The 126,726-nt window shown below is 43.1% G+C and overlaps 3 protein-coding genes and 1 long non-coding RNA gene across 5 annotated transcripts in view; all 4 read left to right on the forward strand.

Moving 5' to 3' along the window:
- Nucleotides 1–27,731, forward strand: part of LOC124267045 (presenilins-associated rhomboid-like protein, mitochondrial) — a 67,195-nt gene extending 39,464 nt beyond the window's left edge. For both annotated transcript variants that reach the window (XM_046701875.1, XM_046701877.1), the window contains exons 8-9: nucleotides 26,671–26,768; nucleotides 27,535–27,731. In XM_046701875.1, the coding sequence (XP_046557831.1) occupies nucleotides 26,671–26,768; nucleotides 27,535–27,622 (186 nt within the window). In that variant the 3' untranslated portion in view covers nucleotides 27,623–27,731. The remainder of the gene's footprint in view (nucleotides 1–26,670; nucleotides 26,769–27,534) is intronic.
- Nucleotides 27,732–34,479: 6,748 nt separating this feature from the next.
- LOC124267047 lies at nucleotides 34,480–80,286 on the forward strand. The gene is made up of 3 exons (XR_006895930.1): nucleotides 34,480–34,860; nucleotides 61,732–61,848; nucleotides 79,946–80,286. It is a non-coding gene; the product is annotated as an uncharacterized LOC124267047 (long non-coding RNA).
- Nucleotides 80,287–106,118: 25,832 nt separating this feature from the next.
- Nucleotides 106,119–113,614, forward strand: LOC124267048. Its single transcript, XM_046701879.1, has 2 exons — nucleotides 106,119–106,860; nucleotides 113,501–113,614. The coding sequence occupies exon 1, from the start codon at nucleotides 106,132–106,134 to the stop codon at nucleotides 106,699–106,701; it is 570 nt and encodes a 189-aa protein (XP_046557835.1). The 5' UTR covers nucleotides 106,119–106,131; the 3' UTR covers nucleotides 106,702–106,860; nucleotides 113,501–113,614.
- A 1,291-nt stretch (nucleotides 113,615–114,905) lies between these two features.
- Nucleotides 114,906–121,683, forward strand: LOC124267049. Its single transcript, XM_046701880.1, has 2 exons — nucleotides 114,906–115,726; nucleotides 121,601–121,683. Exons 1-2 carry the CDS (start codon nucleotides 115,348–115,350, stop codon nucleotides 121,645–121,647), a joined length of 426 nt encoding a protein of 141 aa, XP_046557836.1. The 5' UTR covers nucleotides 114,906–115,347; the 3' UTR covers nucleotides 121,648–121,683.
- Nucleotides 121,684–126,726: the final 5,043 nt, after the last annotated feature.

The raw sequence follows: 126,726 nt of genomic DNA on the forward strand, positions 1-126,726 counted from the left end.
TAGTAATGTAAGTACATCTTGTCAGGGTTGGTGGGTGATTGTGCCACACTCCATTCTCAGCTAGTAATGTAAGTACATCATGTGAGGGTTGGTGGGAGATTGTGCCTCACTCATTCTCAGCTAGTAATGTAAGTACATCTTGTCAGGGTTGGTGGGTGATTGTGCCACACTCATTCTCAGCTAGTAATGTAAGTACATCCCTGTCAGAGTTGGTGGGTGATTGTGCCTCACTCATTCTCAGCTAGTAATGTAAGTACATCATGTGAGGGTTGGTGGGAGATTGTGCCACACTCATTCTCAGCTAGTAATGTAAGTACATCATGTCAGAGTTGGTGGGTGATTGTGCCTCACTCATTCTCAGCTAGTAATGTAAGTACATCATGTCAGGGTTGGTGGGTGATTGTGCCACACTCATTCTCAGCTAGTAATGTAAGTACATCTTGTCAGAGTTGGTGGGAGATTGTGCCACACTCATTCTCAGCTAGTAATGTAAGTACATCTTGTCAAGGTTGGTGGGAGATTGTGCCTCACTCATTCTCAGCTAGTAATGTAAGTACATCTTGTCAGGGTTGGTGGGAGATTGTGCCACACTCATTCTCAGCTAGTAATGTAAGTACATCTTGTCAGGGTTGGTGGGAGATTGTGCCACACTCATTCTCAGCTAGTAATGTAAGTACATCATGTGAGGGTTGGTGGGAGATTGTGCCACACTCATTCTCAGCTAGTAATGTAAGTACACATCATGTCAGGGTTGGTGGGAGATTGTGCCACACCTCATTCTCAGCTAGTAATGTAAGTACATCATGTCAGGGTTGGTGGGTGATTGTGCCACACTCATTCTCAGCTAGTAATGTAAGTACATCCTGTCAGAGTTGGTGGGAGATTGTGCCACACTCATTCTCAGCTAGTAATGTAAGTACATCTTGTCAGGGTTGGTGGGAGATTGTGCCACACTCATTCTCAGCTAGTAATGTAAGTACATCATGTCAGGGGTTGGTGGGTGATTGTGCCACACTCATTCTCAGCTAGTAATGTAAGTACATCATGTCAGAGTTGGTGGGTGATTGTGCCACACTCATTCTCAGCTAGTAATGTAAGTACATCCTGTCAGAGTTGGTGGGAGATTGTGCCACACTCATTCTCAGCTAGTAATGTAAGTACATCTTGTCAGGGTTGGTGGGAGATTGTGCCACACTCATTCTCAGCTAGTAATGTAAGTACATCTTGTCAGAGTTGGTGGGTGATTGTGCCACACTCATTCTCAGCTAGTAATGTAAGTACATCATGTGAGGGTTGGTGGGAGATTGTGCCTCACTCATTCTCAGCTAGTAATGTAAGTACATCTTGTCAGGGTTGGTGGGTGATTGTGCCACACTCATTCTCAGCTAGTAATGTAAGTACATCCTGTCAGAGTTGGTGGGTGATTGTGCCTCACTCATTCTCAGCTAGTAATGTAAGTACATCATGTCAGGGTTGGTGGGTGATTGTGCCACACTCATTCTCAGCTAGTAATGTAAGTACATCATGTCAGAGTTGGTGGGTGATTGTGCCTCACTCATTCTCAGCTAGTAATGTAAGTACATCATGTCAGGGTTGGTGGGTGATTGTGCCACACTCATTCTCAGCTAGTAATGTAAGTACATCTTGTCAGGGTTGGTGGGAGATTGTGCCACACTCATTCTCAGCTAGTAATGTAAGTACATCTTGTCAAGGTTGATGGGAGATTGTGCCTCACTCATTCTCAGCTAGTAATGTAAGTACATCTTGTCAAGGTTGGTGGGAGATTGTGCCACACTCATTCTCAGCTAGTAATGTAAGTACATCTTGTCAAGGTTGGTGGGTGATTGTGCCTCACTCATTCTCAGCTAGTAATGTAAGTACATCATGTGAGGGTTGGTGGGAGATTGTGCCACACTCATTCTCAGCTAGTAATGTAAGTACATCATGTCAGAGTTGGTGGGAGATTGTGCCACACTCATTCTCAGCTAGTAATGTAAGTACATCTTGTGAGGGTTGGTGGGAGATTGTGCCACACTCATTCTCTCAGCTAGTAATGTAAGTACATCATGTCAGAGTTGGTGGGAGATTGTGCCACACTCATTCTCAGCTAGTAATGTAAGTACATCTTGTGAGGGTTGGTGGGAGATTGTGCCTCACTCATTCTCAGCTAGTAATGTAAGTACATCTTGTGAGGGTTGGTGGGAGATTGTGCCACACTCATTCTCAGCTAGTAATGTAAGTACATCATGTCAGGGTTGGTGGGAGATTGTGCCACACTCATTCTCAGCTAGTAATGTAAGTACATCCATGTCAGGGTTGGTGGGAGATTGTGCCACACTCATTCTCAGCTAGTAATGTAAGTACATCTTGTCAGGGTTGGTGGGAGATTGTGCCACACTCATTCTCAGCTAGTAATGTAAGTACATCATGTCAGAGTTGGTGGGAGATTGTGCCACACTCATTCTCAGCTAGTAATGTAAGTACATCATGTCAGAGGTTGGTGGGAGATTGTGCCACACTCATTCTCAGCTAGTAATGTAAGTACATCTTGTCAGGGTTGGTGGGAGATTGTGCCACACTCATTCTCAGCTAGTAATGTAAGTACATCATGTCAGAGTTGGTGGGTGATTGTGCCACACTCATTCTCAGCTAGTAATGTAAGTACATCATGTCAGAGTTGGTGGGAGATTGTGCCACACTCATTCTCAGCTAGTAATGTAAGTACATCATGTCAGAGTTGGTGGGAGATTGTGCCACACTCATTCTCAGCTAGTAATGTAAGTACATCTTGTCAGGGTTGGTGGGAGATTGTGCCACACTCATTCTCAGCTAGTAATGTAAGTACATCTTGTCAGGGTTGGTGGGAGATTGTGCCACACTCATTCTCAGCTAGTAATGTAAGTACATCTTGTCAGGGTTGGTGGGTGATTGTGCCACACTCATTCTCAGCTAGTAATGTAAGTACATCCTGTCAGAGTTGGTGGGAGATTGTGCCACACTCATTCTCAGCTAGTAATGTAAGTACATCATGTCAGGGTTGGTGGGTGATTGTGCCACACTCATTCTCAGCTAGTAATGTAAGTACATCATGTCAGAGTTGGTGGGTGATTGTGCCACACTCATTCTCAGCTAGTAATGTAAGTACATCATGTCAGAGTTGGTGGGTGATTGTGCCACACTCATTCTCAGCTAGTAATGTAAGTACATCTTGTCAGGGTTGGTGGGAGATTGTGCCACACTCATTCTCAGCTAGTAATGTAAGTACATCTTGTCAGGTTGGTGGGAGATTGTGCCACACTCATTCTCAGCTAGTAATGTAAGTACATCTTGTCAAGGCTGGTGGGAGATTGTGCCACTCATTCTCAGCTAGTAATGTAAGTACATCTTGTCAGAGTTGGTGGGTGATTGTGCCTCACTCATTCTCAGCTAGTAATGTAAGTACATCATGTCAGGGTTGGTGGGAGATTGTGCCACACTCATTCTCAGCTAGTAATGTAAGTACATCATGTCAGAGTTGGTGGGAGATTGTGCCACACTCATTCTCAGCTAGTAATGTAAGTACATCTTGTCAGGGTTGGTGGGAGATTGTGCCACACTCATTCTCAGCTAGTAATGTAAGTACATCCATGTCAGGGTTGGTGGGAGATTGTGCCACACTCATTCTCAGCTAGTAATGTAAGTACATCTTGTCAGGGTTGGTGGGAGATTGTGCCACACTCATTCTCAGCTAGTAATGTAAGTACATCATGTCAGAGTTGGTGGGAGATTGTGCCACACTCATTCTCAGCTAGTAATGTAAGTACATCTTGTCAGGGTTGGTGGGAGATTGTGCCACACTCATTCTCAGCTAGTAATGTAAGTACATCTTGTGAGGGTTGGTGGGAGATTGTGCCACACTCATTCTCAGCTAGTAATGTAAGTACATCATGTCAGAGTTGGTGGGAGATTGTGCCACACTCATTCTCAGCTAGTAATGTAAGTACATCATGTCAGGGTTGGTGGGAGATTGTGCCACACTCATTCTCAGCTAGTAATGTAAGTACATCATGTCAGGGTTGGTGGGAGATTGTGCCACACTCATTCTCAGCTAGTAATGTAAGTACATCTTGTCAGAGTTGGTGGGAGATTGTGCCACACTCATTCTCAGCTAGTAATGTAAGTACATCTTGTCAGGGTTGGTGGGAGATTGTGCCACACTCATTCTCAGCTAGTAATGTAAGTACATCTTGTCAGAGTTGGTGGGTGATTGTGCCACACTCATTCTCAGCTAGTAATGTAAGTACATCATGTCAGGGTTGGTGGGGGAGATTGTGCCACACTCATTCTCAGCTAGTAATGTAAGTACATCTTGTCAGGGTTGGTGGGAGATTGTGCCACACTCATTCTCAGCTAGTAATGTAAGTACATCATGTCAGGGTTGGTGGGAGATTGTGCCACACTCATTCTCAGCTAGTAATGTAAGTACATCTTGTCAGGGTTGGTGGGAGATTGTGCCACACTCATTCTCAGCTAGTAATGTAAGTACATCTTGTCAGGGTTGGTGGGAGATTGTGCCACACTCATTCTCAGCTAGTAATGTAAGTACATCTTGTCAGGGTTGGTGGGAGATTGTGCCACACTCATTCTCAGCTAGTAATGTAAGTACATCATGTCAGAGTTGGTGGGTCAGATTGTGCCACACTCATTCTCAGCTAGTAATGTAAGTACATCATGTCAGAGTTGGTGGGAGATTGTGCCACACTCATTCTCAGCTAGTAATGTAAGTACATCCTGTCAGAGTTGGTGGGAGATTGTGCCACACTCATTCTCAGCTAGTAATGTAAGTACATCTTGTGAGGGTTGGTGGGAGATTGTGCCACACTCATTCTCAGCTAGTAATGTAAGTACATCATGTCAGAGTTGGTGGGTGATTGTGCCACACTCATTCTCAGCTAGTAATGTAAGTACATCATGTCAGAGTTGGTGGGTGATTGTGCCACACTCATTCTCAGCTAGTAATGTAAGTACATCATGTCAGGGTTGGTGGGTGATTGTGCCACACTCATTCTCAGCTAGTAATGTAAGTACATCATGTCAGAGTTGGTGGGAGATTGTGCCACACTCATTCTCAGCTAGTAATGTAAGTACATCATGTCAGGGTTGGTGGGTGATTGTGCCACACTCATTCTCAGCTAGTAATGTAAGTACATCATGTCAGAGTTGGTGGGAGATTGTGCCACACTCATTCTCAGCTAGTAATGTAATGTAAGTACATCTTGTCAGGGTTGGTGGGAGATTGTGCCACACTCATTCTCAGCTAGTAATGTAAGTACATCATGTCAGGGTTGGTGGGAGATTGTGCCACACTCATTCTCAGCTAGTAATGTAAGTACATCATGTCAGAGTTGGTGGGTGATTGTGCCACACTCATTCTCAGCTAGTAATGTAAGTACATCATGTCAGAGTTGGTGGGAGATTGTGCCACACTCATTCTCAGCTAGTAATGTAAGTACATCTTGTCAGGGTTGGTGGGAGATTGTGCCACACTCATTCTCAGCTAGTAATGTAAGTACATCATGTCAGAGTTGGTGGGTGATTGTGCCACACTCATTCTCAGCTAGTAATGTAAGTACATCATGTCAGAGTTGGTGGGAGATTGTGCCACACTCATTCTCAGCTAGTAATGTAAGTACATCTTGTCAGGGTTGGTGGGAGATTGTGCCACACTCATTCTCAGCTAGTAATGTAAGTACATCATGTCAGAGTTGGTGGGTGATTGTGCCACACTCATTCTCAGCTAGTAATGTAAGTACATCATGTCAGAGTTGGTGGGAGATTGTGCCACACTCATTCTCAGCTAGTAATGTAAGTACATCATGTCAGAGTTGGTGGGAGATTGTGCCACACTCATTCTCAGCTAGTAATGTAAGTACATCTTGTCAGGGTTGGTGGGAGATTGTGCCACACTCATTCTCAGCTAGTAATGTAAGTACATCTTGTCAGGGTTGGTGGGAGATTGTGCCACACTCATTCTCAGCTAGTAATGTAAGTACATCATGTCAGGGTTGGTGGGAGATTGTGCCACACTCATTCTCAGCTAGTAATGTAAGTACATCTTGTCAGGGTTGGTGGGTGATTGTGCCACACTCATTCTCAGCTAGTAATGTAAGTACATCCTGTCAGAGTTGGTGGGTGATTGTGCCACACTCATTCTCAGCTAGTAATGTAAGTACATCATGTCAGGGTTGGTGGGAGATTGTGCCACACTCATTCTCAGCTAGTAATGTAAGTACATCATGTCAGAGTTGGTGGGTGATTGTGCCACACTCATTCTCAGCTAGTAATGTAAGTACATCATGTCAGAGTTGGTGGGTGATTGTGCCACACTCATTCTCAGCTAGTAATGTAAGTACATCTTGTCAGGGTTGGTGGGAGATTGTGCCACACTCATTCTCAGCTAGTAATGTAAGTACATCATGTCAGAGTTGGTGGGTGATTGTGCCTCACTCATTCTCAGCTAGTAATGTAAGTACATCATGTCAGGGTTGGTGGGAGATTGTGCCACACTCATTCTCAGCTAGTAATGTAAGTACATCTTGTCAGGGTTGGTGGGAGATTGTGCCACACTCATTCTCAGCTAGTAATGTAAGTACATCTTGTCAAGGTTGGTGGGAGATTGTGCCTCACTCATTCTCAGCTAGTAATGTAAGTACATCTTGTCAAGGCTGGTGGGAGATTGTGCCACACTCATTCTCAGCTAGTAATGTAAGTACATCTTGTCAAGGTTGGTGGGTGATTGTGCCTCACTCATTCTCAGCTAGTAATGTAAGTACATCATGTGAGGGTTGGTGGGAGATTGTGCCACACTCATTCTCAGCTAGTAATGTAAGTACATCTTGTGAGGGTTGGTGGGAGATTGTGCCACACTCATTCTCAGCTAGTAATGTAAGTACATCATGTCAGAGTTGGTGGGTGATTATGCCTCACTCATTCTCAGCTAGTAATGTAAGTACATCCTGTCAGAGTTGGTGGGAGATTGTGCCACACTCATTCTCAGCTAGTAATGTAAGTACATCTTGTCAGGGTTGGTGGGAGATTGTGCCACACTCATTCTCAACTAGTAATGTAAGTACATCATGTCAGAGTTGGTGGGTGATTGTGCCACACTCATTCTCAGCTAGTAATGTAAGTACATCATGTCAGAGTTGGTGGGTGATTGTGCCACACTCATTCTCAGCTAGTAATGTAAGTACATCCTGTCAGAGTTGGTGGGAGATTGTGCCACACTCATTCTCAGCTAGTAATGTAAGTACATCTTGTCAGGGTTGGTGGGAGATTGTGCCACACTCATTCTCAGCTAGTAATGTAAGTACATCTTGTCAAGGTTGGTGGGTGATTGTGCCACACTCATTCTCAGCTAGTAATGTAAGTACATCATGTGAGGGTTGGTGGGAGATTGTGCCTCACTCATTCTCAGCTAGTAATGTAAGTACATCTTGTCAGGGTTGGTGGGTGATTGTGCCACACTCATTCTCAGCTAGTAATGTAAGTACATCCTGTCAGAGTTGGTGGGTGATTGTGCCTCACTCATTCTCAGCTAGTAATGTAAGTACATCATGTCAGGGTTGGTGGGTGATTGTGCCACACTCATTCTCAGCTAGTAATGTAAGTACATCATGTCAGAGTTGGTGGGTGATTGTGCCTCACTCATTCTCAGCTAGTAATGTAAGTACATCATGTCAGGGTTGGTGGGTGATTGTGCCACACTCATTCTCAGCTAGTAATGTAAGTACATCTTGTCAGGGTTGGTGGGAGATTGTGCCACACTCATTCTCAGCTAGTAATGTAAGTACATCTTGTCAGAGTTGGTGGGAGATTGTGCCTCACTCATTCTCAGCTAGTAATGTAAGTACATCTTGTCAGGCTGGTGGGAGATTGTGCCACACTCATTCTCAGCTAGTAATGTAAGTACATCTTGTCAGGGTTGGTGGGAGATTGTGCCACACTCATTCTCAGCTAGTAATGTAAGTACATCATGTGAGGGTTGGTGGGAGATTGTGCCACACTCATTCTCAGCTAGTAATGTAAGTACATCATGTCAGAGTTGGTGGGAGATTGTGCCACACTCATTCTCAGCTAGTAATGTAAGTACATCTTGTCAGGGTTGGTGGGAGATTGTGCCACACTCATTCTCAGCTAGTAATGTAAGTACATCATGTCAGAGTTGGTGGGAGATTGTGCCACACTCATTCTCAGCTAGTAATGTAAGTACATCCTGTCAGAGTTGGTGGGAGATTGTGCCACACTCATTCTCAGCTAGTAATGTAAGTACATCTTGTCAGGGTTGGTGGGAGATTGTGCCACACTCATTCTCAGCTAGTAATGTAAGTACATCATGTCAGAGTTGGTGGGTGATTGTGCCACACTCATTCTCAGCTAGTAATGTAAGTACATCATGTCAGAGTTGGTGGGAGATTGTGCCACACTCATTCTCAGCTAGTAATGTAAGTACATCTTGTCAGGGTTGGTGGGAGATTGTGCCACACTCATTCTCAGCTAGTAATGTAAGTACATCATGTCAGAGTTGGTGGGAGATTGTGCCACACTCATTCTCAGCTAGTAATGTAAGTACATCATGTCAGAGTTGGTGGGAGATTGTGCCACACTCATTCTCAGCTAGTAATGTAAGTACATCCTGTCAGAGTTGGTGGGAGATTGTGCCACACTCATTCTCAGCTAGTAATGTAAGTACATCTTGTCAGGGTTGGTGGGAGATTGTGCCACACTCATTCTCAGCTAGTAATGTAAGTACATCTTGTCAGGGTTGGTGGGTGATTGTGCCACACTCATTCTCAGCTAGTAATGTAAGTACATCATGTCAGGGTTGGTGGGAGATTGTGCCACACTCATTCTCAGCTAGTAATGTAAGTACATCTTGTCAGGGTTGGTGGGAGATTGTGCCACACTCATTCTCAGCTAGTAATGTAAGTACATCTTGTCAGGGTTGGTGGGTGATTGTGCCACACTCATTCTCAGCTAGTAATGTAAGTACATCATGTCAGAGTTGGTGGGTGATTGTGCCACACTCATTCTCAGCTAGTAATGTAAGTACATCATGTCAGAGTTGGTGGGTGATTGTGCCACACTCATTCTCAGCTAGTAATGTAAGTACATCATGTCAGGGTTGGTGGGTGATTGTGCCACACTCATTCTCAGCTAGTAATGTAAGTACATCTTGTCAGGGTTGGTGGGAGATTGTGCCACACTCATTCTCAGCTAGTAATGTAAGTACATCATGTCAGAGTTGGTGGGAGATTGTGCCTCACTCATTCTCAGCTAGTAATGTAAGTACATCATGTCAGGGTTGGTGGGTGATTGTGCCACACTCATTCTCAGCTAGTAATGTAAGTACATCTTGTCAGGGTTGGTGGGAGATTGTGCCACACTCATTCTCAGCTAGTAATGTAAGTACATCTTGTCAGAGGTTGATGGGAGATTGTGCCTCACTCATTCTCAGCTAGTAATGTAAGTACATCTTGTCAGGGCTGGTGGGAGATTGTGCCACACTCATTCTCAGCTAGTAATGTAAGTACATCTTGTCAGAGTTGGTGGGTGATTGTGCCTCACTCATTCTCAGCTAGTAATGTAAGTACATCATGTGAGGGTTGGTGGGAGATTGTGCCACACTCATTCTCAGCTAGTAATGTAAGTACATCTTGTGAGGGTTGGTGGGAGATTGTGCCACACTCATTCTCAGCTAGTAATGTAAGTACATCATGTCAGAGTTGGTGGGTGATTGTGCCTCACTCATTCTCAGCTAGTAATGTAAGTACATCCTGTCAGAGTTGGTGGGAGATTGTGCCACACTCATTCTCAGCTAGTAATGTAAGTACATCTTGTCAGGGTTGGTGGGAGATTGTGCCACACTCATTCTCAACTAGTAATGTAAGTACATCATGTCAGAGTTGGTGGGTGATTGTGCCACACTCATTCTCAGCTAGTAATGTAAGTACATCATGTCAGAGTTGGTGGGAGATTGTGCCACACTCATTCTCAGCTAGTAATGTAAGTACATCCTGTCAGAGTTGGTGGGAGATTGTGCCACACTCATTCTCAGCTAGTAATGTAAGTACATCTTGTCAGGGTTGGTGGGAGATTGTGCCACACTCATTCTCAGCTAGTAATGTAAGTACATCTTGTCAGTTGGTGGGTGATTGTGCCACACTCATTCTCAGCTAGTAATGTAAGTACATCATGTGAGGAGTTGGTGGGAGATTGTGCCTCACTCATTCTCAGCTAGTAATGTAAGTACATCTTGTCAGGGTTGGTGGGTGATTGTGCCACACTCATTCTCAGCTAGTAATGTAAGTACATCCTGTCAGAGTTGGTGGGTGATTGTGTCTCACTCATTCTCAGCTAGTAATGTAAGTACATCATGTCAGGGTTGGTGGGTGATTGTGCCACACTCATTCTCAGCTAGTAATGTAAGTACATCATGTCAGAGTTGGTGGGTGATTGTGCCTCACTCATTCTCAGCTAGTAATGTAAGTACATCATGTCAGGGTTGGTGGGTGATTGTGCCACACTCATTCTCAGCTAGTAATGTAAGTACATCTTGTCAGGGTTGGTGGGAGATTGTGCCACACTCATTCTCAGCTAGTAATGTAAGTACATCTTGTCAAGGTTGATGGGAGATTGTGCCTCACTCATTCTCAGCTAGTAATGTAAGTACATCTTGTCAAGGCTGGTGGGAGATTGTGCCACACTCATTCTCAGCTAGTAATGTAAGTACATCTTGTCAAGGTTGGTGGGTGATTGTGCCTCACTCATTCTCAGCTAGTAATGTAAGTACATCATGTGAGGGTTGGTGGGAGATTGTGCCACACTCATTCTCAGCTAGTAATGTAAGTACATCATGTCAGAGTTGGTGGGAGATTGTGCCACACTCATTCTCAGCTAGTAATGTAAGTACATCTTGTGAGGGTTGGTGGGAGATTGTGCCACACTCATTCTCAGCTAGTAATGTAAGTACATCATGTCAGAGTAGGTGGGAGATTGTGCCACACTCATTCTCAGCTAGTAATGTAAGTACATCTTGTGAGGGTTGGTGGGAGATTGTGCCTCACTCATTCTCAGCTAGTAATGTAAGTACATCTTGTGAGGGTTGGTGGGAGATTGTGCCACACTCATTCTCAGCTAATAATGTAAGTACATCATGTCAGGGTTGGTGGGAGATTGTGCCACACTCATTCTCAGCTAGTAATGTAAGTACATCTTGTCAGGGTTGGTGGGAGATTGTGCCACACTCATACTCAGGTAATAATGTAAGTACATCTTGTGAGGGTTGGTGGGAGATTGTGCCACACTCATTCTCAGCTAGTAATGTAAGTACATCATGTCAGAGTTGGTGGGAGATTGTGCCACACTCATTCTCAGCTAGTAATGTAAGTACATCATGTCAGAGTTGGTGGGGGATTGTGCCACACTCATTCTCAGCTAGTAATGTAAGTACATCTTGTGAGGGTTGGTGGGAGATTGTGCCACACTCATTCTCAGCTAGTAATGTAAGTACATCATGTCAGAGTTGGTGGGTGATTGTGCCACACTCATTCTCAGCTAGTAATGTAAGTACATCCTGTCAGAGTTGGTGGGAGATTGTGCCACACTCATTCTCAGCTAGTAATGTAAGTACATCCTGTCAGAGTTGGTGGGAGATTGTGCCACACTCATTCTCAGCTAGTAATGTAAGTACATCTTGTCAGGGTTGGTGGGAGATTGTGCCACACTCATTCTCAGCTAGTAATGTAAGTACATCTTGTCAAGGTTGGTGGGTGATTGTGCCACACTCATTCTCAGCTAGTAATGTAAGTACATCATGTCAGGGTTGGTGGGAGATTGTGCCTCACTCATTCTCAGCTAGTAATGTAAGTACATCTTGTCAGGGTTGGTGGGTGATTGTGCCACACTCATTCTCAGCTAGTAATGTAAGTACATCCTGTCAGAGTTGGTGGGTGATTGTGCCTCACTCATTCTCAGCTAGTAATGTAAGTACATCATGTCAGAGGGTTGGTGGGTGATTGTGCCACACTCATTCTCAGCTAGTAATGTAAGTACATCATGTCAGAGTTGGTGGGTGATTGTGCCACACTCATTCTCAGCTAGTAATGTAAGTACATCATGTCAGGGTTGGTGGGTGATTGTGCCACACTCATTCTCAGCTAGTAATGTAAGTACATCTTGTCAGGGTTGGTGGGAGATTGTGCCACACTCATTCTCAGCTAGTAATGTAAGTACATCTTGTCAAGGTTGGTGGGAGATTGTGCCTCACTCATTCTCAGCTAGTAATGTAAGTACATCTTGTCAAGGCTGGTGGGAGATTGTGCCACACTCATTCTCAGCTAGTAATGTAAGTACATCTTGTCAGAGGTTGGTGGGTGATTGTGCCACACTCATTCTCAGCTAGTAATGTAAGTACATCATGTGAGGGTTGGTGGGAGATTGTGCCACACTCATTCTCAGCTAGTAATGTAAGTACATCATGTCAGGGTTGGTGGGAGATTGTGCCACACTCATTCTCAGCTAGTAATGTAAGTACATCTTGTCAGGGTTGGTGGGAGATTGTGCCACACTCATTCTCAGCTAGTAATGTAAGTACATCATGTCAGAGTTGGTGGGAGATTGTGCCACACTCATTCTCAGCTAGTAATGTAAGTACATCTTGTCAGAGTTGGTGGGAGATTGTGCCACACTCATTCTCAGCTAGTAATGTAAGTACATCATGTCAGGGTTGGTGGGAGATTGTGCCACACTCATTCTCAGCTAGTAATGTAAGTACATCTTGTCAGGGTTGGTGGGAGATTGTGCCACACTCATTCTCAGCTAGTAATGTAAGTACATCATGTCAGGGTTGGTGGGAGATTGTGCCACACTCATTCTCAGCTAGTAATGTAAGTACATCATGTCAGGGTTGGTGGGAGATTGTGCCACACTCATTCTCAGCTAGTAATGTAAGTACATCTTGTCAGGGTTGGTGGGAGATTGTGCCACACTCATTCTCAGCTAGTAATGTAAGTACATCATGTCAGGGTTGGTGGGTGATTGTGCCACACTCATTCTCAGCTAGTAATGTAAGTACATCTTGTCAGGGTTGGTGGGAGATTGTGCCACACTCATTCTCAGCTAGTAATGTAAGTACATCATGTCAGAGTTGGTGGGTGATTGTGCCACACTCATTCTCAGCTAGTAATGTAAGTACATCCTGTCAGAGTTGGTGGGAGATTGTGCCACACTCATTCTCAGCTAGTAATGTAAGTACATCTTGTCAGGGTTGGTGGGAGATTGTGCCACACTCATTCTCAGCTAGTAATGTAAGTACATCATGTCAGGGTTGGTGGGTGAGATTGTGCCACACTCATTCTCAGCTAGTAATGTAAGTACATCATGTCAGGGTTGGTGGGAGATTGTGCCACACTCATTCTCAGCTAGTAATGTAAGTACATCATGTCAGGGTTGGTGGGTGATTGTGCCACACTCATTCTCAGCTAGTAATGTAAGTACATCATGTCAGAGTTGGTGGGAGATTGTGCCACACTCATTCTCAGCTAGTAATGTAAGTACATCTTGTCAGAGTTGGTGGGAGATTGTGCCACACTCATTCTCAGCTAGTAATGTAAGTACATCATGTCAGGGTTGGTGGGAGATTGTGCCACACTCATTCTCAGCTAGTAATGTAAGTACATCATGTCAGGGTTGGTGGGAGATTGTGCCACACTCATTCTCAGCTAGTAATGTAAGTACATCATGTCAGAGTTGGTGGGAGATTGTGCCACACTCATTCTCAGCTAGTAATGTAAGTACATCATGTCAGAGTTGGTGGGTGATTGTGCCACACTCATTCTCAGCTAGTAATGTAAGAGTACATCTTGTCAGGGTTGGTGGGTGATTGTGCCACACTCATTCTCAGCTAGTAATGTAAGTACATCTTGTCAGGGTTGGTGGGAGATTGTGCCACACTCATTCTCAGCTAGTAATGTAAGTACATCATGTCAGAGTTGGTGGGAGATTGTGCCACACTCATTCTCAGCTAGTAATGTAAGTACATCATGTCAGAGTTGGTGGGTGATTGTGCCACACTCATTCTCAGCTAGTAATGTAAGTACATCTTGTCAGGGTTGGTGGGAGATTGTGCCACACTCATTCTCAGCTAGTAATGTAAGTACATCATGTCAGAGTTGGTGGGTGATTGTGCCTCACTCATTCTCAGCTAGTAATGTAAGTACATCCTGTCAGAGTTGGTGGGAGATTGTGCCACACTCATTCTCAGCTAGTAATGTAAGTACATCATGTCAGAGTTGGTGGGTGATTGTGCCACACTCATTCTCAGCTAGTAATGTAAGTACATCATGTCAGGGTTGGTGGGAGATTGTGCCACACTCATTCTCAGCTAGTAATGTAAGTACATCATGTCAGGGTTGGTGGGTGATTGTGCCACACTCATTCTCAGCTAGTAATGTAAGTACATCATGTCAGGGTTGGTGGGAGATTGTGCCACACTCATTCTCAGCTAGTAATGTAAGTACATCTTGTCAGAGTTGGTGGGTGATTGTGCCACACTCATTCTCAGCTAGTAATGTAAGTACATCATGTCAGGGTTGGTGGGAGATTGTGCCACACTCATTCTCAGCTAGTAATGTAAGTACATCATGTCAGGGTTGGTGGGTGATTGTGCCACACTCATTCTCAGCTAGTAATGTAAGTACATCATGTCAGAGTTGGTGGGTGGTGATTGTTCTCAGCCACACTCATTCTCAGCCAGTAATGTAGTAATGTAAGTACATCATGTCAGAGTTGGTGGGTGATTGTGCCACACTCATTCTCAGCTAGTAATGTAAGTACATCTTGTCAGAGTTGGTGGGAGATTGTGCCACACTCATTCTCAGCTAGTAATGTAAGTACATCATGTCAGGGTTGGTGGGAGATTGTGCCACACTCATTCTCAGCTAGTAATGTAAGTACATCATGTCAGAGTTGGTGGGAGATTGTGCCACACTCATTCTCAGCTAGTAATGTAAGTACATCTTGTCAGGGTTGGTGGGAGATTGTGCCACACTCATTCTCAGCTAGTAATGTAAGTACATCTTGTCAGGGTTGGTGGGAGATTGTGCCACACTCATTCTCAGCTAGTAATGTAAGTACATCATGTCAGAGTTGGTGGGAGATTGTGCCACACTCATTCTCAGCTAGTAATGTAAGTACATCATGTCAGGGTTGGTGGGTGATTGTGCCACACTCATTCTCAGCTAGTAATGTAAGTACATCTTGTCAGAGTTGGTGGGAGATTGTGCCACACACTCATTCTCAGCTAGTAATGTAAGTACATCTTGTCAGGGTTGGTGGGAGATTGTGCCACACTCATTCTCAGCTAGTAATGTAAGTACATCATGTCAGGGTTGGTGGGAGATTGTGCCACACTCATTCTCAGCTAGTAATGTAAGTACATCATGTCAGAGTTGGTGGGTGATTGTGCCACACTCATTCTCAGCTAGTAATGTAAGTACATCCTGTCAGAGTTGGTGGGAGATTGTGCCACACTCATTCTCAGCTAGTAATGTAAGTACATCTTGTCAGGGTTGGTGGGAGATTGTGCCACACTCATTCCCAACTAGTAATGTAAGTACATCATGTCAGAGTTGGTGGGTGATTGAGCCACACTCATTCTCAGCTAGTAATGTAAGTACATCATGTCAGAGTTGGTGGGAGATTGTGCCACACTCATTCTCAGCTAGTAATGTAAGTTCATCATGTCAGAGTTGGTGGGTGATTGTGCCTCACTCATATTGAGCTAGTAATGTAAGTACATCTTGTCAGGGTTGGTGGGAGATTGTGCCACACTCATTCTCAGCTAGTAATGTAAGTAAATCATGTCAGAGTTGGTGGGTGATTATGCCTCACTCATTCTCAGCTAGTAATGTAAGTACATCCTGTTAGAGTTGGTGGGAGATTGTGCCACACTCATTCTCAGCTAGTAATGTAAGTACATCATGTCAGAGTTGGTGGGTGATTGTGCCTCACTCATTCTCAGCTAGTAATTTAAGTACATCCTGTCAGAGTTGGTGGGAGATTGTGCCACACTCATTCTCAGCTAGTAATGTAAGTACATCTTCTGAGGGTTGGTGAGAGATTGTGCCACACTCATTCTCAGCTAGTAATGTAAGTACATCATGTGAGGGTTGGTGGGAGATTGTGCCACACTCATTCTCAGTTAGTAATGTAAGTACATCATGTCAGGGTTGGTGGGTGATTGTGCCTCACTCATTCTCAGCTAGTAATGTAAGTACATCTTGTCAGGGTTGGTGGGAAATTGTGCCACACTCATTCTCAGCTAGTAATGTAAGTACATCATGTCAGAGTTGGTGGGTGATTGTGCCACACTCATTCTCAGCTAGTAATGTAAGTACATCCTGTCAGAGTTGGTGGGAGATTGTGCCACACTCATTCTCAGCTAGTAATGTAAGTACATCTTGTCAGGGTTGGTGGGAGATTGTGCCACACTCATTCCCAACTAGTAATGTAAGTACATCATGTCAGAGTTGGTGGGTGATTGCGCCACACTCATTCTCAGCTAGTAATGTAAGTACATCATGTCAGAGTTGGTGGGAGATTGTGCCACACTCATTCTCAGCTAGTAATGTAAGTACATCATGTCAGAGTTGGTGGGTGATTGTGCCTCACTCATATTGAGCTAGTAATGTAAGTACATCTTGTCAGGGTTGGTGGGAGATTGTGCCACACTCATTCTCAACTAGTAATGTAAGTAAATCATGTCAGAGTTGGTGGGTGATTATGCCTCACTCATTCTCAGCTAGTAATGTAAGTACATCCTGTTAGAGTTGGTGGGAGATTGTGCCACACTCATTCTCAGCTAGTAATGTAAGTACATCATGTCAGAGTTGGTGGGTGATTGTGCCTCACTCATTCTCAGCTAGTAATTTAAGTACATCCTGTCAGAGTTGGTGGGAGATTGTGCCACACTCATTCTCAGCTAGTAATGTAAGTACATCTTCTGAGGGTTGGTGAGAGATTGTGCCACACTCATTCTCAGCTAGTAATGTAAGTACATCATGTGAGGGTTGGTGGGAGATTGTGCCACACTCATTCTCAGTTAGTAATGTAAGTACATCATGTCAGGGTTGGTGGGTGATTGTGCCTCACTCATTCTCAGCTAGTAATGTAAGTACATCTTGTCAGGGTTGGTGGGAATTGTGCCACACTCATTCTCAGCTAGTAATGTAAGTACATCATGTCAGAGTTGGTGGGTGATTGTGCCTCACTCATTCTCAGCTAGTAATGTACGTACATCCTGTCAGAGTTGGTGGGAGATTGTGCCACACTCATTCTCAGCTAGTAATGTAAGTACATCTTGTCAGGGCTGGTGGGAGATTGTGCCACACTCATTCCCAACTAGTAATGTAAGTACATCATGTCAGAGTTGGTGGGTGATTGCGCCACACTCATTCTCAGCTAGTAATGTAAGTACATCATGTCAGAGTTGGTGGGAGATTGTGCCACACTCATTCTCAGCTAGTAATGTAAGTACATCATGTCAGAGTTGGTGGGTGATTGTGCCACACTCATTCTCAGCTAGTAATGTAAGTACATCATGTCAGAGTTGGTGGGAGATTGTGCCACACTCATTCTCAGCTAGTAATGTAAGTACATCATGTCAGAGTTGGTGGGTGATTGTGCCACACTCATTCTCAGCTAGTAATGTAAGTACATCTTGTCAGAGTTGGTGGGTGATTGTGCCACACTCATTCTCAGCTAGTAATGTAAGTACATCCTGTCAGAGTTGGTGGGAGATTGTGCCACACTCATTCTCAGCTAGTAATGTAAGTACATCTTGTCAGGGTTGGTGGGAGATTGTGCCACACTCATTCCCAACTAGTAATGTAAGTACATCATGTCAGAGTTGGTGGGTGATTGCGCCACACTCATTCTCAGCTAGTAATGTAAGTACATCATGTCAGAGTTGGTGGGTGATTGTGCCACACTCATTCTCAGCTAGTAATGTAAGTACATCATGTCAGAGTTGGTGGGTGATTGTGCCTCACTCATTCTCAGCTAGTAATGTAAGTACATCTTGTCAGGGTTGGTGGGTGATTGTGCCACACTCATTCTCAGCTAGTAATGTAAGTACATCATGTCAGAGTTGGTGGGTGATTGTGCCACACTCATTCTCAGCTAGTAATGTAAGTACATCCTGTTAGAGTTGGTGGGAGATTGTGCCACACTCATTCTCAGCTAGTAATGTAAGTACATCATGTCAGAGTTGGTGGGTGATTGTGCCTCACTCATTCTCAGCTAGTAATTTAAGTACATCCTGTCAGAGTTGGTGGGAGATTGTGCCACACTCATTCTCAGCTAGTAATGTAAGTACATCTTCTGAGGGTTGGTGAGAGATTGTGCCACACTCATTCTCAGCTAGTAATGTAAGTACATCATGTCAGGGTTGGTGGGAGATTGTGCCACACTCATTCTCAGCTAGTAATGTAAGTACATCATGTCAGGGTTGGTGGGTGATTGTGCCTCACTCATTCTCAGCTAGTAATGTAAGTACATCTTGTCAGGGTTGGTGGGAGATTGTGCCACACTCATTCTCAGCTAGTAATGTAAGTACATCATGTCAGAGTTGGTGGGTGATTGTGCCTCACTCATTCTCAGCTAGTAATGTAAGTACATCCTGTCAGAGTTGGTGGGAGATTGTGCCACACTCATTCTCAGCTAGTAATGTAAGTACATCTTGTCAGGGTTGGTGGGAGATTGTGCCACACTCATTCCCAACTAGTAATGTAAGTACATCATGTCAGAGTTGGTGGGAGATTGTGCCACACTCATTCTCAGCTAGTAATGTAAGTACATCATGTCAGAGTTGGTGGGAGATTGTGCCACACTCATTCTCAGCTAGTAATGTAAGTACATCATGTCAGAGTTGGTGGGTGATTGTGCCTCACTCATTCTCAGCTAGTAATGTAAGTACATCTTGTCAGGGTTGGTGGGAGATTGTGCCACACTCATTCTCAGCTAGTAATGTAAGTACATCATGTCAGAGTTGGTGGGTGATTGTGCCTCACTCATTCTCAGCTAGTAATGTAAGTACATCCTGTCAGAGTTGGTGGGAGATTGTGCCACACCTCATTCTCAGCTAGTAATGTAAGTACATCTTGTCAGGGTTGGTGGGAGATTGTGCCACACTCATTTCTCAGCTAGTAATGTAAGTACATCATGTGAGGGTTGGTGGGAGATTGTGCCACACTCATTCTCAGCTAGTAATGTAAGCACATCATGTCAGGTTGGTGGGAGATTGTGCCACACTCATTCTCAGCTAGTAATGTAAGTACATCATGTCAGAGTTGGTGGGTGATTGTGCCTCACTCATTCTCAGCTAGTAATGTAAGTACATCCTGTCAGAGTTGGTGGGAGATTGTGCCACACTCATTCTCAGCTAGTAATTTCGGTCGGGTATTTTCAAAATCACCGCGTGCTGCTGTTTTGAGTTGAAATGTCATAGAAATTGTGGACAGTAAGATCAGAAGATGGTCTTTCATGTGGTATATTTTATATTTAACGAATGAAGAAGAACGGTGTGGAATTACGCTTGAAAACTCCCCATTTTCAAGTACTCGCCATTTGCAAGGTAAGTCCGCTTTCAATCTGTAACATCGCGAGCATAAAGAGCAACATTTCCCTTTATTTTGATGTATATATCAACAATATTAAAATTGGGTAACACGGCGCGAGATCGCTGTAATATGAAACTAGTGCCGCTCAAAACGTGCCATTTTTCCCCCGGAGTCTCGACTCCATGCACCAACGCTAACAGCAGTAGAGCCGTTAGATCACTACGGTTTCGGCCTCTGTCTGACAATATATCCTATGGTCAAACTGTTACTGCATAGTAAATGGTGAACGGCGAATGCTAAAATCGCCATCTACTGAAATGGATCTGTATGAAAATATTTGACACGCATTATATCTCTTTCCCAGAAACCGTTCCCACCAAAAGACTGAGCTATTTACACTGCGGTTCTATTTAATCGGGTTCATATTGTGGTGATTTCGGTTCTGTCTGTAAACAGCATGATATTTAGCTAGTGTAGTTGACAGAAAATGGATACATATATATGTGTGAGTATATTGTTTCGCTAAAAGTCATATTTCTTGTAGTTTACGCGATCACATGTCAACAAATTGTTTTCACGGTAGAAATAGCGAGATCGCGCAACATCTCATCGGGTGACGGTCAAATTGTTCCATGCACAAAACTATCCGGCATGACATCAAAAGTGCTCCCCGCATAACCTTAGTTATGGTTACAAGTATTTAACATTTATAGAGCAAAACCAGTAATTACAAAGACACAATTCTAGAATTTATCGATCTTGGTTAAATAGTAGTTTAGATAGCATATTTTACCGATCACTGCTCCAGATTTCATCTCGTTATATTACTGGGTATGTTTTAAATAAATCACCGGGTAGATCGCCTAGGAACGTGTGCACAGCTGATTGCTATTTCCTCGGTTCTGTATACGACAAATATGCACACGTAATCTTTATCCCTGCATATAATAAAATGCCCAGCGTGAACAAATTACAACTGAAAAGGTACATAATCTTGTCATGGTTAAGTTGTTTTGATAACGCGTCTTTCAGTAGAGAGTAGGGTAATGGGGTAATGTCAATCATAGCGTAATACACTAACAATCGGCAGGAGATACACTATATTGTGTTTATTGAAATTATTCTAAGCAACGGCTGTGATTTATTGTCTATTCCTCCAGCATCGGTGATCGTGTAAATGTTATTTCTAACGTCCGGTAATTTGGACAGCTCAAGTAGCTTAGATTATGCTAAACTTTTTCATGTTTTTATGACCATGGCAACACACGTAACTTCTCACACATTTTAGATTGCCTATAAAATAGATCTCAAACGATGGGCATCATAAACGCTGACATTCACACTGAAGTTAGAACTTTATCAACATATCCACAGTAAGTTATATCAAATCAACATTTGAAGGATTGCGAACGTAGGGGATCGATATTATATCTGCATTTAATAAATTCCTCTGCACAAAATTATTTATTCATTGGTTAAAAATGAAGCATACAACTTTATGGATGACAACTACTTTTTATTGCATATAGCAACGTTTCGATGTAGACTCATGGTCAAGCTAAAGGTGAATACAACCAAGTGACTAACAACACTACTCCTGGCACATAATTGTTAGAGGCCACTAGGGACTAAGAACAACAAATGAGACTGGTATCAAGCAAATAAACAAGAGGGATTTAGTTGTAATGACAAACTATTAAACAAAGGGAATTAAGTCGTTAATAACAAACTGATAGGGTTGTTGTTACAACTTAATCCCCTTGTTTACTGGCATTGTCACCTGTCTCATTTGTTGTTGTTACTGTTAGTCCCCTACTGGCCTCTCACTATTTTATACTAGCTTGTATTCAATTATATGTTGTTGTTAATGTTAATCTGCTGTTTGTCGTAACATACTATGTATACATGTATATACCTCTCATCTTCTGGTTGTATTCACTTATAGCTTGATAACGGTGCGAGATTACACTGAGAATCAACACCTACGCTATCTGCAATATACAAAAAGTCATCCATCAACTTGTGTGTTTGATTTTTGACTCACAAAACATCTAGAAGGCAGATCAGACAATATTTATTGTTTGATTTTAAAAGTGCATTTGTCACTGTAAGTACAACAACATTTCAGCTGATTTTTCTGTTTTACTGGTGAAATCCCAGATTAAGTAATATAATAACTATATGCACATCTTAACTGATCTGAAATTTTATGTAGAAATTCGAAATTAATCATTAATTTTCATCAGAATATTTTGTAAACATTTATAGAATTGTTATGGTAATCAGTACATTTCTAACTGGTGTGAGGAACAGTTAAATGTTAACAAAATGTATATAATATATATTGTTATTCAGGTCAGATCATCTGCGTCTCCTCGGCATCTCATCCCTTCAGCTATGAAGTGAAGTTCCTTCACCCAACCAGTATTCCTGGGCAGTTTAAGTATCCATCCAGGGATGACCAGTCCATCATCAGATGTCAGTTTATTTTTTTTTAAGTAGCCTCAGCCATCCTGAGCCCGAAATCTGGTGGGAGAATGTTTTTCCTCCCACAATATCTACAACTTCAATCAGCATATGAAGACTACAAACAGAGGTAAGCTGCAATTCAATGAATACAAGTAATACTTATTGCAACTCAACATCTGGAAAGTAAAAACAAAATATCATATTGTATATTTTTTTCATTTTGTAACATAAGGATGGTGTTGGAGGTGTTCAAAATGACTGTTATTTCTTGCAGGTATTGGGCAGCATAGACATGTGGGAAGGTGTCCAGTGAAGAAGCTTTATGTCTGTTACTCATGCTGAGATAGACAATTTTGTGTGATTTTTGTTTAAACAATGACACTTCTAGTGATACCAATTAGGTTATGGTACAGTTAAATTATCATTTTATTATTCATATGTTTTGACTATGAGTATGATATTGTAATGTTTATATTGGTCATGTTTTATGGAATACTTCAAGATTAATAAAGTATGAGTGTGTTTGTTGTTTATTTATGATATTTAGGAACAAACTTTGTATGAATTTCTGGGTTGGTAGACTGTACTTCACATGGAAGCATCGTCCATTACTTGGACACTCTCAATTCTTTAATTTTTTTGCTTTAATTTCTGGAATAACTCTTGATGCATTAGATATAGGTGAATTCTGATGCCAAAAATGAAATCAGTGGTATCCAATTACCCTATGTACCAAATTTTGTTTTAAATACACCAACAAACAGCAAAGTTTTGGAAAAATGTAGATATTTTTGACGAAAAAAACGGTCCGCGACTTTCCAGTAATTATGAACAAAACCGATCTAGACCGGTACCCCGAATTTCGACGCTTTGTTTGCCTCTAAAATATTTATTTATTGTCCGATTTTAAAAAGGAAAAGTGATCTGAAATCAGTAGAATGTCATCTATCAGGAAATGTTATTTATAATCAGTTGTCTGTAATATGAAAAAATCATGTGGTATAGCTACTAGTAATGTAAGTACATCTTCTGAGGGTTGGTGAGAGATTGTGCCACACTCATTCTCAGCTAGTAATGTAAGTACATCATGTGAGGGTTGGTGGGAGATTGTGCCACACTCATTCTCAGTTAGTAATGTAAGTACATCATGTCAGGGTTGGTGGGTGATTGTGCCTCACTCATTCTCAGCTAGTAATGTAAGTACATCTTGTCAGGGTTGGTGGGAAATTGTGCTACACTCATTCTCAGCTAGTAATGTAAGTACATCATGTCAGAGTTGGTGGGTGATTGTGCCTCACTCATTCTCAGCTAGTAATGTACGTACATCCTGTCAGAGTTGGTGGGAGATTGTGCCACACTCATTCTCAGCTAGTAATGTAAGTACATCTTGTCAGGGCTGGTGGGAGATTGTGCCACACTCATTCCCAACTAGTAATGTAAGTACATCATGTCAGAGTTGGTGGGTGATTGCGCCACACTCATTCTCAGCTAGTAATGTAAGTACATCATGTCAGAGATGGTGGGAGATTGTGCCACACTCATTCTCAGCTAGTAATGTAAGTACATCTTGTCAGGGTTGGTGGGAGATTGTGCCACACTCATTCCCAACTAGTAATGTAAGTACATCATGTCAGAGTTGGTGGGTGATTGTGCCACACTCATTCTCAGCTAGTAATGTAAGTACATCATGTCAGAGTTGGTTGGAGATTGTGCCACACTCATTCTCAGCTAGTAATGTAAGTTCATCATGTCAGAGTTGGTGGGTGATTGTGCCTCACTCATATTGAGCTAGTAATGTAAGTACATCTTGTCAGGGTTGGTGGGAGATTGTGCCACACTCATTCTCAGCTAGTAATGTAAGTACATCATGTCAGAGTTGGTGGGTGATTGTGCCTCACTCATTCTCAGCTAGTAATTTAAGTACATCCTGTCAGAGTTGGTGGGAGATTGTGCCACACTCATTCTCAGCTAGTAATGTAAGTACATCTTCTGAGGGTTGGTGAGAGATTGTGCCACACTCATTCTCAGCTAGTAATGTAAGTACATCATGTGAGGGTTGGTGGGAGATTGTGCCACACTCATTCTCAGCTAGTAATGTAAGTACATCTTGTGAGGGTTAGTGGGAGATTGTGCCACACTCATTCTCAGCTAGTAATGTAAGTACATCATGTCACAGTTGGTGGGAGATTGTGCCACACTCATTCTCAGCTAGTAATGTAAGTACATCTTCTGAGGGTTGGTGGGAGATTGTGCCACACTCATTCTCAGCTAGTAATGTAAGTACATCATGTGAGGGTTGGTGGGAGATTGTGCCACACTCATTCTCAACTAGTAATGTAAGTACATCATGTCAGAGTTGGTGGGTGATTGTGCCACACTCATTCTCAGCTAGTAATGTAAGTACATCTTGTGAGGGTTGGTGGGAGATTGTGCCACACTCATTCTCAGCTAGTAATGTAAGTACATCATGTCAGAGTAGGTGGGAGATTGTGCCACACTCATTCTCAGCTAGTAATGTAAGTACATCTTGTGAGGGTTAGTGGGAGATTGTGCCACACTCATTCTCAGCTAGTAATGTAAGTACATCATGTCACAGTTGGTGGGAGATTGTGTCACACTCATTCTCAGTTAGTAATGTAAGTACATCTTGTGAGGGTTAGTGGGAGATTGTGCCACACTCATTCTCAGCTAGTAATGTAAGTGCATCATGTGAGGGTTGGTGGGAGATTGTGCCACACTCATTCTCAGCTAGTAATGTAAGTACATCTTGTCAGGGTTGGTGGGAGATTGTGCCACACTCATTCTCAGCTAGTAATGTAAGTACATCTTGTGAGGGTTGGTTGAAGATTGTGCCTCACTCATTCTCAGTTAGTAATGTAAGTACATCTTGTCAGGGTTGGTGGGAGATTGTGCCTCACTCATTCTCAGCTAGTAATGTAAGTACATCTTGTCAAGGTTGTAGGGTGATTGTGCCACACTCATTCTCAGCTAGTAATGTAAGTACATCATGTGAGGGTTGGTGGGAGATTGTGCCTCACTCATACTCAGGTAATAATGTAAGTACATCTTGTGAGGGTTGGTGGGAGATTGTGCCACACTCATTCTCAGCTAGTAATGTAAGTACATCATGTCAGGGTTGGTGAGAGATTGTGCCACACTCATTCTCAGCTAGTAATGTAAGTACATCATGTCAGAGTTGGTGGGAGATTGTGCCACACTCATTCTCAGCTAGTAATGTAAGTACATCATGTCAGAGTTGGTGGGGGATTGTGCCACACTCATTCTCAGCTAGTAATGTAAGTACATCTTGTGAGGGTTGGTGGGAGATTGTGCCACATTCATTCTCAGCTAGTAATGTAAGTACATCATGTCAGAGTTGGTGGGAGATTGTGCCACACTCATTCTCAGCTAGTAATGTAAGTACATCATGTGAGGGTTGGTGGGTGATTGTGCCACACTCATTCTCAGCTAGTAATGTAAGTACACCATGTGAGGGTTGGTGGGTGATTGTGCCACACTCATTCTCAGCTAGTAATGTAAGTACATCATGTGAGGGTTGGTGGGTGATTGTGGCATACTCATTCTCAGCTAGTAATGTAAGTACATCTTGTCAGGGTTGGTGGGAGATTGTGCCTCACTCATTCTCAGCTAGTAATGTAAGTACATCTTGTGAGGGTTGGTGGAGGATTGTGCCATACTCATTCTCAGCTAGTAATGTAAGTACATCATGTGAGGGTTGGTGGAGGATTGTGCCACACTCATTCTCAGCTAGTAATGTAAGTACATCATCTGAGGGTTGGTGGGGGATTGTGCCACACTCATTCTCAGCTAGTAATGTAAGTTCATCTTGTCAGGGTTGGTGGGAGATTGTGCCACACTCATTCTCAGCTAGTAATGTAAGTACATCATGTGAGGGTTGGTGGGGGATTGTGCCACACTCATTCTCAGCTAGTAATGTAAGTACATCATGTGAGGGTTGGTGGAGGATTGTGCCACACTCATTCTCAGCTAGTAATATAAGTACATCCTGTCATGGTTGGTGGGAGATTGTGCCTCACTCATTCTCAGCTAGTAATGTAAGTACATCTTGTCAGGGTTAGTGGGAGATTGTGCCACACTCATTCTCAGCTAGTAATGTAAGTACATCATGTGAGGGTTGGTGGGTGATTGTGCCATACTCATTCTCAGCTAGTAATGTAAGTACATCTTGTGAGGGTTGGTGGAAGATTGTGCCTCACTCATTCTCAGCTTGTAATGTAAGTACATCTTGTCAGGGTTAGTGGGAGATTGTGCCACACTCATTCTCAGCTAGTAATGTAAGTACATCTTGTCAGGGTTGGTGGGAGATTGTGCCATACTCATTCTCAGCTAGTAAGGTAAGTACACCTTGTCAGGGTTGGTGGGAATTTGTGCCTCACTCGTTCTCAGCTAATAATGTGAATACATGACCTACACACATGATCTGATGGACAGACTTTCACCCTGTATATAACATATACGTTTGATAAACCTATTGGTAACATTCTTTATTGTGTTGCTTTAGGCATTAACTGGAGTAATCGTCCTTGACGTTGTTGGACTTCTCTTGGGCTGGCGCATGTTCGACCATGCTGCTCATCTGGGAGGAATGTTGTTTGGATTGTAAGTTACATGGTCTACTCTGGTGTGTCAGTAGGGAGGTGGTCTACTCTGGTGTGTCAGTAGGGAGGTGGTGTACATGGTGTGTCAGTAGGGTGGTGGTCTACTCTGGTGTGTCAGTAGGGAGGTGGTGTACATGGTGTGTCAGTAGGGAGGTGGTGTACATGGTGTGTCAGTAGGGAGGTGGTGTAGATGGTGTGTCAGTAGGGAGGTGGTGTACATGGTGTGCCAGTAGTTAGGTAGTGTACATGGTGTGTCAGTAGGGAGGTGGTGTACATGGTGTGTCAGTAGGGTTTTGGTGTGTCAGTAGGAGGGAGGTGATGTACATGGTGTGTCAGTAGGGAGGTCGTGTACATGGTGTGTCAGTAGGGAGGTCGTGTACATGGTGTGTCAGTAGGGAGATGATGTACATGGTGTGTCAGTAGGGAGATGGTGTACATGGTTTATCAGTAGGGAGGTGGTGTACATGGTGTTTCAGTAGGGTTTTGGTGTGTCAGTAGGGAGGTGGTGTACATGCAGGTGTGTCAGTAGAGAGGTGGTGTACATGGTGTGTCAGTAGGGAGATGGTGTACATGGTGTGTCAGTAGGGAGGTGGTGTACATGATGTTTCAGTAGGGTGGTGGTGTGTCATTAGGGAGGTGGTGTACATGGTGTGTCAGTAGGGAGGTGGTGTGTCAGTAGGGAGGTGGTGTAAATGGTATTCTTTATGTATTGTTACGAGGCATACTGTAGATTCCAGTACTTACATCTCAGATTTTGACTTCAACAGGTGGTACACAAACTATGGCAGGGAAGTTGTGTGGAGGAGAAGACAAGCTGTGATGAAATTCTGGCATGACATGCGAGGAAAACCTTGATGAACACTCCACTAGGTTACTGCTGTGTGTGATATATTATGTACAAAAGGTGTAACAAACAGCTGGGAACAAGTGAAATGTTGCACCAATAAAGGACATTATTTCAAAACGTTCATTTTTGTTTTTCTCAAAAAAAATAGCCTTTGAACCAAACAAAAAAGACCCTGCAACTTCAGTGTCAGTGTCTGGAGATTGCTGGAGTTGTCTACAGATGGCTGGAGTACTTATACTGAAGGTGTCTGCTGAGATGGCTGAAGAGATGGCTGGAGTGTACTGAAGGTGTCTGGTGATGACTGAAGGTACTGAAGGTGTCTGGAGATGGCTGGAGTGTCTGGAGATTGCATGTACCTGAAGGTGTCTGGAGATGGCTGGAGGTACTTGGAGTACTGAAGGTGTCTAGAGATTGGTTCAGTACTTGTACTGAAGGCGTCTGGAGATGGCTAGAGTACTTGTACTGAAGGTGTCTGGAGATGGCTGGAGTACATGTACTGAAGGTGTCTGGAGATGGCTGGAGTACTTGTACTGAAGGTGTCTGGAGATGGCTGGAGTACATGTACTGAAGGTACTGAGTGATTGCTGGGTGTCTGGAGATGGCTGGAGTACATATACTGAAGGTGTCTGGTGATTGCTGGAGTACATGTACTGAAGGTGTCTGGTGATTGCTGGAGTACTTGTACTGAAGGTGTCTGGAGATGGCTGGAGTACATGTACTGAAGGTGTCTGGAGATGGCTGGAGTACATGTACTGAAGGTGTCTGGTGATTGCTGAAGTTGTCTACAGATGGCTGGGAGTACATGTACTGAAGGTGTCTGGAGATGGCTGGAGTACATGTACTGAAGGTGTCTGGAGATTGCTGGAGTTGTCTACAGATGGCTGGAGTACTTGTACTGAAGGTGTCTGGAGATTGCTGGTGTTGTCTACAGATGGCTGGAGTACATGTACTGAAGGTGTCTGGAGATGGCTGGAGTACATGTACTGAAGGTGTCTGGAGATGGCTGGAGTACATGTACTGAAGGTGTCTGGAGATGGCTGGAGTACATGTACTGAAGGTGTCTGGAGATTGCTGGAGTTGTCTACAGATGGCTGGAGTACTTGTACTGAAGGTGTCTGGAGATTGCTGGTGTTGTCTACAGATGGCTGGAGTACATGTACTGAAGGTGTCTGGAGATGGCTGGAGTACATGTACTGAAGGTGTCTGGAGATGGCTGGAGTACATGTACTGAAGGTGTCTGGAGATGGCTGGAGTACATGTACTGAAGGTGTCTGGAGATGGCTGGAGTACTTGTACTGAAGGTGTCTGGAGATGGCTGGAGTACATGTACTGAAGGTGTCTGGAGATGGCTGGAGTACATGTACTGAAGGTGTCTGGAGATGGCTGGAGTACATGTCCTGAAGGTGTCTGGAGATGGCTGGAGTACATGTACTGAAGGTGTCTGGAGATGGCTGGAGTACTTGTCTTGAAGGTGTCTAGAGATGGCTGGAGTACATATACTGAAGGTGTCTGGAGATTGCTGGAGTTGTCTACAGATGGCTGGAGTACTTGTACTGAAGGTGTCTGGAGATGGCTGGAGTACTTATACTGAAGGTGTCTGGTGATGACTGGAGTACTTGTACTGAAGGTGTCTGGAGTTGGCTGGAGTACATGTATTGAAGGTGTCTGGAGATTGCTGGAGTACTTGTACTGAAGGTGTCTGGAGATTGCTGGAGTACTTGTACTGAAGGTGTCTGGAGATTGCTGGAGTACTTGTACTGGAGATTGCTGGAGTACATGTACAGATGGTGTCTAGAGATTGGTTCAGTACTTGTACTGAAGGCGTCTGGAGATGGCTGGAGTACATGTACTGAAGGTGTCTGGAGATTGCTGGAGTTGTCTACAGATGGCTGGAGTACTTATACTGAAGGTGTCTGGAGATGGCTGGAGTACATGTACTGAAGGTGTCTGGTGATTGCTGGAGTACTTGTACTGAAGGTGTCTGGAGATGGCTGGAGTACATGTACTGAAGGTGTCTGGAGATGGCTGGAGTACATGTACTGAAGGTGTCTGGAGATTGCTGGAGTACATGTACTGAAGGTGTCTGGAGATGACTGGAGTACATGTACTGAAGGTGTCTGGTGATTGCTGGAGTACTTGTACTGAAGGTGTCTGGAGATGGCTGGAGTACATGTACTGAAGGTGTCTGGAGATGGCTGGAGTACATGTCTGAAGATGGCTGGAGTACATGTACTGAAGGTGTCTAGAGATTGCTGGAGTACTTGTACTGAAGGTGTCTGGAGATGGCTGGTAGTACTGAAGCTGGAGTACTTACTTATACTGAAGGTGTCTGGAGATGGCTGGAGTACATGTACTGAAGGTGTCTGGTGATTGCTGGAGTACATGTACTGAAGGTGTCTGGAGATGACTGGAGTACATGTACTGAAGGTGTCTGGTGATTGCTGGAGTACTTGTACTGAAGGTGTCTGGAGATGGCTGGAGTACATGTACTGAAGGTGTCTGGAGATGGCTGGAGTACATGTACTGAAGGTGTCTAGAGATTGCTGGAGTACTTGTACTGAAGGTGTCTGGAGATTGCTGGAGTACTTGTACTGAAGGTGTCTGGAGATGGCTGGAGTACATGTACTGAAGGTGTCTGGAGATTGCTGGAGTTGTCTACAGATGGCTGGAGTACTTATACTGAAGGTGTCTGGAGATGGCTGGAGTACATGTACTGAAGGTGTCTGGAGATGGCTGGAGTACATGTACTGAAGGTGTCTGGAGATTGCTGAAGTTGTCTACAGATGGCTGGAGTACTTATACTGAAGGTGTCTGGAGATGGCTGGAGTACATGTACTGAAGGTGTCTAGAGATTGCTGGAGTACTTGTACTGAAGGTGTTTGGAGATGGCTGGAGTACAGGCTAAATAGGGGTGCTGGGGTAGCCAAGTGGTTAAAGCGTTCGCTCATCACACCGAAGATCCGGGTTCGATTCTCCACATGGGTACAATGTGTGAAGCCCATTTCTGGTGTTCCCCGCCGCGATTTTGCTGGAATATTGCCAAAAGCAGCGTCAAACCAAACTCACTCACTTGCATAGGCGAGTTTCGCTTACATATGTGAAACCTAACATCCTGTTGATAGCCGTACCTCTTCCACTTGGGCCAACTCTTCTGAGACAGCAAAAGTGAGACAGGTTCCATTGCAATCCACTACAGCACCACCTACATGTATGGAAACTATCCCGCGACCCCTTCTCAGCAGGAGTTCCCTCAGATGTTGTGCAATAACTCAGTCTTTAGACATCTGCTCTCTATAACTACAGCAGTGGGGAATCAGATCAATAACTTTGATTATAATGATAATAATAATAAATATTAGCGCTTGCATCCCAAGTACACAGTCGTCATGCTCCCCATTGTTCTCGGTGCCCTTGGTTTGGTACCTCCTGATCTCTTGGCGCAGATCAGCAGAGTGCCCTGGTTCTCCACCGGGAGCACAGCCCTTCTGACACTCTGGGTAATGCAGATGGCTGCAGTGTTGGGGAGCCTTCATATTCTCCGGAAAGTTCTTGGTGACTAGGCAGCGTTTCCTGTGAGAAGTCCCATTCGCTGTCTGGGCTGCGTGTAGAGGGGGCAAGGGCCCTGAGCTGATGATGAGCCTTACCAGCCTGACTGTGCCAGGATCACCCGAACCCTCTCTACTGCATTTTCATCTTTAATCTGTAAAACATAATAAATATGATTATAATTATCCCAATGATTACGGAATTTCTAATGCATACAAGAAACGATAAATCTTCGATATTGAACTATTGAAGGCTATCCAGCACTTCCGCCATTAGCCGCTGGCATCAGTGCTCACTACATCGGTGGTTTTATTGGTTGCTTTACACCATCAGTTGAAACGTAGGGACAAAACTAAACTATCATCTTCCTTGGAAGACCTGGCACTAGCTACAGCCTCAAGGGTGACCGAACCATACATGCACTTAATGTCAGGTCAATTACGTTGCTAAAGAATCCGTATAAAGTCATGATGAGAGCAATTCCTTGCTGAGAATTCGATACCTGCCTTGGAACCTCAAGGCAAGAGTGTTTACTTCCCTGTCTGGCTCCCACGCTGGACAGGGTTTATTGGACAGACCTCTATGCCATTGACTTTTACCTTCATGACTGAGGGAACATGCTTGCGCAACAGGCATGCCACGTCTGTCTTCTGGGAAAATGTCACAAAATTGAAGTAAATAGTCATCACCGATGTGGAGTCTACATTTTGTTTGGACCATCAATGGTACTGTTAACGGAAGTGATGTCATTATTTCCAAGAATTACGTCATAGCCCACCAAGTACAGCAGCAAGAGACGGTCTCGAATATTATCACAACAACCAAACTCAGGTCTCTTTCTTTTATCGGTAACAATATAGATTTGTATGTTACATGGGTTCCTCCTTGCCTCGTCTGGGGTACTCTGTGCCCACCATGCCCATGTGGGGTCAAGTGTTAGGGGGACGTATTCGTAAGAATTTTGAAGTATTATCAACAACGATAATAGATCTTAGAATACTACTTCTAACACTCGAAGTAAATGCCTGCCCATCCTTCCCCCGAGATGCTGGAGTACCTACCACACAAGGCTATGGAGTTCTCCGCTTTTGTCAGTTGAGACAACTCCTTCAGAGAGCACTGGGGACGACCACTATGAAGTAAGACGACACAAAATGTTTTAAAATGTTATTAAAGGGAAACCTGTGGATCAGACACGTTCAGGAAATAAGGCAATCAAGTATCAGAGAAGGCGGCCCACATCGTTAAACCCGCCACAAGCCTGTCCACTTCCTCTATGTACCTTTGAGCATAACGTTTCGTCTGTATGGAGAAGCAAACAACGTGACAAGTCACTAAACAAAATACGGCTCCGTCGCTGTTGTGGCCATACTCTGTGTCCTCTACACCATTCGCCTAGCCGATGACAATGATGATCTGGTCGTCTCGAGCGAATACCAACCACGCGTTGACGGTTCTTGCATGATAAGTATGTTGATATAAGGGAAGCACTGTAATTTCTGTCATACTTTCATCATTCTGTGATTGGTTTTATACCAAAGGGGTTTCCAAATGTGTCAGGGCTTTTTTTCGGAAAGACTCTTGCTTTGCTCATCCATACCTTACACAGATGGTTTTGAACTTGAAGATTTGGAATTACTGAATCATAGAGCCAGTGGGATGACTTGTCAACTTATGTAAAGTTTGCTGAAATTAATTGATGTTTCGAAGTCGAAATCATATACCACAATATGTAGTATGTTCATTGCGAAATGTAGCATTTCTGGATTTTAGTGCTTTTTCATTCCTTCATATGCAAAACGAAAGCAACGAAGGAATAAAAATAATAAGTGTCATCACTCTAGTATGTCGGCAAACAGAAATGTGTAAATTGTACCAAAATTATATGTCACAATTGCATAATCTATCTACCCACTGTTCGAAGAAGTGCCAACAATGTGGTATATTTTACGCCGTATGTAGAGGAAGGCCAACCTACCAGATGTTTCACTTTTGCAAACATGAAGAAGAGTCTTTGCCATATACAGACGTATTGTAATGCAACTTTAACATGAATTTGAACCTGAGACAGGGTGTGTTCAACTGGTCAGGATACATATCCCTAACTGGTATTCAGGCTGCAAGACATCTATGCAAGACGCCCCCAACCTGGCAACGGAGGTGTGTCTCAGAGAACAGTTCCACGACATCTATGCAAGACGCCCCCATACCTTGCAACAGAGGTGTGTTTCAGAGAACAGTTTCACGACATCTATGCAAGACAACCCCATACCTAGCAACAGAAGTGTGTCCCAGAGAACAGTTTCACGACATCTATGCAAGACAACCCCATACCTAGCAACAGAGGTCTGTCTCAGAGAACGGTTCCACGACATCTATGTAAGACAACCCCATACCTGGCAACAGAGGTGTGTCTCAGAGAACAGTTCCACGGCGTCTATGTAAGACAACCCCATACCTGGCAACAGAGGTGTGTCTCAGAGAACGGTTCCACGGCGTCTGTGCAAAACGCCCGACTTGACGGCCAGTTCTGACGATAAAACATCAACGTCGACCGACGTCTCCAGTGGAGTAGACAAGAATGGAGATGGAGAGGAGAAGAGTTCTCTTCACAGATGAGTCATCTTTCTGTCTTCTCCGTACTGACGGCAGGTAACTTGTCATCGCGCGCAAAGGTAAACGTTATGTCGGCCATAGTTTCTGAAGGGATCGGTTTGGAGATGGGGCCGATATGGGGTGGAATAACAGCTGCAGCATGGGTGCCAGTGATGGTGTGAGGTACCAATGACAAGCTGGGATGAAATGAAACAACGCGCACGATAGACGCACACTCTCCTGAACGCTTAAACTTGCTTGTGAACCCCTCTTGTGTTGTGGCTCGGTTGCATACATCAGGCGCACATATCGTATGGACTGATAATCGTTTTGAAGCATTCCTGGCAGTAAACGTTTACCACTGTTCCTGTTTGTTTACCACTGTGTTGTTTGTTTACCACTGTGTTGTTTGTTTACCACTGTGTGTTTGTTTACCACTGTGTTGTAAGCCACAATAATTTCATTCCGACCGAGGGCTACCCAATGTGTCCATGGATACTGCACATCTATCTGTAAAGACAAAAACAACGCCTTTTATACCACTTATTGATGTCCTGCGTAATTCACTGCACAGAATATATTGTGCATTTGTGCCTTTTTTGTCCTGTAGCTAATTTAAGACATTTTAGATGACCCCTTTCTATACAAATTCTCATATATAGACACCACTGCGTCAAAGCTACATGGAGTAGTTGACCAGTTATACAGGTTACAGTTACAACGGGTAGGAAGACGGTAGGCTTTACTTCTGCTGTGCTCTCTAGCCTCGTGTCACGTGTCTCATATCGCATAGTCTCCACACAAAACAGCTTTTAGTTGTAATCAGATATCACGCTTGACTCCCCACAGATTACGATCACCTTCTCCGGGATATGTGAGTGCACTTGTGTGTGATGGACGTTTGTTGTCTCGGAGCCAGTCACTCAGGGCAGAGCAGCCATTATCCCTCTCATTAGTCGCCTCCACGTCACGTGACGTATTAGTATACCACTGACTGCATGAGTCTATATCAGATTATTCATTGCGACGGCGGAAGTCACAGCCCACCAGACGTCTTGAAGAATAAACAACATTCACTTGTCATTTATATTGATTCCCGACACAGGTATGTAAATTTGATTTGATATGAAATGAAGAATTTCACAGTGTAATAAAACAAGAGACATACCACTGCATTTGTATTAGTTTATACAGTCTTGGATTCACAAGCCTGTTTTGTTACAGTTTATGGCACACCCGACAGTAATACCTACCTGTATGTTCAGCACTGTCATCCGAGGCTAACAAACCACTACATACAGTAATACCTACCTGTATGTTCAGCACTGTCATCCGAGGCTAACAAACCACTACATACAGTAATACCTACCTGTATGTTCAGCACTGTCTTCCACGGCTAACAAACCACTATATACAGTAATACCTACCTGTATGTTCAGCACTGTCATCCACGGCTAACAAACCACTATATACAGTAATACCTACCTGTATGTTCAGCACTGTCATCCACGGCTAACAAACCACTATATACAGTAATACCTACCTGTATGTTCAGCACTGTCATCCACGGCTAACAAACCACTATATACAGTAATACCTACCTGTATGTTCAGCACTGTCATCCACGGCTAACAAACCACTATATACAGTAATACCTACCTGTATGTTCAGCACTGTCATCCACGGCTAACAAACCACTATATACAGTAATACCTACCTGTATGTTCAGCACTGTCATCCACGGCTAACAAACCACTATATACAGTAATACCTACCTGTATGTTCAGCACTGTCATCCACGGCTAACAAACCACTATATACAGTAATACCTACCTGCATGTTCAGCACTGTCATCCACGGCTAACAAACCACAAAATACAGTAATACCTACCTGTATGTTCAGCACTGTCATCCACGGCTAACAAACCACTATACACGATCAAACACCCTAACACCTCAGATCACACACATTAAGAAGTTTTATGCGTTTAAATATATTGCGTTATAAGTTCAATCTACAAACCTTTACATGTACTATAAAATCAGGCAAGCTTACATGAATACGACTACATGATGCATTCAAACACGTTCACATGATGGATCCAAACACGTTCACATGATGCATCCATCACGTTCACATGATGCATCCAAACACGTTCACGTGATGGATCCAACCAGGTTCACATGATACATGCAACGAGGTTCACATGATGCATCGAAACACGTTCACATGATGCATTCAGACACGTTCACATGATGCATTCAAACACGTTCACATAATGCATTCAAACACGTTCACGTGATGGATCCAACCAGGTTCACATGATGCATTCAAACATGTTCTCATGATGCATCCCACCACGTTAACATGATGCATCCAAGCACGTTGACATTATGCTTCGAAACACGTTCACATGATGCATTCGAACACGTTCACATAATGCATTCAAACACGTTCTCATGATGCATACAAGCAAGTTCACGTGATGCATACAACCATGTTCACATGATGCATCCAACCGCGTTCACATGATGCATTCAAACAGGTTCACATGATGCATCGAAACACGTTCACATGATGCATTCAAACACGTTCACATGATGCATTCAAACACGTTCACATGATGCATTCAAACACGTTATCATGATGCATCCAACCATGTTCACATGATGCATCCAACCACGTTCACATGATGCATCCAAGCACGTTGACATTATGCTTCGAAACACGTTCACATGATGCATTCAAACACGTTCTCATGATGCATTCAACCATGTTCACATGATGCTTTCAAACCACGTTCACATGATGCATTCAACCATGTTCACATGATGCATCAAACCACGTTTACATGATGCATTCAAACATGTTCACATGATGAATCAAACACGTTCACGTAATCCATGCAAACACGTTCACATGATCCATCCAACCACGTTTACATGATGCATTCAAACACGTTCACATGATGAATCAAACACGTTCACATGATGCATTCAACCATGTTCACATGATGCTTTCAAACACGTTCACATGATGCATTCAACCATGTTCACATGATGCTTTCAAACACGTTCTCATGATGCATTCAACCATGTTCACATGATGCTTTCAAACACGTTCTCATGATGCATTCAACCATGTTCACATGATGCTTTCAAACACGTTCTCATGATGCATTCAACCATGTTCACATGATGCTTTCAAACACGTTCACATGATGCATTCAACCATGTTCACATGATGCATCAAACCACGTTCACATGATGCATTCAACCATGTTCACATGATGCATCAAACCACGTTTACATGATGCATTCAAACACGTTCACATGATGAATCAAACACGTTCACGTAATCCATGCAAACACGTTCACATGATCCATCCAACCACGTTTACATGATGCATTCAAACACGTTCACATGATGGATCAAACACGTTCACATGATGAATCCAACGAGGTTAACATGATGAATCAAACACGTTGACATTATGCATTCAAACACGTTCACATAATGCATCCAAGCACGTTGACATTATGCTTCGAAACACGTTCACATGATGCATCCAACCAGGTTCACATGATGCATTCAAACACGTTCACATTATGCTTCGAAACACGTTCACATGATGCATGCAACCACGTTGACATGATGCATTCAAACACGTTCACATGATGAATCCAAACACGTTCACATGATCCATGCAAACAGGTTCACATGATGCATCCAAACACGTTCACATGATGCATTCAACCACGTTCACATGATGCATTCAAACACGTTCACATGATGCATTCAACCACGTTCACATGATGCATTCAAACACGTTCACATGATGCATTCAACCACGTTCACATGATGCATTCAAACACGTTCACATGATGCATTCAACCACGTTCACATGATGCATTCAAACACATTCACATGATGCATTCAAACACGTTTACATGATGCATCCAAACGCTTACATGATCCATGCAACCACGTTCACATGATGCATGCAACCATGTTCACATGATGCATTCAACCACGTTCACATGATGCATTCAAACACGTTTACATGCCATACACAACCAAACACGTTTACATGTTGTACACAACCAAACACGTTCACATGATGCCTACAACCACGTTTACATGATGCATTCAAACACGTTTACATGTTATACACAACCAAACACGTTTACATGCCATACACAACCAAACACGTTTACATGCCATACACAACCAAACACGTTTACATGTTATACACAACCAAACACGTTTACATGCCATACACAACCAAACACGTTTACATGTTATACACAACCAAACACGTTTACATGTTATACACAACCAAACACGTTCACATGTTATACACAACCAAACACGTTTACATGTTATACACAACCAAACACGTTTACATGCCATACACAACCAACCACGTTCACATGTTATACGTGACAAACACTTTCACATGTTATATACAATCAACAACTGTCACTAGTTATATACCATCAACCACATTTACATGTTATATACAAGACCCTTTACATGTTATAATCAACCTAGCATTTTATCTGTTATATATAAAAAACAACGTCCATGTCATTCAAAACTATGTGTAACTACATTTACATGTTAAATGCAACAACCGCGTTCAATCTTGTTTACATGGTCGTCCACTTTTATGCCATGCCCGACCATGCACGCTGGCCTGCTGTATAACATCGACAACGTTTACTTATTGCATTTTATCAACAACGTTTCCTTGTGACACACCATCAACAATGTTAACGTAAGCTGTATACTGTCGACCACGACATGCTGTATATGCTTCTGTGGTCAGATGTTGTACACGTCCACGTTTTCATAGTATACACGTCCATGCTGTAAACGTCATTGTTGCATCCTATATACGTCCATGTTATATGTCATACGTTCATCTTATATGTCATACGTCCATGTTACATGTCATACGTCCATGTTATATGTCATACGTCCATGTTATATGTCATACGTCCATGTTATATGTCATACGTTCAGGTTATATGTCATGCGTCCATGTTATATGCCATACGTTCATGTTATATGTCATACGTTCATGTTATATGTCATACATCCATGTTATATGTCATACGTTCATGTTATATGTCATACATCCATGTTATATGTCAAATCCATGTTATATGTCATACATCCATGTTATATGTCATACATCCATGTTATATGTCATACGTCCATGTTACATGTCATACGTCCATGTTACATATCATACGTCCATGTTACATGTCATACGTCCATGTTACATGTCATACGTTCATGTTACATGTCATACGTTCATGTTACATGTCATACGTCCATGTTATATGTCATACGTCCATGTTATATGTCATACGTTCATGTTATATGTCATACATCCATGTTATATGTCATACGTTCATGTTATATGTCATACATCCATGTTATATGTCATATCCATGTTATATGTCATACATCCATGTTATATGTCATACATCCATGTTATATGTCATACGTCCATGTTACATGTCATACGTTCATGTTACATGTCATACGTTCATGTACGTCCATGTTACATGTCATACGTCCATGTTACATGTCATACGTCAATGTTACATGTCATACGTTCATGTTACATGTCATACGTTTATGTACGTCCATGTTACATGTCATACGTCCATGTTACATGTCATACGTCCATGTTATATGTCATACTTCCATGTTAAATGTCATACGTTCATGTTATATGTCATACATCCATGTTATATGTCATACATCCATGTTATATGTCATACGTTCATGTTATATGTCATACATCCATGTTATATGTCATATCCATGTTATATGTCATACATCCATGTTATATGTCATACGTCCATGTTACATGTCATACGTTCATGTTACATGTCATACGTTCATGTTACATGTCATACGTTCCTGTACGTCCATGTTATATGTCATACGTCCATGTTACATGTCATACGTCCATGTTACATGTCATAAGTTCATGTTACATGTCATACGTTCATGTACGTCCATGTTACATGTCATACGTTCATGTTACATGTCATACGTTCATGTACGTCCATGTTACATGTCATACGTTCATGTTACATGTCATACGTTCATGTTACATGTCATACGTTCATGTTATATGTCATACATCCATGTTATATGTCATACGTCCATGTTATATGTCATACATGCATGTTATATGTCATACGTCCATGTTATATGTCATACGTCCATGTTATATGTCATACGTCCATGTTACATGTCATACGTCCATGTTACATGTCATACGTCCATGTTTCATGTCATACGTCCATGTTACATGTCATACGTCCATGTTATATGTCATACGTCCATGTTACATGTCATACGTTCATGTACGTCCATGTTACATGTCATACGTCCATGTTACATGTCATACGTCCATGTTTCATGTCAAACGTCCATGTTACATGTCATACGTCCAAGTTACATGTCATACGTCCATGTTACATGTCATACGTTCATGTACGTCCATGTTATATGTCATACGTCTATGTTACATGTCATACGTCAATGTTATATGTCATACGTCCGTATTATATATATATATACATATATGTCTTACGTCCATGTAACGTGACATACACGTCTATTTGAAGAGACATACACGTCCATTTTAAATGCTATATACGTCCATGGTACATGCTCTATACATCCATGTTTAGCTGCCCTATACGTCCATACTTACATGCTATGTACGTCCATGTTTGTATTTGGGGTCGGGTGTGGGTTTGCGGAGTACAAACAATCAATCACTCATGACATACACGTCCATGTTACATGCTATATACGTCCATGTTACATGCATGCTATATATACGTCAATGATCACATGCAGTATACGTCCGTGATACATGCTATATACGTCCATGTTACATGCTATATACGTCCATGTTACATGCTATATACGTCCATGTTACATGCTATATACGTCCATGATCACATGCTATATACGTCCATGATACATGATATATACGTCCATGTTACATGCTATATACGTCCATGTTACATGCTATATACGTCCATGTTACATGCTATATACGTCCATGTTACATGCTATATACGTCCATGATCACATGCTATATACGTCCATGATACATGATATATACGTCCATGTTACATGCTATATACGTCCATGTTACATGCTATATACGTCCATGATCACATGCAGTATACGTCCATGATACATAATGATATACATGCGTCCATGTTACATGCTATATACGTCCATGTTACATGCTATATACGTCCATGTTACATGTTACATGCTATATACGTCCATGTTACATGCTATATACGTCCATGATCACATGCAGTATACGTCCATGATACATGATATATACGTCCATGTTACATGCTATATACGTCCATGTTACATGCTATATACGTCCATGTTACATGCTATATACGTCCATGTTACATGCTATATACGTCCATGATCACATGCAGTATACGTCCATGATACATGATATATACGTCCATGTTACACGCTATATACGTCCATGTTACATGCTATATACGTCCATGATCACATGCAGTATACGTCCATGATACATGATATATACGTCCATGTTACACGCTATATACGTCCATGTTACATGCTATATACGTCCATGTTACATGCTATATACGTCCATGTTACATGCTATATACGTCCATGTTACATGCTATATACGTCCATGTTACATGCTATATACGTCCATGATCACATGCAGTATACGTCCATGTATACGTCCATGATACATGATCCATATACGTCCATGTTACATGCTATATATGTTCATGTTACATGCTATATACGTCCATGGTACATCCTTTATATGTCCATGTTACATGTTATATACGTCCATGTTTTTGCTAAATACGTCCATGATACATGCTATATACGTCCATGATCACATGCAGTATACGTCCATGATACATGATATATACGTCCATGTTACATGCTATATACGTCCATGGTCACATGCTTTATACGTCCATGTTACATGCTATATACGTCCATGATCACATGCAGTATACGTCCATGATACATGATATATACGTCCATGTTACGCGCTTATATATGTTCATGGTCACATCCTTTATATGTCCATGTTAAATGTTATATACGTCCATGTTTTTGCTAAATACGTCCATGTTACATGCTATATACGTCCATGATCACATGCAGTATACGTCCATGATACATGATATATACGTCTATGTTACATGCTATATGCGTTCATGGTCACATGCTTTATACGTCCATGTTACATGCTATATACGACCGTGTTATTTGGTAAATACGTCCATGATACATGCTATAAACGTCCATGTTACATGCTATATACGTCCGTGTTACATACTATATACGTCCATGTTACATGCTATATACGTCCGTGTTACATGCTATATACGTCCGTGTTACATGCTATATACGTCCGTGTTACATATATACGTCCATGTTACATGCTATATACGTCCGTGTTACATACTATATACGTCCATGATCACATGCTATATACATCAATGATACATGCTATATACGTCCGTGTTACATACTATATACGTCCATGTTACATGCTATATACGTCCATGTTACATGCTATATACGTCCGTGTTACATACTATAAACGTCCATGTTACATGCTATATACGTCCGTGTTACATACTATAAACGTCCATGTTACATGCTATATACGTCCATGGTCACATGCTATATACGCCCATGTTACATGCTATATACATCAATGATACATACTATATACGTCCATGTTACATGCTATATACATCAATGATACATACTATATACGTCCATGTTACATGCTATATACGTCCATGGTCACATGCTATATACGTCCGTGTTACATGCTATATACGTCCATGTTACATGCTATATACATCAATGATACATGCTATATACGTCCATGTTACATGCCATATACGTCCATGGTCACATGCAGTATACGTCCATGTTACATGCTATATATGTTCATGGTCACATCCTTTATATGTCCATGTTACATGTTATATACGTCCATGTTTTTGCTAAATACGTCCATGATACATGCTATATACGTCCATGATCACATGCAGTATACGTCCATGATACATGATATATACGTCCATGTTACATGCTATATGCGTTCATGGTCACATGCTTTATACGTCCATGTTACGACCGTGTTGTTTGGTAAATACGTCCATGATGCATGCTATATACGTCCGTGTGACATACTATATACGTCTATGTAACATGCTATATACGTCCATGTCGCATTCTATAAACGTCCATGTTACATGCTATATCCGCCATGGTCACATGCTATATACGTCCATGATACATGCTATATACGCCCATGTTACATGCTATATACATCAATGATACATGCTATATACGTACATGTTATTTGCTAAATACGTCCAGGATACATGCTATATACGTCCATGTTATTTGCTAAATACGTCCATGATACATGATATATACGTCCGTGTTGCATGCTATATACGTCCATGTTGCATGCTATATACGTCCATGATCACATGCAGTGTACGTCCATGATACATGATACATTCGTCAATGTTCCATGCTATATACGTTCATGGTCACATGCTTTATACGTCCATATTACATGCTATATACGTACATGTTATTTGCTAAATACGTCCAGGATACATGCTATATACGTCCATGTTATTTGCTAAATACGTCCATGATACATGATATATACGTCCGTGTTGCATGCTATATACGTCCATGTTGCATGCTATATACGTCCATGATCACATGCAGTGTACGTCCATGATACATGATACATTCGTCAATGTTCCATGCTATATACGTTCATGGTCACATGCTTTATACGTCCATATTACATGCTATATACGTCCATGTTATTTGTTAAATACGTCCATGATACATGCTATATACGTCCTTGATAATGCTATATACGCCTGTGTTACATGTTATATATATCAATGATACATGTTATATACGTCCGTGTTGCATGCTATATACGTCCATGTTGCATGCTATATACGTCTATGGTCACATGCTATATACGTCCTTGTTACATGCTATAGAACTCCATGTCGCATGCTATAAACGTTCATGTTACATGATATATACGCCCATTTTACATACAATATGAGTCCATGTTACATACCATACATGTCCATGATACATGCGATGTACGTCCATAGTCACACGCTGTATACGTCCATGAACACACACTGTATACGTCCATGTAACTTGCTATATTCATCCATGTAACATGTTGTATACGTTCATGTAACATGTTGTATACGTCCACGTGCTTTATACGTCTATGGTTACATGCCATAGACGTCCATGTAACTTGCTGTTTCCGCCCATGTTACATTCTGTATACAACCATGTAACATGCTGTTTACGTCCATGTTACATGCTATATACCTCCATGTTATCACACTTACCACATCTAAGTGTCATCACAACCTTTACTTCAGATCACATTAAGCCGTACTGAGACAACGTGTCATCAGCACCTTTACTTCCGATCACATTAAGCCGTACTGAGACAAAGTGTCATCAGCACCTTTACTTCCGATCACATTAAGCTGTACTGACACAACGTGAAATCACAACTTTTACTTCCGATCACATTAAGCTGTACTGAGACAAAGTGTCATCAGCACCTTTACTTCCGATCACATTAAGCTGTACTGAGACAAAGTGTCATCAGCACCTTTATTTCCGATCACATTAAGCTGTACTGACACAACGTGTCATCACAACCTTTACTTCCCATCACATTAAGCTGTACTGAGACAAAGTATCATCAGCACCTTTACTTCCGATCACATTAAGCTGTACTGACACAACGTGAAATCACAACCTTTACTTCAGATCACATTAAGCTGTACTGAGACAAAGTGTCATCAGCACCTTTACTTCCTATCACATTAAGCTGTACTGAGACAAAGTGTCATCAGCACCTTTACTTCCTATCACATTAAGCTGTACTGAGACAAAGTGTCATCAGCACCTTTACTTCAGATCACATTAAGCCGTACTGAGACAAAGTGTCATCAGCACCTTTACTTCCTATCACATTAAGCTGTACTGAAACAACGTGAAATCACAACCTTTACTTCCGATCACATTAAGCCGTACTGAGACAAAGTGTCATCAGCACCTTTATTTCAGATCACATTAAGCCGTACTGACACAACGTGAAAACACAACCTTTACTTCAGATCACATTAAGCTGTACTGAGACAAAGTGTCATCAGCACCTTTACTTCCTATCACATTAAGCCGTACTGAGACAAAGTGTCATCAGCACCTTTACTTCCGATCACATTAAGCTGTACTGACACAACGTGAAAACACAACCTTTACTTCCGATCACATTAAGCTGTACTGAGACAAAGTGTCATCAGCACCTTTACTTCCTATCACATTAAGCTGTACTGAGACAAAGTGTCATCAGCACCTTTACTTCCTATCACATTAAGCTGTACTGAGACAAAGTGTCATCAGCACCTTTACTTCCGATCACATTAAGCTGTACTGAAACAACGTGAAAACACAAACTGTGTCACTACCTGTACCACCACTTGTACCAAAAATGTACCAACATATGTCACTACCTGTACCATCACAGGTACCATATATGAACCAACATGTGTCACTACCCGTACCATCACAGGTACCATAAATGAACCAACATGTGTCACTACTCGTATCACCACTTGTACCAAACATGTACCAACACGCGTCACTACCTGTACCATCAAAGGTACCATAAATGTACCAGCATGTGTCACTACCTGTACCATCACAGGTACCATAAATGTACCAGCACGTGTCACTACCTGCACCCCAACTTGTACCACAAATGTACCAACATGTACTACCTCTACCACCACTTGTACCCAAAATTTACAGCATGTGTTACTACCTGTACCAACACTTGTACCAAACATGTACCAACACGTCTCAATACCTGTACCATCAAAGGTACCATAAATGTACCGGCACGTGTCAATACCTGCACCACCACTTGTGACCACAAGTGTACCAACCTGTGGCACTAAATGTACCACCACTTGTACCAAAAATGTACCAACATGTGTCACTATATGTACCATCACAGGTACCATGAATGTACCAACATTCGTTACTACCTCTACCACCACTTGTACCATATATGTACCAACATGTGTCACTGCTTGTACCATCACAGGTACCATAATGTACCAACTTGTGTCACTACCTGTACCATCACAGGTACCAGAAATGTACCAGCACGTGTCACTAACTGCTCCACGACTTGAACCACAAATGTACCAACATGTGTCGATACCTGCTCCACCACTTGAACCACAAATGCACCAGCACGTGTCGATACCTGCACCACCACTTGTACCAGAAATGTACCAACATGTGTCACTACCTGTACCACAACTTGTACCAAAAATGTACCAACATGTGTCACTACCTGTACCACCAATTGTACCATAAATGTACCAACATGTGTCACTACCTGTACCATCACAGGTACCATAAATGTACCAACATGTGTCACTACCTGTACCACCAATTGTACCATAAATGTACCAACACGTGACACTACCTCCACCACCTCCTCTTGTACCACAAATGTACCAACCCATCGTCACTACCTGTACAATCATAGGTACCATAAATGTACCGGCACGTGTCAATACCTGCACCACCACTTGTACCAAAAATGTACCAATATGTGTCACTACCTGTACAATCAACTGTATCATAAATGTACCAACATGTGTCACAACCAGTACCATCACAGGTACCATAAATGTACCAATATGCGTCACTACCTGCACCACCAATTGTACCACAAATGTACCAACATATGTCACTAACTATACCACCACTTGTACCATAAATGTACCAATATGTGTCGCTACCTGTACTATCAACTGTACCATAAATGTACCAACATGTGTCATTATAAGTACCACCACTTGTACCATAAATGTACCAACATGTGTCACTACCTGTACCAGGACTTGTACCATGAATGTACCAACATGTGTCATTACCTGTACCATCACTTGTACCATAAATGAACTAACATCTGTCACTACCTATACCACCACTTGTACCATAAATGTACGAACATGTGTCACTACCTATACCATCACAGGTACCATAAATGTACCCTCATGTGTCACTACCTATACCATCACTTGTACCATAAATGTACCAACAACATGTGTCACTACCTGTACCATCACTTGTACCATAAATGAACCAACATCTGTCACTACCTATACCACCACTTGTACCATAAATGTACGAACATGTGTCACTACCTATACCATCACAGGTACCATAAATGTACCAATGTGTGTCACTACCTGTAACATCAACTGTACCATAAATGTACCAACATGTGTCATTACAAGTACCACCACTTGTACCATAAATTTACCAACATGTCACTACCTGTACCAGGACTTGAAACATGAATGTACCAACATGTGTCACTACCTGTACCACCACTTGTACCATAAATGTACCAACATGTGTCACTACCTGTACCAGGACTTGTACCATAAATGTACCAACATGTGTCATTACCTGTACCATCACAGGTACCAAAAAAGTACCAACATGTGTCACTACCTGTACCATCGCAGGTACCATAAATGAACCAACATCTGTCACTAACTATACCAACGCTTGAACCATAAATGTACCAACATGTGTCACTACCTGTACCACCACTTGTACCATAAATGTACGAACATGTGTCACTACCTATACCATCACAGGTACCATAAATGTACCAACATGTGTCACAATCAGTACCTATCAGTTGTACCATCATCAGTACCCATCAGTTGTACCTTCAACAGTACCCATCAGTTGTACCCTCGCAAGTACCCATCCGTTGTACAATCATCACTACCTATCAGTTGTACCGAGACCAGTATCCATCGGTTCTACCATCACCAGTACCCGTCAGTTCTACGAAGACCAGTACCCATCAGTTCTACGAAGACCGGTACCCATCAGTCGTACCACAGCCATTACCCATGTGTTTTACCTCTGCCAGTACTCATCAGTTGTACCAACAACAGTATCCATCAGTTGTACGAACACCAGTATCCATTAGTTGTACCATCATCAGTACCCATCAGTTGTACCAACACCAGTACCCGTTAGTTGTACCAACAACAGTATCTATCAGGTGTACCAACACCCGTACACATTAGTTGTACCATCACCAGTACCTATCAGTTGTACCAACACCCGTACCCATCAGTTGTACCACTGCTAGTACCCATCAGTTGTACCAACACCAGTACCCATCATTTGTACCACTGCTAGTACCCATCAGTTGTACCAACACCAGTACCCATCAGTTGTACCAACAACAGTATCCATCAGTTGTACGAACACCAGTACCCATTAGTTGTACCATCATCAGTACCCATCAGTTGTACCAACACCAGTACCCGTTAGTTGTACCAACAACAGTATCCATCAGTTGTACCAACACCAGTACCCATTAGTTGTACCATCATCAGTACCTATCAGTTGTACCAACACCCGTACCCATCAGTTGTACCACTGCTAGTACCCATCAGTTGTACCAACACCAGTACCCATCAGTTGTACCAACAACAGTATCCATCAGTTGTACGAACACCAGTACCCATTAGTTGTACCATCATCAGTACCCATCAGTTGTACCAACACCAGTACCCGTTAGTTGTACCAACAACAGTATCCATCAGTTGTACCAACACCAGTACCCATTTGTAGTGTACCATTAGTTGTACCATCATCAGTACCTATCAGTTGTACCAACACCCCCATTAGTTGTACCATACCCATCAGTTGTACCACTGCTTAGTACCATCATACCCATCAGTTGTACCAACACCAGTACCCATCAGTTGTACCAACAACAGTATCCATCAGTTGTACGAACATCAGTACCCATTAGTTGTATCATCATCAGTACCCATCAGTTGTACCAACACCAGTACCTATTAGTTGTACCATCATCAGTACCCATCAGTTGTAACAACACCCGTACCCGTTAGTTGTACCAACAACATCAGTTGTACCAACAGTATCCATCAGTTGTACGAACACCAGTACCCATTAGTTGTACCATCATCAGTACCCATCAGTTGTACGAACACCAGTACCCGTTAGTTGTACCATCATCAGTACCCATCAGTTGTACCAACACCAGTACCCGTTAGTTGTACCAACAGCAGTATCCATCAGTTGTACGAACACCAGTACCTATTAGTTGTACCATCATCAGTACCAATCAGTTGTACCAACACCAGTACCCGTTAGTTGTACCATCATCAGTACCCATCAGTTGTACCAACATCAGTACCCGTTAGTTGTACCAACAACAGTATTCATCAGTTGTACGAACACCAGTACCCATTAGGTGTACCATCATCAGTACCCATCAGTTGTACCAACACCCGTACCCGTTAGTTGTACCAACAACAGTATATATCAGTTGTACCAACACCAGTACCCATTAGTTGTACCATCATCAGTACCCATCAGTTGTACCACAACAGTACCCGTTAGTTGTACCAACAACAGTATCCATCAGTTGTACCAACAACAGTATCCATCAGTTGTACGAACACCAGTACCCATCAGTTGTTGTACCATCATCCGTTGTAGTACCCATCAGTTGTACGAACACATCCGTTAGTACCATCACCTGTACCCATCAGTTGTACCAACACCAGTACCCATTAGTTGAACCATCATCAGTACCCATCAGTTGTACCAACACCAGTACCCATCAGTTGTACCAACACCAGTACCCGTTAGTTGTACCATCACCTGTACCGATCAGTTGTACCATCACCAGTACTCATCAGTTGTACCTTTGCCTGTTCTGAAGGCGCGGCGTGTTGACTCAATGATGGGGTATGTGACATCTTGAAGTAGAGAAATGTGCGAGGAGATATGAATCGCTTTAATGTGTGTATGGCTTGAGGCAAAAAAGATTACTTGATAAATATCACAGGGTCTCTGAATAGGATGTTAACATAGGATCTTTACATAGCCGTTTATAAGGCGTCATCGCAACAGGAAAGAATGGCCCTTGATGACTAATTTTCTATCATTTTTCAACATTCGTTTATGGTGACCATGTACGTCACGTGTCAGTGTCAAATGTATAAAGATGTTCTGTTGACAATCTATGTCACGTGTCAGATGTATACAGATGTTCTGTTGACTATCTATGTCAGGTGTCAGATGTATACAGATGTTCTGTTGACTATCTATGTCACGTGTCAGATGTATACAGATGTTCTGTTGACTATCTATGTCACGTGTCAGATGTATACAGCTGTTCTGTTGACTATCTACGTCACATGTCTGATGTATACAGATGTTCTGTTGACTATCTATGTCAGGTGTCAGATGTATACAGCTGTTCTGTTGACTATCTATGTCACGTGTCAGATGTATACAGATGTTCTGTTGACTATCTATGTCACGTGTCAGATGTATACAGATGTTCTGTTGACTATCTATGTCACGTGTCAGATGTATACAGATGTTCTGTTGACTATCTATGTCACGTGTCAGATGTATACAGATGTTCTGTTGACTATCTATGTCACGTGTCAGATGTATACAGATGTTCTGTTGACTATCTATGTCACGTGTCAGATGTATACAGATGTTCTGTTGACTATCTATGTCACGTGTCAGATGTATACAGCTGTTCTGTTGACTATCTATGTCACGTGTCAGATGTATACAGATGTTCTGTTGACTATCTATGTCACGTTTCAGATGTATACAGATGTTCTGTTGACTATCTATGTCACGTGTCAGATGTATTCAGATGTTCTGTTGACTATCTATGTCACGTGTCAGATGTATACAGATGTTCTGTTGACTATCTATGTCACGTGTCAGATGTATACAGATGTCTTTCTAGTGACCATCTATGTCACATGTCAATAGTCGAAGCATGTCTGGATGGGGCATGATCCATAATGAAGCCTGTTGGTGACCACGGCCTACCAGTTTACTCATCTACTATAGTCGAAGCATGTCTGGATCGGGCATGATCCATAATGAAGCCTGTTGGTGACCACGGCCTACCAGTTAAATCATCTACTATAGTCGAAGCATGTCTGGATCGGGCATGATCCATAATGAAGCCTGTTGGTGACCACGGCCTACCAGTTTACTCATCTACTATAGTCGAAGCATGTCTGGATCGGGCATGACCCATAATGAAGCCTGTTGGTGACCACGGCCTACCAGTTTACTCATCTACTATAGTCGAAGCATGTCTGGATGGGGCATGATCCATAATGAAGCCTGTTGGTGACCACGGCCTACCAGTTTACTCATCTACTATAGTCGAAGCATGTCTGGATGGGGTTTAATCCACATATCTGAAAAGAAGTGGCGAAAACAGTGTCTTTTAAGTTGTTGGAATGCGGCTGACTGTTCTTGACCGCACGTGCACTATGCTTCGGTTCTGCATTCTTTTTGTATCGGCCTTTCTTTTTCACTGTACGAGGCAACAAATTAGATAGAGGGCAGGCGATACAGGAGACGTTCTTCCTGTAGTACCCGACAAATCTAAGAAGATGGCGCAGATTTTCAGGAATTTTTGATGTTGGCCAGTTCACAATCTTCTTCCTCTTGGCCGGTTCGGTCTGTATTCCATCAGCAGCGACAATGTGACCAACAAACTTGGCCTGTTCCTGAAAGTAATCTTGGAAGCTAACTTCAACCCACTCTCCCTGTTTCTTTGAAAAATGCTCTCCAAGCGAGACAGATGCTCCTCAAACGTATCAGAAAATGCGATAAGGTCGTCCAGATATGTCATACAGATTTCCAGGTGAAGTTCTGTCGTTGGTACATAGCTTTGGATCATTTACAAGTCGGTACGGCAAATGATTAAGGTTATATAACCCCATTGGGCCAACTCTGAATTCTGTTCTTGTCTTGTGGTTTCCTCGACGTCAATCTGATGGCATACGAACTTCATATCCAACACGGTGAAGTATTTAGAACGTGCAAGTCCGTCAAAGATTTCTTCAACGTGAGGCAAAGCACAAGCATTTTTAATATTCCGTCGATTTACAGCTCTAAAGTCCACGCACATCCTTGAGGAACCATTCTTCTTGCGGACAAGAACAGCATTTAAAGCCCAGGGACTGTAAGAGCGTCTTTACCTACTGGCGGACCTGCTGCACAACCGGAATCCTTAGATTCATTGGACTGAGGGCTGGCCACTGCTCCCTGATAGTCCTGATTACAAACCATAGCTGTTACCCATTGACGTAACTCATCTTCAGTTTAACATTTAGGTTTAATACCTAACTTTCAAGAAAGGCAGCCAACTCTTCTGGAGAAGGTTTAAGAATGACTATATGAACACATGTATGCACAATCATATTTAACAAGTAAAGACGTTGCGTTCTAAACAAGTAATATTTCCTGAATATGGGAGATTGCATTGATGGGAGATGGGTTGCATAAATGGGAGATGGGTTGCATAAATGGGAGATGGGTTGCATTGATAGGAGATGGGTTGCATTGATGGGAGATAGATTACATGAACGGGATATGGGTTGCATAAATGGGAGATGGGTTGCATTGATGGGAGATGGGTTGCATTGATGGGAGATGGATTCCATGAATGCGAGATGGGTTGCATAAATGGGAGATGGTTGCATTGGTGGGAGATGGGTTGCATGAGAGATGGGTTGCATAAATGGGAGATGGGTTGCATAAATGGGAAATGGGTTGCATAAATGGGAGATGGGTTCCATTAATGGGAGATGGGTTGTATTCATGGGAGATGAATACATGTATGCAGGTAACTAAACTTGATATGTAGTTACATAGAAAATGTTGAAGGTTTCATTTAAAGATTAGAAACTATCGTGGTGCTATGATAACTGAGTTAGTAACCTAATACCGAACGTACCAGAATACCTAGACCTTAATGACAAATAATTCCAACCAGTGGCACACAAGAACAACGGCAGATAGGACATGTGCCCGAAGTGGTGCAGTGCTCACCCAGTACTTACATGATTTAAGCTTAAGTAGGGTTTAACTAAACATACTAACTAATTAGCTGGACAACATATGCAATCTAATTTTCAGATAGAATAAGACAACACTTGTAACTCGCCAGTATATCCTTTTTACGGTATATGGCAAATTACAGCTCACCCATATACACTTTTACCGCATATCCAAGGACTGATTAAGTAACTAACTTAACTAAACAGCTCACTGATCTAAACTAACTAACTTGCTAGTTAACATACTAACAAACTAATTAACTAAACTCAGCTAATCACACTTGCCAAGATGTAGCATATCTAATTACAAACTGGCACAGTGTTCAATACTGATAACACATATATACTGATGTAGCACAGTCTTCCTTACTGATAACACATTTATATGACACAGACTTCCATACTGATAACACATATATACTGATGTAGCACAGTCTGCCATACTGATAACACATTTATATGGCACAGTCTTCCATACTGATAACACATTTATATGACACAGGCTTCCATACTGATAACACATTCATACTGATGTAGCACAGTCTTCCATACTGATAACACATTTATATGGCACAGTCTTCCATACTGATAACATATTTATATGACACAGTCTTCCATACTGATAACACATTTATATGACACAGGCTTCCATACTGATAACACATTCATGCTGATGTAGCACAGTCTTTCATACTGATAACACATTTATATGGCACAGTCTCCCATACTGATAACACATATATACTAATGAAGCACAGTCTTCCATACTGATAACACATTTATATGACACAGACTTCCATACTGATAACACATATATACCGGAGAAGCCCTATCATGGGTTCAGTCCTATGTGTTAAACAGATCACAGAGTGTGGCAATAAGATCTACAGTGTCTGAGTGTGCGGATATTCATTTCGGTGTACCACAGGGCTCCGTTTTGGGGCCTGTTTTGTACTGTCTATATTCAAAGCCGATAGGCAACATCTGCCAACAACATGATCTCTCCTATATGGTTTACGCGGATGATCAGCAGATGTCCAGAGTTGTTCAACCTTGGATTTCTTGGACGCCAATTTCGAAAGCATTGGAGGCCTGTGTGTCAGATGTCATCGACTGGACAAGCAACAATATGCTTAAAGTCAATCAGGAAAAAACTGAATTTATTATTTTCAGTTCTAAGAACCCTAAAGTTGACACCAGTGATATGCAAGTACAAGTTGGAGACAGCTCTGTTAAATCAGCTGTTTCTGTGAAGAACCTTGGTGTTCACTTCGACCACAAACTGACAATGGAGAGACAAGTGAATGCCATCGCCAAGGCATTCTACTTCCAGATCAGAAGTATTTCAGCCATACGCCGATACGTCACAGAAGACTGTTGTAAGACTCTAGAACATGCTTTAGTGACATCTAGACTGGATTATGGAAATGGTCTTCTCTGTGGACTACCTGAAACCCTCACCAGTCGTCTACAGAAGGTGCAGAACTGTGCGTCTAGACTCATTACCAAGACTAGCCGACGTGAGGAGATTACGCCTGTGAGAGAGAAGTTACACTGGCTTCCAGTCAGACAGAGATGCCAGTATAAGATCTTGATGTACGCTTATAAATGTATCCACGGTTTGGCCCCATACTATCTTCAGGAACTTGTTGTGCCATATCATCCAACCAGGTCACTCAGATCAGAATCTGAATCCCGTCTCTGTCAACCAAAGACACGTACAGTAACGTATGGTCACAGATGTTTTGACAGCATTTCAGCTAATCTTTGGAACAGTTTACCAATTAGCCTAAGAAATTCATCCTCACTGGACATTTTAAAGAAACCTCTTAAAACTCATTTTTTTAAAGCTGCTTATTCCATATAATGTATCACTGGTTTTATCACTGTGTAGAATGTTACTCCTTGTATGTGTTTTACCATGTGTTAGATGTTTCATCTTTTAGCATCACTTGTATACCACCTGTATATCACATAGAGTATTTTATATGTTAAGCGCCTTAGAGTGTTTTTTAAAAAAGCAAATAAGGCTCTATACAAATCTTGTGTATTATTATTATTATTATGTTTTACAGATTAAAGAAAGTATGCAGCAGAGAGGGTTCGGGTGATCCTGGCACAGTCAGGCTGGTAAGGCTCATCATCAGCTCAGGGCCCTTGCCCCCTCTACACGCAGCCCAGACAGCGAATGAGACTTCTCCCAGGAAACGCTGCCTAGTCGAACCCACCAAGAACTTTCCGGAGAATATGAAGGCTCCACAACACTGCAGCCTTCTGCATTACCCAGAGTGTCAGAAGAGCTGTACTCCCGGTGGAGAACCCGGGCACTCTCCTGATCTGCGCCAAGAGATCAGGAGGTACCAAACCAAGGGCACCGAGAACAATGGGGAGCCTGACGACAGTGTACTTGGGATGCAAGCGAGACATTTCAAAGGCGAGGTCCGCATATTTATCATGCTTTTCCTTAATCTTGCCAATCACATTGCTGTCAAAAGGGACAGAAAATTCTATGATATAAATAAATTCATTGGCTTTATCAAAAAGGACAAGATCAGGTTTGTTGGCTGGAATTCTTCTGAGGCTGTATATGGGCCTATTCCACAGAAGTTTGAAAGCATCATTTTCCATGACGCCCTGGACATGTTCAGGGTCGTACCCTGGATGGACCTCGGAGTCAAAGCCACAGGCATGTCGGAGACGGTAGTAAATAAGATATGCTGTTTGTGCCAAGGTAAGGCATCCACTGACAAGGTGTTGGACGGTCTCCGTGAATTCATTGCAAAGTCGACATTTCATATTGATATTTTCTTTAAGAATCACATTTAGGCGACTGCGAGTGGGAAGTGACTGGTCCTGAGCAGCAAAAAGGAAGCCCTCAGTTTCACATTTTAGACCAGCCGACTTCATCCAGGCGAAGGAGTCGGTGGGATTGCTATTCTGTTCAACACACTGCATGTACACACGATGCAATGGCTTCTCAGAAAGCTTCTCCACAAAAGACCGACTCTGGGCAGACTTGGTGAAGGACTTCACCTGGTTTACTCCCATCGCTGTACCGTCGAGCAGTACATCGCCATCAACAAAATCAACCTCAAATTTCAGATTCTGTCCAACAACCTTGGCACGCTTAAAATAGCTGTGGAATTCCTTGCTTTCATCATGAGTCTTCACATGCATCACCAGAGGATCATCTGATATTATTATTATTATGTAGCACAGTCTCCCATACTGATAACACATATATACTGATGTAACACAGACTTCCATACTGATAACACATATATACTGATGTAGCACAGTCTTCCATACTGATAACACATATATACTGATGTAGCACAGTCTTCCATACTGATAACACATATATACTGATGTAGCACAGTCTTCCATACTGATAACACATTTATATGGCACAGTCTCTCATACTGATAACACATATATACTGATGTAACACAGTCTTCCATACTGATAACACATATATACTGATGTAGCACAGTCTCCCATACTGATAACACATATATACTGATGTAGCCCAGTCTTCCATACTGATAACACATATATACTGATGTAACACAGTCTTCCATACTGATAACACATATATACTGATGTAACACAGTCTTCCATACTGATAACACATTCATACAGATGTAGCCCAGTCTTCCATACTGATAACACATATATACTGATGTAGCACAGTCTTCCATACTGATAACACATTTATATGGCACAGTCTCCCATACTGATAACACATATATACTGATGTAACACAGTCTTCCATACTGATAACACATATATACTGATGTAACACAGACTTCCATACTGATAACACATATATACTGATGTAGCACAGTCTTCCATACTGATAACACATTCATACTGATGTAGCACAGTCTTCTAAACTGATGACTCATTTATATGGCACAGTCTCTCATACTGATAACACATATATACTGATGTAGCACAGTCTTCCATACTGATTACACATATATACTGATGTAGCACAGTCTCCCATACTGATAACACATTTATATGGGACAGTCTCCCATACTGATAACACATATATACTGATGTAACACAGATTTCCATACTGATAACACATTTATATGGCACAGTCTCCCATACTGATAACACACATATACTGATGTAACACAGTCTTCCATACTGATAACACATATATACTGATGTAACACAGACTTCCATACTGATAACACATATATACTGATGTAACACAGACTTCCATACTGATAACACATATATACTGATGTAGCACAGTCTTCCATACTGATAACACATATATACTGATGTAACACAGACTTCCATACTGATAACACATATATACTGATGTAGCACAGTCTTCTAAGCTGATGACACATTTATATGGCACAGTCTCCCATACTGATGACACATATATACTGATGTAGCACAGTCTTCCATACTGATAACACATATATACTGATGTAACACAGACTTCCATACTGATAACACATATATACTGATGTAGCACAGTCTTCCATACTGATAACACATTCATACTGGTGTAGCACAGTCTTCTAAACTGATGACACATTTATATGGCACAGTCTCTCATACTGATAACACATATATACTGATGTAGCACAGTCTCCCATACTGATAACACATTTATATGTCTCCCATACTGATAACACATATATACTGATGTAACACAGACTTCCATACTGATAACACATTTATATGGCACAGTCTCCCATACTGATAACACACATATACTGATGTAACACAGTCTTCCATACTAATAACACATATATTGATGTAGCACAGTCTTCCATACTGATAACACATATATAATGATGTAACACAGACTTCCATACTGATAACACATTTATACAATGTAACACAGTATATACTGATGTAGCCCAGTCTTCCATACTGATAACTCATATATACTTATGTAACACAGACTTCCATACTGATAACACATATATACTGATGTAGCACAGTCTTCTATAGTGATAACACATTTATATGGCACTATCTCCCATATTGATAACACATTTATACTGATGTAACACAGTCTTCCATATAACACATATATACCGATGTAACACAGTCTTCCTTACTGATAACACATATATACTGATGTAGCCCAGTCTTCCATACTGATAACGCATATATACTGATGTAACACAGTCTTCCATACTGATAACACATATATACTGATGTAGCCCAGTCTTCCTTACTGAATACACATATATACTGATGTAACACAGTCTTCCATACTGATAACACATTTATATGGCACAGTCTCCCATACTGATAACACATATATACTGATGTAACACAGTCTTCCATACTGATAACACATATATACTGATGTAGCCCAGTCTTCCATACTGATAACACATATATACTGATGTAACACAGTCTTCCTTACTGATAACACATATATACTGATGTAGCCCAGTCTTCTAAACTGATGACACATGTATATGGCACACACATATATACTGATGTAGCACAGTCTTCCAAACTGATGACACATATATACTGATGTAGAGTCTCCATACTGATAACACATATATACTGATGTAGCACAGTCTTTCATACTAACACATATATACCGATGTAACACAAAAACAAATCTGTGACACTACACAGATGATATCAGAAATGGTACCATAATATAGTTCATACATACCCCATGCATCAGATGGAAAGGAGGATCCAACAGTCTGTATACACAGTTATCACATAGTCATAAAAGTTTGTATACACAGTTATCACATAGTCATAAAAGTCTGTATACACAGTTATCACATAGTCATAAAAGTCGGTATACACAGTTATCACATCGTCATAAAAGTCTGTATACACAGTTATCACATAGTCATAAAAGTCGTATACACAGTTATCACATAGTCATAAAAGTCTTTATACATAGTTATCACATAGTCATAACAGTCTGTATACACAGTTATCACATAGTCATAAAAGACTGTATACACAGTTATCACATAGTCATAAAAGACTGTATACACAGTTATCACATAGTCATAAAAGTCTGTATACATAGTTATCACATAGTCATAAAAGTCTGCGTACATAGTTATCACATAGTCATAACAGTCTGTATACAGAGTTATCACATAGTCATAAAAGTCTGTATACATAGTTATCACATAGTCATAACGGTCGGTATACAAAGTTATCACATGGTCATAAATGTCTATTTACATAGTTATCACTTAGTCATAAAAGCCACACTAGAGGGAACTGTCAGTGGGCTACTATAGGCTATCACAGTTACCTAAAGCATGGTGAGACGATCACGATCCAACGGAGGGTGAGGTTATTCCAGCGATGCCCTCATACTAGTCCGAAATCCCATCCCAATGGGGATGCCATTGTAATAGAGGTAGACGTCGGCGGTAGATAATGAGGAGGAACATTTGTGTAGGGTCGACAGGGATTTATGTCGGGACTGGTGGTGTAGGATATGGACATCCCCAGTTGGCTCTCGGTCAATATACATGAACACTAAAAAAAACGTCCTGAATGATATAATATATATCACTTAATACATGACTCTCATATATGCAATATATATCATGTTACACATCCAATCACGTTAATATACAGTTACCATAGTGGCCATGCCACTATACTATTAACACTTATCTAGTAAATGTCAATCAAAGATAATACATGTATACTATTATTACTCACATATATGACAACTATAGTTACTAATATTTATAATCATATTAAAAAAATAATACCTCACATCGTTTCAGGGACGCAGTCAGAATACGCCAACAGCTAATATTAGCATCTTATCTCAGTGAACATAATGAATAAAATATTGCCTTAGTATACTGCTAGTATATACATATACTAGGCACATAAAGAAACTGTGCATTGTCCAAAAATTTCCCAGTTGATTAATACGATAACAATGTCAAAGGTACTGTAATGGAGGGGTCATGAGATCATAACAAGTCGGGAGAATTTCAATTGAAAAGTCAATCACAATGAAGTCACGAGTCCACAAGCGGGACAGGGGTCAAACGACCATGTCACAAGCTCAATAACGGGTATGTCCACCATCGGCATTGAGAACAGCAGTGCATCGACGACGCATAGAGCCTATCAAACGTGCAAGGAAGGCTTATGGGGTGTCACGCCAGATTCTCTCAAGTTCTGTTGCAAGATCAAGGACGTTATTTGGCGGATGAGGAAGACGGCGTAGACGTCGATCCATCTCTTCCCAAACATGTTCTATCGGGGAGAGATCCGGTGAATTTGCAGGCCATGGCACTAAGTCAACGTTGTGGTGTTGCAAGAAATCCATAGCAACCCTTGCCGTATGAGGGCGGGCATTGACCTGTTGGAATGTTAACCCAGGGCCATGACGTTGCAGAAAGGGAATCGCCACAGGTCGAAGAATCTGATCCCTGTAGCCCACACCAGTTAAGTCGCCCTGAACAATCACCAAAGGAGTTCTTTGGCGTGCTGTTATTCCACCCCAAATCATCACGGAACCACCACCAAAGCGATTCCTCTCCAAGACACAGGCCTGTGCATAACGTTCTCCCATGCGTCTATAGGCACGTTGACGTCCATCACTATGGGAAATGTTAAACCTGGACTCATCTGTAAAAACAACATTTCTCCACCAAAACAAAGGTCTGCGGACATGATGTCGGCACTACATTCGGCCAGCTTGTCGATGACGTGGTGTCAGGATAGGCCGTATGGCGGGACGTCGTGGTCTGATCCCGTGATGACGTAAACGTTGTCGAACTGTGTTGGGGTGGATACGGCGAAGTCCTGGGATAGTCCGGGCAGTCATCACTGCAGTCTGAAACCTGTGGCGAAGATGGGTCACCCTTATCCACCTGTCCTGTCTTGGCGTTGTTACACGTGGGCATCCAGAACGTGGCCGATCGATGACCCTATTTGTGTTCTGGTAGCGTCTCACCAGTGCAGAAATGGTGTTCCGGTGGCAGTGGAAATGTGCAGCCACTTGTCGTTGAGACATTCCCCCACGGACCATCCCAATGGCCTCATGACGTTGTGCAGACGTGAGCCTTGGCATGCTATGCGTTTCAATAGCCATTTAATTTTTTGAACGGGCAGGGGTTGAGCTTTCCTAAGTGACAGTATTGTGTGGCATTCATTTGCTGTGTTTCTCTTTCCCGGACAGCACGTGCAACAACGTCTTGCACGTCTCAAGGACGAAACCACTGACATCACGGAACGTGGCACGTGCATGCATGTTGGATACATATTACTTATCTCTGAGTTGAAATCCTTATGTGTCTACACAGGTTTGATAAATTTAGATTTTAAATTTTGGTATGCACAGTTTCTTTATGTGCCTAGTATATATACATCATAAAATGGCTAGGACTACAAATAAATATACTCTTATCGACTAGGTACACAGTACCAGACACAACTAGGATAACCATGATTAACAAATTATATAAAGATATGAGGTATACCGATATCATGTATATTCAATGACAAACATAATATTTACTAGTTATGTCGTACAGGTAATTACTGACCTTACTGATCCTATTATACACATGCATATATTGACTACACCTTGTAATAAACATGCATGGTGCACATTGCTGTATCACGCCAGTCATAAAAGAGCTAATACACAGAGGATACTAAACGACCTTTCGTGCAATACACAGGAGTATCTTCCCCGGGCGAGTAATAAATGATCCATATACATGCTACGTATACATGATACAACCGACAGTATCATGGTGGTATGAAATACCATACAGCACAAATATACTCATACCAGAATACTAATGTACTGTAATAATACTAACTTTTTCAGGATTCACTACTGAGCCTGTTAGTCAACACAGACGAACACCTTCAGGATCCGCTATGAAGTCTGCCTTAATTGTGCTGTTGTTGATGGCTATCCTGGTGTCACAGACAGCAACAACGGGTGAGTGAAGTGAGGGACAGGCTTATAATGCCATTGGTAGGTGTCCTTATACTGACAGGGAGGGTGAGTGAAGTGAGGGACAGGCTTATATTGCCATTGGTAGGTGTCCTTATACTGACGGGGAGGGTGAGTGAAGTGAGGGACAGGCTTATATTGCCATTGGTAGGTGTCCTTATACTGACAGGGAGGGGATATATCATTATCAGGTCCCGACCGACGGGAGGGTGAAGGACAGGTATTGCCACAGAACTTATAACGGACGGAGTGGAAGGAAGACGAACGAACACAAGGAAGAGGCGGAGGAAGACACGAACCCGGAAGGAAGATACGAACCGGAAGAAGCGGAGGTGAGACACACCCCGACCAACTGACGGAAGGAACAGGGCCCAGACATGGAGAACCCGACCCCAGGCGACCAGACAACGGACCGAACGGACCAGACCAGACACCATGAATCCAAACGACCAAGACTCCATTCCAGCCACTCCGACATTGATCCACACGAACGGATCCCATGAACCGAACGGCACAGGCGAAGAGGCATGAAGATCCATGAATGCGGACCCAGACAGATCCACGAACTGCACACGAACAACCCGGGTAGAGGCACGAACTGCAGATGGTTGATTCATGACCAGAAATGAACCAGACACGAACCGGAGGCGGATCCATGAACTGAAGAGACGGATACACGAACCGAGGATCAACCGAAACGGATCCACGAACCGGAGGCATGACGGATCCATGAACCGAGGAAGAACGACGCGGATCCACGAACTGGATACGAACGGGAAGATGACACGGATATGGAACGGATCCATGGAAGGACACGAACCGGGACACACGAACCAGAAGAAAGGAAGAAGGACACGAAGACACATGAACCGGGAAGACACGAAGAGGCACGATCCACGAAGAAGAGGACACGAACATGAACTGCGGAGGCACGAACCCGACCAAGGACACAACTGGAGACGGACACGAAGACACACGAACCGGTAGACAGGCACGAACGGAAGAGGACACACGAACCCAAGGACAGACAAGAACGGACACACGAAGGTGATCCCATGAACAGGCGGACACACGAACCGGCGGATCCCGCGGAACGGAGATCCACGAACTGGAGGCACGAACCGGAGGATCCCATGAACCGGAGGCATGACACACGAGACACGAACCGAGAAGTGACCCAAGGATAACCGGAAAAGAAGACACACGAACAGATCCATGAACCAGACAGGAAAGGACCACACGGATCCATGACCGGTAGACAGAGGCACGAACCGGTAGATGGATAACCGGGTAGAAGAGGTGGAGGAAGAGGACCCAGCACAGAACTGCAGAAGCGGATCCATGAACACAAAGAGGCGGATCCATGAATGGTGAAAGAGGTGGATACATGAACGGAAGAAAAGGATCCATGAACTGCAGATGGAAGACATGGATGGCATGAACTGAGTAGACAGGAAAAGGATTCATGAACGGAGGGATGGTAGTGAAAGAAAAGGATACGGGAGGATGGTGGAAAAGGAGGAACTGGAGATGGATTCATGAACTGGATGGTAGTGAAAGAGGATAAAGACAAAAGGAACGGAGTAGATGGTAGTAGTGCGGATTCATGAACTGAGTAGGATGGTGAAAGAGGTGTTGATACATGAACTGGAGTAGATGGTAGTAAAGAAGTAAAGATTCATGAACTGTAGATAAAGATTCATGAACTGGGTAGATGGTGGAAGAGGTGGATACATGAACTGGGAAGATGATGTATTAAAGAGGTAAAGATATATGAACGGGGAAGATGGTGGAAGAGGTGCGATCTGGCGGAATCAGATGGTGGGATATGAACTGGGTGGATGGTATTAAAGAGGTGCCGGATCCATGAACTGGCAGACGGTGCAACAAAGAAGTGTTGATACGAACCGGGAAGATGATGCACAAAGAGGTGCTGGCATGAACTGGAAGAAGAACCGGGAAGAAGATAAGACGGATCCACGAACCGGGAAGACACGAACCGGAAGATGGATACACGAACGCGCTGATCCACGAACCCGGAAGACACGAACCGGCAGACGACGAAGACGACACGAACTGGACACGAAGATCCAGGAACGGATCCGGCGAACCGGACCGCGAAGAGGACATACGAACCGGAAGAAGATTCATGAACGGAAGAGGTGCGGATCTCATGAACGGATACGAAGAAGAAGCGGATCCATGAACCGAGTAGGAAGAGGTGCGGATACGAACGGAAGATGGTAAAGAAGGATACACGAACCCGGTAGAAGAGGCATTATATGAACCAGACGACACACGAACCGGAACGGATCCATGAACCGGAGCAGACATACGAACCGGAAGAAGAATATGGAAGAGGCGGATACACGAACGGAAGAAGGCGGATCCATGAACTGGCAGATGCGGACCCACCGGTAGCGATCCAGAACACACGAACCCGGTACGGATACGAACCGGTGGAACACGAACCCGGTAGACGGACCACGAAGAAGAGGTCACGAACGGTAGACGGTGAGGTGCTGGATACGAACCGGAAAGACGCAGGAAGAAGGATCCATGAACCGGAGGAAAGAGACGGATACGAACCGGAAAGACGGTGCGGATCCACGAACCGACACGAACCGAAGAATACGAACCGGATCCACGAACACGACCACGAACGACACGAACCGGATCCACGAACGGCGAACGACACGAACCGGAAGACGACGGACACGAACCGGAAGATCCACGAACGGATACGACGGATCCATGAACTGGCACATGACACACACGAACTGAATACGAAGACGGATCCATGAACGAAGAAGGACACACGACACGAACCGGATCCATGAACCGGACCAGAAGACGGATACGAATCCACATAACCGAACACACACGAAGGACACACGGATACACGAACCGGAAGACACGACACGAACACACGAAGAGGAAGACGACACACGAAAGGATAATACGACCCGGAAGACGGTACACACGAGGCGGACACGAAGGATACACGAACTGGACAGGAAGAGGATGGACACACGGATCCATGAACCGGCAGACGGATCCATGAACTGATCCATGAACCGGACACGAACCGGAGGATCCCAGGAACGGAGATCCCACGAACCGGGTAGAGGCGGACACATGAGAAGAAGGATCCCACGAACCGGAGGCACGAAGAAGAAGGACACACGAACTGCACGACACACGGGAAGAAGACATGAACCAAGGAAGGATAACCGGACAGCACGAACGGCACGAACAACCAAGGAAAAGGATTCATGAACTGGTGGACAGAGGATCCATGAACTGGAAGAGGCACACACGACCCGAGGAAGAAGATTCATGAACTGAGTAGAAGAGGACATGAAAAGACCATGAACCCAAGATGGTATAAACATTCATGAACTGGTAGAAGAAAAGAGAAGGAACTGGGTAGAAAAGAGGACAGCATGAACAGATGGTAAAGAAAAAGATTCATGAACTGGGTAGAAAGAGGTAAAGATTCATGTAATGGATGGTAGAAAGAGGTGGATCCATGAACTGGGTAGATGGTGGAAGAGGAACATAATGGTAGATGGAAGGACATGAAAGGATGGAAGAAAGATTCATGAACTGAGATGGTAGTGAAGAGAAAAAGATACATGAACAGGGAAGATGGTGAAAGAGGAAAAGATACATGAATCTGGGAAGAGGTAAAGGATACACATGAACTGGGTAGATGAAAAGGATATATGAATCCGGGTAGAGGTGGATACAACTGGGTAGAAAAAGACAGCCACACGAACCGGTGACGGTGAAAATACGGATCCGAACCGGTGACGCATTGATCCAGCGAACCGGTGACGGAATAACACGAACCGGATCCACGAACCGGAATACGAACGACGAAATACGATCCACGACACGAACCGGAAATAGCGTCGGATCCACGAACGGATCCACGAAGACGAAGACGACACACGAAAAGATACGACGAAGAAGACACGAACCGAACAACGGACACGAAGACGAAGACGAACCAACGGAAGAACGACCGAAGACGGACACGAACGACACGAACGAAATATCACGAACCGGAATACTGACACGAAGAATACACGAAGAAATACGGATCCATGAACTGGTAGAAGATCCACGACACGACCGAAGATCACGAACCGGATCCACGACGGAAAAGAGGTACACGAACCGGAAGATCCACGAACCGAAGACGGAATACGAAAAGACGAAAATACGGGAATACGAACGACACGAAAATACACGAACTGACGGAAAGACGTTGACACGGCAACGGATCCACGAACCGGTGACGATCCATGAACTGACACGAAATACGGATCCATGAGACGACACGAGGAAAGAACGGATCCACGAAGATCCACGAACGACGAAGAAGGAAGACATGAAATAACACACACGATCCAGGACAAAGGATCCACGAATGGACACGAACCGGAAATACGGAAGGATCTGAACCGGCGACGGAACGGAGGAAGGATCCAAGGACACACGTGAACCCCAGGCACACACGAGATAAACGAATGGACACACGGATGAAGAGGAAGACACATGAATGGAACAAAGACAGGAAAGATACATGAACGGAAGGAATAATCCAAGGATGAACTGAGGAAAGAGATGATGAAGGAAAGATGGAAGATGAAGGAAAGACCAAGGAAAGGAATGAAGGAAAGATGGAATGAAGAGAAGAAGATGAAAAGGAAAAGAGGAAGACATGAACAGATAAATGGACATGAACGGAAAGGAAGAGGAAGGATACATGGAAGAAGGAAGGAAGATTCATGGAATGGAAAGATGGAAGATCTGAACGGAGGAAGACATGAACGGAGGAAGAAAGACTATGAACTGGTAGATGAAGAGGAAGATGAAGAAAAGGAAATGAACGGAAGATGAAAGGATACATGAAGGACCGGAATGGATGAAAAGAATAAATGGAAAGGACATGGAAGGAGGAAGAAATATGGATGGAATGGATGAAGGAAGAGGAATGAAGGAAGAAGGATGAAGAGGTGGATGGATGAAGAGGGTGGCATGGAAGGAAGAGGTGGACATGGAAGGAAGAAAGAATGGAGATGAAAGATTCATGAATGGATGGAATGGATGGAAGACATGAATGGATTCATGGAAGAAAAGAAGGAATCGGGTAGACGGTGAAAGAGGCCGACACGAACCGGCAGACGGCAGCAAAGATACACATACGATCCGGGTGACGGTGAAAAGACACGAACCGAAGAAGCACAGACCGGACACGAACGACGGATACACGGAAAAGATGGCTGGATACACGAAGATCCACGAACCGGAAAAGACGGTACGGATCCACGAACACACGAACCGGATCCGTGAACTGAAAGACGACACGAACCGGAATGGCGATCCATGAACCGGATCCCATGAAGAGGAAGAAGGATACACGAAGATAAATGAACTGGTAGAAAAATATGGAAGAGCGGAAAAAGAGGATACGAACCGGTAGATGAAGAAGAGTAAAAAGATACACGAAAGATGGAAGAGGTGGCATGAACGACACGAACCGAACCCGGGAAGACACGACACGAAGACACGAAGACGGTACGAAGACACGAACTGGAAGACGGACACGAACCGCAATACGATACGACACGACACGAACGATAAACGAACCGGCACGAACACACGAACCGAAGAAGAGGTGACACACGAACATGAACCGGATAGACACGAAGACACACGATACGAAGATACGATACGAACCGGTGGATGAAGATACACGAATGGTGGAACAGCACGAAACGGAAGATACGGAAGATGGAAAAGAGGCATGAACCCAGAAAATAAAGACACGAACCGGAAGAAGATCCATGAAGAGGATATGAAGAAGGAATACACGAAAAGGCACACGATCCGGTGCGGATACACGACCAGATACACGAACTGACACACGACACGAACGATCCACGAACGATCCACGAACCGACACGAACCGGAAGAACGGATACGGATCCATGAAGAGGTGGCGGACCATGAACACGAAGAAGGATAACATGAAGACACGAGAACACACGAAAGACACGAACCGAGACAACCGGGAAGACAGCACGAAAAGAGGACACACGAGACACACGAAGACGAGACACGAACGGGACACGAACACGACATGAACCGGAAGACACACGAATGGCACACACGAACGGAAGAAAGAGGACACAAGAACCGGCAGGAAGAGGCGGATAAAACGAACAAGAGGAAGGACAAGGAAGAGGCACAGCATGGAGGAAGAGGTGGACACACGAAGAAGGAAAAAGAGGCACATGAACCAAGGAAGATAACCAAGGAAAAAGAGGCATGAAGGAAAAGGATACATGAAAAGGCATGAAGGATGGTAGTGAAGACAGCAGCACATGAACTGGTAGATGGTGAAGAAGACATGAAGGATGGTAGAAAGAGGTGGATATGGAATCCCAGATGAAAAGAGGAAAAGATGGAAAAGGAGGGTATGGACATGAACTGGTAGGAAGAGGTATGAACTGGAAGAGGTGGATATAATATGAACTGGTAGAGGAAAGAAAGAGATGGAATGGAAGAGGTGGATAGTGAATGGGTAGATGGAAAAGAGGTAGAGGAAGGAAAAGATATATGAATGGAAGGAAGAGAATGGAATGGAAAGAGCATGAAGGTGGATATATATGAACTGGATGGTGGATATGGAAGGATGGTAGGGTGGATTCATGAATCAGGGAAGGAAGGTGATTCATGAACTGGAAGAGGTGGATACATGAACTGAAGAAGTTGATCCACGAACTGAAAGGACACGAACCGGATCCACGATCCACGAACACGAAGACACGAACCCGGTGAAGATCCATGAACCGCACCGGATCCACGAACCGGTGGCGACACGAACCACACGAAGACCATGAACCGGACACGGAACAGGAAGACGGATACGAAAGAGGCACGAACCGGTAGAAATATGGCGACACGACACGAACCGGTAGACGGATCCACGAACCGGTAGACGGTATCCATGAACGATCACGAACAGCGGATCCACGAACCGGAAAGAGACGGATACGAACCGGAAACGGACGATCCATGAACTGATACGGATACACGAACGCGATCCACGAACGGATCCATGAACCGGTAGACAGGCACCGGATCCACGAACCGGTAGACGACACGAACCGGTATACGGCACACACGAACCGGATACACGAACCGGGAACACGAACCGGAAGACGACACACACGAACCGGTGACAGCGGATACACGCAGCACACGAACGGATACCACGAACCGGTACACGAAGACACGAACACGATACGATGATCCATGAACCGAAGACGGACACGAACCGGATAGAAATACGAACGATCCACGAACGGATCCACGAACCGGCGAACGGATACACGAACCGAAGACGGATACACGAACACGTACGGTACGAAGACGAACCGGAAGACAACCGGATACACGATACGGGAAGACACGGAAGAACCGGTAGAAGAGGCCGAAGATACACGAACGGATCCACAGAGGTGCGGTAGAATACGAATCCAAGAAGAAGAGGCGGATTCATGAACCGACACGATGGTGCGGATCCATGAACCGGTAGACGGACTCCACGAAGATGCGGACGGCGAACTGGCACACGAAAAGGATCCAGCAACCGGTAGAAAAGTGGAAGATCCATGAACCGGAAAGTATGGAAGAAATACCGAACGATCTACGAACTGGACATGAACCGGAGAACGAACGAAAAGAATGTGGTACGAACAGGATCCACGAAGATACACGAAATTGATAAACGAACCGACACGAACCGGATACACGAACCGGTAGACGAGGATCCAACCGGGTAGACGGTAGCGCGGATACGATACGAACCAGGACACGAACCGGATCCACGAACCGACACGAGACGAAGAAGGATCCACGAACCGGTAGATCCACGAACTGAACGATACACGAACCGGCAGACGGATCAACGAACCGACGAAGAGGTGCGGACAATACACGAACCGGTAGGACGAAGAAGAGGATAGATGAGTACAGGCGGACAACGAACGAAGACACGAACCGGAGGATCCACGAAGAATACGAAGGATAGACAACCCAGGACACACGAACGGAAGACACGAAAAGAGGATACATGAACGGTGAAGAAGGATCCACGAAAAGGATCCATGAAAACGAGGTGGACACACGAGGACGAGAAGGATCCATGAACGGAGTGAAAAGACGGAAAAGGATACACGAAAAGAAGCACAGGAAGGACACATGAACTGTAGATGGTGGAAAGAGGTGAAAAGGACACATGAACTGTAGATGCAGGAAGAAGTGGATACATGAACTGGAAAAGGAGGAACGAAGGAAGAAAGGATACAATGAACTGGCATGGAAAAAAGAGGGGTGATTCATGAACCGGGTAGATGGTGGAAGAGGAAAAGAACTGGTAGATGGAAAGGATATATGAACAGAGGTGGATATATTAACCCAGAAGGAAGGAAGAGGTGGATACATGAACCGGAGATGATGAAAAGAGGTGAAGAGATAAACGGAAGATGAAGGAAGAGGAAAACAGGCATGACCCGGCAGGAAAAGAAGAGGTGGTGGATATGAAGATGGTAGTAGTGAGGTGAACTGGTAGATGGTATGGAGTCAAAGGATATATGAACTGGTAGATGGTGGACATGAACTGGGAAAGATGAAGAAAGAAGAGAACTGGGTAGATGAAAAGAGGGGTGGACTACATGAATGGTGATGGAAGAGGTGGTGGAACTGGAAAAGAGGTGTTGGATACATGGAAACAAGGATTCATGAACCAGTGGTATTGAAGAGGTGTTGATTCATGAACTGGGTAGATGGTGTAGTAAAGAGGTGTTGATACATGAACTGAGTAGATGGTGTAGTAAAGAAGTGTTGATTCATGAACTGAGTAGATGGTGTAGTAAAGAGGTGTTGATACATGAACTGAGTAGATGGTGTAGTAAAGAAGTGTTGATTCATGAACTGGGTAGATGGTGTAGTAAAGAGGTGTTGATACATGAACTGGGTCATGAACGGTGCAGTAAAGAAGCGTTGATACATGAACTGGGTAGATGGTAGTAAAAGAGGTGCTGATAAATGAACTGAGCAGATGGTGCATGGAAGAGGTAGTTGGCGCTACGAAACGGGAAGATGGTGCAGTAAAGAGGATAAATGATTCATGAACTGGGTATGATGGTGTAGTAAAGAGGCGTTAATATATAAACTGGCAGATGGTATAGTAACTGGATGGTTGATGCCACGAACCGGGCAGATGGTGTAGTAAAGAGGGTGTTGATATAATTAACTGGGTAGATGGGTGTAGTAAAGAGGTGTTGATACATGAACTGAAAGTAGATGATGAAGTAAAAGAGGTGTTATTATATAAACTGGGCAGATGGTGCAGTAAAGAGGCGTTGATACATGAACTCGGGCAGATGGTGCAGTAAAGAGGTGCTGGCTGGCTACGAACTGGGTAGCTGGTGTAGTAAAGAGGTGTTAATATATGGGAACTGGGCAGATGGTGCAGTAAAAGAGGCGTTGATACAATGAACTGGGTATGATGGGTGTAGTAAAGAGGTGTTGATACATGAACTGGGAAGATGGTGCAGTAAAGAGGTGCCATTACGAACTGGGAAGATGGTGCATTAAAGAGGTTGATATTACGAACTGAGTAGACGGTGCAGTAAAAGAAGTGTTGATTCATGAACTGAGCAGATGGTGGTAGTAAAATATGCGTTGATTGATGAACTGGCAGATGGTGCAGTAAAGAGGTGCTTTGATACGAACTGGAGTGAGATGGTGTAGTAAAGAAGTGTTGATTCATGAACTGAGCAGATGGTGTAGTAAAGAGGTGTTGATATATGAACTGGGAAGATGGTGTAGCAAAGAAGCGTTAATATATGAACTGGGTAGATGGTGCAGTAAAGAGGTGCTGATATTACGAACCGGGTAGATGGTGCAGTAAAGAGGTGTTAATTACATGATCTGGGTAGATGGTGTAGTAAAGAGGTGTTGATACATGAAACTGGGAAGATGGTGTAGCAAACAAGCGTTAATATATAGACTGGCAGATGGTGTAGCAAAAGAGGTGTTGATACATGAAACCGGGTAGATGGTAGTAAAGAGGTGTTGGATATTATGAACTGGGTAGATGGTGTAGTAAAGAGGCAAGTTGATTACATGAACTGGGTAGATGGTGTAGTAAAGAAGTGTTGATTCAAGCGAACTGAGTAGGATGGTGTACTAAAGAGGTATGTTGATTCATGAACTGGGCAGATGGTGCAGTAAAGAGGTGTTGATACATGAACTGAGCAGATGGTGCAGTAAAGAAGCTGTTGATTCGTGAACTGAGAAAGATGGTGTAGTAAAGAGGTGCTGATCGATACATGAACTGAGAAGATGGTGTAGTAAAGAAGTGTTGATTCATGAACTGGGCAGATGGTGTATTAAAGAGGTGTTGATCTCATGAATCTGGGGCAGATGGTGCCGATAAAGAGGGCATGTTGTTAAAGAGTGCCGATACATGAACTGGGAAGATGGTGCAGCAAAGAAGTGTTGCTACGAACTGGGCAGATGGTGCATTAAAGAGGTGTTGATAAAAAACGAACTGGGTGAGATGGTAGGAAAGAGGCGTTGATACGAACTGGGAAGCATGGTGCAGCAAAGAGGCGTTGATATTAATGAACTGGGCAGATGGTGTAGTAAAGAGGTCTTACCATATGTAAACTGCAGATGGTGCAGCAAAGAGGCGCTGATACATGAACTGGGCAGATGGTAGCAAAGAGGTGTTGTTACATGAACCGGGTAAATGGTGCAGAAGAGGTGTTGATACGAACCGAGAGATGGTGCAGCAAAGAGGTGTTAATATATAAACTGGGAAGATGGTGCATTAAAGAGGTGTTGGCAAAACGAACTGGGTAGATGGCGCAGCAAAGAGGCATGATACATGAACCGGGTAAGATGGTGTAGTAAAGAGGTGTTAATATATAAACTGGGTAGATGGTGTAGTAAAGAGGCGTTGATACATGAACTGGGTAGATGGTGTAGTAAAGAGGTGTTGATACATGAACTGGGAAGATGGTGTATTAAAGAGGTGTTGATACATGAACTGGGAAGATGGTGTAGTAAAGAGGTGTTGATACATGAACTGGGTAGATGGTGTACTAAAGAGGTGTTAATATATGAACTGGGAAGATGGTGTATTAAAGAGGTATTGATACATGAACTGAGTAGATGGTGTATTAAAGAGGTGTTGATACATGAACTGGGTAAATGGTGTAGTAAAGAGGTGTTGATACATGAACTGGGTAAATGGTGTAGTAAAGAGGTGTTGATAAATGAACTGGGTAGATGGTGTCGTAAAGAGGTGTTGATATATGAACTGGGTAGATGGTGTAGTAAAGAGGTGTTGCTACATGAACTGGGTAGATGGTGTCGTAAAGAGGTGTTGATACATGAACTGGGTAGATGGTGCAGTAAAGAAGTGTTGATATATGAAGTGAGTAGATGGTGCAGTAAAGAGGTGTTGATACATGAACTGGGTAGATGGTGCAGTAAAGAGGTGTTGATATATGAACTGGGTAGATGGTGCAGTAAAGAGGTGTTGATATATGAAGTGAGTAGATGGTGCAGTAAAGAGGTGTTGATACATGAACTGGGTAGATGGTGCAGTAAAGAAGTGTTGATATATGAAGTGAGTAGATGGTGTAGTAAAGAGGTGTTGCTACATGAACTGGGTAGATGGTGTAGTAAAGAAGTGTTGATATATGAACTGGGTAGATGGTGCAGTAAAGAGGTGTTGATATATGAACTGGGTAGATGGTGCAGTAAAGAGGTGTTGATATATGAACTGGGTAGATGGTGCAGTAAAGAGGTGTTGATATATGAACTGCAGATGGCAGTAAAGAGGTGTTGATATATGAACTGGCAGATGGTGTAGTAAAGAGGCGTTGATACGAACCGGGTAGATGGTGCAGTAAAGAGGTGTTGTTACATGAACTGGGTAAATGGTGTAGTAAAGAGGTGTTGATATATGAACTGGGTAGATGGTGCAGTAAAGAGGTGTTGATATATGAACTGGGTAGATGGTGCAGTAAAGAGGTGTTGATATATGAACTGGGTAGATGGTGCAGTAAAGAGGTGTTGATATATGAACTGGGTAGATGGTGCAGTAAAGAGGTGTTGATATATGAACTGGGTAGATGGTGCAGTAAAGAGGTGTTGATATATGAACTGCGTAGATGGTACACTAAAGAGGTGTTGCTATATGAACTGGGTAGATGGTGTAATGAGGTGTTTAGATGAAGGAAAACCATGTTGTTAACCTTGAGATGCATAAACAACGTAGATGCAATGAAGAGATTTAGCTATTTAGATAATGCATATGGTAAAGCCAGTGGTTAAAATGTACGAAAAGGTTCATAGTGCAATCAGGAGGATTATATACCTTCTCGGGATATACAGTGTAATATAGAGGTATTGCTGCCTCCATACGACACAGTGTGCTATGTAGTAATTTAGATACGTGAACAGCGAGGATGGTGCAACAATTAGGCTTGGACTCATTAACAGGGCAAATGGTGTATGAAAGATGTTTCGATACACAAACAGCGTAGATCGTCGAGTCTGGACCGGACGAGCCTGCTCTATTGTGATGATATGTGTTAACCAGGTCAACGAGCCTGACATCTGTTCCCGTTAGTCGCCTCTTACATGCATAGGATGGTGAAGATCAGTTTTAATCCGGATCTTCATGGGTAGCCCTCTGTTATAGTGAGAAGAACAACTGAGAACATGGTAGATACGACGTTCTGTTATGGAGCTTACGACATGGCAGATAATTCAGTGATGTTTCGGTTTTTAAGGATTTAGAGTTGATGGGCAAAGGATGTGAAATCCGCAGCCAGACGCAAGGACGTCATCGTTGACGTAGTTCTGTTCAATATTTGGGGCGGGTTTACAAGGTGAACTGCGCGATAACATCTGGATTACTTTGAAGCGGGTCATGTATCTGTGTTCTGACATGTTGAGTTGTACTTAATCTCCCTCCTGATTTCACAATCTGATAACATTGTCGAGTACATTACGTCGAGGCCTCAACACTCGGCTTCTTGTGGGGCTGAAGCTCATCGTAAAAGGCAAGTTATGCCTTCTGACGCCAAATGATTTTATAGCTGAGTAAAAGACAATGACGGCCACCGGTATCAAGACACACCCAGTCTACTATATAACTTTCTGTACGGGCGTCGGGGTTGCGGGCTGGTTGCTTGAGTGAAGGGAGTAAACGTGCTTCCTTGGCAGTCATTCCATCGCTCCCGTCCTTTAGTGATGCTAGGAGCCGGGATACATGAGTGCGGTGGCGTAAATATAACGGCTACTACCACCACCACGACCACCACCACTACCACTAAGATCTTCGTGGGTATTCAGGTATCACACATACGTATACCAGATAGCTTTGTGGGATATTCAGGCATCAAACAGACGTATACCAGATAGCTGTGTCGGGTATTCAGGCATTAAACAGTCGTATACCACATAGCTTGTTGAGGTATTCAGGCATCACACAGTCGTATACCAGATAGCTTTGTGGGGTATTCAGGCATCAAACAGTCGTATACCAGATAGCTTTGTGGGGTATTCAGGCATCAAACAGTCGTATACCAGATAGCTTTGTGGGGTATTCAGGCATCAAACAGTCGTATACCAGATAGATTTGTGGGGTATTCAGGCATCAAACAGTCGTATACCAGATAGCTTTGTGGGGTATTCAGGCATCAAACAGTCGTATACCAGATAGCTTTGTGGGGTATTAAGGCATCACACAGACGTATACCAGATAGCTTTCTGGGGTATTCAGGCATCACACATACGTATACCAGATATCTGTGTGGGGTATTCAGGCGTCACACATACGTATACCAGATATCTTTGTGGGGTATTCAGGTGTCACACATACGTATAGCAGATAGCTTTGTGGGGTATGTAGGCATCACACAGTCGGATACCAGATAGCTTTGTGGGGTATTCAGGCATCAACCAGTCGTATACCAGATAGCATTGTGGGGTATTCAGGCATCAACCAGTCGTATACCAGATAGCTTTGTGGGTATTCAGGCATCAAACATACGTATACCAGATAGCTTTGTGGGTATTCAGGCATCAGACAGACGTATACCAGATAGCTTTGTGGGGTATTCAGGCATCAAACAGTACGTATACCAGATAGCTTTGTGGGTATTCAGGCATCAAACAGTCGTATACCAGATAGCTTTGTGGGGTATTCAGGCATCAAACAGTCGTATACCAGATAGCTTTGTGGGGTATTCAGGCATCAAACAGTCGTATACCAGATAGCTTTGTGGGGTATTCAGGCATCAAACAGTCGTATACCAGATAGCTTTGTGGGGTATTCAGGCATCAAACAGTCGTATACCAGATAGCTTTGTGGGGTATTCAGGCATCACAAATACGTATACCAGATAGCTTTGTGGGGTATTCAGGCATCACACATACGTATACCAGATATCTTTGTGGGGTATTCAGGCGTCACACATACGTATACCAGATATCTGTGTTGGGTATTCAGGCGTCACACATACGTATACCAGATAGCTTTGTGGGGTATTCAGGCATCACACATACGTATACCAGATAGCTTTGTGGGGTATTCAGGCATCACACATACGTATACCAGATATCTGTGTGGGGTATTCAGGCGTCACACATACGTATACCAGATATCTGTGTTGGGTATTCAGGCGTCACACATACGTATACCAGATAGCTTTGTGGGGTATTCAGGCATCACACAGTCGTATACCAGATAGCTTTGTGGGGTATTCAGGCATCAAACATACGTATACCAGATAGCTTTGTGGGGTATTCAGGCATCAAACAGTCGTATACCAGATAGCTTTGTGGGGTATTCAGGCATCAAACAGTCGTATACCAGATAGCTTTGTGGGGTATTCAGGCATCACACATACGTATACCAGATAGCTTTGTGGGGGTATTCAGGCATCAAACATACGTATACCAGATAGCATTGTGGGGTATTCAGGCATCACACAGTACGTATACCAGATAGCTTTGTGGGGTATTCAGGCATCACACATACGTATACCAGATAGCTTTGTGGGGTATTCAGGCATCAAACAGTCGTATACCAGATAGCTTTGTGGGGTATTCAGGCATCACAAATACGTATACCAGATAGCTTTTTGAGGTATTCAGGCATCACAAATACGTATACCAGATATCTGTGTGGGGTATTCAGGCGTCACACATACGTATACCAGATAGCTTTGTGGGGTATTCAGGCATCAAACATACGTATACCAGATAGCTTTGTGGGGTATTCAGGCATCACACATACGTATACCAGATATCTGTGTGGGTATTCAGGCATCACACATACGTATACCAGATAGCTTTGTGGGGTATTCAGGCATCAAACATACGTATACCAGATAGCTTTGTGGGTATTCAGGCATCAAACAGTCGTATACCAGATAGCTTTGTGGGGTATTCAGGCATCACACATACGTATACCAGATAGCTTTGTGGGGTATTCAGGCATCACACATACGTATACCAGATAGCTTTGTGAGGTATTCAGGCATCAAACAGTTGTATACCAGATAGCTTTGTGGGGTATTCAGGCATCACACAGACGTATACCAGATAGCTTTGTGGGGGCATATTCCAGGCTTTTGAGGTATTCAGGCATCACAAATACGTATACCAGAGATTGTTTGTTTGTTGTTTTGGGGTGGTGGTATCCAGATGTACTTAGGCTCAGTATTATACCAGATAACTTCAGCTAACGTTTAATGGGGATAAATATACGACTGATAGTTCCGAAACTTTAGAGTAAAGAAATATTAACGAAATACCATTTAGATGTACAAATAGCACTCATTTAAGGTGGCTCCAGTACCGGATTATACATAAAATCTTTCCTGTTGTCAAATAGTCTGCAGTGTGTACTAAATGTAAAGAGTTATATTGTGATATCAGCCACCTATTTTGGTATTGTAAATATGTCAACTCCCTTATGGACTGATATTAAAATTGGATATACAATGTTGCAGAAATTAGACTAGCTTTCAATAAAAACAAAATGTTATTAGGTTTTTCCCGCTAAAATGATGAAACGTTATAAAAAACTTATGTTTAAATCATTTTCCAAACAAAGACTATTGACTCTTGAAGTTGTCCAGCAAGAGTTGCCGAACTACTCTTTACCAGTACTAGCAACTTTGTGATATACATTGTGTTACAGCAATTGTATCTCACCTTTATTTTATAGTCATTGATGTGTAATGAGTCTATGTATCATGTATGATATGTTGTACGGGAAAACAGTGAAAAGATAATCAAACATATACCAGAATAGCTTTGTGGTGAATTCAGGCATCAAACACACGTAACACGGGCAGCTTTGTGGTGAATTCAGGCATCAAACACACATAACACGGGCAGCTTTGTGGTGAATTCAGGCATCAAACACACGCAACACGGGCAGCTTTGTGGTGAATTCAGGCATCAAACACACGTAACACGGGCAGCTTTGTGGTGAATTCAGGCATCAAACACACGTAACACGGGCAGCTTTGTGGTGAATTCAGGCATCAAACACACGTAACACGGGCAGCTTTGTGGTGAATTCAGGCATCAAACACACGTAACACGGGCAGCTTTGTGGGTGAATTCGGCATCAAACACACGTAACACGGGCAGCTTTGTGGTGAATTCAGGCATCAAACACACGTAACACGGGCAGCTTTGTGGTGAATTCAGGCATCAAACACACGTAACACGGGCAGCTTTGTGGTGAATTCTGGCATCAAACACACGTAACACGGGCAGCTTTGTGGTGAATTCTGGCATCAAACACACGTAACACGGGCAGCTTTGTGGTGAATTCAGGCATCGCAAACACACGTAACACGGGCAGCTTTGTGGTGAATTCAGGCATCAAACACACGTGACACGGGCAGCTTTGTGGTGAATTCAGGCATCAAACACACGTAACACGGGCAGCTTTGTGGTGAATTCAGGCATCAAACACACGTAACACGGGCAGCTTTGTGGTGAATTCTGGCATCAAACACACGTAACACGGGCAGCTTTGTGGTGAATTCAGGCATCAAACACACGTAACACGGGCAGCTTTGTGGTGAATTCTGGGATCAACACATTCATAAATACACCGGATTTTCGAGACATGTTTTCAGGATGACGTGCGTGGCTTTGACAAACATTCATATGCATACTCTGTCTGGTGAGCATAAACGTGATGTTAATGAATATATTTGAGGTAGAATGCTTGGGCTCCTGTAGATGACTACATCTGAGGTAGAATGCTTGGGATCCTGTAGATGACTATATCTGAGGTAGAATGCATGGGCTCCTGTAGATGACTATATCTGAGGTAGAATGCTTGGGATCCTGTAGATGACTATATCTGAGGTAGACTGCATGGGATCCTGTAGATGACTATATCTGAGGTAGAATGCTTGGGATCCTGTAGATGACTATATCTGAGGTAGACTGCATGGGATCCTGTAGATGACTATGTCTGAGGTAGAATGATTGGGCTCATCTTGAAGACTATATCTGAGGTAGAATGCTTGGGATCCTGTAGATAACTATATCTGAGGTAGAATGCTTGGGATCCTGTAGATGACTATATCTGAGGTAGAATGCTTGGGATCATGTAGATGACTATATCTGAGGTAGAATGCTTGGGATCCTGTAGATAACTATATCTGAGGTAGCATGCTTGGGATCATGTAGATGACTATATCTGAGGTAGAATACATGGGCTCATGTAGATGGGGACAGAGAGCTGACAAAGAGACAGTGGTAGGATGTGCCCTTCAGTTGTGTGAAGGGTTTATCTGGGGTGTACAGATTGGTTGGTTGCGCTACAATGTTCCGATAAGTTGGTTGATTCACAGAACGTAATACGATTAAAAAGCTTTTTTTATTATTATATTTATTATCCAGTTCCAAGACGCTGCTTATTTTCACTGGTTTGTTTCAGCTCCTCCTGCTCATGAGCGGCGTCGTGAACGCTCTGTATTCCGCGGCGTGGCCTTCCCGCTCCCACACACCAGTCCCGACAGACGCAGTGGCGGGCGAGGTCGCCTCCCACACGGTGTGTTCGGCAACGACGGCTTGGGCAAGTGAGATTGGATGCGTTCCTACACACTTGAGCGTAATCCAAGAACATGCTGTCCGTGCTCCGGTGGCTTCAAGCTCTTCCCGTCATGCGTTCTTATTACTCGGATAAATTCAATGTAACACCCTAAAGTGTAGAAATAACGTTGTAAAGCCGCCATTATCATGTCATACAAACAGTAGCAATAAAGCTATCAGTGGGAATCTGTGTTCGTCATTCATGTATAAAGTGGAGCTTAGATTCAATCTCATGTCAAGTCTAGGTCCCGACTGAAACAATTTGCAACTTCTCCGAAGCTTAGCTAACACATAAATACTTCTGTCGGGAAGTTAACCTATCAAATTCAACTAACTGTACCGTTTTAATTTTACAGTTTTAATTTGAAGAGGAATCGTAAGAATACAGCTCAGAACTCAGTACAAGAATGTTCTCTCTCTGACGTTAATGCACTGCCCAGATTGACTGGATGTGTCTGATATAGATGTCTGTATGGTCAACTAGGGGTGTCTGATATACATGTATGTATGGTAAACAGGAGGTGTCTGATATACATGTCTGTATGGTTGACTGGAGGTGTCTGATATAGATGTCTGTATGGTTGACGAGAGGTGTCTAATATAGATGTCTGTATGGTCGACTGGAGGTGTCTGATATAGATGTCTGTATGGCTGACTGGAGGTGTCTGATATAGATGTCTGTATGGTCAAATGGGGTGTCTGATATACATGTCTGTATGGTCGACTGGAGGTGTCTGATATAGATGTCTGTATGGTTGACGAGAGGTGTCTAAAATAGATGTCTGTATGGTGGACTGGAGGTGTCTGATATAGATGTCTGTATGGCTGACTGGAGGTGTCTGATATAGATATCTTCACGGCTGACTGGTGGTGTCTGATATAGATGTCTGTATGGTTGACTGGATGTGTCTGATGTAGATGTCTGTATGGTTCACTGGATGTGTCTGATATAGATGTCTGTATGGTTGACTGGAGGTGTCTGACATAGATGTCTGTATGGTTGACTGGAGGTGTCTGGTATAGATGTCTGTATGGTTGGCAGGTTGTGTCTGATACAGATGCCTGTATGGTTGACTGGAGGTGTCTGATATAGATGTCTGTATGGTTGACTGGAGGTGTCTGATATAGATGTCTGTATGGTCGACTGGAGGTGTCTGATATAGATGTCTGTATGGTTGACTGGAGGTGTCTGATATAGATGCCTGTATGGTCAACTGGATGTGTCTGATATAGATGTCTGTATGGTTGACTGGAGGTGTCTGATATAGATGTCTGTATGGTCAACTGGAGGTGTCTGATATAGATGTCTGTATGGTTGACTGAAGGTGTCTGATATAGATGCCTGTATGGTTGACTGGTGGTGTCTGATATAGATGTCTGTATAGTCAACTGGAGGTGTCTGATATAGATGTCTGTATTGTTGACTGGAGGTGTCTGATATAGATGTCTGTATGGTTGACTGGAGGTGTCTGATATAGATGTCTGTATGGTCGACTGGAGGTGTCTGATATAGATGTCTGTATGGTCAACTGGAGGTGTCTGATATAGATGTCTGTATGGTTGACTGGAGGTGTCTGATATAGATGTCTGTATGGTCAACTGGATGTGTCTGATATAGATGTCTGTATGGTTGACTGAAGGTGTCTGATATAGATGCCTGTATGGTTGACTGGTGGTGTCTGATATAGATGTCTGTATAGTCAACTGGAGGTGTCTGATATAGATGTCTGTATGGTTGACTGGAGGTGTCTGATATAGATGTCTGTATGGTTGACTGGAGGTGTCTGATATGGATGTCTGTATTGTTGACTGGTGGTGTCTGATATAGATGCCTGTATGGTTGACTGGTGGTGTCTGATATAGATGTCTGTATAGTCAACTGGAGGTGTCTGATATAGATGTCTGTAAGGTTGACTGGAGGTGTCTGATATAGATGTCTGTATGGTTGACTGGAGGTGTCTGATATAGATGTCTGTATGGTTGACTGGAGGTGTCTGATATAGATGTCTGTATGGTCAACTGGAGTAGTCTGATATAGATGTCTGTATGGTTGACTGGAGGTGTCTGATATAGATGCCTGTATGGTCAACTGGATGTGTCTGATATAGATGTCTGTATGGTTGACTGGAGGTGTCTGATATAGATGTCTGTATGGTCAACTGGATGTGTCTGATATAGATGTCTGTATGGTTGACTGAAGGTGTCTGATATAGATGCCTGTATGGTTGACTGGTGGTGTCTGATATAGATGTCTGTATGGTTGACTGAAGGTGTCTGATATAGATGTCTGTATGGTTGACTGGAGGTGTCTGATATAGATGTCTGTATTGTTGACTGGTGGTGTCTGATATAGACGCCTGTATGGTTGACTGGAGGTGTCTGATATAGATGTCTGTATAGTCAACTGGAGGTGTCTGATATAGATGTCTGTATGGTTGACTGGAGGTGTCTGATATAGATGTCTGTATGGTTGACTGGAGGTGTCTGATATAGATGTCTGTATAGTCAACTGGAGGTGTCTGATATAGATGTCTGTATGGTCGACTGGAGGTGTCTGATATAGATGTCTGTATGGTCGACTGGAGGTGTCTGTGATTGCCTGTATGTCCGTCCGACGGTGTCGGAGATACAAATCTGAATGGCCCGGTTGAGATGTTTGTTAGAGGTCTGTAGGACCAGCTTGGGTTGTCTGAGATAAAGACGTCTGGACTCCTGCGTGTGTAAGTAACTCTCTATGGGGCTGTGTGAAACAATAAACTGCACTTACTGAATATGGTTAAAAGGCCACCTTTTTCTCCACATGGAACTAGCAAGGTTCTGTGACGGCGTAGCGTGTCCTTGCAAGGGGAGGGTTGCATGTACGTGTGCTGGATCAGCATCGGCTCGCTACACGCTAACAAGCTTTACACCATACCATGGGCAGTTCACACACCAATTAGAAAATCTGACAGTAAACAGCACGTCTAGGGTCACGTGACATAGGTAAGTCTCCCGTCGCCGCTACACTGGATTTGCAAACACAAGGGACCGTCTCAGTTTGTTTCATTAGTATTACCCGTCATCGTGCATCTATTTATTCCTCGACATGCCATGTTGCCAGTTGTCCAGTCACATTTCTCGCTTTCTGGTCCAAAATTACTTCTTGTATGCTGCTGCAATGCAGTTATCTAGCTGTTCCTCTGGTGATGTATTCTCTGAATCAGAATTGATGGCGTGTCGAATGTGGCTGAGGCTCACTATGATCTCATTATCATCATTGATATTGTAAATATGCTATCCTTTTTGAGACAGTCCCTGAATCACAATGGCTTCCATGAAATATATCACTTCAGTAACAAGTTATTTTGTTCTGAAACAAACAAGGCTAAGCCTGGGCGCGACTTTGTGTGAGAGAGTATATATATATAGACGACAACGTGCCCGTCATCACACCCCAACATGGACGTCACAACGTTGTTTAGCGTCGTGGTTGCTGCAGCGTCTCTCAACTGGGCCATGCTATAGTCACTGTACAGCTGGACGAGGTCGCCATCCAGAACGGTTACCCCGACTGTCGTCTCATGCCGAGATCTAACGCTACTAACCTGCAGAATGTCTGGATGTTCCAAGGGGAAAGTCTCGTCCTGAACTTTTGCCTCGATAACCCAGCCGTTGTAAGCCTGGACGACTTCATCTACTCAAATGATGGGTGGCAAGACGATGTGCTCGTCTCCATTGACAACGAGCCTCTGGGTGAGGTGAAGACCCACGACACCTCCTTTGAGGGTGAACTGTGGAACACATTCTCGGGCACTGGACCCCTAGGGGAGCAGGTAACCCTGGAGGAGGGGTTGCACACCCTGAAAGTGTCCGTCACACAGGCAGATAAGTGGGGCGTTGAACTCGACGCCCTGGTTTTGAGGGTGCAGCAAGACGTGGACAGCGACATTGACAACATGCAATGTGATGGCGACTACCCCACGCCGGCCGCTCCAGACTACCCTTGTGCCCCAGAGGATGACGCCCCCATCAAAAGTAAGTCCAGGATAGCACTAACCCTATACTAGTCAAACAGTTCCCCTCACCCTCGGTGACTTCGCGCTTACATAAACGTCGCTATAATACAGAAGTTGTACATCGACAGAACCTACCGACATCAATTTTTATCTGCCACTCAAAGAGGACCTAGTCTTCAGACTGTGTTTATCATGTAAACAAAAGACTTGTGGCAGTCCAAGCATCAAGGTTTAACAAGATCACTTACATTTGGCTACAACAGCCATATACATCTTCATTATTTTTGGATTCCGGGTACAAACCCGAAACGAAGAACGTCCCCAGTTGAAGAATACCCTCAGTTCAGTAGTATTTCCCTGTTCATTTATGCAACTGAGTTCCTCAATACCCCAGAGTTGAGTAATACCCGGAGCCGAGGAACACCCTTAGTTGAAGAATACCCCCAGTTGAAGAATACCCCTAGTTGAGGAACACACCCCAGTTGAGGAACACACCATAGTTGAAAAATACCACTAGTTGAGAAATACCCCTAGTTGAGGAATACCCCTAGTTCAGGAATACCCCTAGTTCAGGAATACCCCTAGTTGAAGAATACCCCTAGTTGAGGAATACCCTCAGTTGAGGAATACCCCTAACTGAGGAATACCCCTTGTTGAGGAATACCCCTATTTGAGGAATACCCTTTGTTGAGGAATACCCCTAGTTGAGGAACGCTCCCTAGTTCAGGAACACACTCCAGTTCAGGAACACACCCTAGTAGACCCCCCCCCCTAGTTGAGGAATACTCATATTTAAGGAATACCCCTAGTTGAGGAACACTCATTAGTTGAGGAACACAATCCAGTTGAGGAACCCTCCCTAGCTGAAGAATACCCCTAGGAATCGAGGAACACTCCATAGTTCAGGAACATACTCCAGTTGGAGAAAAGACACTAGTTGAGGAATACCCCTAGTAGAGGAACACACACTAGTTGACGAATGCCCCTAGTTGAGGAACACACCCTAATTGAGGAACACTCCCTAGTTGAGGAACACACGTTAGTTGAGGAATACCCCTAGTTGAGGAACACTCTCTAGTTGAGGAACACACAATAGTTGAGGAATACCCCTAGTTGAGGACTACCCCCAGTTGAGGAACACACCCTAGTTGAGGAACATCCACTAGTTGGGGAATACCCCTAGTTGAGGAACACATCCTAATTGAGGAACACTCCCTAGTTGAGGAACACGCCCTATTTGAGGAACACACACTAGTTGAGGAATACCCCTAGTTGAGGAACACACCCTAGATGAGGAACACTCCCTAGTTGAGGAACACGCCCTATTTGAGGAACACACACTAGTTGAGGAATACCCCTAGTTGAGGAACACACCCTAGATGAGGAACGCTCCCTAGTTGAGGAACACTCCCTAGTTGAGGAACACACCTTAGTTGAGGAACACACCTTAGTTGAGGAACACACCCTAGTTGAGGAACACACACTAGTTGAGGAATACCCCTAGTTGAGGAACACACCCTAGTTGAGGAACACACACTAGTTGAGGAATACCCCTAGTTGAGGAACACTCCCTAGTTGAGGAACACTCCCTAGTTGAGGAACACACCCTAGTTGAGGAATACCCCTAGTTGAGGAACACACCCTAGTTGAGGAACACCCCTAGTTGAGGAATACCCCTAGTTGAGGAACACACCCTAGTTGAGGAACACTCCCTAGTTGAGGAACACACCCTAGATGAGGAACACTCCCTAGTTGAGGAACACACCCTAGTTGAGGAACACACCCTAGTTGAGGAACACACCATAGTTGAGGAACACTCCCAAGTTGAGGAACACACCCTAGTTGAGGAACACTCCCTAGTTGAGGAGAACACCCCAGTTGAGGAACACACCCTAGTTGAGGAACACTCCCAAGTTGAGGAATACACACTTGTTGAGGAACACACCCTAGTTGAGGAACACACCCAAGTGGAGGAATACCCTAGTTGAGGAACACACACTTAGTTGAGGAACACACCCAAGTTGAGGAACACACCACCTAGTTAGAGGAACACTGGTGAGGAGCCTAGTTGAGGAACACTCCCAGTTGAGGAACACACCTAGTTGAGGAACACCCTAGTTGAGGGAATACACACTTGTTGAGGAACACACCCTAGTTGAGGAACACACCCAAGTGGAGGAATACCCTAGTTGAGGAACACACCCTAGTTGAGGAACACTCCCAAGTTGAGGAACACACCCTAGTTGAGGAACACACCCTAGTTGAGGAACACATCCCAAGTTGAGGAACACTCCCTAGTTGAGGAACGCACCCTAGTTGAGGAACACAGACTAGTTGAGGAATACCCCTAGTTGAGGAACACACCCTAGTTTAGGAACACTCACTAGTTGAGGAACACACCCTAGTTGAGGAATACCCCTAGTTGAGGAACACACCCTAGTTGAGGAACACGCCCTAGATGAGGAATACCCCTAGTTGAGGAACACACCCTAGTTGAGGAACACTCCCTAGTTGAGGAACACACCCTAGATGAGGAACACTCCCTAGTTGAGGAACACACCCTAGTTGAGGAATACCCCTAGTTGAGGAACACACCCTAGTTGAGGAATACCCCTAGTTGAGGAATACCCCTAGTTGAGGAATACACCCTAGTTGAGGAACACTCCCTGGTTGAGGAACACACCCTATATGAGGAACACTCCCTAGTTGAGGAACACACCCTAGTTGAGCAACACAGCCTAGTTGAGGAACACACCATAGTTGAGGAAGACTCCCAAGTTGAGGAACACACCCTAGTTGAGGAACACTCCCTAGTTGAGGAACACTCCCCAGTTGAGGAACACACCCTAGTTGAGGAACACACCCTAGTTGAGGAACACACCCTAGTTGAGGAACACACCCTAGTTGAGGAACACACCATAGTTGAGGAAGACTCCCAAGTTGAGGAACACACCCTAGTTGAGGAACACTCCCTAGTTGAGGAACACACCCTAGTTGAGGAACACACCCTAGTTGAGGAACACACCCTAGTTGAGGAACACCCTAGTTGAGGAACACACCCTAGTTGAGGAACACTCCCTAGTTGAGGAACACTCCCTAGTTGAGGAACACACCCTAGTTGAGGAACACACCCTAGTTTAGGAACACACCCTAGTTGAGGAACACACCCTAGTTGAGGAACACATCCTAGTTTAGGAACACTCCCAATTTGAGGAACACACCCTAGTTGAGGAACACTCCTTAGTTGAGGAACACTCCCTAGTTGAGGAACACACCCTAGTTCAGGAACACTCCTAAGTTGAGGAATACACACTTGTTGACGAACACACCCTAGTTGAGGAACACACCCAAGTTGAGGAATACCCCTAGTTGAGGAACACACCCTAGTTGAGGAACACTCCCAAGTTGAGGAATACACACTTGTTGAGGAACACACCCTAGTTGAGGAACACACCCAAGTTGAGGAATACCCCTAGTTGAGGAACACACCCTTGTTGAGGAACACACGCTAGTTGATGAATACCCCTAGTTGAGGAACACACCCTAGTTGAGGAATACCCCTAGTTGAGGAACACACCCTATTGAGGAAGACTCCCTAGTTGAGGAACACACGCTAGTTGAGGAATACCCCTAGTTGAGGAACTCTCTTTAGTTGAGGAACACACAATAGTTGAGGAATACCCCTAGTTGAGGACTACCCCCAGTTGAGGAACACACCCTAGTTGAGGAACACCTACTAGTTGGGGAATACCCCTAGTTGAGGAACACATCCTAATTGAGGAACACTCCCTAGTTGAGGAACACAACCTAGTTGAGGAACACTCCCAAGTTGAGGAATACACACTTGTTGAGGAACACACCCTAGTTGAGGAACACACACAAGTTGAGGAATACCCCTAGTTGAGGAACACACCCTTGTTGAGGAACACACGCTAGTTGATGAATACCCCTAGTTGAGGAACACACACTAGTTGAGGAATACCCCTAGTTGAGGAACACACCCTAATTGAGGAACACTCCCTAGTTGAGGAACACACGCTAGTTGAGGAATACCCCTAGTTGAGGAACACTTTCTAGTTGAGGAACACACAATATTTGAGGAATACCCCTAGTTGAGGAACACACGCTAGTTGATGAATACCCCTAGTTGAGGAACACCCACTAGTTGGGGAATACCCCTAGTTGAGGAACACATCCTAATTGAGGAACACTCCCTAGTTGAGGAACACGCCCTATTTGAGGAACACACACTAGTTGAGGAATACCCCTAGTTGAGGAACACACCCTAGATGAGGAACGCTCCCTAGTTGAGGAACACACCCTAGTTGAGGAACACTCCCTAGTTGAGGAACACTCCCTAGTTGAGGAAAACCCCTAGTTGAGGAACACTCCCAAGTTGAGGAATACACACAAGTTGAGGAATACCCACTTGTTGACGAACACATCCTAGTTGAGGAACACACACAAGTGGAGGAATACCCCTAGTTGAGGAACACAGCCTAGTTGAGGAACACAGGCTAGTTGATGAATACCCCTAGTTGAGGAACACACACTAGTTGACGAATACCCGTAGTTGAGGAACACACACCATTTGAGGAATACCCCTAGATGAGGAACACACCAGTTGAGGAATACCCCTAGTTGAGGAACACACCCTAGTTGAGGAACACTCCCTAGTTGAGGAATACCCCTAGTTGAGGAACACTCCCTAGTTGAGGAACACACCCTAGTTGAGGAACACTCCCAAGTTGAGGAATACACACTTGTTGAGGAACACACCCTAGTTGAGGAACACACACAAGTTGAGGAATACCCCTAGTTGAGGAACACTCCCTAGTTGAGGAACACTCCCTTGTTGAGGAATACCCCAGTTGAGGAACACTCCCCTAGTTGAGGAACACACCCTAGTTGAGGAACACTCCTAAGTTGAGGAATACACACTTGTTGGAGGAACACACCCCTAGTTGAGGAACAAACACAAGTTGAGGAATACCCCCTAGTTGAGGAACACACCCTAGTTGAGGAACACACACGTTGAGGAATACCCCTAGTTGAGGAATACCCACTTGTTGAGGAACACTCCCAGTTGAGGAACACACACCAAGTTAGGGAACACTCCCTAGTTGAGGAATACCCCTAGTTGAGGAACACACCCTAGTTGAGGAATACCCCTAGTTGACGAATACCCACTAGTTGAGGAACACTCCCTAGTTGAGGAACACACACTAGTTAAGGAACACGCCCTAGTTGAGGAATACCCCTAGTTGAGGAACACTCCCTAGTTGAGGAACACACCCTAGTTGAGGAACACACCCTAGTTGAGGAACACACACAAGTTGAGGAATACCCCTAGTTGAGGAACACTCCCTAGTTGAGGAACACACACTAGTTGAGGAACAAACACAAGTTGAGGAATACCCCTAGTTGAGGAACACACCCAAGTTGAAGAACACACACAAGTTGAGGAATACCCCTAGTTGAGGAATACCCACTTGTTGAGGAACACTCCCCAGTTGAGGAACACACACTAGTTAAGGAACACTCCCTAGTTGAGGAATACCCCTAGTTGAGGAACACACCCTAGTTGAGGAATACCCCTAGTTGAGGAATACCCACTAGTTGAGGAACACTCCCTAGTTGAGGAACACACACTAGTTAAGGAACACGCCCTAGTTGAGGAATACCCCTAATTGAGGAACACTCCCTAGTTGAGGAACACGCCCTATTTGAGGAACACACACTAGTTGAGGAATACCCCTAGTTGAGGAACACACCCTAGATGAGGAACGCTCCCTAGTTGAGGAACACACCCTAGTTGAGGAACACTCCCTAGTTGAGGAACACTCCCTAGTTGAGGAAAACCCCTAGTTGAGGAACACTCCCAAGTTGAGGAATACACACAAGTTGAGGAATACCCACTTGTTGACGAACACATCCTAGTTGAGGAACACACACAAGTGGAGGAATACCCCTAGTTGAGGAACACAGCCTAGTTGAGGAACACAGGCTAGTTGATGAATACCCCTAGTTGAGGAACACACACTAGTTGACGAATACCCGTAGTTGAGGAACACACACCATTTGAGGAATAACCCTAGATGAGGAACACACTAGTTGAGGAATACCCCTAGTTGAGGAACACACCCTAGTTGAGGAACACTCCCTAGTTGAGGAATACCCCTAGTTGAGGAACACTCCCTAGTTGAGGAACACACCCTAGTTGAGGAACACTCCCAAGTTGAGGAATACACACTTGTTGAGGAACACACCCTAGTTGAGGAACACACACAAGTTGAGGAATACCCCTAGTTGAGGAACACACCCTAGTTGAGGAACACTCCCTTGTTGAGGAATACCCCTAGTTGAGGAACACTCCCTAGTTGAGGAACACACCCTAGTTGAGGAACACTCCCAAGTTGAGGAATACACACTTGTTGAGGAACACACCCTAGTTGAGGAACAAACACAAGTTGAGGATTACCCCTAGTTGAGGAACACACCCTAGTTGAGGAACACACACAAGTTGAGGAATACCCCTAGTTGAGGAATACCCACTTGTTGAGGAACACTCCCCAGTTGAGGAACACACACTAGTTAAGGAACACTCCCTAGTTGAGGAATACCCCTAGTTGAGGAACACACCCTAGTTGAGGAATACCCCTAGTTGACGAATACCCACTAGTTGAGGAACACTCCCTAGTTGAGGAACACACACTAGTTAAGGAACACGCCCTAGTTGAGGAATACCCCTAGTTGAGGAACACTCCCTAGTTGAGGAACACACCCTAGTTGAGGAACACACCCTAGTTGAGGAACACACACAAGTTGAGGAATACCCCTAGTTGAGGAACACTCCCTAGTTGAGGAACACACACTAGTTGAGGAACAAACACAAGTTGAGGAATACCCCTAGTTGAGGAACACACCCAAGTTGAAGAACACACACAAGTTGAGGAATACCCCTAGTTGAGGAATACCCACTTGTTGAGGAACACTCCCCAGTTGAGGAACACACACTAGTTAAGGAACACTCCCTAGTTGAGGAATACCCCTAGTTGAGGAACACACCCTAGTTGAGGAATACCCCTAGTTGAGGAATACCCACTAGTTGAGGAACACTCCCTAGTTGAGGAACACACACTAGTTAAGGAACACGCCCTAGTTGAGCAATACCCCTAGTTGAGGAACACTCCCTAGTTGAGGAACACACCCTAGTTGAGGAACACACCCTAGTTGAGGAGCACACCCTAGTTGAGGAACACACACAAGTTGAGGAATACCCCTAGTTGAGGAACACTCCCTAGTTGAGGAACACAGACTAGTTGAGGAATACCCCTAGTTGAGGAACACTCCCTAGTTGAGGAACACACCCTAGTTGAGGAACTCTCCCTAGTTGAGGAACACTCCCTAGTTGAGGAAAACCCCTAGTTGAGGAACACTCCCAAGTTGAGGAATACACACAAGTTGAGGAATACCCACTTGTTGACGAACACATCCTAGTTGAGGAACACACACAAGTTGAGGAATACCCCTAGTTGAGGAACACAGCCTAGTTGAGGAACACAGGCTAGTTGATGAATACCCCTAGTTGAGGAACACACCCTAGTTGAGGAACACTCCCAAGTTGAGGAATACACACTTGTTGAGGAACACACCCTAGTTGAGGAACACACACAAGTTGAGGAATACCCCTAGTTGAGGAACACACCCTAGTTGAGGAACACTCCCTTGTTGAGGAATACCCCTAGTTGAGGAACACTCCCTAGTTGAGGAACACACCCTAGTTGAGGAACACTCCCAAGTTGAGGAATACACACTTGTTGAGGAACACACCCTAGTTGAGGAACACACACAAGTTGAGGAATACCCCTAGTTGAGGAACGAACCCTAGTTGAGGAACACACACAAGTTGAGGAATACCCCTAGTTGAGGAATACCCACTTGTTGAGGAACACTCCCTAGTTGAGGAACACACTAGTTAAGGAACACTCCCTAGTTGAGGAATACCTAGTTGAGGAACACACCCTAGTTGAGGAATACCCCTAGTTGAGGAATACCCATTAGTTGAGGAACACTCCCTAGTTGAGGAACACACACTAGTTAAGGAACACGCCCTAGTTGAGGAATACCCCTAGTTGAGGAACACTCCCTAGTTGAGGAACACACCCTAGTTGAGGAACACACCCTAGTTGAGGAACACACCCTAGTTGAGGAACACACACAAGTTGAGGAATACCCCTAGTTGAGGAACACTCCCTAGTTGAGGAACACACACTAGTTGAGGAATACCCCTAGTTGAGGAACACTCCCTAGTTGAGGAACACACCCTAGTTTAGGAACACTTCCTAGTTGAGGAACACTCCCTAGTTGAGGAACACTCCCTAGTTGAGGAATACCCCTAGTTGAGGAACACTCCCTAGTTGAGGAACACACCCTAGTTGAGGAACACTCCCAAGTTGAGGAATACACACTTGTTGAGGAACACACCCTAGTTGAGGAACACACACAAGTTGAGGAATACCCCTAGTTGAGGAACACACCCTAGTTGAGGAACACACCCATAGTTGAGGAATACCCCTAGTTGAGGAATACCCACTTGTTGAGGAACACTCCTAGTTGAGGAACACACACTAGTTAAGGAACACTCCCTAGTTGAGGAATACCCCTAGTTGAGGAACACACCCTAGTTGAGGAATACCCCTAGTTGAGGAATACCCACTAGTTGAGGAACACTCCCTAGTTGAGGAACACACACTAGTTAAGGAACACTCCCTAGTTGAGGAATACCCCTAGTTGAGGAACACTCCCTAGTTGAGGAACACACCCTAGTTGAGGAACACACCCTAGTTGAGGAACACACCCTAGTTGAGGAACACACACAAGTTGAGGAATACCCCTAGTTGAGGAACACTCCCTAGTTGAGGAACACACTAGTTGAGGAATACCCCTAGTTGAGGAACACTCCCTAATTGAGGAACACACCCTAGTTGAGGAACACTCCCAAGTTGAGGAATACACACAAGTTGAGGAATACCCGTCGTTGAGGAACACTCCCTAGTTGAGAAACACACCCTAGTTGAGTAATACACACAAGTTGAGGAATACCCACTTGTTGAGGAACACATCCTAGTTGAGGAACACACCCTAGTTGAGGAATACCCCTAGTTGAGGAATACCCCTAGTTGACGAACACACCCTAGTTGAGGAACACTCCCTAGTTGAGGAATACACACTTGTTGAGGAACACTCCCAAGTTGAGGAACACAGACAAATTGAGGAACACACGCTAGTTGATGAATACCCGTAGTTGAGGAACACACACTAGTTGAGGAATACCCCTAGTTGAGGAACACACCCTAATTGAGGAACACTCCCTAGTTGAGGAACACACGCTAGTTGAGGAATACCCCTAATTGAGGAACACTCTCTAGTTGAGGAACACACCCTAGTTTAGGAATACACACAAGTTGAGGAATACACCCTAGTTGAGGAACACTCCCTTGTTGAGGAACACACCCTAGTTGAGGAACACTCCCAAGTTCAGGAATACACACAAGTTGAGGAATACCCACTTGTTGAGGAACACATCCTAGTTGAGGAATACACACTTGTTGAGGAACACTCCCAAGTTGAGGAACACAGACAAGTTGAGGAACACACGCTAGTTGATGAATACCCGTAGTTGAGGAACACACACTAGTTGAGGAATACCCCTAGTTGAGGAACACACCCTAATTGAGGAACACTCCCTAGTTGAGGAACACACGCTAGTTGAGGAATACCCCTAGTTGAGGAACACTCTCTAGTTGAGGAACACACCCTAGTTTAGGAATACACACAAGTTGAGGAATACACCCTAGTTGAGGAACACTCCCTAGTTGAGGAACACACCCTAGTTGAGGAACACTCCCAAGTTCAGGAATACACACAAGTTGAGGAATACCCACTTGTTGAGGAACACACCCTAGTTGAGGAACACACACAATTTGAGGAATACCCCTAGTTGAGGAACACACCCTAGTTGAGGAACACAGGCTAGTTGATGAATACCCCTAGTTGAGGAACACACACTAGTTGAGGAATACCCCTAGTTGAGGAACACACACTATTTGAGGAATACCCCTAGATGAGGAACACACTAGTTGAGGAATACCCCTAGTTGAGGAACACTCCCTAGTTGAGGAACACACCCTAGTTGAGAAACACTCCCAAGTTGAGGAATACACACTTGTTGAGGAACACACCCTAGTTGAGGAACACACACAAGTTGAGGAATACCCCTAGTTGAGGAACACACCCTAGTTGAGGAACACACGCTAGTTGATGAATACCCCTAGTTGAGGAACACACACTAGTTGAGGAATACCCCTAGTTGAGGAACACACCCTAATTGAGGAACACTCCCTAGTTGAGGAACACACGCTAGTTGAGGAATACCCCTAGTTGAGGAACACTCTCTAGTTGAGGAACACACAATAGTTGAGGAATACCCCTAGTTGAGGAACACACACTAGTTGAGGAATACCCCTAGTTGAGGAATACCCACTAGTTGAGGAACACTCCCTAGTTGAGGAACACACACTAGTTAAGGAACACTCCCTAGTTGAGGAATACCCCTAGTTGAGGAACACTCCCTAGTTGAGGAACACACCCTAGTTGAGGAACACACCCTAGTTGAGGAACACACCCTAGTTGAGGAACACACACAAGTTGAGGAATACCCCTAGTTGAGGAACACTCCCTAGTTGAGGAACACACACTAGTTGAGGAACACCCCTAGTTGAGGAACACTCCCTAATTGAGGAACACACCCTAGTTGAGGAACACTCCCAAGTTGAGGAATACACACAAGTTGAGGAATACCCGTCGTTGAGGAACACTCCCTAGTTGAGAAACACACCCTAGTTGAGTAATACACACAAGTTGAGGAATACCCACTTGTTGAGGAACACATCCTAGTTGAGGAACACACCCTAGTTGAGGAATACCCCTAGTTGAGGAATACCCCTAGTTGACGAACACACCCTAGTTGAGGAACACTCCCTAGTTGAGGAATACACACTTGTTGAGGAACACTCCCAAGTTGAGGAACACAGACAAGTTGAGGAACACACGCTAGTTGATGAATACCCGTAGTTGAGGAACACACACTAGTTGAGGAACACCCCCTAGTTGAGGAACACACCCCAATTGAGGAACACTCCCTAGTTGAGGAACACACGCTAGTTGAGGAATAACCCTAGTTGAAGAACACTCTCTCAGTTGAGGAACACACCCTAGTTTAGGAATACACACAAGTTGAGGAATACACCCTGTTGAGGAACACTCCCAGTTGAGGAACACACCCTAGTTGAGGAACACTCCCAAGTTCAGGAATACACACAAAGTTGAGGAATACCCACTTGTTGAGGAAAACACATCCTACTTGAGGAACACACACAATTTGAGGAATACCCCTAGTTGAGGAACACACCCTAGTTGAGGAACACAGGCTGGTTGATGAATACCCCTAGTTGAGGAACACACACTAGTTGAGGAATACCCTAGTTGAGGAACACACACTATTTGAGGAATACCCCTAGATGAGGAACACACTAGTTGAGGAATACCCCTAGTTGAGGAACACTCCCTAGTTGAGGAACACACCCTAGTTGAGAAACACTCCCAAGTTGAGGAATACACACTTGTTGAGGAACACACCCTAGTTGAGGAACACACACAAGTTGAGGAATACCCCTAGTTGAGGAACACACCCTAGTTGAGGAACACACGCTAGTTGATGAATACCCCTAGTTGAGGAACACACACTAGTTGAGGAATACCCCTAGTTGAGGAACACACCCTAATTGAGGAACACTCCCTAGTTGAGGAACACACGCTAGTTGAGGAATACCCCTAGTTGAGGAACACTCTCTAGTTGAGGAACACACAATAGTTGAGGAATACCCCTAGTTGAGGACTACCCTAGTTGAGGAACACACCCTAGTTGAGGAACACCCACTAGTTGAGGAATACCCCTAGTTGAGGAACACATCCTAATTGAGGAACACTCCCTAGTTGAGGAACACGCCCTATTTGAGGAACACACACTAGTTGAGGAATACCCCTAGTTGAGGAACACACCCTAGATGAGGAACGCTGCCTAGTTGAGGAACACACCCTTGTTGAGGAACACACACTAGTTGAGGAATACCCCTAGTTGAGGAACACACCCTAGATGAGGAACGCTCCCTAGTTGAGGAACACTCCCTAGTTGAGGAACACACCTTATTTGAGGAACACACCCTAATTGAGGAACACACCCTAGTTGAGGAACACTCCCAAGTTGAGGAATACACACAAGTTGAGGAATACACACTTGTTGAGGAACACATCCTAGTTGAGGAAGACACACAAGTTGAGGAATACCCCTAGTTGAGGAACACACCCTAGTTGAGGAACACAGGCTAGTTGATGAATACCCCTAGTTGAGGAACACACACTAGTTGAGGAATACCCCTAGTTGAGGAACACACACTATTTGAGGAATACCCCTAGATGAGGAACACACTAGTTGAGGAATACCCCTAGTTGAGGAATACCCCTAGTTGAGGAACACACATTAGTTGAGGAATACCCCTAGTTGAGGAATACCCCTAGTTGAGGAATACCCCGTATTTCAGTAATACCCCGTTTCAATAATAACTGCTCACTTGATTGTGATTTTCAGTACGCAGATAGGGACAGTTGGAATCTCGTTAGTCCATTCATGAGCATCACTGATTAGATGACGAGGCATTTGGCGACCTCAAGAGAGTCATAGTTACTCCAGCCGTTTATCCGTGCTTGCTTTCTTCACTTCAACATTCAGAGCACTGGGCAGAAATAACGTTGCGTAAGCACCCATCGGCTGCCATCGCAATGCTTTAATTAGACAGTCGGATTGCCCTGGTCCCTGCCAGTTCTGAGTTGTGGTAGATCAGTGGTAATCTCCAACTTCAGTGGCCTGCTCTAGATGAGAGGTAATCTGTCTCTGGTCAGTGGTAACAACCAAAATCAATCGTCTGTCCAAGATCAGTGGTAACCGCCAATATCAATCGTCTGGCGCAGATAAGTGGTAACCATCGAAATCAATCGTCTGTCCATGGTCAGTGGTAATCGCCAAAATCAGTCGTGTGTCCATAGTCAGTGGTAGCCACCAAAATCAATAGCCTGTCCCATGTCAGTAACACCTCTTTGTTCCTTTGTTCCTATTGCGGCGGTGCCCTTTTGATATGGCAACTCCTATTTCAATCATAGGCTCGTCACGTTTCAGGGATGCCTGCCTCGACGCCAGTTCAGACCAGAGATCGGGAAGCGTCCAGTCAGACTGATAGTCCAGCCACAGACACCGCTAGTGGTAGAGTCACAGACACCGCTAGTGGTAGAGTCACAGACACCGCTAGTGGTAGAGTCACAGATGAGAATGGTGGATTAGTCACGGATAAAACTGGTGTGTACGTCACCAGTGGTGGATTAGTCACCGACGACAACTATGGGTACGTTACCGACAAGATTGGTGGGTACGTCACAGACAATAATGGCAGATACGTCACAGACAATAATGGCGGGTACGTCACAGACAATAATGGCGGGTACGTCACAGACAATAATGGCAGATACGTCACAGACAATAATGGCGGGTACGTCACAGACAATAATGGCGGGTATGTCACCGACAAGATTGGTGGGTACGTCACAGACAATAACGGCATGTACGTCACCGACGGTAATGGCGGGTACGTTACAGACTCTCCATCGACTGGAAACTATTACCCGTCTTCTGACAAAACATCGCGGCGTGACAATCCAGGAACAAGCCAACCTCAAAGTTCTGCTTCACCGTCTCCTGACAGTGTGACGTCATCAGACAACACTAAAAGGAACACGTCCGTGGTGTTCAGTGGATCCGAGGGCGAGGACATCACAATCCAGCGCGCCGATAAACCCTTCTGCTCGGGGGGACTGGCCAACTACGACATCGTGTCCAGCCGAGGCTCTCTGATGACAATCGCCTACAGCCAGGTGATCACAACCACCCTTACTGTACACACAAGTCTTGGCCTAACAACAGACAACCCTTCCGTGCTGTTGTCGGACAACTCCGCCTATATCCAGGCCTTCCCGGGCAGGAGCAATGTCATGAGGGTGAGTGTAGGCCGGGAGGAAGCAGTCCCGTGTTCAGCTATCCAGCTGTCAGCAGTAGACGTCAACGGCAACATGACGTCCCGGATGTTGTTGAGGGACGACGGTGGTATTCTACTGTTCCCCCAGGGAGACGCTGCCCACCAGGCCGTGTACTACCCGACACAGGCGCACTTGGCCAGTGGGAGTCCTGTACTAAACCTGGCTTCGGTGGGCATAAACGGAAACGGTAGTGATTTTGATATGACCCTCCAGACGGAGTTCGGAACCAGTAGGTTAGCTGTTGCCATGGGAACAGTTTCTACAACCATTAGCTTCTTCGGGACCCCTATTGGCGACGTAAGTCGCCTGAGTTCCCTGGTTCTGCCGTGTCTGAACCAGGAACAGCTCACCAGTGCTTTCGTGTCGGCAGACAACACGGAGTTTGTGTCCATGTTTGATCCATGGCAATCGTTCACTGGCAGGAACATCACGCTCCTCACCACACTGGACTTGTCGCTGTAAACAGGACAGATGAAGAACACAGAACAAAGTTGTAATTGAAGTAAGAGGAGCATTTCATTTGGACATGATCAAACCATGTACGCCGAAATATAGCTTGCTGATCATTCCCTTGCAATAAAGTGTTCTTGTCGTTTTTTCGCAACAAGTCGTTTTCTCGCTTTTCATATTTCATGGTCTCAAATTTTAGCCAGGCTTCCAGTGGTAACAAGGTACCCTTGTTAACAAATCGATACATTCTAGCCAGGCTCCAGTTGTGACCAGGTACCCTTGTTAACAAATCGATACATTCTAGCCAGGTTCCAGTTGTGACCAGGTACCCTTGTTAACAAATCGATACATTCTAGCCAGGCTTCAGTTGTGACTAGGTACCCTTGTTAACAAATCGATACATTCTAGCCACGTTCCAGTTGTGACCAGGTACCCTTGTTAACAAATCGATACATTCCAGCCAAGTTCCAGTTGTGACCAGGTACCCTTGTTAACAAATCGATATATTCCAGCCAGGTTCCAGTTGTGACCAGGTACCCTTGTTAACAAATCGATACATTCTAGCCAGGTTCCAGTTGTGACTAGGTACCCTTGTTAACAAATCGATACATTCTAGCCAGGCTTCAGTTGTGACTAGGTACACTTGTTAACAAATCGATACATTCTAGCCAGGCTTCCAGTTGTGACTAGGTACCCTTGTTAACAAATCGATACATTCTAGCCAGGTTCCAGTTGTTAACAAATCGATACATTCTAACCAGGTTCCATTTGTGACTAGGTACCCTTGTTAACAAATCGATACATTCCAGCCAAGTTCCAGTTCTGAACAGGTACCCTTGTTAACAAATCGATATATTCCAGCCAGGTTCCAGTTGTGACCAGGTACCCTTGTTAACAAATCGATACATTCTAGCCAGGTTCCATTTGTGACCAGGTACCCTTGTTAACAAATCGATACATTCTAGCCAGGTTCCATTTGTGACCAGGTACCCTTGTTAACAAATCGATACATTCTAGCCAGGCTCCATTTGTGACCAGGTACCCTTGTTAACAAATCGATACATTCTAGCCAGGTTCCATTTGTGACCAGGTACCCTTGTTAACAAATCGATACATTCTAGCCAGGCTCCAGTTCTGACCAGGCTCCAATTGTGGCTAGAGCACTCCATTCACACTTGGGGGATCGCCGATGGTCTCATGGGATGTTAAAAAGTAAATCCTCCAAGCATTTCAGAGTCGTATATCAGGCATACAAATCTAGTATATCAGCCATTTATATCGGTCAGGCATACAAATCTAGTATATCAGGCATTTATATCTGTCAGGCATACAAATCTAGTATATCAAGCATTTATCTCGGTCAGGCACACAAATCTAGTATATCAGGCATTTATATCGGTCAGGCATACAAATCTAGTATATCAGGCATTTATCTCGGTCAGGCATACAAATCTAGTATATCAGGCATTTATCTCGGTCAGGCATACAAATCTAGTATATCAGGCATTTATCTCGGTCAGGCATACAAATCTAGTATATCAGGCATTTATCTCGGTCAGGCATACAAATCTAGTATATCAGGCATTTATCTCGGTCAGGCATACAAATCTAGTATATCAGGCATTTATCTCGGTCAGGCATACAAATCTAGTATATCAGGCATTTATCTCGGTCAGGCATACAAATCTAGTATATCAGGCATTTATATCGGTTGTCACAGAGCTGGTGGAACCACCCTCTACATGTGTCACATCACAACTACCAGTACTACCCACATCACACCCTACAGTGTGTTATCATGTGGTGATACAGTACTGTCACCACCTACAGTGTGTTATCATGTGGTGATACAGTACTGTCACACCCTACAGTGTGTTATCATGTGGTGATACAGTACTGTCACCACCTACAGTGTGTTATCATGTGGTGATACAGTAATGTCACACCCTACAGTGTGTTATCATGTGGTGATACAGTACTGTCACACCCTACAGTGTGTTATCATGTGGTGATACAGTACTGTCACACCCTACAGTGTGTTATCATGTGGTGATACAGTACTGTCACACCCTACAGTGTGTTATCATGTGGTGATACAGTACTGTCACCACCTACAGTGTGTTATCATGTGGTGATACAGTAATGTCACACCCTACAGTGTGTTATCATGTGGTGATACAGTAATGTCACACCCTACACTGTGTTGTGATGTGGTGATACAGTACTGTCACACCCTACAGTGTGTTATCATGTGGTGATACAGTAATGTCACACCCTACAGTGTGTTATCATGTGGTGATACAGTAATGTCACACCCTACAGTGTGTTATCATGTGGTGATACAGTACTGTCACACCCTACAGTGTGTTATCATGTGGTGATACAGTACTGTCACACCCTACAGTGTGTTATCATGTGGTGATACAGTACTGTCACACCCTACAGTGTGTTATCATGTGGTGATACAGTACTGTCACACCCTACAGTGTGTTATCATGTGGTGATACAGTACTGTCACACCCTACAGTGTGTTATCATGTGGTGATACAGTACTGTCACACCCTACAGTGTGTTATCATGTGGTGATACAGTACTGTCACACCCTACAGTGTGTTATCATGTGGTGATACAGTACTGTCACACCCTACAGTGTGTTATCATGTGGTGATACAGTACTGTCACACCCTACAGTGTGTTATCATGTGGTGATACAGTACTGTCACACCCTACAGTGTGTTATCATGTGGTGATACAGTACTGTCACACCCTACAGTGTGTTATCATGTGGTGATACAGTACTGTCACACCCTACAGTGTGTTGTGATGTGGTGATACAGTACTGTCACCACCTACAGTGTGTTATCATGTGGTGATACAGTACTGTCACACCCTACAGTGTGTTATCATGTGGTGATACAGTACTGTCACACCCTACAGTGTGTTATCATGTGGTGATACAGTACTGTCACCACCCTCTACAGTGTGTTATCATGTGGTGATACAGTACTGTCACACCCTACAGTGTGTTATCATGTGGTGATACAGTACTGTCACACCCTACAGTGTGTTATCATGTGGTGATACAGTACTGTCACACCCTACAGTGTGTTATCATGTGGTGATACAGTACTGTCACACACCCTACAGTGTGTTATCATGTGGTGATACAGTACTGTCACACCCTACAGTGTGTTATCATGTGGTGATACAGTACTGTCACACCCTACAGTGTGTTATCATGTGGTAATACAGTACTGTCACACCCTACAGTGTGTTATCATGTGGTGATACAGTACTGTCACACCCTACAGTGTGTTATCATGTGGTGATACAGTACTGTCACACCCTACAGTGTGTTATCATGTGGTAATACAGTACTGTCACACCCTACAGTGTGTTATCATGTGGTGATACAGTACTGTCACACCCTACAGTGTGTTATCATGTGGTAATACAGTACTGTCACACCCTACAGTGTGTTATCATGTGGTGATACAGTACTGTCACACCCTACAGTGTGTTATCATGTGGTGATACAGTACTGTCACACCCTACAGTGTGTGTTGTGATGTGGGTGATACAGTACTGTCACACCCTACAGTGTGTTATCATGTGGTGATACAGTACTGTCACACCCTACAGTGTGTTGTGATGTGGTGATGCAGTACCGTCACACCCTACAGTGTAAGTTATCATGTGGTGATACAGTACTGTCACACCTACAGTGTGTTGTGATGTGGTGATACAATACTGTCACACCCTACAGTGTGTTATCATGTGGTGATACAGTACTGTCACACCCTACAGTGTGTTGTGATGTGGTGATACAGTACTGTCACACCCTACAGTGTGTTATCATGTGGTGATACAGTACTGTCACACCCTACAGTGTGTTGTGATTTGGTGATACAGTACTGTCACCACCTACAGTGTGTTATCATGTGGTGATACAGTACTGTCACACCCTACAGTGTGTTATCATGTGGTGATACAGTACTGTCACACCCTACAGTGTGTTGTGATTTGGTGATACAGTACTGTCACCACCTACAGTGTGTTATCATGTGGTGATACAGTACTGTCACACCCTACAGTGTGTTGTGATGTGGTGATACAGTACTGTCACACCCTACACTGTGTTGTGATGTGGTGATACAGTACTGTCACACCCTACAGTGTGTTATCATGTGGTGATACAGTACTGTCACACCCTACAGTGTGTTGTGATGTGGTGATACAGTACTGTCACACCCTACAGTGTGTTGTGATGTGGTGATACAGTACTGTCACACCCTACAGTGTGTTGTGATGTGGTGATACAGTACTGTCACCACCTACAGTGTGTTGTGATGTGGTGATACAGTAATGTCACACCCTACAGTGTGTTGTGATGTGGTGATACAGTACTGTCACACCCTACACTGTGTTGTGATGTGGTGATACAGTACTGTCACACCCTATAGTGTGTTGTGATTTGGTGATACAGTACTGTCACACCCTACAGTGTGTTGTGATGTGGTGATACAATACTGTCACACCCTATAGTGTGTTATCATGTGGTGATACAGTACTGTCACACCCTACAGTGTGTTATCATGTGGTGATACAGTACTGTCACACCCTACAGTGTGTTGTGATTTGGTGATACAGTACTGTCACCACCTACAGTGTGTTATCATGTGGTGATACAGTACTGTCACACCCTACAGTGTGTTATCATGTGGTGATACAGTACTGTCACACCCTACAGTGTGTTGTGATTTGGTGATACAGTACTGTCACCACCTACAGTGTGTTATCATGTGGTGATACAGTACTGTCACACCCTACAGTGTGTTGTGATGTGGTGATACAGTACTGTCACACCCTACACTGTAATGTTGTGATGTGGTGATACAGTACTGTCACACCCTACAGTGTGTTATCATGTGGTGATACAGTACTGTCACACCCTACAGTGTGTTGTGATGTGGTGATACAGTACTGTCACACCCTACAGTGTGTTGTGATGTGGTGATACAGTACTGTCACACCCTACAGTGTGTTGTGATGTGGTGATACAGTACTGTCACCACCTACAGTGTTGTGATGTGGTGATACAGTAATGTCACACCCTACAGTGTGTTGTGATGTGGTGATACAGTACTGTCACACCTCTACACTGTGTTGTGATGTGGTGATACAGTACTGTCACACCCTATAGTGTGTTGTGATTTGGTGATACAGTACTGTCACACCCTACAGTGTGTTGTGATGTGGTGATACAATACTGTCACACCCTATAGTGTGTTATCATGTGGTGATACAGTACTGTCACACCCTACAGTGTGTTATCATGTGGTGATACAGTACTGTCACACCCTACAGTGTGTTGTGATGTGGTGATACAGTACTGTCACACCCTACACTGTGTTGTGATGTGGTGATACAGTACTGTCACACCCTACAGTGTGTTATCATGTGGTGATACAGTACTGTCACACCCTACAGTGTGTTGTGATGTGGTGATACAGTACTGTCACCACCTACAGTGTGTTATCATGTGGTGATACAGTACTGTCACACCCTACAGTGTGTTATCATGTGGTGATACAGTACTGTCACACCCTACAGTGTGTTATCATGTGGTGATACAGTACTGTCACACCCTACAGTGTGTTGTGATGTGGTGATACAGTACTGTCACACCCTACAGTGTGTTGTGATGTGGTGATACAGTACTGTCACACCCTACAGTGTGTTGTGATGTGGTGATACAGTACTGTCACCACCTACAGTGTGTTGTGATGTGGTGATACAGTAATGTCACACCCTACAGTGTGTTGTGATGTGGTGATACAGTACTGTCACACCCTACACTGTGTTGTGATGTGGTGATACAGTACTGTCACACCCTATAGTGTGTTGTGATTTGGTGATACAGTACTGTCACACCCTACAGTGTGTTGTGATGTGGTGATACAATACTGTCACACCCTATAGTGTGTTATCATGTGGTGATACAGTACTGTCACACCCTACAGTGTGTTATCATGTGGTGATACAGTACTGTCACACCCTACAGTGTGTTGTGATGTGGTGATACAGTACTGTCACACCCTACAGTGTGTTGTGATGTGGTGATACAGTACTGTCACACCCTACAGTGTGTTGTGATGTGGTGATACAGTACTGTCACCAGCTACAGTGTGTTGTGATGTGGTGATACAGTAATGTCACACCCTACAGTGTGTTGTGATGTGGTGATACAGTACTGTCACACCCTACACTGTGTTGTGATGTGGTAATACAGTACTGTCACACCCTATAGTGTGTTGTGATGTGGTGATACAGTACTGTCACACCCTACAGTGTGTTGTGATGTGGTGATACAATACTGTCACACCCTATAGTGTGTTGTGATTTGGTGATACAGTACTGTCACACCCTACAGTGTGTTGTGATGTGGTGATACAGTACTGTCACACCCTACAGTGTGTTGTGATGTGGTGATACAGTACTGTCACACCCTACAGTGTGTTGTGATGTGGTGATACAGTACTGTCACACCCTACAGTGTGTTGTGATGTGGTGATACAGTAATGTCACACCCTACAGTGTGTTGTGATGTGGTGATACAGTACTGTCACACCCTAAAGTGTGTTGTGATTTGCTGATACAGTACTGTCACACCCTACAGTGTGTTGTGATGTGGTGATACAGTACTGTCACACCCTACAGTGTGTTGTGATGAGGTGATACAGTACTGCCACACCCTACAGTGTGTTGTGATGTGATGATACAGTACTGTCACACCCTACAGTGTGTTGTGATGTGGTGATACAGTACTGTCACACCCTACAGTGTGTTGTGATGTGGTGATACAGTACTGTCACACCCTATAGTGTAATGTGATGTGGTGATACAGTACTGTCACACCCTACAGTGTGTTGTGTTGTCGTGATACAGTACTGACACACCCTATAGTGTGTAGTGATGTGGTGATACAATACTGACACACCCTACAGTGTGGTGTGATGTCGTGATACAGTACTGTCACACCCTACAGTGTGTTGTGATGTGGTGATACAGTACTGTCACGACTTCCAGTAATATGCACATCATACCCTATAGTATGTTGTGGCATTATGAGACTACTGCCGGAATCCCGCCCCGAGTCCCGAGCCTTCCTCCAATCCAGTCCTCTCTATCTACTCGAGTTTGTTTGCATTCCTATCCACATCACCTACTCGTCTTTCACATTCCTCCTAAACAAGCTGCCCCACCTTGTGTGTGTGTTGTGTAATAGCCGTGTAATGTCAAATCCAAATGTCAGGAGACAGGCGGGCACAAGTGGCAGTCCACCACGCTGCACATGCAGACCACTACGCTCGCAGCAAGGATGTCGTTGACAGTTTTGCTCTGTGCACTCTTCATCACGCTGCTGTGGGACAGCAACGCCACCGTGTTGTTACCGCTGGAGCAGGTAGCCGCTTCCAACCACGTCCCTGAGTGTCGACTCCGACTGCGATCTCGCGCTGTCACTAATGTTAAGTCGATCTCACTCTTTGCCGGCGAGGCTATCTCCTTAGATTTATGTTTGCGATCTCCAGTTGACGTTATAATACACGACCTCGTGTACTCCAATGATGGTGGAAGTGACGTCATCTCAGTTACCATTGACTCTGACGTCATCGGTACAGTCAACACAACGGACGAATCAGGGAACGGCCATCTCTGGAACGTATTCCACCATTCAGGCTATGTTGGAAAGGGAGGGTACTCTGGGGGGAGACATTCACTGTCTATAACTGTGACCGATTCAGACGAATATGGCGTTGAGTTGGATACGATAGAAGTCGGCTTCGGTGCAATGACGGAATTTTGTGGTGCGTCTCCTAGCAACAGGGACTTCATGGCAACAACAGTTAAATGTCGGCCCGAAGTACCTGTACCGGGATCTTGGATGTGACTGGACTGTTGGATGCGACTGTTGGATGCGACTATTGGATGCGACGGACAGAACCCTGTCAACCTGTACACTGCCACCTCCTAGACTGTAGACTGCATATATTTGGAGATCCTGGACTAGCGGATATCAATACTTTTGACGAACATTACTTTGGCAAAGGTTAGACACTTGAACTGTAACGCTTTTCTCTTGTCTTCATATAAATAACATACTACAGCAACATGTTTAGTAACGAGGTTATGCTACGTGAGTGTATCATTACACCTGGCCTTTGAATGTACCGTATAATCAACGTGTACAAGTAACGCGTAACTCTATGGTGAATGTATGACTAAGTAACATGGCGTGCTTCGGTTGACCGTGCGTTAGTAAAGTGACAATTGTATACAGTATATACAGTAGGATGTGTGAGTGTGTAAGTAACGTGACACTTGTATATACAGTAGGATGTGTGAGTGTGTAAGTAACGTGACACTTGCATATACAGTACGATATGTGCGTGTGTACGTAATGTGACACTTGTATATACAGTACGATGTGTGTGTAATTAATGTGACACTTGTATATACAGTACGATGTGTGAGTGTGTAAGTAACGTGATACATGTATAAACAGTGCGATGTGTGCGTTTGTAAATATAGTGACACTTGTATATACAGTAGGATGTGTGAGTGTGTAAGTAACGTGACACTTGTATAAACAGTGCGATGTGTGAGTGTGTAAGTAATGTGACACTTGTATATATAGTACGATGTGTGAGTGTGTAAGTAACGTGACACTTGTATATACAGTAGGATGTGTGAGTGTGTAAGTAACGTGACACTTGTATATACAGTAGGATGTGTGAGTGTGTAAGTAACGTGACACTTGTATATACAGTAGGATGTGTGAGTGTGTAAGTAACGTGACACTTGTATATACAGTAGGATGTGTGAGTGTGTAAGTAACGTGACACTTGTATATACAGTAGGATGTGTGAGTGTGTAAGTAACGTGACACTTGTATATACAGTAGGATGTGTGAGTGTGTAAGTAACGTGACACTTGTATACTCAGTTCGATGTAATTGTGTGTAAGTAATGTGAAACTTGTATATACACTATGATGACCGTATGCGTAAGTAATGTGACACTTGTATATATAGTACGATGTACGTGTGTGTAAATAATGTAACACTGTATATATATATTAACTACATTGCTGTACAAATCCAAAACGTGTTACATGTAATCACTTTCTAAATGGTATTGTTAATATGCAGATATCCAACGTCTTTATTACCACAAAGGTCTAGTTCCATGGACATATATTTACAATATTACACAATGGATAGTTTGTATGGACACATAACTTCAATGTCACAAAAGGGATAGTTCTGTGGATATGCAACTCCGATCCTTTATTGCAACTGTAGTACAACAAAATGGATAGTTTGTATGGACACATAACTTCAATGTCACAAAAGGGATAGTTCTGTGGATATATATTTACAATATTACACAAGGGATAGTTTGTATGGACACATAACTTCAATGTCACAAAAGGGATAGTTCTGTGGATATGCAACTCCGATCCTTTATTGCAACTGTAGTAAACAAAATGAAAATTCGTCTCATCATCTGCTTCTTTATTCCATGTCTTCTATATGTCAGTTCTCATTCTCATAATTCATGTCTCATATGTCAGTTCTCATTCTCATAATTCATGTCTCATCTGTCAGTTCTCATTCTCATAATTCATGTCTCATATGTCAGTTCTCATTCTCATAATTCATGTCTCATATGTCAGTTCTCATTCTCATAATTCATGTCTCATCTGTCAGTTCTCATTCTCATAATTCATGTCCATGGTCCTCAAGATTCATAGTTCATATTCAAGTTTTCACTTCTCATAGTCAAATTTCATTAGGTACATATTCAACTTCATAATTCTTATGACAAATCCTCTCCATAACAGACGAATGAAACGATTGACTGTAAACAAAACAGTAATAAGTACCTACAGTATTGTATCTACAGTACAGTACTGTCACACCCTATAGGTACAGTATTACATATCTACAGTACAGTACTGTCACACCCTATAGGTACAGTATTACATATCTACAGTACAGTACTGTCACACCCTATAGGTACAGTATTACATATCTGCAGTACAGTACTGTCACACCCTATAGGTACAGTATTACATATCTACAGTACAGTACTGTCACACCCTATAGGTACAGTATTACATATCTACAGTACAGTACTGTCACACCCTATAGGTACAGTATTACATATCTGCAGTACAGTACTGTCACACCCTATAGGTACAGTATTACATATCTACAGTACAGTACTGTCACACCCTATAGGTACAGTATTACATATCTACAGTACAGTACTGTCACACCCTATAGGTACAGTATTACATATCTACAGTACAGTACTGTCACACCCTATAGGTACAGTATTACATATCTAAGAAAATTACAGTCAATAAAATGCAAACAAAGGAAAAAATTAGATGCCATTTATTTACTTTAACAGCTCGGAAATTATATGGAAATGATATAGAAATTAACCTTAAACATTAGAAAGAATAACTAAATTAACCTACACCCTAACCTTATAAATATATTTTAAATTTACTGAGTGAAGAACTTTAACAAATGCATGTTAACGGAGTACCTTTATCAAAACATTGCAACAAAACATGGCAAATATATATGATAGAAATATTTTAGGCCTTACAATATCTCAAACACAAAGATAAATTATATTAACAATGAAAATATACACATATCATTTTGTTAGACCTGTACTGTACTACTGAAGTAAAATCTGTAAACATGTAACACTCATATATATATGCTTAGTTTGACCATTTTACATATTTGGGAATAGCATGATATGGGACAATATGATCAAGGAAACACTGTACTTGTGTACTATGAGGCGACCTGTACTGTACTGTACTGTACTGTACTATTGAGGTAAAGTCCGTAAACATGTAATACTTCGCGTACATGCTTAGTTTGACCATTTTGCATATTTGTGAACAGCATGATGTTAGAGTGAATGACAAAGGAAACACTGTACTTGTGTACAATGAAACTATTTGTACTGTACTGTGTACTACTGAGGTAATATCTGTAAACATGTAACACTTCATATACATGCTTAGTTTTTTACCGTTTTTACATGCTTGTGAACAGCATGTTATTTGGCAATGAGATTAAAGAAACACTGTACTTGCATACTAAGACGCTACATGTACTGTACTGTACTACTGAGGTAAAGTCTGTAAACATAATTCTGGGAATAAAAACATGAAAAAAATAAATAAATAAATAAAATTGTTAGACCCATATTCTTTATTTTTTTTACATCTCAAAACAACATGTCTTCTTCAAGACCCACATGAAAATGAATGCCAAAGAATTAGAGTAACTTCCAACAAGTCATAATGCTCCTTACAGGGACACTGAGAGAAGAGCTCCTTACAGGGGACACTGAGAGAAGAGCTAGTAAAATCTCAATTTCGACCCTTACAGCAACTGGGAGATTATTATACGGATATCCCAAATATACAACTTCTTTATTACAGCAAGGGGGGTAATTCTATTGATGTACAACTTTAGAACAAAGGTGTAGTTCTATTGTTATAAAACTTCTTTATTGCACGAAAGGTGTAGTTCTATGGATATACAGCTTCTTTATTACACGAAAGGTGTAGTTCTATGGATATACAACTCCTTTATTACACGAAAGGTGTAGTTCTATGGATATACAACTCCTTTATTACAAGAAGGGACATATTAATCTTATACGGGTATACAACTTTATCACACGAAAGTAGGGGGAGTGGTAGTTATACGTAAATAAGCTGCTATATTACAACTGGGGTAAATAATTATACGGGTATACAACTTCGTTATTACAATATGTGCAACGTTTCGGAAGAGAACACCGCTATCAAACCATTTGATGTACCGTACTTCGAGATTTTACGTGTGCTTTCCGACATAGTCCGTATTCGAGGTTTCACATATCACCTTTCTAGGCTGACGCTCGAGACCATGTACAAGTCATTCGTGTCATGTTTGGGATAACTGTACGAATGATCTCCTCCTTGGACAGTTACACTTAGATGCACTGCAAACCATATGCGGCTCGGGTCGCGGAACTAGTCATGACAAATTATATCTTGAAACTAAATTGAAACCATTAAAAGATAGGAGGCGTGACATCAACTTGGTAAACTTCAAAATGAATAACATTCTCGTCCCAGGCTACTTATGTGACCTTGTACCTAAAACTGTCTTGACAATAATCAATACAATCTCAGAAACAATCCCAAGTTACAAACAATAAACTGTAGGACAAAAACATATGAAAAATCATTCCTACCGGACACAAAATTTGGAATTCGTTGCCTGACGACGTCGCGAATGCTAATACATTTGGTGAATTTAAAAATCTGTTAATAAATTATAAATCCAACAATTTTCTTGAACTCAATTATGGTAGTCGATTTTGTCAGATTGTACACAGTTGTCTCAAGCTCGGCTGCAGTGATCTAAATGCGGATAAAGTCAACAGATATGTATCAACTAATGCTGAATGAGCTTGTGAATACCACAGTGAAAATGTTATTCATTATCTCTTTACATGTAAATTATATACAGCCATTAGAAATAATGAATACTGTTATGTAAATGGCCACAGACTCCAAACTGTGTTATACGGAACAACGTCAACTACCAATAATGAAAATAAGAATATTATAGAGTCCCTTCATCAATTCATTTGCAAGACTAAACGATTCGATAAAACAGTCTAAACCAAACAATGAATAACAATTACCTTAACAAAAAGTAATGAAAAGTAACTGCAAGCGTGCTGTTAATTAGAATTTTCAATGCACATACGATGTTACGATTTTATTTCGTTTTGTCTAATTCATTCTGTCTCTTTTGTCTAGTTCATGTGCGTTCTATTTGTGTTCTATTTGTACTGGTGAGGTATGCAGTGTACAGTTGGCTGATACTGTTGAAGACGATAGACAAGGTTGATACACAAAGCATGACATGTTTACCCCGCATGTATGGTGTGAAAGTAGCATCAAAGGTTTATTTACCGAATGCATGGTGTGAAAGTAGCATCAAAGGTTTATTTACCGCATGCATGGTGTGAAAGAAGCATCAAAGGTTTATTTACCGCATGCATGGTGTGAAAGAAGCATCAAAGGTTTATTTACCGCATGCATGGTGTGAAAGAAGCATCAAAGGTTTATTTACCGCATGCATGGTGTGAAAGTAGCATCAAAGGTTTATTTACCGCATGCATGGTGTGAAAGTAGCATCAAAGGTTTATTTACCGCATGCATGGTGTGAAAGTAGCATCAAAGGTTTATTTACCGCATGCATGGTGTGAAAGTAGCATCAAAGGTTTATTTACCGCATGCATGGTGTGAAAGTAGCATCAAAGGTTTATTTACCGCATGAATGGTGTGCATCAAGGTTTATTTACCGCATGCAGCATCAAAGGTTTATTTACCGCATGCATGGTGTGAAAGTAGCATCAAAGGTTTATTTACCGCATGCATGGTGTGAAAGTAGCATCAAAGGTTTATTTACCGCATGCATGGTGTGAAAGTAGCATCAAAGGTTTATTTACCGCATGCATGGTGTGAAAGTAGCATCAAAGGTTTATTTACCGCATGCATGGTGTGAAAGTAGCATCAAAGGTTTATTTACCGCATGCATGGTGTGAAAGTAGCATCAAAGGTTTATTTACCGCATGCATGGTGTGAAAGAAGCATCAAAGGTTTATTTACCGTATGCATGTGTGTGAAAGTAGCATCAAAGGTTTATTTACCGCATGAATGGTGTGAAAGTAGCATCAAAGGTTTATTTACCGCATGAATGGTGTGAAAGTAGCATCAAAGGTTTATTTACCGCATGCATGGTGTGAAAGTAGCATCAAAGGTTTATTTACCGCATGAATGGTGTGAAAGTAGCATCAAAGGTTTATTTACCGCATGCATGGTGTGAAAGTAGCATCAAAGGTTTATTTACCGCATGAATGGTGTGAAAGTAGCATCAAAGGTGTATTTACCGCAGGCTTGGTGTGAAAGTAGCATCAAAGGTTTATGTACCGCATGCTTGGTGTGAAAGTAGCATGAAATGTCTATTTACCGCATGCTTGGTGTGAAACCATTGCAGAAGCATGTTCACAGGAAGCAATGTGTGAAGTTAACATCAAAAGGGTATATACGAGTGTGAACTTTTCTTCACACTCGTATTTAAGGCATGCATGCATGTGTGTTAAATGTTTCTCACAAAGGTATCTACCGCATGCTTGTGTGTGGCAGTATTGCAAAAGGGGATATTTACCGCATGTATATGTCTCAAATTAATATGAAATGGGTATTTACCACATGTTCTAGTGAAAACGTAACGTCACAAATGTGATAGCTGCATGCATGTGTGTGAAAGCAACGTCAAAAGTGTGAAAGCTACATGCATGCATGTGTGTGAAAGTAACGTGACTAATGTGAAAGCCGCAGGCATGAGTGTGAAAGTAACGTGACTAATGTGAAAGCCGCAGGCATGTGTGTGAAAGTAACGTCATAATATTAATGTGAAAGCCGCATGCATGTTTGGGAAAGTAACGTCACAGGTGTGAGAGCAACATGCATGTGTGTGAAAGCAACGTCACAAGTGTGAAAGCCACATGTATGTAGTGCAAATGATGAAGCGTTGCTGTAGACGGCACACTGTTGACAATGTATTGACATATTTGTGTTTACAGATTCCTGGAACTACAGCCCAATCCTACTACTCGCTGCCATTTTTATGTACTAATTTCTCGTATTAAAGATGTGTACAACATTAAAAATTCTGATCTAATACACAGTTTTATGAATTCGGACATGTGGTATCATTACTATGCAGGTGATGTGAAGTGTAATCACAGTTTACATAGTAGTGAGAGGTGAGATGCTGTACGTGGTGTTATAGTGTATACAGCTAAGATATGAGTGAGAGGTGAGATGCTGTACGTGGTGTTATAGTGTATACAGCTAAGATATGAGTGAGAGGTGAGATGCTGTACGTGGTGTTATAGTATATACAGCTAAGATATGAGTGAGAGGTGAGATGCTGTACGTGGTGTTATAGTGTATACAGCTAAGATATGAGTGAGAGGTGAGATGCTGTACGTGGTGTTATAGTGTATACAGCTAAGATATGAGTGAGAGGTGAGATGTTGTACGTGGTGTTATAGTGTATACAGCTAAGATATGAGTGAGGTGTATGGTGAGATGTGTGTACGTGGTGTTATAGTATATACAGCTAAGATATGAGAGTGAGAGGTGAGATGCTGTACGTGGTGTTATAGTGTATACAGCTAAGATATGAGTGAGAGGTGAGATGCTGTACGTGGTGTTATGGCGTATACAGCTAAGATGTATGAGAGGTGAGATGCTGTACGTGGTGTTATAGTATATACAGCTAAGAGATATGAGTGAGAGGTGTTAGATGTTGTACGTACATGTGTTATAGTGTATACAGCTAAGATATGAGTGAGAGGTGAGATGCTGTACGTGGTGTTATAGTGTATACAGCTAAGATATGAGATGCTGAGTGGTGTTAGGTGAGATGCTGTGACGTGGGTGTTATAGTGTATACATTAAGATATGAGTGAGAGGTGAGATGCTGTACGTGGTGTTAGAGTGTATACAGCTAAGATATGAGTGGGGAGTGGGACACGTGGTGTTATAGTAAGATATACAGCTAAGATGTGAGTGAGAGGTGAGGATGTTGTACGTGGTGTTATAGTATATACAGCTAAGATGTGAGTGAGAGAGTGAGATGTTGTGTATACAAGATATAGTAGGAGGTGTGGTGAAGTATAGTGTATACAGCTAAGATATGAAGGTGAGAGGTGAGATGCTGTACGTGGTGTTATAGTGTATACAGCTAAGATATGAGTGAGGGAGGTGAGATGCTTACGTGGTGTTATAGTATATACAGCCAAGTTAACAGTGTGATCCGACACTACCAACAAGAGTAATGGGGCCGCACAAGAGATCTGACGTCACACACACAAGGACTGGGAGTATGTTCAGGATAACAGTGGACACATGTTGGGGGATGTTGAAGTGGAGACATCCTTTTATTTACACAATCACATATTTGACGATATCAGCATTCTATGTCTATTGTGTCAGCGTTACATGACTGCCGCTGTCTTCAGCAGTGATGCCATGACCATGTGTCAGTAGGCTTCGTGGTCTGGAGATCATTCAGTCCTTCATGGATGATCCACACATTGGATATTTGAAAGATATCAGAAATTCGATCTGTTTGTTATGCGAGACGGCCATGCACGAAGGCTAGTGACGTATGACCTACACATGTATGTGACTGTTGCTTCAGATGGTCACTTTGATCTCCACGATGAACTACAGCGGGCTGATGTTGATGGTGCTCGGGTGTGCCTTGCATCGTCACAGGAGTTGTCATTGAGCTAGAGGAGGTGGCAAGTCACGTGACACCATGCCGCATTCACCATCGAGCTAATGCTTCCAGCAACCGAGTGGTGTGGATGTTTGCTGGGAATACCTCAACATCAGCTTTTGTTTAGAATATCCTCAAATGTTTCCATCCATAATTTCACCCATTCGAACGATGGAGGAATGGACGTCATATCGATTCAGCTTGACGGAATCGCAATGGGGCAGAGTCACAACCCTGGAGAGATCCAATATGGGTGCATACTGGGACGAATTTCTGAGATCAGGTCAAGTCGGAGAATGGAGGGAACTTGAAGCTGGAGACCATACTTTGACCCTGACTGTTATCGAAGCTGACAAGTTTGGTGTGGAGGTGGATGCGATCGTAGTGGAGATGGATGCCGTCAATGTCATAGCAAACAACATCCGGTGTGCGGGATCGTCCTTCAAGTGGGGAGATAACTCTGGCATTGGTAATGGATGTAATCCCTCTGATGAGGTGAAAACAGTCAAAACAACAGGTAAACAGTTCTTCACTCAAACTCTATACACAATGCAAGCATCGTGCATCGAAACAAACGTAAATTCAGTACAAAATGCATGCTATGTACGGATTCCCGTATGTCTCGGATTCGAACTGTGTTCGGGCCGGGATTGCTTAAAGCTACTCCCTTGTAACATGTTCTCATCATTGATTGCAGTTTACAAGACGCTTTATGAGGAATTCAGTGGCAGGATTTCCAAATATTTCAAAGCAAAAATGAAACTATTTGCTCGTCGAATACATCAAATGCATGTCGTTCAATCGAACACTTGCTGAAATATCCATCACATAAAACCTTACATAATGTCTATATACGAGGGACAGTCAAGAAAGTAGTGAGCCTGACCTAGTAAATGATACAAATGCAGCTGTTTTTATGTTTTATTTTTCTACATATTATCTGTCAACCTCAAGCAAATTGGTTTTGCTACGTTCCAGCCTTACGATCCCCATTTTGTTTGAAAATGTATCTTGGTACCTCCCAAAAGCGCAAAATCTGCAATAAATGCACCACAAACTTCAGGTAACAAAATATGCAAGAAACATTTTGTGTGTTTGAGAAAGGTAGACGTCCGCTAGAATCAAACTTAGATATTAAAGTGGATAAAAAAGCAATTTGAAAGTACAATCGCTTGTTAAAGTGAGTCCCCTTTCATATTTACTGAAACAACTTGTTTTGGAGACACTACCCACCCCCGTTCAGACGACGAATTCATAAGGACACAACTTATTCTAATGTTCTCACATTTTCACACATGATGCTAAAGGTTCAAAGTAAATACTGAATGGTCACACAAGTGTCAACTCTCAGTATATTGTAAACAGGGCCAGCTTGAATATCTGGACACAATGTTTTTGAAAGACTAAAATGGGTGTGTCCTTAAAAAAAACAGCCCTGTCTAAACATAAATCAAGCGATCCAAATCTTTGAATGTTGATTATGACGGGAAGTCATCCAATACTATACTAACATATTTTATATGACATTATCTGAGGGCATACCATTATCCAAGAGGTACTAAATGACGGATCGTTTTTCATTTTCTGCATTTTTTCTAGTAATATTATACCCCAATGTGTTGTGATGACTAATATCTTGTTAATTACATTACCCACATATGTGAAATTTTGAATACGACTTTGCTAATGATTCCTACAAACTAAAATGGAAGCTTTTCAAACATAGGACTTCGAGAATATAATTAGGCTGACTACTTTTTGACCGACGCTCGTAGACACAATACAAGCACATTGCATCACATAAAACCTTACATAATGTCTATATGGACACAATACAAGCACATTGCGTTACATGAAGCCTTACATAATGTCTATACAGACACAATACAAGCACAGTGCATCACATGAAACCTTACATAATGTCTATATAGACACAATACAAGCACAGTGCATCACATAAAACCTTACATAATGTCTATACAGACACAATACAAGCACAGTGCATCACATAAAACCTTACATAATGTCTATATAGACACAATACAAGCACAGTGCATCACATAAAACCTTACATAATGTCTATACTGACACAATACAAGCACAGTGCATCACATAAAACCTTACATAATGTCTATATAGACACAATACAAGCACAGTGCATCACATAAAACCTTACATAATGTCTATATAGACACAATACAAGCACAGTGCATCACATAAAACCTTACATAATGTCTATATAGACACAATACAAGCACAGTGCATCACATAAAACCTTACATAATGTCTATAAAGACACAATACAAGCACAGTGCATCACATAAAACCTTACATAATGTCTACACTGACACAATACAAGCACAGTGCATTACATAAAACCTTACATAATGTCTATATAGACACAATACAAGCACAGTGCATCACATAAAACCTTACATAATGTCTATATAGACACAATACAAGCACAGTGCATCACATGAAACCTTACATAATGTCTATACAGACACAATACAAGCACAGTGCATCACATAAAACCTTACATAATGTCTATATAGACACAATACAAGCACAGTGCATCACATAAACCTTACATAATGTCTATACAGACACAATACAAGCACAGTGCATCACATAAAACCTTACATAATGTCTATATAGACACAATACAAGCACAGTGCATCACATAAAACCTTACATAATGTCTATATAGACACAATACAAGCACAGTGCACAGTGCATCACATAAAACCTTACATAATGTCTATATAGACACAATACAAGCACAGTGCATCACATAAAACCTTACATAATGTCTATATAGACACAATACAAGCACAGTGCATCACATAAAACCTTACATAATGTCTATATAGACACAATACAAGCACAGTGCATCCCATAAACCTTACATAATGTCTATATAGACACAATACAAGCACCGTGTATCACATAAAACCTTACATAATGTCTATATAGACACAATACAAGCACAGTGCATTACATGAAACCTTACATAATGTCTATATAGACACAATACAAGCACAGTGTATCACATAAAACCTTACATAATGTCTATATAGACACAATACAAGCACAGTGCATCACATAAAACCTTACATAATGTCTATATAGACACAATACAAGCACAGTGTATCACATGAAACCTTACATAATGTCTATATAGACACAATACAAGCACAGTGCACAGTGCATTACATAAAAACCTTACACAATGTCTATATAGACACAATACAAGCACAGTGTATCACATAAAACCTTACATAATGTCTATATAGACACAATACAAGCACAGTGCATCACATGAAACCTTACATAATGTCTATATAGACACAATACAAGCACAGTGCATTACATAAAACCTTACACAATGTCTATATAGACACAATACAAGCACAGTGCATTACATAAAACCTTACATAATGTCTATATAGACACAATACAAGCACAGTGCATCACATAAAACCTTACATAATGTCTATATAGACACAATACAAGCACAGTGCATCACATAAAACCTTACATAATGTCTATATAGACACAATACAAGCACAGTGCATCACATAAAACCTTACATAATGTCTATATAGACACAATACAAGCACAGTGCATCACATAAAACCTTACATAATGTCTATATAGACACAATACAAGCACAGTGCATCACATAAAACCTTACATAATGTCTATATAGACACAATACAAGCACAGTGCATCACATAAAACCTTACATAATGTCTATATAGACACAATACAAGCACAGTGCATCACATAAAACCTTACATAATGTCTATATAGACACAATACAAGCACAGTGCATTACATGAAAACCTTACATAATGTCTATATAGACACAATACAAGCACAGTGTATCACATAAAACCTTACATAATGTCTATATAGACACAATACAAGCACAGTGCATCACATAAAACCTTACATAATGTCTATATAGACACAATACAAGCACAGTGTATCACATGAAACCTTACATAATGTCTATATAGACACAATACAAGCACAGTGCATTACATAAAACCTTACACAATGTCTATATAGACACAATACAAGCACAGTGCATCACATAAAACCTTACATAATGTCTATATAGACACAATACAAGCACAGTGCATCACATGAAACCTTACATAATGTCTATATAGACACAATACAAGCACAGTGCATTACATAAAACCTTACACAATGTCTATATAGACACAATACAAGCACAGTGCATTACATAAAACCTTACACAATGTCTATATAGACACAATACAAGCACAGTGCATCACATAAAACCTTACATAATGTCTTTATAGACACAATACAACCTTACATAATGTCTCTCTATAGGACACACACGAAGCACCAGTGCATTACATAAACCTACATAGCCACCCATATAGACACACATGCAAGCACAGTGTATCACATAAAACCTACATAATGTCTATATAGACGCAATACAAGCACGAGGTTGCATTACATAAAAACTCCACATAATGTCTATATAGACACAATACAAGCACAGTGTATCACATACAACCCAAGATAATGTCTATAATTGACACAATACAAGCACAGTGCAATTACATAAAACCGATACATAATGTCTATATAGACACAATACCAAACAGTGTATCATATAAAACCTTACATAATGTCTATATAGACACACAATACAAGCACAGTGCATCACATAAACCTTACATAATGTCTATATAGACACAATACAAAGGCACAGTGCGTCATAACTCCAAATGTCTCTATAGACTACAATGCATAAGCCACAGTGCATCATAAAACCTTACATAATGTCTATAATTCTCGACACAATACAAGCACAGTGCATCACATAAAACTCCTTACATAATGTCTATATAGACACAATACAAAGCACAGTGCATCATCACATGAAACCTTACATAATGTCTATATAGACACAATACAAGCACAGTGCATCACATAAAACCTTTACATAATGTCTATATAGACACAATACAAGCACAGTGCATCACATAAAACACAAGTGCAAGCATAATGTCTATATAAGACACAGATACAAGCACCAGTGCATTACATATGAAACCTTGCATAATGTCTATATAGACACAATACAAAGCCACAGTGCATTTGCATGTAAAACCTTACATAATGTCTATATAGACCTGACGAAATACAAGCACAGTGTCATATAAGGCCATAATGTCTGCTCTGACATAATGCTCTAGCATAGTATCACAATACAACGCAAGCACAGGTGCGTATCAGCATAAGAAGCTGCTGGTACACGGGCGTAGAACCATAAAATATGGAGACCACAATACAAGCCGTTTGCAGAACCAGCACATAATGTCTATGGGCACAATCTAGGCGCGATGCATCATAAGGGCGCTCACATGATATTATGCCAGACACAAATACAAGCACAGGTGCGCGTCACATAATCTATACGGACATAGTGCAAACTGGTGCTATATAGGCGCTTACATAATCATATGGACTTTAATGCACAGTGCGCTCACATAAAACCTTACATAATGTCTATATAGACCTGGTACAATTTGGCAGTGCATCACATAAAACCTTACATAATGTCTATACAGACCTGGTACAAGCGGGTACATCCGTGGGGCGCCACATAATGTCTGTAGACCGCAATGCAAACAGTTAAAATCACTTACAACCGCCGTAATGTCTATATGGCGCCACAAAGTACAAGCACAGGTTATGAACATAAAACCTTACATAATGTCTATACTGACACAATGCAAGCACAGTCGCATCACATAAAACCTTACATAATGTGTCATATGGACGATACGGCACGGTCATCAGCAAAGAGCGCCACTTAAATGTCTGTACCGGACTGGTACCGACTGGTCATCATAAAGGCACGCGGTATATGGACTGCAATAAACTGGTGCATCCGCAGACGCACGTATTAGCGTTGAGCACAATACTGAAGCACAGTGCATCACATAAAAGAACCTTACATAATGTCTATACGACGTACAAACTGGTCGTCACATAGCACCGCATGACTATTTACACGCAATGCAGCCCTGATGCATTAATGTCTATACATGACCTGAGAAATATTAAGCACAGTGCATTACATAAAACCTTACATAATCATCTATACAGACACAATACAAGCACAGTAACATTACATAGAACTTACGCCAATGTCTATACTGACACAATACAAGCACCAAGTGCATCACACTTTATATAGACAATCACTGATGTGTCTGGCATGAAGAGCTATGTAATATGTTGTATATCACTTCAGTAAGCGAAAGACGAAAGAACAGGCTCATTGTTCTGATGTTCCGGAGGTGTCTTTTATTCCCACAAACATGATGTTCAGGAAGAGGCGGCGTTTCTTCCAATCTATGCAAATGCTGTAATGACTAACGGCAGGCTGTCGAAGCTAACACAGGGGAAGAGGTGAAGTTGACAACTTATGCGTTTTGCCTGATAGGAACATTGGTAAAGGAAATGACAACTGATGCCGTTTGCTGATGGGGACAAGGGTGAAGTGACAACGATGCCGTTTGCTGATAAGGACAAAGGTGAAGTGACAACGATGCCGTTTACTGATGGGGACAAGGGTGAAGTGACAACAATGCCGTTTGCTGATGGGAACATTGGTGGAAGTGACAACGATGCCGTTTACTGATGGGGGACATTGGTCAGAAGTGACAACGATGCCGTTTTGCTGATAAGGGCCACCGTGGTGGAAATGACAACGATGCCGAGGTTTGCTGATGGGGACAAGGGTGGAAGTGACAACGATGCCATTTGCTGATGGGAACAAGGGTGAAGTGGCAACTTGATGCGGATTTACTGATGGGGACAAAGGGGCGAAGTGACAGCGATGCCCGTTTGCTGATAAGGGCCATTAGGTGAAATGACAACGGTGCAGGTTTACTGATGGGGGCATTGGTGAAGTGACAACGATGCCGTTTACTGATGGGGACAAGGGGTGGAAGTGACAACGATGCCGTTTACTGATGGGGACAAGGGTGGTGAAGGCGGTACCGTTTACTGTTGATTAGGACAAGGGTGAGTGGCAGCACGATGCCGTTTTGCTCATAGGGACCTTGAGTAGAAGTGAGCCAACGATGCCGTTTGCTGATGGGGACAAGGGTGAAGTGACAACGTGCCGTTTGCTGATGGGGACAAGGTGGAAGTGACAGCGATGCCGTTTTACTAATGGGGACAAGGGGTGAAGTGACCTTGATACCGTTTGCTGATGGGAACATTGGTAGTGACAACAGCATGCCGTTTGCTGATGGGAACATTTGGTAAAGTGACAACGATGCCGTTTGCTGATGGGAACATTGGTAGAAGTTGACAACGATGCTGCGTTTGCTGATGGGGATGCAGGGGTGAAGTGACAACTTGATGCCGTTTGCTGATAAGGGACAAAGAGGGTGAAGTGACAACTTGATGCCGTTTTACTGATGGGGAACATTGAGTAAAGTGATTAGCGATGCCGTTTGCTGATGGGAACATTTGGTAAAGAGTGACAACGATGCCGTTTGGGCTGATGGGGACGTTGGTAAAGTGACAACGATGCCGTTTCGCTGATGGGGACGCATTGGTGGTGACGATGCCGTTTGCAGTGGGAACGTTGGTGAAATTGACAACGATGCTGTTTGCTGATGGGAACATTGGTGAGTGACAACAGGGGTGTTAACGATCCGCATCACGCAGGGTAACGACCTCCAGCATCTCCAACTGCTGCGTCTGCCCATGGACGACACGGGTTGCTCATATTCAGTCACGTAATTTGGTCTCTTATGGCTTTTCGTTCTCAGTCAAGATCGCGCTGGGATCACATTACGCTGAACAATTCACACACCTTGAATTTTCTCCGTGCCCTAAAAACTTTCAGATGCCACGCTGGGTATTATCACATTTGCTACGCAATAACCATGGAATCTTTCCACTGCTACTTGGATTAAATGAACTCTCTAAGTGCGCCGTTTGAATTCAAATTTTCTGCAGTTTGCTCCATTCTAGATACCCTGGGTTCGTTCCCGGCACTGCTGCACTGGTTAAAATCGGCTCACCGAATACCCTGGTTTAATTGGTGAAGTGCTGTTAATCTTGTCCTAGATACCCTGAGTTCGGTTTTCCGCTTGCTACCTGGATTAATCCTGACTCCTAGATACCCTAGTTCGTCCTTAGGTGATTACCTAGGATTAATCTGGCTCCTAAGAATACCTAGTTCGTTCCACTTTGCTACCGGGATTAATCTAACTCTCTAGATACCCTAGTTCGTTTCCCCACATTGCTACCTGGATTCATTCTGACCCGTAGATACCCTAGTTCGTTCCGCGCACTTTCGTTAATCTGACTCATAGATGGCCCTGGTTCATCTACAACTGCTGCTAGATTAATCGACCCCTAGTTCGTTCCCATGGTATGTTACGCTGGATTAAAATCTGACTCCTAGATACCCTAGTTCGTTTCCCACGTTGCTATCTGGATTAATCTGACCCTAGATACCCTAGTTCGTTTCCATTGCTACCTGGATTAATCTGACCCTAGATACCCTAGTTCTTCCCATTTGCTACTCAGGATTAATCTGACTCCAGATACCTAGTTCGTTCCCACATTGATATCTGGATTAATCTGACCCTAGATGCCCTAGTTCGGTCCCATTGCTGCCTGGATTAATCGGCCTCTAGATACCCTAGTTCGTCCTCATTGCTACCTGGATTAATCTGACTCCTAGATACCCAAGTTCGTTCCCATTTTCATACCTGGATTAATCTGACTCCTAGATACTGGTTCGTTCCCATTGCTGCCTGGATTAACCCACAGAACTCCTAGATGCACCCCAGTTCGTTCCCATTGCTACCTGGATTAGCCTGAACCCTAGATACCCTAGTTCGTTCCACTTGCTACCTGGATTAATCTGACCCCTAGATACCCTAGTTCGGTCCCATTGCTACCTGGATTAATCTGACCCCTAGATACCCTAGTTCGTTCCACTTGCTACCTGGATTAATCTGGCCTGTAGATATCCTAGTTCGTTCCCATTGCTACCTGGATTAATCTGACTCCTAGATACCCTAGTTCGTCCCCATTGCTACCTGGATTTATCTGACCCCTAGATACCCTAGTTCGTTCCCATTGATACCTGGATTAATCTGACTCCTAGATGCCCTAGTTCGTTCCCTTTGCTAGCTGGATTAATCTCATCCCTAGATACTCTAGTTCGTTCCACTTGCTACCTGGATTAATCTGACTCCTAGATACCCTCGTTCGTTCCTATTGCTACTTGGATTAATCTGACCTCTAGATACCCTAGTTCGTTCCATTTGCTACCTGGATTAATCTGACTCCTAGATACCCTTGTTCGTTCAATTGCTACCTGGATTTATCTGACTCCTAGATACCCTAGTTCGTTCCCATTGATACCTGGATTAATCTGACTCCTAGATACCCTAGTTCGTCCCCATTGATACCTGGATTAATCTGACTCCTAGATACCCTAGTTCGTTCCACTTGCTACCGGGATTAATCTCACCCCTAGATACCCTAGTTCGTCCCAATTGATACTTGGATTAATCTGACTCCTAGATACCCTAGTTCGTTCCACTTACTACCTAGATTAATCTGACTCCTAGATACCCTAGTTTCATCCCCATTGCTACCTGGATTAATCTGACCCCTAGATACCCTAGTTCGTTCCCATTGCTACCTGGATTAATCTGACTCCTAGATACCCTAGTTCGTTCCCATTGCTATCGTGATTAATTTGATCCCTACATATCCTAGTTCGTTCCCATTGCTACCTGGATTAATCTGACCCCTAGATACCTTAGTTCGTCCTCATTGCTACCTGGATTAATCTGACTCCTAGATACCCTAGTTCGTTCCCATTGCTACCTGGATTAACCTGAACCCTAGATACCCTAGTTCGTTCCCATTGCTACCTGGATTAATCCGACTCCTAGATACCCCAGTTCGTTCCCATTGCTACCTGGATTAACCTGAACCCTAGATACCCTAGTTCGTTCCACTTGCTACCTGGATTAATCTGACCCCTAGATACCCTAGTTCGGTCCCATTGCTACCTGGATTAATCTGACTCCTAGATACCCAAGTTCGTTCTCATTGCTATCTGGATTAATCTGACTCCTAGATACCCTAGTTCGTTCCCATTGCTACCTGGATTAATCTGACCCCTAGATACCCTAGTTCGTCCTCATTGCTACCTGGATTAATCTGACTCCTAGATACCCTAGTTCGTTCCCATTGCTACCTGGATTAATCTCATCAGAGACCCTAGTTCGTTCCTCTTGCTACCTGGATTAATCTGATTCCTAGATACCCTAGTTCGTTCCCATTGCTACCTGGATTAATCTCATCCCTAGATACCCTAGTTCGTTCCCATTGCTACCTGGATTAATCTGACTCCTAGATACCCTAGTTCGTTCCCATTGCTATCGTGATTAATTTGATCCCTACATATCCTAGTTCGTTCCCATTGCTACCTGGATTAATCTGACCCCTAGATACCCTAGTTCGTCCTCATTGCTACCTGGATTAATCTGACTCCTAGATACCCTAGTTCGTTCCCATTGCTACCTGGATTAACCTGAACCCTACATACCCTAGTTCGTTCCACTTGCTACCGGGATTAATCCGACTCCTAGATACCCTAGTTCGTTCCCATTGCTACCTGGATTAACCTGAACCCTAGATACCCTAGTTCGTTCCACTTGCTACCTGGATTAATCTGACCCCTAGATACCCTAGTTCGGTCCCATTGCTACCTGGATTAATCTGACTCCTAGATACCCAAGTTCGTTCTCATTGCTATCTGGATTAATCTGACTCCTAGATACCCTAGTTCGTTCCCATTGCTACCTGGATTAATCTGACCCCTAGATACCCTAGTTCGTTCCCATTGATACCTGGATTAATCTCATCAGAGACCCTAGTTCGTTCCTCTTGCTACCTGGATTAATCTGATTCCTAGATACCCTAGTTCGTTCCCATTGCTACCTGGATTAATCTCATCCCTAGATACCCTAGTTCGTTCCACTTGCTACTTGGATTAATCTCACCACCAGCTATCCTGGTTCGTTCCCATTGCTACGTGAGACAGTGAACTGAGATGGTGAATGGGAACGTGAATAGAGAAGTAAATGGAGACGGTGAATAGAGATGGTGAATATACACTGAGATGGCGAATTAAGATTGAATATAGTTTGTGAATATGAGCTTCGAAGCATACATGTAATCAGATTCATTTGACACGTTAATCTTTCATTATTTACTTGGGACAAACAACCTGTACTGATATACTTAACATCTACAGTTCCCGAACACAACCAGTGGATGTCAGTGAAGGGTGAAAATGTATGGATGTCAGCTTCAGTAAAAAGAGGACCACTCGTAATGTGCATCCCTGTCATCCAAGGACCCGAAGCCACCTAATTGATCAGGACGAAATATACCAACATTGAA

This window comes from Haliotis rubra, unplaced genomic scaffold, assembly GCF_003918875.1.
Source record: "Haliotis rubra isolate DU_JTF1 unplaced genomic scaffold, ASM391887v1 Scf1298, whole genome shotgun sequence".
NCBI lineage: Eukaryota > Metazoa > Mollusca > Gastropoda > Lepetellida > Haliotidae > Haliotis > Haliotis rubra.

What these genes read in the sequence shown, in the direction of transcription:
- LOC124267049 (XM_046701880.1), top strand. Translation starts at nt 115,348, where the DNA reads ATGTTTCCATCCATAATTTCACCCATTCGAACGATGGAGGAATGGACG. An exon ending in GAAAACAGTCAAAACAACAG is followed by an intron (nt 115,727 to 121,600) that starts GTAAACAGTTCT and finishes CATGATGTTCAG; the next exon opens with GAAGAGGCGGCGTTTCTTCC.
- LOC124267048 (XM_046701879.1), top strand. Translation starts at nt 106,132, where the DNA reads ATGTCGTTGACAGTTTTGCTCTGTGCACTCTTCATCACGCTGCTGTGG.